Source organism: Saccoglossus kowalevskii, chromosome 16 (genome assembly GCF_978046115.1).
Source record: "Saccoglossus kowalevskii chromosome 16, keSacKowa6.1, whole genome shotgun sequence".
Classification (NCBI taxonomy): Eukaryota; Metazoa; Hemichordata; class Enteropneusta; family Harrimaniidae; genus Saccoglossus; species Saccoglossus kowalevskii.
The window spans coordinates 19442165-19545133 of NC_140656.1; the positions used below are offsets into that span (position 1 = coordinate 19442165).

A 102969-nucleotide genomic window follows, 5' to 3' on the forward strand; every position below is an offset into this window, starting at 1 on the left:
ACCTATATCAAATACGACACAGTGCAAATGACTGCGGTACTTCAAAGCAAACATCTTATTTATTTTATTAACAGCACTCCAGCAAGTTACTCAGAGGATTGCAATTTTGTATACCCTTAACCCAAGATAACCCATACTTAAATATGTCTAAAAAAAATAATTAGAAAACAGAAATTGTGAATAAAATGAGCTTAAATTAAGCATGAAAAGAAAAGCATCATACTGCGTAAATAATACATTGTCAGCAGATACCTGTGCTTGCCACATCAATGGTGTGTAATTCACTTCCTCCTAAGTGTCAAAGAACTGACATACTATTAAACAACTAAAATGTGGTTTTGAGTGGAAGGCTAGCTTATTCACTTCTCTATTTTTATTGTGCACTTGAGGGATATTAATTGTTCTACTGGTATGTTAAGAATGACATATGACTGAGAGCCTGCTAGTTAAGTACAATTAAAGTAGGTGTTTATACACAAATGGTGCCATCATTGAAGTGGGTCAAGAGTCGTTTTACATTTTCAGGGGGGGGGGGGATTTGAATAGAATAGAATAGAATAGAATAGAATAGAATAGAAAAGAATAGAATAGAATAGAATAGAATAGAATAGAATAGAATAGAACATTTGAAACTCAGGGGCTTAGAAAATGAATGTAATAAAGACCTAGTTTGTCACAAAAACACAACATTCAACACAATAAATACATGTAACTGATTTTGCTGAATCAAAAAAATGAATTCTGAGCTGTTACAGTATTACACTCCATTTTTCTTCCAAGTATGGTGCATACATAAATAAAGCATTAGAGAATTCCTTCCTACTTTTACAACTTTCCTACTTTCATCTCTACAATGTCTCAACAGTTTTTACATACTTTTTCTAAATTTGGGATAACTCAGTTGAATTAGGTTTAAAACTGTATGAAATGGAAGGAGAGACAGGGGAATGACTGTATAATGTAAAGCAGTGCAAATAAAATATGCTAGCAATAAAATACTGTAATGCTTTATTTTGTTCTCAAGTTGTAAAGACATTTATTGTCTGTGAAGACTAGTATACAATTTGACATCCAGCCTCATACATGTACCTGGATAGTTGACAAATTACATTGAATTTAACATTTGACCCCTTCCTTTTCTCATCTGACAAGGTTACACTGAATGATGAGCAGGTGCTTCCCTATAAATTTGACTTTGACAAATATCTGGTCAAATGATCACTATACTACAAAGGGTTGGAAAGAAAGATCATAGCAAATATTTGGAAAATCACTGCAAAGGGCGGGGAAATTCATCTACATGTACGCATATAAATTAACCATATATATAAGTTTGATAGCACCGGTAATCACTTTACTAGAATGTAGAAGAAAAAAAAGAAGTTATTCATAATGACTTTTTAAAGAAATAATTTAAAGGAATTCAAAAGCAGGTGTAAGAGTGTCTACTGTAAAATGATTAATTTTCACAGGGTTTAGATTTAGCATTTCAGGCTTATTCAGTGGGTATAAATATACGGATTTATCATTTAAACGTGTTCTATACTAAATTTTACATATTCACTGGGTTTTAATTTAAAACATTTTCCAGTCAGCGAAATAACCCTTTTACAGTATTATGTACAGCAACATAGAAACAAAAGTTCTGACCCTTATACTCCCAAAGTCAACACCATTGTTAACTTGATTAAATTAGTTAAATGCTAGAGATCGTGACTGCACATCCTTCCCTATTTTGCTGAATGGTTAAGACCTAATTAATACCAGCACTGTCCCTTTAATGTGGTTAAATAGGCGAACACTTCTAGATATTATTATTAAATTCATTGAGATATACTGGGGGTAATGAACAACAAGTTAAAGGGCGCCCTCTGTTGATAATGAGTACAAACAAATGTGAAAATAATGAAAAAGACAACAACAAAAAAACAGGAAAATTATAGAATTTTTTATTCGAAAGAAAAGAAAATTAAAATGAAGAAGTGAAAAAAAATAAGTTTCTACCATAGGATTCAATCTCTTGACCTTTTACTTGCAAAGCAATGGTCTTAAAACCACTATACTATAGGAACTTTAAAAAAATCAATAATTCACTAAAAATACAACTTTTGTATAATCAACTCTGAAATCTATCTATTGTCACATGTAACCGTAAAACTGACAATAGCAGTTAATATTTAAAATGATTAAAAATAACATTGTTATGTTCCATTTCTGGAGATAATTAATGAGATTTGCCCTTGCAAAATATTCTTATAAGAATCTAACTATCAAGTTTTTAAATGACAATACGCAAATCAAAATTGGGGGTACCAAAACTTGCTCCCATAACAATAACTTTCTCCATAGCAACCATTCTGAAATTAAATATTGTTCAAAATACATACAACTTAAATTAAAACTGGTTGCGATATCCCAGAATTTTTCATGAACTTTTAAACAGCTGCAACATGGAATACATTGGCAGCTTTCAGACAATTCCAAAGTGGCAAAGATCTTTTAGCAGAAGTGAAACCCCTTTGGGTGCAGGAATGTATTTGTCTAGACTGACACTTATTGCATCAATTGTAAGGACATCAATAAATTATCCTGACACTATTACTTAAAAAACCTCAGCCATAACATCTTAAAACCACAACTGATTTACTATTTGGTCATTATAAGGAAGCAGGAAACTGTGACTAGGAATTTAACATATAAATACATGTACATCTGTACACGGTATTGGCTCTAATACATCTCAAATACAAGTGCACAAACACCAATAATTGCATTTATTACCGGGACATATGCTTGATCAATTATAAGCAAGTCAGCTGTGATAAAGTCTCTTTTATTATTCAAGTATCTCACTATACGTATGTACATGCATGCAATCTCAAAATGTATTAGATTTTTACATCTCTGGAAAATCCTTTTGTTATGCAACAAATTTGAACAAAATCCACAATGAATACTTGAAATATGGTTCCACAAACGCTTGACACAATCATGACACAAATGCTCATATATACACATGACAACATCCAAAATGTTGGATTTCAATATATTTTAAGGCATAAAATGGCTGACATTCGCCCATTTTTAATCAAATCATGACACATATGTATATGTTTGATATGATGTAAGTTTGAACATAATCGAACCAGGCATGTCAGAAATATACATCTGGAAATACATTTTTTTAAACGAAATAGCCACCAGTTGGCCATTTTGCACCCGATCAGGAAAAAAAAATGTATGTACATGTAAGTTTACACCAAATTTGTGCACACATGACTAAAATCAAGTGCTGGAATGGTGAAAATGTGTAATTTTGGTTCAGATCATAAACAATAATGCATGTTTACATGTATGTGCAAAGTTTGAACTTGATTGGTGGAGGTCAATCTGATTAAAATCTGATGTAGTGTACGGGCTTTAATTATTTTGGCTATAAACTTATTTTAATTTTATTTTTTATTACTTTTGTTATTAATGCCATTTTATTTCATTATTTTACTTTGATTTTGATTTTGTGATTTTTTTAATTCCGCCCTACCTACATCTGACCCGATGCCTATGTAACGAGATTTCAACGAGACCCACTATCGACGATTTTAGTCAACGAATCACAGACCTCCTTCTATAGCGCACATGATGACGTCACCGGGCAGAGTCAGGTGGCAAACACACTCAAATAAAATGGCGGATTATACCGACGTTAGCGACCGTGAATAACACGGCTTTTCGGTAAGTTTATCATTGTCAAATGCAACGAAAGTCATTTTTATGTTAATATTGTGGCTCGAATGGTTCGACTTTAGATCGTTATTTCGCATAGTTATTCTGGGAGTGACGATTTTGTTTCCACCGGTTCGACCGAACACCAGTGTCTTGTTCCAGTCGCCTGCCCTGGAGACGGGTGATGTTTTGTTGACGATCGGGCCAAAATCGTCTAGTACGGTATTGAAGCTGTAAATATTCAGCAAATTGTATCAACATTTTGTACATTATACAATAACTCTTTATTAAAGTAATTGAGCTGATTTGGACTGGAATAAAATATTTTTTATTTGGAACACATCGCAATTGATCAAGAAATATTTGTTTGCTCCAATTTTCTGCGTCGATGCCGTGGGCCGGTGACCGTTATACAATTTAAAATCAGTTTGCATTGTTTACTATAGCTGTTTACAGTGTTCTAATCATTACGATTTACTTATTTTTTTGCTTCCATTCTAGATACTTATGCTCAGTGGTGTAAAATTGAAGCGATGACTGAATGAACGAACCTTGGCTGGCGAAGATGTATCTGGAAGTGTACACATTTGTTGGAAGTGAAAAAAATATTCAATGTAATGACAGAAATTGTAAAATGCTGTGGAATTTCTTTTGCAAATAAAAATATACTAGCAATTTTCTATTAATGGTTTATTCAAGTGGACAAAATATAATGTACAGAAAGATTGCCTGTATACACTGAAAAGTAAGCAACCGACAGCCTGTATAAAAAGGGGGCTGTGATTGGCTGTTACTTACGCGAGATTTGAACGGGACTTACATAGGCGTCGGATCAGATGTAGGTAGGGCGGAATTAAAAAAAAAATCACAAAATCAAAGTAAAATAATAAAATAAAAGGGCATTAATAACAAATATAATAAAAAATAAAATTAAAATAAGTTTATAGCCAAAATAATTAAAGCCCGTACACTACATCAGATTTTAATCAGATTGGGTGGAGGTATACATGTACAACACATTTAATAGACCATTTTCCATTTACTGTGAGAGCCTATATTATGTAAGAAAACAAAACATGAAACAAAACATAGGTCATAGCGCTGCAAAACTTAGCATGAAATTTGACCGTGAAACTATTTCCTGGGCATCTCCATGCTCAATACCAGTAATGTGCTATATACAATTTGATGCGTGTCTTTTGTGTGGAATTTATTTTTACTGATTTTTGACGAGTTGAATGTAAAATATAGGAAAAAAGGTACATTAAAAAATAGCGAAAATAAATTCCAAACAATTGCAAAGTATTTTACAGTAACTGTAAAAAAGTAGACGTTAGGTTCACACCTTTCACACATTATGTGAGATCTCACAGTGAACAGAAAATCACTGGTATGTACCTCCTTTATTATACATGTATAGAGTTGGCTATACAATAAACTTTCTTACATTTATTTATTACCTAAAATATTGATCAGAAGTAAATATTACCTGGGTTTAATTTTTAAAGTTTTGATGTTGCAGAGATTTTCACTGGATTTTTAATTAGTAGTTTGTGAATGAAGCAATACATTCTATTGTTAACTTTGCGTATTTGCTTGGTTTTAATTTAGTGTATTTAACTGTCAGCTAAATAAACGAAAACCTGACTAATAATTAATCCCTAGACAGCAAAGAATGCTTTTATTCAATGCATTCAACATCGTAGCAATAATATGTACAAGAAAGGGCATGAGAAGAATACATGTATGTACGAGTATGGCTCACAATATCAACTGGTATCATTTGGCGTAGGTCAACCATGTGATAGAAATACTAGTACTTCTCAGTTTCAGAAGTATTTACACCATGAAAACACTACTGTAACAGTAGTTATCACATTACACTGAAACATTATATAACACTATGATATCTGCTTCTGAACATATGGAAACTAAACCTCTATATATATCAATTTTACACATACATAGACTATGGTAGCCTTATTTGGAAGAATAATAGATTATCAAAGAAAGCTTAGAAAGAACTCTCGTGTGCTGAGAGTATTGGAGACACATTAAAAATTAATTAAAAATTACTTGAACTTGAGATATTGATGGAAACGCAGAAAACTAATTATGCAAATAAGGTAACTAATATGAACAGATTTAAGTGTAAAACTAATAAGGTCTTGACAATGTATCAAGTTTCATTGAAATGTGATTAGAACCAAAAAATTATTAATTATTATGCTAATTAGAGTATTAATATAAACAGATTTTAACCCCAAATTAATCAGGCTGTCTATTGTCCTAGAGCATTTATGTACCAAGTTTTATTCAAATGTGATTATCAATACTTGAGATATCAGTATTAATTAATTATGTTAATTAGGTGATTAAGAAGCATAAATATTTACCAAAAACTAATATGGTGTATAGTCCTAGGTTCATTGAAATGTGATGGGTACTCTTTAAAAGTTTCATTAAAATCCAATGAGTGTTTTTTTTAGACATCAGTGCAACAGCCATAGAACAGCAAAAAATTAACTAATTATGCAAATTAGGTAATTAATATGCACAATTATTTATCCCAAAATTAATCAGGTCTCTGCATGTCGCAAGTCTCATTGAAATGTGATGATTAGTACCTTAACTAATTAAGCTAATAAGGTGATTAATATGCACAAATATTTACCCAAAAACTGATTAGGTCTCTGCACAGTCCTCAAGTAACTATGTACCAAGTTTCATTGAAACGTGATCATTACAACTCGAAATATCAAAAGCTGAAAATTAATTAATTATGCAAATTAGGTAATTAATATGTACTGATATTACCCTAAAAACTATCAGGTCTGTGCAGTGTCATATGACATCTATGTAAGTTTAATTGAAATGTGATGATTAGGACTCGAGATATCAGTAGAATTCAAAGCCGGAAATTGATTAATCATTATGCAAATTAGGTAATTAATATAAACAGGTTTTTACCCAAAACTAATCAAATCTGTGCATTAGTTCAGAGTATCCATGTGCCAAGTTTTATCAAAATCCAATGAGTGGTTCTTCAAATATCAGTGGAACAGTCATGGAACAAGCTTAAAATCAGTTAATTATTATGCAAATTAGGTAATTAATATTCATAGATTTTTACCCAAAACTAATCAAATCTGCGCACTAGTTCAGAGCATCCATGTGCCAAGTTTCATCAAAATCCAATGAGTGGTTCTTCAGATATCAGTGGAACAGTCATGGAACAGCTAAAAATCAGCTAATTATCATGCAAATTAGGTAATTAATATTCATGAATTTTTACCAAAACCTAATCAACTCTGCGCATTATCCGAGAGCATCTATGTACCAAGTTTCACCAAAATTTGATTAGTGGTTTTTGAGATAACGGTGGAACAAAAAAAGTGACATACATACATACATACATACATACATACATACATACATACATACATACATACATACATACAGACATACATATGACTAAACTGAGGATAAGTGCCCACATACTTCAGATTGAAGTTGGGCGATATCACAACATAGATGTCTTAAATAGAACATGCCCTGTCTGTGACTCCAATGAAATTGAAGATGAAGAACACTTCCTCTTCAATTGTAACCAGTACAAATTTGAAAGAGATGCTTTGTTTGAAAATGTAAACTTATCCGGTAATCTGAAAGCACTTCTCAATAACAAAAATTCTGAAACCGTCCAAGCAATTGCCAAGTTTATCAGCGACTGTTTCAATAAAAGAGAGAATTTCATGAAAAGCAATTTACCAGCTGCCTCAAAATAACACCATAAAAATATTTATATAATAATATTTTCACAGTATTACTATTTATTTCTTTTTTATTATTATTATTACTTATGTATTTTATTGTTCCTTATATCCTTATTGTATTCTAATCTAGATCCCAGAAGGGATACGATATCAATAAAGGTTGTTATTATTATTACATACAGACATACAGACAGGGTAACTGCAAAGACTCCCTTTTGTGCTTCGCACACGGGAGTCAAAAATCACTGTATTTGCTCTATTCCATGGAAGTACATACATTGTATTTATAAATTTCACAATTCAAACTGAAACTAGAGACCAATTGAATAACACTGGAATGTTTTCAAATGACATCAATGTATACGGTAATTATAGTACTGATTGGATCCTACTACCAATTGTGGAAATGAAAAAATCACAGTATTTAAAAATCCATGTGATCAACAAGGTGGTTTCATTTCAGATCAAAATGCTTATTTTTGTTGGGTGTATTTGCATTGACAAGTTCGCCGTCCCTGAAACGATCTACCAGTGTGTCACGAAATTGTGTAGCCCTGAGTACAGTCCTGTAGGTTGGCCTCCTTCCGCTGATCATTCGGCCCCCACAGTCCTGAGAAGTCGCATAGAGCAGGGATTCGACACTATTGTGAAGGAATGTATTGGGCGATTTAAGAGGCATTCAGCTTTGCTGTTAAAAAAATAAGCAGGTCGTCACGTCTAACTATTCTGAATGCCTTAACTGGAAGTGAAATTACATAAGATTTCCCACTCTAGTCGATCAAATCGACATTTTCCAACGTCAACCGAAAGTATACGCCGCCATCTTGTTCTTGACGTATTGATAAACAAAACGTTGTTTCGTTGCGTAAAACTAGTTTTTGCCAACGTTCCAGTGCTGTAGGTTCGTTTTTCGGCCACAAAAAGGGTATTTGTGATCGCTGGATTTGATCGATAGATGTTTTCGCTGGTTACAATCATGTAAACTGCAGAACGGTTCTCCGCCATAAATTTGTAGGCGGGTGTCGAATCCCCGGTCTATGCGACTTCTCAGGACTGTGGGGGCCGAATGATCAGCGGAAGGAGGCCAACCTACAGGACTGTACTCAGGGCTAGAAATTGTGGAGCATATTATGCTGCTTTACATTTGATCCAATCCCTGTGGCTCATATATACGCATTCGACACGAGCCAAGTTAGGATCCAATAAACCCTTGGGGTTAAGCTTTGATAGGATTGGGCCCTGACATGACTTCAACTGAGTAAACGCAATCAGACGGGAATCACATGCTCAATCGTCTTCTTAAAGAAAGGGTCTATGGTTTCACTAAGGTGTTAATTGGGTAGAGGATTATAACTAAGGTTACATGAAAGGGGTACCCACAGTAGCATGTCCCTGTTTTCTAAGATCTATGAGAAAACAAAGTCATTGTTCTTCCTGTGTCTTGTAGTTCCACGCTTGAACAAAGCCAAGGCCCACAACTTATAAATACATCTGTCACTATTATTTTTAGTTTTTGTTTACTCATTTGTTTTTTTTTATTTTCAAATGGAGCGTCATCATGAATCATCTGAAACAAATTTATTTATTTTAATAAAAAAGTCAGCACGACTAAAAAAAATTATAATAAAACACATTTCCTGAGGGCGTGATTTTTGTCAAAGTTGCAAAGCATGTTTTCGAAAATAAATGGCAACCCGTAATATATGTGTAATGTTCATTGACAAACATGACACATGTCCCAGCTGTCGTCCGATTCGCTACTGTCAGGGTCGATGTCGGATTCATAACAGTCAGCGATCACGTTTCAGTCAGCGAGCAGTGTTTAAATTTTATCAACCACAACGCAGACTAAATAAATTACAGTGCATGTACAAGTAAACGTTCGAACTTACCGAAATGTTCGAGCTCAAACTTGAACTTGGAGAGCGTTGGACAGTCACTAATGCCATCTCTGCTTCCGTAGACTATACATTTACTATTGTGCAAAGGAATAAACATCAAAACTCGTCAGCTAGGATGGGACGGATTTACACACGGAAGCTGTACGCCATCTTTGGCAGCAACACGGCGAAGGATCCGGTAGAATTAATAACTGCCTTGTCTGGGTATTTAGCACAAGTTGATACAATTTGACTGATACCTACAAATCTGAGTTTAATTTATACTATTAACATTATCAATATACCTATTTCGTTTAAAATAACAGTAATAAATTTTATAACAATTACACTATTTATTAACCTCGGAGAACTTTGATAACTACTACGCCTGCTCGGTAACCCCAAACTGGCCTTCGTGGGTCAAAGGTTGTAATCCTTAGCAACACCTCAAAAACACTAATTTGCATCTTGATGGATGCAACGGCGTTGTTTTCAATGCTTGTTATATATTTTAATGGTTGTGTTGATATCACGTCGTTTGTATATAATTAAGCGAGATTTGATTGAAACATTGGGCGTCTGAAAAGCAAGTTAGAGTTCCGGTAAGGTGACAACGTCGAACAACACGGCGTATTACGTTCCCGAGCTCGCTTGGAAAATCGGTGAGAATCAATCTGTAAAGCGAGGTCAGACAGTTTTTACACGTTTTCGTTTCTTATTGATTTACCCAACGTCCGTTTCACTATTCTAAGTTCTAATTTTCTTGACAGATCGGACGCTATTTTAGCCATAATGCAAGAATGCTGAGCACATAAAGCTTTCGAGCCACTTTATAGCTGATTGTGATTCCAACTTGATCCATACTTCCAACCAAAATGGCGGATGTTGTAACAGTTAGCCCGGTTAGGAGTCCTGGCCCAGCACAACCCTTTTCTCCTAGTCCTCCGGGATCAAGGCCAGGAACTCGTCGTGGTTCTAGACCACAATCCCAGGCAGGTTCAAGACCAGCATCAAGAGAAGGATATTCGGGATCAAGACCACTCTCACAATCTGGTTCCAGACCAATATCATCTAGTCTTTCTGGTTCGGCTGGGCGATACAGAACACCAGTATCCAGGCCAATATCTAATGTACGATCACCGGGAAGTGCCAAATCTCCTCAACAACGAACACCCCTTACTGATAGGCCAGAAAGCGTACGATCATTGGCAAGTAGGTCATCCATGCCAGATTATTTAAAACCCATTGTCAAAACAGCTTTGAAAAGATGGAAAAGATTCCATGAGCAGCGTGTGATGGATCGACTGAAAGAACGTAAGGAAGAGAAAAAACTACGTGTCATACAAGCCCGCGAAGAAAAAATGAAACTTGCACGTCGAATTCCAATTGATGTTTTAGCAAGGGAATGGTTAAAAGACAATGAAGCCACAGTCGAAGTCAGAGCATACCTCTTAGAAAAATTACTTCCCGTACTTATTATGGGCGTGGAGAAATTATTGGTAGAAGTTGACAAACGAGGACTATCTGAGGAAGATGAGCCTGCTGCTAATTTTAACCCTATCAATTACCTAGCGCAGTATTTAATGCGAAATAATCCAAGGTACAGCAACTTTCCTGAAGCATCACCATATATAAGAGGTTTACAAGATGTCACTGATGAGCTCAAAAAAGAAGTATTCTCATTTGAAGATAACAGGTAATATCTTTTATATTGTAATTATTATATATAGGCTATTTTAGAACCCGTCCCCGAAAAGTTTCTGATTAGGGGATGACCATTAGAAACTCAGGGGGTGGCAGAATTGTAAAACAAAATTCCCACACACAAAAAATCAGTAAAATTCTACTTGCCTAAATCTCTAAAAATTACAGTTAAATTATTCATAGAAACATAAAAATATCATAATACTGAATGAAGGAAAAAATATTTTTCTGCCATCATCCCTCTCAGAGTTTTTAAATGGTCCACTTTTTACCTGTACTATCTATGTCTGTCAAAGATTACTAGTAATTAATACTAAACATTTTCACAAATTAATAATTTAGTGGCATCCCAAAGTCAAAAGTTGTACATACTTTCAGGTGTTTTTAACAACATATACAATGTGACACAAAATATAGTATGCATGCAAAAATACATGTATGTCCTATTTCAATGATGTCTCTGTCTTAATTTTTTATTAACATTTAATTCTATAATGACAGATTGGCCAAGGTAAAAGCAGAGGCAAGACGTCGTAGAGAAGAAAGAGAAAGAGCAAGTAGACTGAAAGCATTGGAGAATCAGCGTAGATCAGCAACACTCAGAGAACAATATAAAGAATGGTTAGTCAATCAAGATGGAAGAGTAGAACTACATCTTGTCCAAGAAGCACTTAAATCCTTTGCAGAAATCACAGAGAGTTATCCAGAAGAGATCAAGAAAGGTGTGTTGTTTGCCTATTTGATTAATGATAGCCGTAATAACACCTCACTTTTAAACATGTAATATAATCAAGCACAGTATAATATTTTTAGAATAATCATAGCCAAAATAACACCATACCTTTAAACATGTATATCTTATAATCTGAAATGAGATGATAATAATAACAGAGATTCTTTTCAACTAGGGTGGAAATGAATTTAGCCATTTGTCCTATAAAATCACATTTTCAGTGTTCTTGTCAACCACTGCTATCCTGCTTGTAGACTTGGTGCATAGATACAAGATAGCAATGGTCTGTATAGGCTTTACTGGAGGTCAAAATTCACTGGGTGATAAAGTTCCAAGCCTCATATTAAATTTATCTGGACATGTATGAAGGCATCTAACCATCAGTGTTCTTGTTTTACCTTGCAGCTTCTGAATTCAGTCATGAACTTGAATCCTTAGATGAAACAGGAAAAACTGTCTCCATTAAAGAGTTTGCAGATGTTAGTATCCTACTTCTTGCCACGTCAATACTGATTCATATATACTGGTGTGGTAAAATCTTCTATGTATTGTGTTATTATTGACAATGTTGTGTAATAAATAATACCTGTTACTGTATAAAACAATTACAAACTCATTAGTATTATGCTTTCTTTCTTTCTCAGTACATCAAGCAATTCATCACTGATATGCCACCAGAAATTTTCACCGAGTTCCTCAAACACTTGTCTAAGTGTGCATCAGCAGTCCGAGCAGCAGCCGACAGTGAAGCTCGTCGTGAAATCTTGACAAATCTGTTTGTATCATGTGATCACTCTGGGGTTGGCTTATTGGATAGACACAGAGTGTTGAACCTGTTTGAGACTTTCTATGATAATGCTACTTCTTTTATCAAGAAGTCAATCAGAAACCCGAGAAAATGTAAGTTTTATGCATGAAACAAACTTTTCTTTAGAAGTTACTGATTGATTGACTACATTTACTATGTTCTTAATTACTGTGTACAGTAAACAGATTAGTAAGGAATCAACACCTCATATAATGACAACAATAGCATGTTAAAGTTTGTGTCCCTGTTTGGCCCTTTTGTTGAATGCAAAGCACTTATATTGCACATAGAATGAAAGACATTTTGAAGTATTGTTTGTCTTTTAACTAGTGCTGTAAAGTACTTAATTTTCATTTGGAATTAATTTTCGCTGAAGGAATGGTTCAGTGAAAATAAAATCCAGTGAATATACTTGTTCTCCTATATTTTACATTCAACTCGCCAAAAATCAGTGAAAATAAATTCCATACAAAACACCCAAAAGCCTTTTTAGCGAAAATTAATTCCAGCTAAAATAAAATAAAAGTATTTTTAATACAGTACTGTATATTGCATGTTAGTATCCAATTTTGCATGTTTTTTTATATTCAGGGGCACATTTGTCAGCCTCTTACAAAAATGCCTACCGGTAGTCATGATAACTGTCATGTCTTTTCAACATTTTACTGTTTTGACCAGAAATAATGTCCACTTGTGAACAATGAAACAATGTCTGTGACTTAAAAAATACACAAATGTGTCAACAATTTTCTGAGGCTGGGGGGGGGGGCCCTTAGCTAAGCGCCTGTTTGGCATTATTTTTCATACATGTCTGAATGATATTTGTTAAAACTTGGGTGTACATATGAACTAAATTCTGAAAGAGTGAGAATGAATAATTAGATGCAATATATGTTGACTATGAAAGAAATATTTCCCAAGTATTCTAATTCCAATCTGTTTCACCAAATGTTGGCAATTGTTTCAGTTCCCAGTTAGATATTATTTGCTACACTTTTGAATCATGAAAATAATTGAATGCCTTCACACTCACTATCATGAGAATCCACTGTTACATCTGAGTGTTGGATGACTGTCATAGCATTTGCATCACCATTGCTGTCTCACATTATTTACCCAGGGCCTGTTGTAGAACTAGATGAAGTCACAGATGAAACAGACAGTGTCCGATCAGAAAGTCCCAGAGATGAAATTATTTTAGAAAGTGATAAAGAAGCGAGAACAGCTGCTGAGAAGGAGAAGGATGAAGGTATGTAAACCAGTAGAAATCTCACAGAAACTAGTTAGTTTCACCTTACGGTATTCAGACATCTAATCTTAACATAATATTAAACAGGAACATAATATTAAACTCGTATATATTCTATACTAATCAAGTACAAAAGAAAAACAATAATGTCTGTGAATTTGCAAGGTATACATTACTATACATGTATGATGTAGTCAACACAGTGGCACATGTGTTTTGTCACATTTTTTGGCATCATAACTTAACTGATACAGTAACTGCAGACAAAACTGCTGGTGTGAACCTGCCAACCCACAGGCTGGTAGCACTCCTCATGACAGAATTTGAAAAACCAACATTTCCTGTTTTTAGCTACAAATAACCCTTGAATGTTTGATTATAATAACTTGAATGCATAGATACTACTGCTGTGGAGAGACCTTCAACACCTACCAAAGAAGCAACTGAGGAGCCAGCTGAGGATGCTGAAAAAACAGATGAAGTGAAAACTGGAGATGATGACGAGAAGGCTGAGGGAGAAGCTGAGCTTGCCAAAGAAGATGATACTACTGAGAAAGTGGAAGAAAAAAACGAAGAAGAAACTGATGTTAAAGAGGAGGAGACGGCAGTGGTGGAAGATGAAGGAAACGATGATGTCACACCTGCAGCGGGATCTCCAAAACCATCTGCAGATGAAGAAATCAAAGCAGAAGATGAGAAAGTAAGTGAAGGGACAGAGGCCACAGCCGAGGAAAAAGTGGCCACAGATGTTGAGAAGGAAACCACAGTTGACGAGAAGGAAGCCTCGGCTGATGAGAAGGAAGCCGTAGCTGAGGAGAAGGAAGCCATAGCCGAGGAGAAGGAAGTCAGAGCTGACGAGAAGGAAACTGCAGCTGACGAGAAGGAAATTGCTGCTGAAGAAAAGGAAACTGCTGCTGAAGAAAAGGAAACTGCAACTGATGAGAAGGAAACCACAACTGTTGATAAGATGGTTGGTGAATCTGAGAAAGAATCTACTGAAAAAAAAGGAATGGTAAATACAAAATTAAAACAAAAATTCTTGTTAATAAAATTGTGTTCACAATAGAGATGCTTGGTTGAATGTTCTAATTGTTGTTATTTTGTGATTTGCAAAGGAACCTGAATCAAAGGAAACCAAAGAAGAAAAAGCGACAAATGAAACACAGGAAAAAATAGATGAGCAAACAGAAGGTATGCATACAGTTTATGATGTGAGACGAGAATGATTAACCAATTTCATATTTTTGTTTGGGTTTATGCTGTGTTGATTTTTTAAAGATGAAAACCCCAAAATTGAAAGAAAATATTGGGCTATAAATTATGTTAATCATCACACTGGTAAGAAAGGAATGATGGTGTTGTATGTGATCTGATATAATTGTCAAATGATCAACCCATTTTCTATTTACTGTAGCATTATTGTTTGTAAGAATTCTTGTGATTGGATAAACATGATGTCATTCTTACTGTGTAGGCCTGGCAACACCAATAACAACAACCAGTAAGGAGTGTGAAGATGATGCCACTCTAGCCGTGGAGGACAATGAGGAAATACCAGTCATCACTGCTACGGATAGAGCTAGTGTCACATTTGCTGAAGAAGCACTATTGTTGAAAGAAAAGTCTAAATCTGGTGAGAGTTATATTTAATTCTCAAGCCTGGATTGAGGGTGGCAAGCAGCTAATTCAACCACCTGTAGCATGTTCTCAGTTCTGTGTGTGACTGATTTCCCAACTAGCCTTGCCAATTAATCTTCCTACTCAATAAATTTATAGAAAGCTTATCATATTATGTGTAATTTTGTTGTTATTGTTCGGATTCCACTATCTGAGATATTCTTTATAATTAGGAATTATGTTCTATTGTTGTAGATCTTACCAAGACCCAGACGCCTACAACTCGTAGTGGTTCTGTTGTTGCCAGCGCATTTGATGAAAACTATCTCAACGTCTCCCAGTTTGTTCAGTTAATTGAATTGTTCCTTGGAGACGAGCCAAACAAACAGAGTTTTGATCAAGTTTTGAGGTACATCAAAAGTGGTTACGTGGAAACAGAAGAAGAAAAGTTGGCAAGATTGAAAAAGGTCAGTTTATGATTTTCTGTTATAAATTTGCCTTTGCGCTTTTATAATGTCACAATGTATAATGCTGAATATTTTCTGATTCAATTAAGTTTCGAGTTGTCATCCAATCTAGACAATAAGGCATTATATAAATGCTAGTGGTTTGCATTTGAGGCTAGGTACATGTCATACATGTATGATTTATTCCATTCAAAAGGGAATCTTTATTTGTGAAGATGTTTCTGCATAGAATCGTTTTATACTGATTAGCTAGTCTATCTAATCTACAGTATAGATTTTTGTTTTGAAATATTGTTTCTCATAACTGTTTAGTACCTACCAACTCAACTGTATCAGTATATATTTTATGTTCGAAAATACCAATAAAAAATGATGACTATTTGTGGTCCATTTCTAGGTGATATCATACATATACCACTTCCCTGGATTTTCTTTACTTGTATCTATTAACCTTTAAGGTAGCGAGAAGGGAAATTTTCACTTTTTTCTTGATTTTTCAAAAATTGATAAAAAGGTTACTTTAGACCTTGATACATCATCCCAGGTTTAAAAAAGGTGGAAATTGCAAAATAATGTTGCTTAAATTGGTGTTTTAAAATGCTGGCAGAAAAGACTGCAACTGTCGTTTCGTGGATATTTGCATAATGTTTATCTTTGGAAGGGTTTAAATGATAACATCTTATATGTATACTCTGTTGTTGACGATTCTGATATAACGGGTGATAAGCTTCCCGTCGCAAACAATGCGTGTTTATCCAACGTCCATTGTCAGCAATATTGTCAGCCGAGACTTCGTCGGAGAAACATGGTCATATAGTCCGGGCATACAGTACTCATTTCGCCAAACCTCCCGCTTTTACTCGACCGCTTATCGCTTAATTTCCACCATGCAGTCTTGTCTGACCGAAAACCGGCCGCATTTTAATCACGTTTTTTTTTCCGCTCGCTCGCTCATTGAAACACTGACCGCTCGCCCAAACACTGATCACGGGCACATGAGTGGTTGAAATGGTGGTTTTGATAGTAAAGTGTGAACATACAACTAGTATTAACTATTATTAAATTCTGAGTGACACTTCAAATGTAATAGTTGTATGACACTTGTATCGTGGAAGCTCTTATTACGTGTTTTGGGTGCTTGTTCCAGATATAAGAACTCTGGTAAAATTTGACATTCAATTTTCAAAAATAAGTCATGATCATTGAATGAGTTCAGTCTATGTGACCGTATACGTACCCTAAAAGTGTTCCCACAACAAATATTTTCGACTAAAAACGGCCACATGCCCTGTAAAAATCGGACATAGCTTGAAAAACATGTCAAATTTAGTTATAGCCATAAATATTTGGTGACCAGTCGATGAACAATTCAAAACTCAGGATTCACATAGAAGTCCTTCAGAGCTGAAAATCATCGACTCTACTCTGGTTTACTTTATTTCCCAACTTGCAGAGAAAACTGATTCGTCATTGACTGTAATGTATCTCAGCCTAGTATTTTCTTTTTGAACTGAGGTCAAATTCCACCCGTTTATCAAAATATACCGATGTTTTTCAGCGAATAATTTTCAAGCCTGTCACAGCACAAAAACACTATGTGAATCAACGCCGAAAATTGGATGGTACGACGACCCTTCAATTAGCGTCAAATATGCTTTGTTACAACATCAATGATTGGCTGAAAGTCACATGATCGGAGCACCACCTGGGTCACAGAACCATATTTGTCCATATTATCAACTTCGCAAAAGAACCACACCCACATTTTCTATCTTTTTTAGCGTGAGCGAGCGGGCTGGCGTTCGGTCGCAAAAGCTAATACCATTTTTTCTATCGCAATGGCGAAGAAAAGAAAGCGTTGACAGACGGGGCAAAAAAAAATCTGCCACCCAAGTGTCGCACTCTGAAACAGCAATTTTTTTTCAAACATCGACCATTTTGTTTTACCATGAAAACTGTTTTATTAGATCTCTTATGTAACACTTGAAGGTAAAGCTTGTTTGTAAACTGTCAGCGTGTACAGTGGGACAGTAATGTTTGTCAGAGGATTATCCCTCGTTGCTTGTTTGCATAACAATGGAAACCCGAACGTTCCTGGAGTACGGACTCAAATGCCAGCAGTTTTCTTCATTTTTCATGCTCGAGATTGAAATTATTCATTATCTGACACTCTTTATGAGTTCTTTGATATCAGTGGTTAATATGTTTGGTCATTTTTAGTGTATATTTATAATAATGCAGCAAATCTACAGTGTTTATTTAACCAAAACTGTTTTTCGCGTTTTTCTCGAGTTGAAGTTTTGACTGAGTACGACTCATTGGGACCGCCGCCAAATCAAGTGCGTTCGGACTAGAACATTCAAACCCGCAGTTATTGTTCAAAAGATAATGATGGTGCGAAATATGTCTGGGTTTTTAAAGAAAATGCTTTGTCACGGAATAATAGTCTGTTAAAGGTGCCAAGTATGAAATAATTTGGGAACAAATAAACAAACCTGCATAGAAATCGAAATAATAGGTCTTTTGATTACCAGGGACACATTTCAATGGACTTGATTATGGACAATATATGACGTAAATTTCACCAGGAAATTCCGCAGTGGGCTCTCGCAATCGCGGACTAAGTCATTTTTACAAGGTTCGCCATTTTTTATGTCACGTGATAATTATGTAAACAATGACTGTCCAGTTTGTGCGAACTTGTACCTCTATACTTGCAATTAGCTAAATTACTGTTCTGAACGAGACAACAGACAGAGAATGTTTTATTCGAAAACGTCACAAAACCCTTCTCGCTACCTTAATTTCTCCTTAGAAATAATTTTAAAAAAATGTTTTTGAAATAATGCATGTTTATCACTGATATATGGTCAATGTCACAAGGTACTGTAAAACATGTTGAAAAAGCGACATACCATGATTTTAGCAAAATAATTTTGGTAAAATGATGTAATAGCAAAATGTTGGTTTAGCGAATCTCTCGAATCTTGTCATTGTTGATTTCCTGTTTTCACAACTGTCAAGTGTAATGAGGATGCGTTCCAGATTATTACATTTTCTATGTTGTTTACAAAGTGTGTGTGTGGTGAAAAAGACGTTTTTAGCCTTTTTGAATTTATAATAAAGTTATTAGCGACATCTTAAATTAGCGAATTAGTTCTCTCACTAAACTCGCTAAAAAGACATGCTCGCGAAGAAGACATGTTTTACAGTATACCCTGAATGTCCTGTCATGAATGAATAACACCATGTATGAATATAATGTACATGAATTGATGTAGAGAATGTATATGAGATTATTTGCATGCTAACACTATGTATTTGTTTTCATCACATACTACCCAATGATTATACAGGAGGAGAAGGTGATCTATGAGTTCAAACTTCACTAGTAATAAATATTAAAGGTTTTTTTGGTTTTTTTGTGAATGTAAAAATCGCTACTGATTTGTCTAAATGTTTACTGTGAATAGGATAAGCTGTGTGTTTTTTGTACATCTTTTCAAAGCTGCTTTTTTAACAGTTATGTATTATCAATCTTTATCATTAATTGATTTTGGAATGGTATGTTTTTGAAATTAGTCGTATCAACTTTTGACAACAAACCATTGCAGTGTAGTCTTACAAAAGTAACCAGCCTTGATTTCAAACTAGATCCTCTGAAGCTCAAAGTTATATTCAAAATCGGTGCTGTTTTGGAGCTTAAACTCTATGATCAAAAATTATAAACTCTGTTTCCATGGAAGCAAGTCTGGTTACCCTTTCTGTTTTGCTGAAATAAAATTTGATTGGTACAACGTGTAAACTTATCAGAATAGTTTAGTTCTAGAAAAAGTTCCAATAAAATTATGATTTTGTGAATTTAGTCACTGCCATCTCTATTTTAATTTAAATTATTATTATCTGTTAATAACAGTATAATAAAGTAATACTGTTATACCACCCCATAAATTCATCTCCTAAATATAGTCATCATACCTTATTTGGACATGTTACCCATAAAACTTCTGAGAGAGACAATAATCTGTTCTCATCCAGTATATCCAGACTGAGGGATAGTGCAGAACTCACATTATTTCAGTCTGCAATCAATTCAAATATGTTTTAATTTGTTGCGACTGTTTTTCTAGGCTCGCCACGAAGCTATGACTGCAAAACGTAGAACTCTTCTTGATCTGGTGTTTGAAAAATGGGATAATGATGGATCTGGATATCTGGAGCTGGATGAAATCTTACTGGTATTGGGAAAATATAAGGAAAATATGGAACACGAAGCTATAGAGAAAGGTAGGTACACTCTCAGATAAATCAAATAGGCTGAAACAGGGTCTATGTCATTGACAATGACTTGGTTAACTTTCGTTATTAATAATTACAACTGCTCTATGTTATGATAGCATTATGGTTATCTGATTATCTATAATTCGTATTGTAGCTAAGAAGACCTTAAGTAAAGATGACAAACTGAGTAAAAGAGAGTTTCGTAAATTTATTGAAACCATTTGTCGCAGTCTTCCTGGAGGTGAGGTGAACTTTGAACCGGTCATTGAATTCTTGACAACCAGTGTTGAGGTGAGTCATGTTGCATCAAGGTTCTACACAAGTAATTGTTACTTGAGTACTTACTTGCTAAAATGTAAAGAGTAGAATTTTCAGCTCTTGAAATGTTTTTTCTCAAACCTGAGGTGAATGAATACCCGGACGATATATCTGATGCATGGTGAAGAATGTCAGTGTTGATATTTGTATTCATTGCAGACCAAACCAGGCCTTCCTCATTTACTCATATTTTACCAAACCAGGCCTTCCTCATTTACTCATATTTTATCCACAATTTTTTCATACACAGCGTTCATACACAGAGCGTATTCGTGGACAAGCACGTAAGAAATGGTTAGCACAGATCATCATAGCTGCTGAGACTGGAGGTGCCAGTATGGATCCTGTCTACAAAGCAGTCTTCCAAGCACTCTACAAAGTAAGTTCACTTAGTACACTTTTTCTAAACACTACATATGAATATACTGCAAACCATTGAATTGTGTTCCTGATTTGATGATGGGGATTGTGTAAACACTGTGACTCTCTGACTGAAATTTGTTATTAAATTTTATGATTTTCCTGACTCTCAGATTTTCAATAGAGTTATTTGATTTGTTTCACTTTGCAGGATGCTGAGAGCCATGGTAACGGAAAACGTATCAGTGCCAATGTGGCATTGTTAGAAAACAATGAAGGCAATCCATCCAGAGGCACTCATGTACTGAGGTACTCTGCTACCACGCAGGATGATGCAGGTTTTATGCTTGGTAAAGCACTCTACAAAGATATGAAAGGAATAAGGTAAGTCTACAGTTCATCACAAAATACTACACATACATGTATCATTGCCATTACATAGGATAAGATGTTGAAAACCCACTGTTACAATTCTTATAGATGACAGTGTTAACATTCTATATCACTAATTCAAAACTTTTGCTGAAATTGTGAGCTACCTGTAGCCTATAAAATGTTCAATTGTAAGGTCAATAGCAGTGAACTTTCGCACCCAAGCTGAAAGACTGTTTTGCATGAAATCCAAGTTTTTCACTGCCAAATTACTGCCACATGCAAGTAAAAAAACAATGCCAAAAATCAAAGTAATTGATTCAGACCTGGAGCTGGCCATCAGTGTTGGAAGTACAGTGCAGCTTAAGCAAATAAAAAAACATTGTTTGATTTACTAGATTTATTTCTGGGGTAAAGGGAAAAGAAAGTGGATTGGTAGTAGTGTTCTTGATCTCAATTGGCATTAGACAAATTACATATAAACACTTAAACAACAAATTGTGAAATAATATAAGGCACTTGAATGACACAAAAATATGATGTAAAACATGAAACTCAAACCATGCCATACACGGCATTGGAATAAAAAAGATGCTGACTCCAAAATGGTTTCTTAAAAGTCAGATGACATTGCACGTGTATAATATAAACATTAAAGTCAGATATTATCAGGTAGTTAAGAACAAACCCAGTTGCCTCTTTCATTAACAATTAACTGTCACATTTCTTTATTGCCAGCTTTGCATCTGTAGAAAGTGGAAAACCAATCCATGTACCTCGTGTTAAAAACCATGGCAACATACACTTCTGGAATCCTGATAGATATGAGGAGGTAATGTATCCCACAATTCACATCAATACCCATCATTCATTGCATGTTACCATAGTAACAAGTATACTAAAATTATCATTGTGTTTATGTGTTCATATGCATGCCATAGTCTGTAGCGTCTGCAGAAAATTATAAAATATTCATTCATTCATTGTCATTCATTCATTGTATTGTCTGTTATAGCTTTCATGTCGTTAAATCTTCCATATATGGCAAACTGAATTGACCAATAGCATAAGTCAATAATTTTAAACTCAAAATCTGATTGCTTGTCTTAGTTATTCAAAATTAGATTAAACCAATCACTGTGTGTATTACAATTGGTTAATTCCATATATGGATATATATGTTTGTTTGTTAACTCACCATTATGTAAATTATCATCCTAATATGTTTTTCTCACACTATGATTGTAAAAGTTTAAACAAGGGATTGTTGATGAGGAATCCAATGAGGAAAGTGTAAGTAATGGTTTTTGAGTCTGTTTGCTCTGCCACCTTGCTTTACTGATGAGAGTTTTATCCCTTTATAGTTCATTCTACACACACGTAAGCTTCCATAGTATAGCTACATTTGAGTGTGTCCTTGTATTATCTATAACCTTGCCAGAATAAACTTTCTCTCAGTTCTCATGGTAATTAATGGCCAAAATTGCAAGGTTTCTTATTTTATAATTATCATGACTAATATTCACATATTCGTATAATATTGTCACTAAATGTTACTGACATGTGTACTAGGTGGTATATCACTGCAAAGCAATACTGTCATCTATTCTTGAAGTTGCATCGTTTGGGAGTGCATCACATTACAAATTTATCAGCTGGTCGTCAGTGTTGAAAGTACATTGCATCTCTAGACAATAACTGTATATGATGTGGCATTGTAATATTATTTTTCAACACAAGAGAATTATACTACCTAGTATTGAGTTACTATGAGACAGAGGGAACACTTGTCACATACTCATGCCAATGGTGCAGCCTTGGTTAACTTTATGAAACATGAATCAACACCCGGGACCCCATACCTTTGATATGTCTACTCCATTGCTTTGTCAACATATACTTACACATTCCACAAGCACATTAGAATACACTATAAGGCAATGTTAGACTGCTTAGCACGTTTGCTTCATACCATGGAGGTTCTGGGTTTGATTCCTGTGGCTGACTGTCCACGTAGCAGTATAGGTTTGATTTACAGTCTGCTCTGCCTTTACAAACATGCGGTATTAGGTTTGAGAATCTGGTTAGCACACTAAGACAAAAAATGTCAAGAGAAACAGCAGTGTTTTCAATGTCTGGAAACATTGCTTGGCATAAAAATATTTAAAAAATAAGAATTTACCATAGCACAAGACCCTGTATAGTTCTATATTGATGCCAGTTAGTCATGAGATTCTTTATTACATAACATTTACCGAGTTGTCAAATGTGTAAACAAAGATTTTCCTGACCAGTATTGCTGTAATGGATGACTGTAATTATTGACCTTACAAATTTACCTGATTAACCATTGGTTATGTCATTACCATATTTATTGTACTTGATTTTTGTTATTTGTGTTTTTACTTCTACTTTAGGAAAGAGATGGTTCATTGATTGTTGTGCCTCTTAAAAATCAAGAGAAGCGTGTCTTTGGTTTGATGGGTATTGACACTCTAGCAGATCCACATGCTAAATCTATCTTTCTTACACATGAAATCAGCTTCTTTCAGGTAAAATAATCACTATTCTAACACATTTGTTCATAGAGCTGGTTAATACAAGTGATGTCATAGTTTTGTATAGTACTAGCCCATAGTGCCAGGAGTATCAATCAGCTTCATGTATAAGTGATATCAGAAAATAACCTTTTCAGAAAAGTTGTGATTTTACAGATTTACGCTTATAAATCATATTTTAATTATGTGACGTCTAAGTGCATTGGTCGATGCACATTTGCGTTTATGGTCACGAATATTTTTCATAATTGTTAAAAAATGTTACCACTTTTTCTAGCGATATTTTTCCAAATAAACTTTCAGTTGTCATTATTTGAACAATAATAAATCACCCAATTAGGGTGTTTTTTTCCATGTATTGTTGGAGCACACAAAGACAGATGATGTATATCGTCCTTATTGCCACATTTAGAGTGAATTGTCACTAATATTTCAAACTAAATGTCACTACTGTACAATGTATATGATATACACCATATGGTCACGAATAGTTTTCAAAATTGTTAAACAATGTTACCACGTTTTATAGCAATTTTTTTTTTCAAAATAAACTTTCAGTTGTCATTATTTGAACAATAATAATTCACCCAATTAGGTTTTTTTTTTCATGTATTGTTGGAGCACACAAAGACAGATGATGTATATCGTCCTTATTGCCACATTTAGAGTGAATTGTCACTATTAAAGTGATATTTCAAACTAAACGTCACTACTGTAAATGATATGCACCACAGTTATGAGATAATAGCTGTTATCACAACCATATTTTATATTCTATCACAAATAACAGAGATATTTTAGTAAGTATATAATTTTGTTAATTTTATTTTGCTCTGCAGGGAGTTGCCAAGGCCTTTTCCACTGCTTTCAATCATGTGGACATCAGACGTAAAACCCTGAGAATAGCGGAGAGTGCGTTGTCATGGATACACAGAAGAAGTCTAAGTGTGTTTGAAATTAACGTCTACATGGTGGAGCCAGATGAAAAGGTTGGTGGCAAACACAATAGTATCTGAACATAGAAATTAAAATGTTAACAACAGAGTGAACTCGTACACATGATTTCCTTATACAGAAGTTAGTTCATCACTGCTACAATTGTTCAGCTCTGTTGGTACAAACAAGTATACAAACTATGATTTATAATATTTGTCATATTGTTATATGACCAATCATTATTCAATTAGTATTTCATCTGCATAGTATGTCACATCATATTTCATATATACTTTAGGAATCATCTACCACATTTGACCGCTACACACAGAGCAACTCTAATGCATTCTGTACTGCATGTATACTTACTATGCTATTTCAGCTCTTGCAAGCTCTTCCTCTGAAAGACAAGTTTAAGATATTTCCCATTAAAACTGCTCTCAAGGTTTGGAATATACTAAGCACAATAATTTGATGATCAGATGCTGTAAAACACATTGGTAATGGGATCTTTGCACACTCTGTTCCAGATTGCAGTGTTTTCACCTCACCTTTCTCTTGTGTTGGTTTTTTTTTGTAATGTACATGTATTTTCCTGGTTTATAAACTGGACTAAAGAATTGGAGTGTACAATAGTACTTCTTAAGACTCCAGTTTTGGTAATAACACTGGCCCATTACTAGTATTTTCTTAAAAGTATTCTTCCTCAAAAGGAATTAAAATGGTTACACTAACTGCTAAAACACATAATTTTTCTATAAACCATACAAATTTTACAAAAATTACTATCTAAAGCACGACAATAGTTAACATATTAAAGGAGAAAAGTATTTATGTTAATTTGCCAAAAGATGTTGCTTTCTAAGGTTCGTGTTATTTTTGATAAATTAGGCAACTGGTATTTGTACATTCAGGTTTGTATCACCATTAATTTTAAAAAATGTTTGTAGTCACTCATTTTCGTGAAGTTTATAATGTGCTTAGTAGACTCTTCAAATAGTGCTTTTCGCGATTTTTCGTAAAAGGAGCATTCAATCATGAAATGATACTCATCTTCTACTTTGTTATTTAAACACAATTCGCCGATTCTTTTTCCTATTTTGGTTTTTGGTTTGGTGTACCTCCCTGTTTAAATGTTTAGTTTATGATTGCTCAGACGGAACCTACTTAGACATTCACGTAGTTCGGTATTCTTTATTTTGATCACATAATTTTCTAAAGTAAATTCATTTTTGAAATGTTTGTACATTCTGAGTTTATTCCTTCTGTTATTGTTATTCTGGTTATCATCAGTGGACGAGAGTTTAGAATATCTATCCCATTTCAATGTGAATTCTTATTTTATGTTGCTGCTTTTATTTTCTTTCTGTGCATATCTGTGTCTTGTGCTTTGTTGTGCTTTGATTGCTTTGCTGTGCCTTGTTTGTTCTCAGTACTTGAGTGCAGTGGCTGGTATTACTATGAAAGTATCACAAGAATACCCACAAAGTATACACAAAGGCAGTACGACTGATTGTATCACTGATGCCTAGCAAAGGTTGATGCATTTCTGTACTGACTAAGTGCATACTTTGCAGTGTTATTTTGTAGTTTACATGTATAGTGTCCTTACCTGTGTACTTTTCAAAGTCAGTGTGTGCTGTGTCAATAAAAAAATAGTATTCTTGCGATAACATTGTTACACATTTTTTCCGGCTTGTAATTATTAAATGAGAAATAACAGTCCGAAGTGACAACAAAAAACATTGTGTGCTGTATGAACATTTAGTGACAAGATCCATCACACGCTGATAGCATTTCTAGAAAGTGTTCGAATGTGTTGTCAATAATCTTTAACACCTAATAAATAAGTTTACCCTCAAGGTGATAAAATAATTGATTTGCAATCTACATTGACACTTAGCTTGCATTATATATATAGCATTATTATACATCTGTCACCGTAACGCCATAGGTTACAGCGTGCCATAATTTTGCGGTATTTTACAGGGTATTTTCATCCTACCATATTAGGAAATCCTCTAATAATAAAAACAAACTTGGCTGCCACCAGAATTTAACCGGACTCCATACAAAGAAATTCGCTGATTCTGTTCTAAACTTTTTAGATTTTGGCATTCCCATGATGTATCCTTGGTAGGAAAAGATGTATAATAATAAGGTTATTACAGAGATACCTCAAAGTATGCACTCAGACAGTATGCTGTCGCATCGACCTCCGCTGCGCGTCGGTCGATACTGATGCTGTACTGTCTTCGTGCATACTTTGAGGTATCTTCGTAATAAGCTCATATTAATTCTATTTCTTTTACTGTTCACTTACCAGTTTGTAATTATAAAACATTTAAATCACAGCTACTGAAATGAAAACTCAAAATGTCATGATTTCTATGAATCTACACATACATGCACTAAAAACAAAGCTAGATACTTGAGGGCACTGTTCACCCCCCAGCTTTAAATATCATTATTGTGATCTAAGGCAGTCAGATATTGCAGTATTAGAAGTAGTATCTAAATAGATTGTAAGCAACAAAGGAAATAAAGCTATGTCTAGTAGTTCGTATAATTACATGAAAATAATTTCACATGTGTATATTAACTCTGAATTTTCTACGTTTTCAGCAACAAGATTATGTGTTACGTAAAATGATTACTACTAACAAGCTAGGACAGGTAACTGTACATCCCAAACCATTGAGACTTGAGAGAAAAGACAATCTCTTCCGGTAAGATTATTACACTAAGTTTTATTGTGTTTCACTACTATAGTAGCTATGTGTGTGATTGCTATACCATATCATAATTAATCTTTGATTCCAGTGTTGGTTATACATTTCATTATGGTTTGAAATACTATTTGCAGTCATTGAAACAAGCAGAAAAATATAGCACCTCCTGTACTCATTATAAACTACCAGTACACTTTATTTCTCTCTAGTAAAATGACCTAAATAGCTTTACACTGTGAATACTGTTGGACAGTACCCATGTAGTCATAGTAGGTTTATTTATCAGACTGGTAAGTAGTTTTACAAGCACTCTAACAGCCCAGGCCTGTAGTGGTTTGATTGTTTAACTGACCTTATTCCTAGTAAATAATGAATACTAAAAGTGGGGTTGCTTAACTCCTGGCTTGTTCAATTTATATACATTTTCAGGTAATTCCATTTCTAAATTACACAAAATTGTTTTCCATTATTAAAATGGGGTTGTCAACATCAAAACTTTAGGAATCCAGTATACTGAGTACTCATACATTTTAGAATAAGTGCTTTTTATGGAATTGCAAATTCTATTGTTTTGCAATGCAGTAGTAATAATGTTGTTTATTTGTCTTCCTAACAGCATTTCTTTTAATTATTTTCTTTATTTCCAACACAAATATGTTTATCTACAGTCCTATATTTTATCACTGTGGAAAAAGGTATCCAATTGATATATGCATGAATTATTGCTCACTGATTGGTTAGTTTAGGCACACATTATCATTATACAACTCAGTATTGCACCTATTACAACCCTCCTCTTTTCAAGGACAGTATCCAACAATTCCACAATATACACATGAAAACTAAAATTACTTTATATAATCCTGCAATATTTTCTCTTGGATACACTAGAGTTTAGTATTATGAGTATATTCTGACGTCAATCAAAGAAAATATATCGTGGGATTGTATATTTACAACATTCAAATTTCCGCAGATTCTGCTCTGACATTTGCTCCAATTTGCAACCATTTTTATTGAACAGTTGAATACTAATTTTTAAGATAATCACTTGGCATGTTTACCATATTCTGTAGTTAATAGAAAACTAAAGGACAATATATGGAAAAAATAGCTGAAACATCTAAGCCAGTAAAGTTGCAAATTTCATGGAGTTGGTTTTCACTGGTGATACGATACATACACCATGTTAAACACTGTTAGAATAGTAAACACACGGTTTGTATCCCTACTACAGTAGGGTTGCCTGGTTTGTTGGATACTGTCATCATATCAAATGACCATATTTGCTCTATTAGAAGCATCTTAAATAATATTGTATACTAGATCATTGAAATTTGACTTATTTTGACCGTAGACACACCTCTTTCATTTACATATGTGCTCCTAATAGAGCAAATACGGTGTATAACAATCATGCATAAATAGAGATACTCATGTCACATTTATTGAATCCTAATACATGATATCCCCATAGCAGTGTACACCTGCATGGCATGGTTTATCACACTAAACAGGTATATCTGAAATATTCAGTAAAAAAAAAACAATAATAGTACACATTAACTTTATTATTTAACACTTGCACCTGAACTGATTATTGAGAAATCAAACTTAAGAATTTAAACTTTAAAATATTGATTATCAAAGTCAAGATCGGACTATTAATGCATGGATAATTATTATGAACTACATATTATATTTGTATTCATACTTATGATTTGAGTGCATATATATGTATCTACTTGTCATAGAAAATATTAAAAGATGGTGGTCATAGAATGCTGCCTGTTCAAATTTCGTGTAAACAAACAGTATATTTTACCTGCGTTGTATGCATCGCTATGGGTCCCATATCGAACATGATGCGAGGACCACTGCCCTTTAATACTATCCTGGAAAATAAATCTACAGCTATGCTACCAGAAAATATTTAAACATGAAACCATCTTTTCTGACATGGCCACTTTGATATTCTGGAATTAAAACATGTCTTTTTCACAAGCTGGTACTGTATTCACTAATTGTATCAGTGCTCTCCCATTGAAGCTCTGTCAGTTTATTTCATCATACTGTATGCACTCCGATCATTATAACCACTGTATGGACACTTGTATCCTGTGCTTGAGTTTAGAATGTACAAACAAATAACTAGGGCACAAGTTGTGGGATCAAGGGATGCCAAGCTAAATACTGGTAATGTAATGCAGGGATGTAGAAATCAGTTTGTAACATGACAAACTCCTCTGAATAAAATACCAGATAGTCTTTTGTTGCTTTAGCAGTAAAAAACAAAAACATAATATATATATGTAGACAAATGGTGGCTTCCTAGTATTTTGATGATCATTTACATTTCTATTTCTATTTTTACCTCTTCCTCAAAAACAAAACTACTATTATAGTAAAGCGATTAAAAAAGAGAATATTTCGCTGATATAAAGTTGCAACAATTAATTGTTGGTATGCAATATTTTCCATGCAGGGACTATTTATTCCGGTGTGTTGACAACTCAGAGACTGTCACAGCTGATGCCTACGGTGAACGTCACACATCGTTTCCATTGCGTGATAGTGATGGTCATGCTGTCGCTATTATCGATATCAGCATTGGACAACTTCGCCAGCTGCCCTCACATGAAAATAAAGAAGTGCAAAAAATGTTAAAGTTGCTGCAGATGGCTCATAAAGAAGTGGCCTCTGAGTCGGCAGGCGGTGACAAAAACTATGTACTGGGTAGGTGACTATGGAAGACTACAAATGTATATACATGTATCTGTATGCAAATGTATTACACACTGTATTATGTGTGTTGCTTATAGTCAGCTTTTACCTCAGATTCAACACAAACTCTGTCTCCTTGCACAGTAGATGCACTCAAAATGAGTGAGATTACGTGTATCATTATCGTGTAGTGAGTCTCGATAAGAAAATGAACTGGAGCTTGCAATATATTCTGTGTACGAGTGGGACCTCTTTTTGTACTTGTATGAGTGTCTCAAATACTGAGGTGCGGAAAGCAGAATAAGGAATTTAAAGCAATCCCTGCTCACTCTATAGATTCTGTCAAAATGCATTAGTATCTATGTTGTTCACCAAGTGACAGTTTACTTCAATGTTTTTTTTTTAATTACAGAGGCTGAGAAAACAAATGACGAAGACAGAATCAATGTACTTTTTGATCGCATCATGTTAATGGACCTGAGAGAAAATGTGGCTAAATTAGATGTGCGTGCCTTTGCCGAGTTAAGGAGTTACAAAGACCCCCCTAAGATAATCCATGATATACTGATTGGTGTATTAGCAGTCTTTTATGCAGATAAAGTTGAAGCTGGAGAGTTTGACTTATGGAACTCATGCAAACCGGTAAGATTTATATTGATAATAGCGATGTCAGATCTGAATGTCAGATTTTATTTCTCTTCCTTCTGTTGAAGAACTGTACAGTTGTCTATTTTCTTTCTTTTTGACTCCCATGTGCGAAGCACATAATGGGAGTCTTTGCAGTTAGTGTGTGCGTGTGTGTGTATGTGTGTATGTGTGTTTGACTGTTCCACTGCTATCTCAAGAACCATACATCGGTTTTTGATGAAACTTGGTGCATAGATGCTCTGGGTCAATGCGCAGATTTGATTAGGTTTTGGTAAAAATCCATGCTCGTTAATTACCTAATTTGCATGATAATTAGCTAATTTTTAGCTGTTCTATGACTGTTCCACTGATATCTAAAGAACCACTCATTGGATTTTGATGGAACTTGGTACATAGATGCTCTGAACATATGCACAGATTTGATTAGTTTTTGGTAAAAATCCGTGCATATTAATTACCTAATTTGCATGTTAATTAGCTGATTTTTAGCTGTTCCATGATTGTTCCACTGATATCTAAACAACCACTCATTGGATTTTGATGAAACTTTGTACATACATGCTCTGAACTAATGCTAGGTTTTGATTAGTTTTTGGTAATAATCCGTGGATACTAATTACCTAATTTGCATAATGATTAGTCAATTTTCGTTTTTTCCACTGATATCTCAAGTACTAATTATCACATTTCAATGAAACTTGGTACATAGATGCCATATGACACTGCACAGACCTGATAGTTTTTATGGTAATATCAGTTCATATTAATTACCTAATTTGCATAATTAATTAATTTTCAGCATTTAATATAAGTACTAATCATCACATTTCAATGAAACTTGGTACATAGATGTCATATGACACTGCACAGACCTGATAGTTTTTATGGTAATATCAGTACATATTAATCACCTAATTTGCATAATTAATTAATTTTCAGCATTTGATATAAGTAGTGAGCATTACATTTCAATGTAACTTGGTACTTACATACTCAAGGACTATGCAGAGATTGATTGTTTCCGATAAATATCTGTGCATATTAATCACCTAATTTGCATAATTAGTTAATTTTCAGCTTTTCCCAGTAGGCGCGAGTCATAAGCTCGTGTCGATTACGTCCCTGCCCTTTGTACACACCGCCCGTCGTTTTTTTTTCATTTCAATGAATCTAGAATTATGCAGACCCAATTAGTTTCCGGTAAATATTTGTGCATATTAATCACCTAATTTGCATAATTAACCAACTTTCACACTGATATCTCAGGTACTATACATCACATATCAATGAATGTACATGGATGCTGTAGGACAATAGACAGACCTGAATAATTGTGGGTTAAAATCTGTACATATTAATTACCTAATTTGCATAATTAACCAATTTTAAGCTTTCACACTGATATCTAAAGTACTAATTATTCCATTTCAATGAAACTTAGTACAAAGATGCTCTAGGACAATGTACAAACCTAATTAGTTTGGGGTAAAAATCTGTTCATATTAATTCCCTAATAAGCATAATAATTCATAATTTTTTGGTTCTAATCACATTTCAATTAAACTTGGAGACATAGATTTTCTGTTACATTGCGCAGACCTCATTAGTTTTACACTCAAATCTGGTCATATTAATTTTCTGATTTGCATAATTAGTTTTCAGCTAAGTAATTTCGAATTATATTTAATGTGTCTCCAATACTCTCAGCACATGGGAGTTCTTTCTAAGCTTTCTTTGATTTTTCCTTTTCATGGTTTGGAGACTATCATTAACCAATTGTATATTGTTTCTATTCAGTACGTGAACACTGAGTTGATAAAGCGTATTATGGAGTTTGATCCCACAGCATCTGGTATTGTAATACCATCAGAGAGTGTAGTCCAGAAGCTTACAAGTAAGTCTAGGATAATTTGCAACCATCGGCAATCAAATTCTTTGTTATTTTGGGTTGCTCTCTAAGGTACTGGTTCATATACCGGTAACAGTAAGTCCAGAGTAAAACCTGAATACAATTATGTTTTCTGTATAAATTGTAATGCCAACAAATTGAACACTCAAAAAATGAAAATTGTTACATATTTTTTTTGACTTCGTTGAGCAAAGCTTCTCATACGAGTGATTGTCCTTCATAAACATCCTGTCAACTCTTTACTTTTTTGACTTCTCCTGAAAACTATCACTCATATTGCTTTGATACTTAGTGTACCTTGGGTAGACCTCTCTTACATTTGTTCATTTCGTGATGATATATTCAATTTTCTAATTTTGATGAATATTTTGGCATATTGTGGGTTCCATACTATGAACAGTAACATATCCTGGTGACATTGTCATTGATACCCCTTGGTTTATATTGTGTCGTATCAAAGTATCTATGGATATTTATTTATTCATTGTACTTTTTCTATTCTAGATGTTCCACATGGAGCTGTCGCTAAACACGGCTCAATGCCGGCACAGTATCTCTACAACTGGGCATTTGTATGCCTTTCCTTGATAGAACACACGGCAAAGACAAAGGCATCACAGAAACCGCGAGCCGTGACACCTCCAAAATCTTCCCACTCACTACACAGTGAAGAGTTGATCTAAAAAAGAATTAAATTTAGTATTGTAAATGTGTATATAATGTATAATGCAGACAAATTGTATCACAGATGGAAATGAATTAGGAAGTTATCCCAAATTACTTCTATGCCCTTGATGTGAATAATATACATATCAATTATCTATCATATTTAAATTTTTGTTCAATTTCTGTCACAATATATGCTGCTGTTTCATAAGTATTTCATTTTGTGCCAAAAATAAACTAATGTAGGGCAGAAGAAGTGGTTAAGAATGGTCTGTTGTTATACTGGGTTTTCACTGATTTCAAATATATCTTATAGACTTTGTAAATTCATCAATACTTGTGTGGGAAGATGCGGCTCAGTTTTATAATAGTTGATCACACATTGCCAAATTTTAATAATTGGACATTTATAACTTACATGTAACCAATGTTTTGATAATGATTTTTACTTTTCAGTGATCATAACATGTATATTTGTAGTTTATTTACTCCACAATATTGCGCAATGTCAACCCTATTTGTTAATAAAGTTTGATTTGTACTGAAGTGTTATTTTCATTGAAATTCCAAGCTTAATTATTCTCAAACATATAAAGATTTAAGTAAATTGTTTGATTCCCAAAATGTGTTTAATGAAGCACTAACTACCGTACTATAAACCATTTAATGATCACTCCTAGGAAAGTTTGATAACTTATGTGCAGTAATGAATATAAAATTTTGTGAAACTTGTTTCAGAAAATTAAAGCTGTTTACAGTATTCATCTGTATAGAACATATTACAATGAGAGAATAGGTGATTTTTAACTCGGTGCAAGATCTTATATATAGCGAAAATGTCATTGACCGAACATCTGCCAAAACAATTGTTTTGATTTTGAACTCTTTTTATAGGTCAATGTTAAAATACAGTTTTTACGTTTGTTTTCGTGAGTTCTCACGGTAAACGAAAAATCATCTACTGTAAAATACTTTTATTTTAGCTGGAAATAATTTTCCTGAAGATACTTTTTTATTTTCACTGATTTTTGACAAGTTTAATGTAAAATATAGGAAAAAAGGTACATTCACTGCATTTTATTTTCACTGAATCATTCCTTCAGTGAATATAGCGAAAATTAATTCCAAGTGAAAATAAAGTATTCCACAGTATTATGAAAAGTATGTAACTGGCTCTTTCTCACAGTATTTTCAACTTTGTGATTTAACCTGGCACTCATATAGGTGTTATATGAAAGTAAATTGTCATATTGGGAAGGAGATAATAACCTTGCATAAGCATGAACTAACCTTGGCGCTGGTAATGTCATGCTCAAAGTTTGTTTGCATGCAGTGGCAGATAGAGAAAAAGAGCAATATGGCAGAACGTGAAGTAGACCAATTTTTAAAAATTTGGTTTTTGATTCTGTCAGCTTGAGTCAAATATGATTCATTCTTGGCAACAAACTTTTGATTTGATTAAAGTAATATTTCAAATATTTAGGGTTTTACAGCTTATATTGTGCATTACCAAGAAGTAATGTTGGGGGTGCTGTCTGCATAACGATGTCCAATGGTATCTACTTAAGGCTAGCTTTGCCGGCACACAATACAAGAGCATACCTGACCAGCAGGCAATCGCTTTGAACAATGTACAATTCTGAACTACCATTAATTACAAAGCTGTCTGCTGTAATATTACTTGATCAATAAAAATTCAATATCAACCACAAAAGATTACTTGAAATTCTGTATCCACAATGTTAGAGGCAGTGTCTCTCTTCATAGAGATACTGCCTTCAACATTACCAACCAAGTGTGCAATACTTGTTAGCACGAAAAACTCTGTCTGGATTTACATGACTAAATGTGTGTAAATATATATAAAGTCATTTCACATCTAATAAAATTTTATCTCATAGTTTATTCCATTAAAAAACAGATATAAATATTACACTAATCAGAGTTTAGAAACTACATGATTCAAATTCCATAAATTGACTATACTGTAACAGTATATATCTTCATGATTTTGAGTGACCCACCAGTAAGTACTGGTTAGTACTGTAAACCAATATAATTTTTGCAATAATGTTTGCAAATCAATAATTTGATGATGTTAATGGTGACTTAATATCTTGCAAATCATTCCATCTAAAAAACCCAGTGAAGCTTTCACAAAGTCACATCGGTTCACAGTATTCTAATCTAAACAAGGAAGAAAAAACAAAAAGAATAATTGGTCATGTGGTGGCACTAACAATTGCTATTAAGTGCATCTAATGACAGCTGATGTAATTATAGATCCAATAATTACCTTGTCCATGATTTAAATTTGTCTGAAAATGACTTAGTTTATGCATGTACTAAATGGTACAAAAATGTTCTATCATAGAGTGGATAATGACCACCGACTCAAAACTTCCCCAACTACTGTAAAATGACTAATTTTCACTGGGTTAAAATTTCGCTGATTTACCATTTCAGGCATATTCAGTGGGTTTTAAATTCACGTTTTATCATTTAGATAATGTGTTCTATGCTAAATCACTGGGTTTTAATTTAGCACATTTTCCAGTCAGTGAAATAAGCAAAATTAAAACCCAGTAAATTATTAATCCTTTTACAGTATAAAACTAAAACTCTTACATATGCTACGGTAGTAAACAACAGTATTAACAGTTACAAAATATTGACATATGACATTTTTCAATGTTCGCATTTTTAGAGTACGTTTTTATCGTCGCTAATGAGTAGCCCTCTGCTACAAGTCACAAAAATACAAACTAGTAAGAGTATACAAAGCTGGTCATAATTTTTACTCTGCTCAATTCCTGAGTTGAAAATGTCATCATTGCTAATATTTATAATGTGCACTACATTTACCTGTGACATAAGTTATGCGTGTACTACACGTGACATCACTGATACCTGTGCACATCACTGCTGTGAGCAGTCATCACTGATATTAGTGCAAATGTAACATCACCTACATACTGCCCAGTGACATAAAAAAATAACACTAATGACATCATAGTACAACCCAGCGACATAACAGCATATTGTACTGAACAGTGGGACAAATATTATAATATATCTTGTATTGCCCGGCCTTGTATCGCTATCAGAAGAGCGCTCTTGCATCAGGGCAATAATTTCCTGTATCACACCGGGCTCAGCGCACCCGGCTTTCATCGTTCAAAACAAAACATGTCATTCTAATCTACTTGTGTGTTAAAATTGTAATTGCAAGGTATAAGGTATATGATAAACTTTATGGATTGGATAGGGCTTTTGCTGCCTTTGGTCGTATGGCTTATGCGCATTCGCAAGCTTGAGCACTCACACCACAATACCTTGGCCAGCAAAAGCTGTATCCAGTTATAAAGAATAATATAGCACACTGTTCAGTGACATCATAAACAATAACACACTGTTCAGTGACATCATAAACAATAACACACTGCTCAGTGACATCATAAACAATAGAACATTGCCCAGTGACATCATAAACAATAGCACACTGTTCAGTGACATCATAAACAATAGCACACTGTTCAGTGACATCATAAACAATAACACACTGCTCAGTGACATCATAAACAATAACACACTGCTCAGTGACATCATGAACAATAGAACATTGCCCAGTGACATCATAAACAATAGCACACTGTTCAGTGACATAAACAGTAACACACTGCTCAGTGACATCATAAACAATAACACACTGTTCAGTGACATCATAAACAATAACACACTGTTCAGTGACATCATAAACAATAACACACTGCTCAGTGACATCATAAACAATAGAACATTGCCCAGTGACATCATAAACAATAGCACACTGTTCAGTGACATCATAAACAATAGCACACTGTTCAGTGACATCATAAACAATAGCACACTGTTCAGTGACATCATAAACAATAACACACTGCTCAGTGACATCATAAACAATAGAACATTGCCCAGTGACATCATAAACAATAGAACATTGCCCAGTGACATCATAAACAATAGCACACTGTTCAGTGACATCATAAACAATAACACACTGTTCAGTGACATCATAAACAATAACACACTGTTCAGTGACATCATAAACAATAGAACATTGCCCAGTGACATCATAAACAATAGCACATTGTTTAGTGACATCATAAACAATAGCACACTGTTCAGTGACATCATAAACAATAGCACACTGTTCAGTGACATCATAAACAATAGCACAATGTTCAGTGACATCATAAACAATAGCACACCGTTCAGTGACATCATAAACAATAGCACACTGTTCAGTGACATCATAAACAATAACACACTGCTCAGTGACATCATAAACAATAGAACATTGCCCAGTGACATCATAAACAATAGCACATTGTTTAGTGACATCATAAACAATAGCACACTGTTCAGTGACATCATAAACAATAGCACACTGTTCAGTGACATCATAAACAATAGCACACTGTTCAGTGACATCATAAACAATAGCACACTGTTCAGTGACATAAACAATAGCACTCTGTTCAGTGACATCATAAACAATAGCACACTGCTCAGTGACATCATAAACAATAGAACATTGCCCAGTGTCATAAACAATAGCACACTGTTCAGTGACATCATAAACAATAGCACACTGTTCAGTGACATCATAAACAATAGCACACTGTTCAGTGACATCATAAACAATAGCACACTGTTCAGTGACATCATAAACAATAGCACACTGTTCAGTGACATCATAAACAATAGCACACTGCTCAGTGACATCATAAACAATAGAACATTGCCCAGTGTGATAAACAATAGCACACTGTTCAGTGACATCATAAACAATAGCACACTGTTCAGTGACATCATAAACAATAGCACACTGTTCAGTGACATCATAAACAATAGCACACTGTTCAGTGACATCATAAACAATAGCACACTGTTCAGTGACATCATAAACAATAGCACACTGTTCAGTGACATCATAAACAATAGCACTCTGTTCAGTGACATCATAAACAATAGCACACTGCTCAGTGACATCATAAACAATAGAACATTGCCCAGTGTCATAAACAATAGCACACTGTTCAGTGACATAAACAATAGCACACTGTTCAGTGACATCATAAACAATAGCACACTGTTCAGTGACATCATAAACAATAGCACACTGTTCAGTAACATCATAAACAATAGCACACTGTTCAGTGACATTATAAACAATAAAACACTGTTCAGTGACATTATAAACAATAAAACACTGTTCAGTGACATAAACAATAAAACACTGTTCAGTGACATCATAAACAAGCCATGCATGGCACAGTCCCCGTTAGTTATCAAATTTAAGACAAAGTTTTGTTTATAGTAATATAGCTGGAATATAAACATGTCAGGAATATGATGATTATTTAACATTTAAATGATTGACATTTGTATCTGATCGTCAAACGAGTATTGAGAGATATTGCTCTGGAACAGCATTAATTAAAACAAAATCAGCCATTATGAATATATGTATAATGAATATATGAAATTTGAACATAGTCAAAGCATGTCAGAGATATGGCTCTAAAAGCCCATTCATTAAAACAAAATGGCCACGAGTCAGCCATTCAGAATCCGATCTAAAAAATAAAACAAGTTTTTTAGCACAAAAATAGCCACCATTAGGCCACTTTGAAAAGGATCGTCAAACCAATATATCCATGCATCTGTGACATGATGTATAACGAATATCAAAATTTGAACATAATCAGTCAAAACAAGTCAGACATATGGGTCTGGAAACCCATTCATTAAAATAAAATGGCCATCGGACAGCCATTTTGAGTCTGATCTGAAAAATAAAATGACATGCATCAGGAACCCGTAATGTCTAATGTATGTACCAAGTTTGAACGAAATCCATCCATAAATGCCAGAAATGCTTGATATTTGATGATTTTTTAGCACAAAAATGACAACCATTCTGCCATTTTGAATAGGTTCGTCAAACCAATATATCTGTGTATCTATGACATGATGTATAATGAATATTTAAAATTTGAACATAATCAGTCAAAAACAAGTTGGAAATATGGGTCTAGAAACCCATTAATTAAAACAAAATGGCCACCAGTCGGCCATTTTGAATGTTATCTGAAAAACAAAATTATTTGCATCAAGGTCGCATAATGTCTAATGTATATATATCAAGTTTGAACAAAATCTATCTGTAAACAGCCGAGAAATGCTTGATTTTGATGATTTTTAGTACAAAAATGGCCGCTATTCGAACATCTTGAATCAGATCGTGAAACAAATTGACGTGCATATGTATGATATCATGTATGATGTATGTGTGAAGTTTGATTGTGATTGGTCCAGGCATTTCTAAGATAGAGGTCCAAACGCACGCACGCACACACGCACAGACGCACGCACACACGCACACACGCATGCACGCACGCACACACGCACGGACACATGGAGGTCAAAACATAAGTCCCCGTTTTTGGACTTTGTCCGAACGGGGACTAACAATAGCACACTGTTCAATGACATCATAAACAATAGCACACTGTTCAGTGACATCATAAACAATAGCACACTGTTCAGTGACATCATAAACAATGGCACACTGTTCAGTGACATCATAAACAATGGCACACTGTTCAGTGACATCATAAACAATGGCACAATGCCCAGTGACATCATAAACAATAGCACTGTTCAGTGACATCATAAACAATAGCACACTGTTGAGTGACATCAAAAACAATAGCACACTGTTCAGTGACATCAAAAACAATAGCACACTGTTCAGTGACATCATAAACAATAGCACACTGTTCAGTGGCATCATAAACAATAGCACACTGTTCAGTGACATCATAAACAATAGCACACTGTTCAGTGACATCATAAACAATAGCACACTGTTCAGTGACATCATAAACAATAGCACACTGTTCAGTGACATCATAAACAATGGCACACTGTTCAGTGACATCATAAACAATAGCACACTGTTCAGTGACATCATGAACAAATGGCACAATGCCCAGTGACATCATAAACAATAGCACACTGTTCAGTGACATCATAAACAATAGCACACTGTTCAGTGACATCATAAACAATAGCACACTGTTCAGTGACATCATAAACAATAGCACACTGTTCAGTGACATCATAAACAATAGCACACTGTTCAGTGACATCATAAACAATAGCACACTGTTCAGTGACATCATAAACAATAGCACACTGTTCAGTGACATCATAAACAATAGCACACTGTTCAGTGACATCATAAACAATAGCACACTGTTCAGTGACATCATAAACAATGGCACAATGCCCAGTGACATCATAAACAATAGCACACTGTTCAGTGACATCATAAACAATAGCACACTGTTCAGTGACATCATAAACAATAGCACACTGTTCAGTGACATCATGAACAAATGGCACAATGCCCAGTGACATCATAAACAATAGCACACTGTTCAGTGACATCATAAACAATAGCACACTGTTCAGTGACATCATGAACAAATGGCACAATGCCCAGTGACATCATAAATAACACGCAGCTCAATGACATGGATAAATGTAGAACACATCAAATGACATCACTAGAAGTGTTGATGCAGTGTATATGCAAAAATTAATTGACAGTGACAACATATACAAACATAGTCTTAAAATGTTTTCAAAAATACAGAACTACCCCTAATCAATATAAAATATTCATTTAACAATTAATGAACTCAAAAATACTTAAAATTGTAAAATTCTGAAAAATGAGTCAAAAAAACGTTCACAATATTCTACATGTATTAGTTATTTTCATATACCGGTACATACAACTACAGGTGAACACACTACAGTGAATGGTTAACAATGGTGTAATTTGCTGAAGCTGCAAGTCACATCGCAGAGCCAGCTAGCGGTGACTAGTGTGTGACATCTTTTTTGAAAAATGTGCGTTCTAGTTGACAAAATTGTGAACAAATCAGAGTGTGCCAGCTGATTTTCATCTCTGAAGCACTAGACCGTATAATTAGTTATTTCTTCACTAGAATAATACTCCTAAACCTAACTAAACCGTAAACTAAATACTAAACTCAAAATTACACAAAACTAAAATGACAAACTACAATATTTCAGTTAACCGCTATTATGGTTAAAAAATCTATTTATGAAAGAGTGGTTCAAGTCTGGAAAAATTATTTGCTTTAAAGGAAGTTTGAGTTGAATTCTAATTTTGCACTACTGAGCATATAGTATGTGTGCAATGCATTAAGGGAAACAATCTACCATTGAATCTAAAAAAAAAATATTATCACACTAGAAAAAAGCAAAATTTAATACCAAGTTTGGGAATTTGCAATAATATTTGTATGATTTTTTCAGCCAATGTTATGGTAATTTATTCAGCCAATGTTAAGGTACTGTGCAAAATATTACTAAGAAATTTTGCAATAAAGAAACCAATGCAAAAACATGCATATTTTCTATGGCATTTATCGCAAAATAAATTATCTAATGACCCCAACTTTCTTTCCATTTCCAGCATCATGATGACATGAATAATGAAGAAAATTACATAATATATTTATATGGGAATACATGATACTTTTGAAAATATTTTCTACTGTGAAAACTAAATGCTGTTATTTTCATCAGTGTGGAAAACAGAGTTACTCCAACACATGTAATATACAAAGTTTCAGCAACAAACTGCTAGTGACAAAACAGGTTTTGTTTTGACATTAACAACCCAGTCATATACAAGCATTTATTACAATAATCAAATGTGAAGACAAGAATTCCAAATATACATATCCTTTCTCATATTACTATTCCATACATACAAACAGTCATCCTCTACTACAGCCAAATACAGCAAATAAATGGATCAAGAAAAAAAATAGATAGATGTTTGGCACCAAACATCATTTTACTTTTCATCAATAATTTCTTGCAATTATTTGCGATCAAGTTGATGTGATATCTCCTCAACTCTGCTGTCCAGATTGTCAAGTCTTTCATCTATCTCATTGACTTTAGCATTTAATGCGTAGGTGGCATGGTTCAACTCGCGTATGGTCAAGTCCCTGGAATGTCTAATGAAGAGCCTTCTAATGATGTAGACAGAAATCAAGGTACAAGCTGTGGCTACTGGGTTGTTAGCCATCACATTGAACAGGTACAGAACAAAACCTGATGGGGGGAAAAAAAAAATATGAAATTTAGCAAAATCTGTTGAAATGAGACTTGGCTTGTTAGCGAAGTTGAAGACCTGCTAATTCATGTACCAGTATGTACATGTAGCTATTGCAATATTTTTAATCACAAAATAATAGATTTAGCTGAAATCTGGAACCAACCAAAGACATTTTTACAAAAAATTATAAACTCAAAATCATAGCAAGTAACAGAAATAATTCATTTCATAGAATAAAGACTAAACTAGGGATTTTAAAAAGGCTACACATTTTTATATCAAAATGAATATAATGGCACTACTTGATTTAATTCATTTCCTTTAGTATACTGTCAAATACTTTATTTTAGTTGGAATTAATTTTCGCTGAAAAAACTTTTTGGATGTTTTGCATGGAATTTATTTTCACTGATTTATGACAAGGTAAATGTAAAATATTGATAAAAGGTATATTAACTAAAACATTCCTTGAGCGAAAATAGCGAAAATTAATTCCAAGTGAAAATATTTTACAGTAACCTCTCATCTTACCTGATGTATAAATTACTCTTTTAAGACACCACGATGCACCAAATATTCCATATAACAGAAATAAAAATGCGGAAATGTATAAACTTGACCCAGCACCAGACATTACGGCAACAACTAGAGCTAATATTAACCAGAATGATGTCAAAACCGCTGTAACAATTTCAGGTGTATTCTTCTCTGCATGCCTTGGGAGCTTGGCAGCTAAAAGAACAAGTATATTATAAATGCATCTATAAACAGTAGTCACAGCAAGGTGCATTAGTATGGAGCTTAAGGTAGCAACAAGGGTAAAATGAGTTAAACAATGACCGATGATTCAGAAATTCTTAAAAGTTACTAAGCACGCTAATATAACAACTTGTACATCATCTGAATGGTTACCGGTAAATATTGGTGAATACGGTAGTGTATATTCTGTACCAATGTTTGTCTAACAAATTTAATACTTGATAGTCAATTTCAATGTGCTATTTGGACTATTCCAAATAATGAAAACACTGTTCTTTAACACATTTATTTATTCAAATGACCTGTGAGTTACACAAGACATTCCTAACACTAGAGGCGATCGCTTTCAGTTTTCTTTATCTGCCTTCGTTTTTTAGCTATGACCAATATCAGCAACTACCAACATGCAATATGTTGTCTATATCATGTCTGTAGTTATGTACTTGTATTATGTTACCAGCTGAATATACATGTATAAATATCACATACATTATTTTCTATTAAACAAACTATTACAGATACCTTGCATTACAGCGGAATGAATATTCACTTTAGCAGATTCAATGGATATTCACTAGGTTTTCAACACTGTTAGATTAATCATCTGAGACAATGCAGAGTAATACTGTTCTAATATCGATCTAAAAAACACTCATTCGTACACCACTAATCTGTTACATGGTCATGAATTGAATTTGAATTTTTGTAATAGTAAGTCTCTCTAACATTGATCCTCATGGCAATAATTATTAACAAATTATCCAGGTCTTTATAAACTCTTGACATGTCTTATAAGATGAAAATGGCTAACATAAAAATAGTGCAATGATGGTGACTTATTGCAAAAAAAATAAGATATGTGTCCCTTGCACAGCACACTCTGAGCACATTAGAGCATGGCACAAATGAACGTACATACTACACCTTCCAGCAAACCAGGCAACGAACCCGATGCCGATAGTAACTGAGTGTTATGTAGTCCATCTTTCTCAATGTCAACTCTATGATACTGTCCACAGGATATTGTAAATGTCAAAAGCTACCGGAATGTAACATCAACAAAGCCTATACAGTGAGTACAGTACTTGCTGTATGACTTTTGCTGATATTACATCCTGGTAACTTTGCCATAGCAAGTTTACAAAACCCTGCGATACAGTCACTAAGATGTGACACACTGGACAATAACAGTTCAAAATGAAAATTCAATAACGAAGCAGACAGTATTTCTAAACTCATAGTTGCTGTCGACATAGGAAGTAAAGTAAGCAAATAACACCGAATAAACGGCAAGGTAAAGACTATGTCTAATTATAGTAAACATGTACTGCGTGCGTGACTCGAACCGGCGCTCGCGTACGGCACCTAATCGCCTAGCTTCACGCCATTACACATCTTCCCCTCGGCCACCGGGCATCCCCAAAAAAGGATGCTTAATAACCGAGCTTATTACGTGCAGAGAACATGAAACCCGTCCACGCGATCCGCGCCACACAGCGTGGCCAGAATGCGGCAAAGGCCTTCAGATCTGGCTGTAGTAGGATGGTGAAAGTAATGGTACAGCATTGTACCAGTGTTTACTATAATTAGACATAGTCTTTACCTTGCCGTTTATTCGGTGTTAGAAGCAGACAGTAGTTTTTTTTCTATCAAATGTCATTGCATATTATAGTAGTTTTTGATTGTTATCTCAGAAATAGAACCTACATTGCAGTTATGCGATTACGTTGCTAGTTGCAAACGTTGCTGCTGAGGCCACATGAAAGGGACACAATTCGTTTGTGATCATTCCATTATTTTCTATTTTGTCTGTTTTCAGGAATTTCTTTTTAAATTTCCTCATTTTTGTTCAAAAATAAAATAAATAAAACTTGTAAGCAAATCTATTTTGCTAGTCCCCTAAACTTCTCGTGGACTGTTCATAAAGTGGAGATAGGATAGGACACAGACAGGATAGGATATCCTAAGTCTAGTAGGTACCTTACTTATAGTAGTTGTTAGTTCTGTAGTACATACCTTCCATGCCAAACAATTCTTTTGATGTTTCATCAGTAAAAGTATAGAAACCTTGTAAATATGGAGTAAGATATTTATCTACATGTGGCTGCATTGTTTTGGTAAATGCCTTCCATCCCTCTCGTATATTCAGACGCATCTGAAAAATAAAATACATAATCAACATTAATGTATGCCTTCAAAGAATTCTAACAATAGTTTGTTATTTTTACTTCAAATTTATCAAAATTGTGCTTTTTTTGAAAATTTGAAAGAAAAAAAAATGAAATGACCAAAGAAATTATATTTTTTTTTACTTTAGCCTTAGAAATAGACTGTTTCTAATACTGGGTAAGTTAATTTAAAGTGCTATCATGTCAGGCAATGTGTAATGACATTGAATTTCATTGATGTCTTCAACAAGTGCAAGTATAGTTTTACAAAGTGTTTTGCCACAGAAACTATATTCTATAATTAGCATTACTTGTATATGACAGGGCTGTCTGTGTGTGTGTTAACATCAGTCAATCATTATGGCAATTGTTTCAATGCTCTATCCCCAGGGTTAACCAAGCACAGTCTAAAGCGAGCACCTATTTAACAGTGAACGAATATCATCTAGTGAATTGGGCTTTCCCCACCCTCACTTTGTCAGTGAAACTAAAGAGATTTTGTAGCAGTGAAAAATATCTTTAAGAACCGATGGTTTCAAGGAATTCTGGGAAATTATATCATCAAGAAAGCCATTTTAATCCAAAATCATCACAACATTGTTAGCAGGGAAGCAGATTACATTATTGAAGGCAGAATCAATAGCTCAAGGCGTAACTAATTATAAATGAAACCCACGAATGTACATTGCACTACTCCCGTGGTGGCTATTACATGTATTTTGAACTACAATTTCTTTTGTATTTTCACTGAAAACCATTAATTCTGTTATTAACACAGACAATTGTATATATATATATACAAGTACACAATACAAAATAAGGCATTCTCACTGTATTTTATTTTCCTTGATTTTTTCTTCAAGGAGAATATTGAAAATAAACTATTTTATTTCAAATAGAGGAATATTTGTCATTATTTGTGTTTCAGATTGAAATAAGTTCATTTTACATTTATCAGGATAAAACTCTTGGTAAGATAGATTAAACACATTATAAATTCAGACATGCAAATTTAGTATCAATACCAGCAGCATTTGAAATAATATTCAAATTTCAAATATTCAAATGAGAATCATGTCTATTTGTATTCCCTAGATAGATACATATACTACAGAATAAATAATTAATGACAGACTGTCAATGTTTAACCCCTTGAATGAGGGTGCACTTTTTCATGTGTTTATCTGTAATTTCTTAGTTACTATCACACCAAAGTAGTCATAACTTTCTATTGCTTACAGGTCAGGTGCAAGTTAGTATTTAGTGAGGTGACAAAAGTAGACATTGGAGTCCAATGGATTAATACATACATATACTACTAGTATGTCTTGCATTAGGATGTATAGTGTGTGAAAATTAGGGGAGGAAACAATTAAACAAAACTTTCGAAAATATTTATTCTGCGGTATTTTCATGCACACATTTTTATGAGCTTGCGGCTGTGTGCAGTTAGTTCATCAAATATACTCTTTCAGATTTGGGAAAATTTCAAGTTTGTGGAGAACATTTTTTATGACTTTTACATTTTCATGACAGATCCCATTGACATTTTCATATCTACCAAATTTTACAATTTTTATTGACTAACGAAATTTTGATAAATTTTCTCTTAGGTATTACATTATTGGAAAATTGAAATTAATTCTTACATTAAATTCCGATCATTAGAATATTTAATTGAAAACATGTTACAACAGTCCCTGCACTATAGTCAATATCTAAAAATAAATCATATATTTTTAGATACATGTATTATCAAGTTATTCACACATATCTTGTGTGAGTGTTCATCATTGATGCATCCATCATCCAGGCATATGGTGATGATTCTCACCTTGTCAATTTCAGCTGAACCCTTATCAACAACATTCAATCAAAAGGAGTAAACGTTTATGAGCCATTGGGGGGGGGGGGGGGAGATATACACTGTTCTTGACCTATTTTCTCTTGCTTTATAAAATTAAAGAACTCAAATTCTTCAATTAAATGTAATTATCACTTAAAAGAGAGTGCACCAGGAAATCATGGAACATTACTACAAGATGTATTTATGTTGTTAACATTACTAAGTCTGTCTTTCGTTTTCACTCATAATTTTAATCCAGTGAGTGAAATTTCTGTGAGATAAGAAGTTGCCCTTTCAACTGTTGGAAATGCTAATTATTGAAATGTATATTATCCAACAAAAAGGAAAGAGAATTTAGACAATAAAAATAGCAAAATCGAAACATGGAAATAAAAACACACATAAATGAACAACAATACACTTGTGATGTTTTATTCACTACATGTACATGCACCTAGAAATTCCAAGAAGTGATGACCTTTTTAAACTTACAAGCCTACTCGTGAGGTCACTGTAAGGCTACATAGCATTCTATCATCAGATGCCTGCATATAAGCTAAAGGTGAATATATTTTAAGTACTTTATTATTATGGAAGACATTTTATTTTAATGTTGTGTACAGACTAATTAATTTTCATAATTAAATATCAAGGTTTTATTTTAATAATAAAAAAATATTCAACTTTATGTGTTACAAAGAATAAAGCAAACCTTTGGATCCCTTCTCTGTTAAAAAATACATGTAATCAACAAATTCTATTTATTTTACAGGAGATTGGTATAAAGATCCAGGTTCTAATTTTAAACCCAAGCAAGCAAATGCATGTTTATGAATTGTTGTTTTCATGAAAATAATGATTAAATGTATTGAATTGTATTCATCACAAAGTACATCTAGTTACTTTTCATATTATATAGAATTAGCGAGACGAAACTTGCATCCAAATTACTCAAAAACAGAAAAAATAGGCTATTTATAGGCTATATATAATGTTTTCCTACAAATAAATAAAAAACTGAGAAAAAATATAACAACTGGAAACGGGCTATGACAATGTCATAGTAAACACCGCGAAAGGACAACGGATGTTTTGCCATCAAAATATTAGTGCACAACATACGACAAATATTGGCGAACCTTTTTCTATATGTATTTTTAAAATGAAAGTGAAAATGACAAACCCAATATACCAGAATTAACACGCAGCAATACGAAGATAATTGGTTACTGTTTTATTGTCTGGCGTCCTCCACATGGTCTGAAAAGCAGAAGCCAAAGTGAGTGCAACGGACATTTAATTGCGGCTTGTGCTTTCATAATTTACCTGTTTCATAAACTGTTGGACTTGCTGAGTGATGGATGCGTCTTCGGCACTACATTTTGCAACAAACAGAATAAGGAAAGCAGATAGTATCACGTAGGTCTTGACAGTCGCCATCTTCGCTTGTAAATATATTGGACAAAAGATCAGTGTAGTATGGCGTGGTTTCAAACTAAAACGCTAAAATGAAAGATTCTGTACTGGATCTTTCAAATTGGCGGAGCAATCGAGTTAAACATATAACAGTACAACTAACGATAGTGTTCTAAAAATATCAGTTTTCATGTGTTTGAGGGCGGATTACGTGTCACGACCGCAGTGAACGACAAGCAGGATTTCCGGAAGTAAATCGAGATATGACGTAAATGTGCGTGAAACCCATGCGCAGATCGTTTATTTGCTCGGGATTCCCTCTCCGCTTTCGAAATGGTGTCGCAAGTATCCCTGATTTGTAAACTTCTGTGAGGTCACATTTGGTATGATATTAGCAATACGTCAATAACGCGCATGTTTAAGTGTCGTCTTTAATCAGTGAAAATCATGTTTTCTGAATTGTTTTCGTGGTGGAGCGGAGGTAAATCAGAAGCGGCAGCGGGAGAGTCCAACGTGCTGGACGACGAAGGAAGGTCAGTCACACTTCAAATGGTTAAAGTTTTCGGCATGTGATAAATAAATAAATTCAACAGTTACGGTGTTTTGTTAAAATTTTAGCGTTGCTTTCTGTTTGCATGTACTTTATGAAGTCGAACACAAGAAATGTCAGTACATGTAATTGTTTTAATGTATAGGATAACTATTTTACCTATGTTACCCATTGCATCTGACTGCATGGACTCGTGGAAAAGTACGTGTTTCCTAAGTTCCTTTGTTTAGCGCGCTTCTGAAGCAGGATTTGAACAGCGATGCATGACAGAATTTATTGTGAAGACAAATAATAACTTGTATATGTCAGGATCAATATAACTCCGAACACCATAACTTTCTAATTTGATTTTCGCCCAATTTACTAAAATTGAAAGGGCTTTCAATTCAATTTTGCTGACAATATAACATTAAGGTTGGTTATCATTAAAACAGATCATCAGAATTCTTCAAACTAAATTCAATGTTGTTATATTCTATGCTGTTGTTCACAAAACTCTAGATAAAAAAAATATGGTTACTGAGCAAAACGAAAAAAATGGGTCAAACATCCATGAAAATAGTGATTTTTAAGGTATTTACTATTGAGTTTAATAGTGAAAACTTCTGCCCTTTCAACAACAAAAATAGAAAACGTGTATTTATTTCAATTTATGATTCAAGTGCCCAGGCTGCTACGGTAATACTAGTAGTATATTGTGATTGATTTCTTTTAGTAGTACAGGTATCAGAGAGGGCAGTACTGCGATGAGATTGACCATTTCATCATTTAAAAAGAAATTTCCAACTGTGAAGTGTGTGAAAACTGATGTAGTGCAGACATGGTTGCAAGAAGGATCTGCATCGACTAAAGTGGGTGACATTATTGAGAAAAGACCATTGGTTGTTGTGGTAAGTTGTTACATTTAAAAATGCAATACCATATTTAGTCTATTAGTAGTACCAGAGGTAGAGATGTCTAGTGACATCATGCCAAGATCCCATTCTAGTCTTATCTCGTAGATAGCGAGAATGATACTATGACATTCTAACATGACATAGGCTGTTTGTAATAAAACAATCAAAAATGTAATACATCGAAAATGTACAGAATATATAGTTATCATAATTCGTCATATCATGAGCAGTTATTTTGATCCACCTGAACATCCCAGTATCCTAGTTACCTCGGGCATGCGCATTAGCACTTTTCTGAGTTGGAACGCTTATGCAAGAACGAGATTGAAACAGGATCTTGGTATCATGTCACCGTAGTTGAAAACCCCAAGTAATGTACCTCTGGTAGCACTAATGCTTATATAAATTATGTTCAAAATAAATAATAATTCAAAGATTCAGTAAAAAAGAATGTGCATCTGTTCCAGATATTGTCTGTACATTTAGATCATATTCCAGTCACTAACCTATAAATACGTACATTTGGTGTTTTCTCATGTTTAAGGATTCTAGACCAGACTCAGAATACCAAGTAAGCCATATTCCCGGTGCTATCAGAATTGATTATACTACTGATCATATGGATGATGTCGTGCAACAAATTAAAAAAAGTGTTGATGAAGGTATAGTGTTAGATTGCACCTTTAAAATATTTTTGAGTTTTGAAGTTTTCATTTTTCAAGTTTGTTGGCGCTTTGGGGGGTTGATCAATGTTTTAGATCAACGTGATATTATTTCACTTTACACTAATGTTTAAAACAATGTTCTCAAGTGAAAACTCTTGTAAAAATCTTGTGTTCACTTCTAACTAATGTATTGGTCAAGCTTAAATACATTTACAGTTTAAAACATTAGGCCAAGAAAAAAAAATTCAAATGTTTCTGAACAATTTGTTTTCTGAAGTTGAATATTAGTTGTTTTTTTTTGTTTTTTTACAAATTATGCAGTTAGGCCGAATAATATCTGTTTCTGCTCCAAAGTTTCTTGAAAAAACAATGCGGTGATGCAATTTTCATCAAGAAAGTCTGCACAATATATTGTGCCACTAATGTCAGACACATTCCCCCTTTTTTGACTCCCGTGTGCGAAGCACAAAAAGGGAGTCTTTGCAGTTAGTGTGTCTGTATGTGTGTATGTGTGTATGGGTGTGTGTGTGTGTGTATGTGTGTCCGTCTGTTCCACTGATATCTCAAGAACCATACATCAGTTTTTGATGAAACTTGGTGCATAGATGCTCTGGGCCAATGCGCAGATTTGATTAGGTTTTGGTAAAAATCCATGCATATTAATTACCTAATTTGCATGATAATTAGCTGATTTTTGGCTGTTTCATGACTGTTCCACTGATATCTAAAGAACCACTCATTGGATTTTGATGAAACTTGGCACACAGATGCTCCAAACTAATGCGCAGATTTGATTAGTTTTGGGTAAAAATCTGTGCAATATTAATTACCTAATTTGCATAATGATTAATCAATTTTCGGCTTTTCCACGGATATCTCAAGTACTAATCATCACATTTCAATAAAACTTGGTACATAGATGTCATAGGACACTGCACAAACCTGAAAGTTTTTAGGGTAATATCAGTAGATATTAATTACCTAATTAGCATAATTAATTAATTTTCAGCTTTTGATATTTCAAGTAGTAATTGTCACATTTCAATGACACTTGGTACATAGATGTCATAGGACACTGCACAGACCTGATAGTTTTTAGGGTAATACGAGTACATATTAATTACCTAATTAGCATAATTAATTATATTTCAGCTTTTGATATTTCAAGTAGTAATCATCACATTTCAATGAAATTTGGTACATTGATGTCATAGGACACTGCACAGACCTGATAGTTTTTTGGGTAATATCAGTAGATATTAATTACCTAATTAGCATAATTAATTAATTTTCAGCTTTTGATATTTCAAGTAGTAATCATCACATTTCAATGAAACTTGGTACATAGATGTCATAGGACACTGCACAGACCTGATAGTTTTTAAGGTAATATGAGTACATACTAATTACCTAATTTGCATAATTAATTAATTTTCAGCTTTTGATATTTCAAGTAGTAATCATCACATTTCAATGACACTTGGTACATAGATGTCAGAGGACACTGCACAGACCTGATAGTTTTTAAGGTAATACGAGTACATATTAATTACCTAATTTGCATAATTAATTAATTTTCAGCTTCTGATATTTCAAGTAGTAATCATCACATTTCAATGAAATTTGGTACATAGACATCATAGTATACTGCACAGACCTGATAGTTTTAGGCTAATATCAGTATATATTAATTAGCTAATTTGCATAATTAATTAATTTTCAGCTTTTGATATTTCAAGTAGTAATCATCACATTTCAATGACACTTGGTACATAGATGTCATAGGACACTGCACAAACCTGATAGTTTTTAGGGTAATATGAGTACATATTAATTATCTAATTTGCATAATTAATTAATTTTCAGCTTTTGATATATCAAGTAGTAATCATCATATTTCAATGAGACTTGCTACATAGATCTTCTAGGATTATGCAGAGACCTAATTAGTTTTAATTGGATATTAATTACCTAATTTGCATAATGTTCCACTGATATATAAAGAACCACAAATTGGATTTTAATGACACTTTTAAAGAGAACTATGCAGAAACCCAATTAGTTTTAATGTAAATATTTATTAACATTAACATAATTAATTAACACTGATATCTCAATTACTGATCATCACATTTGAATAAAATTTGGTACATAAATGCTCTAGGACAATAGACAGGCCTGATTAATTTTGGGTTAAAATTTGTTCATATTAATTCTCTAATTAGCATAATAATTCATAATTTTTTTGTTCTGTTCTGTTCATATTAGTTACCTGATGTACATAATTAGTTTTCAGCTTTTCTATCAATATCTCATGTACAAGTAATTTTGAATTAATTTTTAATGTGTCTTCAATACTCTCAGCACACAGGAGTTCTTTCTAAGCTTTCTTTGATTTTGATTCAAATAAAAAAAAAAAATGTCCGAGAGGCCTTCGGAACTGAAACAAGAAACAGATCTAATTTTTGTTTCTGGCTTTATTTTATTTTTTGTGTGGGAAATTCCTGTCATAAATCTGAAAAAAGCTAGTGTTCTATTTTTTTACAGTCATTTCTTCCACAGTTCCAAATACCATGATTATATTGGTCAGTGGGAACAGTGGACGCAATGGCAGTAGAGAATGGAACATTATTGGAGGGGGGGGGGCAAAACAAGTCGCATGTCTTCCTCACTCTTAATAAGATCTCAGTGGCCTATGACAAATGAAGTCTATGTGTCCCAGTTTAACATTGTCACAGCAGATAGCAAGCTCGTGCTGATCAATGAACTTCAATGTGCTGCATACCTGCAAAATGACAGCATAGTGTGTCACATGTAAACAAATGACATCATAGTGTGTCACATGTAAACAAATGACATCATAGTGTGTCACATGTAAACAAATGACATCACAGTGTGTCACATGTAAACAAATGACATCACAGTGTGTCACATGTAAACAAATGACATCACAGTGCACTAGCCTATAGAAAATTTATTTCTATAACAAGTCTTCGTAGTACACAGATCAATACTGCACAATTTATTAAACATTGCCTTAAAATACAACAGCAAGACCTCATAGTGGGAGTATAATTAAAGATACCTTATATAATTAAAGAGGGGGGACAAGGAGGGTAGCTGGTACAGTTTTACGGGGAATAAAAAGGGCTTTTTACAATTTACAAGGAAAAAAAAGTTTTTACAGTTTACAGTGAAAATTGAAATTTTTTATTCTTTACGACTTTTTTGATTTGGATGTAAATTCTTGTATATGTACCAAGAAAAATTATACATTTTTACAGTGTACAAAAAAAATATTTGATCGATTACGTTGTACATCAAGCCCGTGATTCCAGAATTACATAATTTATTTTTTCAATTGACTTTGTACGAACAAAAAAATATTGCAATTACTTTGAACGAAAATAACCCTTGGCCCCCTCATTAAAGATGGACATGACTACCTGTATATCCTGTTCAATTGATCAGTAAAAATCTGATTTTTTCTCACTTTCAGAGTCAAAAGACCTTACAAAGACTGTTGTACTGTACTGCTCCCTTGGTTACCGATCATGTGTCCTTGCTGAAAAAGTGATGAAGGCATGTCAAGGTAATGTTTCAATCTCCGTATTTGATTTTTTAGTCAACTTAAATAGATCACAAAAATCATTTATGATCTTTTGTCTTCTTTTTAGATAGCGATTTGGATGTTTACAACATGGAAGGTGGTCTGTTTAAATGGGCCAATGAGGGCGCACCAATGGAGAATGGAAGTGGACGTCTCACAAAATATGCACACCCGTACAATTACGTGTTTGGAAAACTCTTGCATCATTCTCTGAGAAAAGAAACACCTGAAAACATGGAAAAATGATAAACTTTCTAATTAGAATGTCTATGGTAGGGGATTCTATGGTCAACCGACTATTATGTCAATCGTACCTTAAACTTCTCATGTCATGGTATGGTATAAATTAATTTAATGACTTGTATCGATTAATTTGAAGAGCTGTAGTCGTTGCGCTGCGTCAATAAGTTAAGGTTATCTTATTGAATATACCGGTACATGTAATTTGTTTGTTGCCTTGAACATGATATGTGACATACCGGTATACTAATTGTGATTGAATTTTCTTTAGGGCAGGGAGTCCAATCATACATACATGGGACTTTTCACCCAAGAATGTAAATATGCCAATTTTAATAAATCAATAATGTTATGTAAAACATAACAGTGATTGTAGTGTCGTGAAATAGTTTGTTCTTCAAGAAGATTCCAAGTGAAGAAGAGGAATTAGACAATCCTGAGATCGAAACATCCCAGAATGAGGACATGTTGATTGACAATCCAAACAACCATCCCAGTCAGCAGACACCTCCACGTAGATTCACTCGAGAGAGACAGCAGCCACAGTATCTTCAAAATTATGTGACTGAGTAGATTAGTTCTAAACATATATGCCATATGACACTTGACAAAAAAACTGGTCATAATAATACCAGCAACAAATAGCATTGGAGTAGAGGGAAGTCGCTCCCCTCACTCATGTTTTATGCGATTTACTGTAAAAGGGTTAATTATTCACTGGGTTTTAATTTTGCTTATCTCGCTGAATGGAAAATGCGCTAAATTAAAACCCAGTGAATATGTAAAATTTAGCATAGAATACATTATCTAAATGATAAAATCGTGAATTTACAACCCACTGAATATGCCTGAAATGCTAAATCAGCGAAATTTAAACCCAGTGAAAATTAGTCATTTTACAGTATAGTGTTTAATTGTGTTTAGTATTTTCAAAACTGTTGTGTATTTTTCAATTCTCGTTGATTATTCGATGCATGAATACTGTGTACATGTGACATTTTCGTCTCATTATGAACAATGAATTATTGTTATAGACATTATCAAAAGAAAGGAGGGATGTAGTGTCATGACCTTCAACCTTATACTTATGAGCGTGACGTAATCTTGTAAGATCTGTACATGTGCAGATAACAAATAATGTATGCAAGACGAACGTCATCGCAACACCTGTGAACGATAAGCTTTGGAATAAAACTAAGCAAGATAAGGATAACCAATTTGGTTTTAAGAAAAACCATTGTACCACTGACAATATTTATATCTTAAGGTGTGCAATTACAAAATATGTAAATAAAAAAATTAGAAAGTCTGGTAACTACCTTTTTTCATGTTTTGTGGATTTTTCCAAGGCTTTCGACTCGGTTTAGCGTGAAGGTCTACTCTATAAATTACTTCAATTGGGCATCGGTGGAAAATTCTATGCTGCTATCAAGTCAATTTATAAAAATCCACGGTACAATATTAAATTAAACCGAGGAGTAACTCCATATTTTGACTCGCACAGAGGAGTGAGACAGGGCTGTAATTTAAGCCCTTTATTATTCAATGTCTTTATGAATGGCATTTGTGATACTGTAAATCATTTTGACCCAGTAGATTTGAATGGTTATAAATTTAATTGTATTTTATATGCTGATGATCTGCTGTTACTATCTACCAGCCATGAAGGGCTGCAGAAAGGTATTGATGCTACCGGTATTCAATTGTATTGTCAAAAGTGGAAACTTAAAGTCAATATCAAAAAGTCAAAAATTATGATATTCAATGGTAATGGCAAGAATCTTAATGACAAATTTAAGTTTTTTATAAATGGAACACAACTAGAATGTGTTGATTCTTACAATTACCTTGGCATTATTTTCCAGACTAATGGGAAATTTAATGAAGCAACGTCGAGGTTACAAGACAAAGCCCAGAAAGCTTTATTTAAGTTATTTAAAATGCTCTGGGATTCTAATGAGTGTTACTCAGCAAGTCTTGCAAGTAAACTGTTTGACTCTTTAGTTAAACCAATTATACTTTATGGTGTGGATGTTTGGGGTGGGTTCTTGACAAATGCTTTTAAAGGATCAAGAACTAACAAGTCTGAGATTGATGATGACAATTTCATTTCAAAATTATTCTCAGACAAATTGGTAATTGAAAAAGTTCATGTTAAGTTCTGCAAAAGAGTACTTGGGGTTCATAAGAAGGCATCAAATAATGCCTGTAGAGGGGAGTTGGGACGGTACCCAATTATGGTAGAAATTTGTACGACAGTCATGAAATCATATCAAAGAATGTCATGTAAAAAAAAAAAACAATGCAATCATTAATGCAGCATTCAAAAAAAGCAGTGCTTACACCCATGACCAATGGTTTACCTTTGTACAAAAGCTGTTGAGAATTACTCAAATGGATAATGTAGATATCAGTCAAGCGAATTTCTGTGACTTGTTCAAAGAGAAGATGAAGCTTATTTACATTAAATATTGGGGAAATGATTTACAGAAGATTGGCCATAATAAGTTAAGCACTTACAATATATTTAAAAGTAATTATAAGTTAGATAACTATTTGGATGAAATTAAAAACAAGAAACATAGAATAGCTTTAACTAAATACCGTATTTCAGCCCACTTTCTACCTATTGAGACAGGCCGTTACCAGGGTACTGACAGAGATAATAGAGTATGTAATTTATGTAACAACGATGACTTGGGGAATTAAATACATTATATAATGCACTGCAAACATAATGATATTACTGGGCACAGGGATAAGTTTCCTAAATCATTGTATATTTATGCACCCAATCTACAAAATTTATGTAAGAAAGATTTGTTTGTGCAGATTTTCTCTAGTAATGATAAATTTATTTATACCAACTTAGCTAATTTGGTTTTTCAGATCATGAAATTATTTTAGTTTAGTTATTTAGTTAGTTGCTTTGTATTGTTATTTCTTTTTGTTTTGTTTTTTGGACTTTACTCAAGCTCTGTATTGTGTACGTTGTCATGAATTTGTTTTTGCGTATCTGTTGACCGACTTAATTAGCTGATTATTAGCTGAATTGCTGTGTTATGTCTGTCATCGTTTAGGCCTATTTGAAGTTTTGGACGGAACTTGGCTCAGTGATTTGGAACTAATTACCAGATAACCGCCGCTATTCTATCGATTCTGACAGTTTATATCCATAGTTATTAATGTAGTGAACGATTAATCAAAAGATATGACGTATTCAGTACTTAGTGTGATTGGCTTTATGATTGAAGGTTACGCCCTAGAGTCTTTTTACTGCTTTGTAATTGGTTAGAGTTTTGAAAATGAATAAAGAGAGTTTGAGTTGGTCTTGACGAGTACAGCACGAGAGACGCAGTCGAGAGTCCAGTCCTGGAGAGCCTTGGGGTGAGTGTTGACGCAGTCTAAAAGAGTCTTTGGCCAGCTTTGCGATAGTCCTGGGGATTTTTTCCCCAGGGCGCTGTGTCTTATAGAGTGCTCGATTGACCGACTAAGACGAGAGCTGAAACGTATTTCGTTGTGTGTGTCTTATTTGACTGTAAAGCTGAAGTGACTTTCCTGATCCCGTACCTCAAGGGGACGCGATAGAGAGACGAGATTCCCCCGACAAGTGTGGAGAACCCCGAGAGAAGAATTTTTCCCCGTGATACGTGGTGAAGAATCCGGGCAGGTGTTTAACACACATTGACATCCTGTGAAGAGAAGTGAAATGGCGAAGGTGTGTCTTTCTTGTGAACCGAACTAACAGCTCCATGGCAGAGACGACTCAGAAACCGCGCTTGACGACTAACTGTTTTACCAGTATGGCACTGATGTACAACGCTGAAGAAATGAAGACTTCTGAACCCCTTATGAAGGACGAGTATCGTATAGGACAGTATAATTAAGAATTGAGCGACATTAAAGACAAGAAGATGACAAAGAACGATCCGGAATAACGCGACAAGAGAAGAGACGCTTATAGACTTTGACTTTAGCTATCTGTGTATTGCTTAGAGAACCGCTCGTTGGACACTGTAACTGACACTGTGTAACTCAAGGACGTTGAACTCTTTTCACAATCCCAACACTATTGCTCAGTAATGTAATGTATTGCTGGTTTTTTCTCTTGTTTTTACCGTTTTTTTTTTTTTGTGATGTTGAATTGTATGTTATGTAAGCGCCCAGATTTTTGTTTTGAAATGATATTTAGTGACGTGCGAGGTCCTTTATAACGATTTAGGCGCGCCTCAGTGGACAAGTATTTTCAACACAGTGTTTTGAGTTTTGTGAAGTTTTATGGTGTTTTAATGAGTTTATGAGTACGGATTATGATGGGGAAAGTAATGCCCCAATGAGTTTTTTAAGAGTTTTGAGATTTGTCGAGTACAGAGATACCGACGTTTTAAGAGTTGTTTTTGTTTATGTGTTGTTTCCGGAATACTTCTGACGCTTTTTGAGTTAAGAGCACCTTTGTAACGTTTTTTGATGTCTTTTCGAGGTGAAAGTTTGGTGCGCTTATATATGTATTGTTTGATATCGCAAGCTTTTGTTCATGATTGACAGGATTATATGTAATTCAGTAGTTTCTATCGTTTTAGCCTTTTTCCGTCTTATTGCCAGAGGAGTAATGTGTTACGAAAGCGACATTGTCTTTGCATTCCGTTTCCACGCCGTATGACTTGTGCTTAGATTAACGACTTTTGAGTTCAGTTAAAGTTTATAAGCGTATATGACAGGAGTTTGATTAATAGCTTTTTATTCATCGTTTATTAGTTACCGCTTTGCAATGCTTTAACCGAGAGACGCATCCCTGGTAATCACGTGATCATGCTGTCGACTGCAGCGATTGGCTGATCGCTTGGTTACACCACCACGCCTTAGTTGTTTTGACCTTTTGATATAGAGTTTGTAACCTTAGTAACGGGAGACTGTGCAGCGAAGGGTTACCTCAGCGAACTGTTTTGAGAAAAGTGAGTCGATTGGTAGCCTTTCCCTTGTTTTTGATTTATAACCGTTGATATTTGAAACTTTATAACCATTGTATTTAGACTTTATAATCAGTTTATTAATCAGTGTGTTTTACTCTTTTTGATTTATACCTTTTTCTTAGTATTGTATTTAACCTGTATGACGATGAGTAGACAACGGTATCTTTGATTTATGAACGTGTTATGCCAGGAGGCACAATCTCAGTTTGGGTGAAGGGATGTGCGTGCGTGCGTGCGTGCGTGCGTGTGCGTGCGTGTGCGTGCGTGCGTGCGTGCGTGCGTGCGTGCGTGCGTGCGTGTGTGTGTGTGTGTGTGTGTGTGTGTGTGTGTGTGTGTGTGTGTGTGTGTGTCATAATTTATATTGATATTCAATCGAATTTAAGTCAGATTTGCGAAGCTTAGGTTTAGTATCGGGGAAGGTATGGTTCACGTTATATTAATATAATTATACCATACCTTACCCCGATACTAAACCTAAGCTTCGCAAACATTTCTATGTTCAGTCACGGGATATTCAACTCTAGTTTAATTAAACTTAATTAAAGTGCAATTCTCCATTGTATTGCATTGTAATTGAGTTTAATTAAACTCCAATTAAAACGCAACCCTATATAGGAACGCGTTTTAATCGAGTTCATATCGCAACTATATTACACGAATTTTAACTTATGCTGCAGAAATTTGGGGAATCAATGGCAGACCAGAGTAATGGGACAAAATGAGTACAGAAAAACACCATTTAATGTTCTGTAGACGCTTATTACATGTGTAAATGTTAATAACAGAACAATTAACATTGGCAGTAGAATGGAAATTGGACGACTACCATTACTAGCGAAAATTCAACTGAATGCAATCATATACTACAAAAATATTATAAAGAATGGCCCAATCAATCTAGTATATGATGCAATAAAAGATCAACAACAAAACAAATGTAATGACACTTGGTTAATGAATCTGCATAAAATAAAACAACTGTATGATATTAAGAATTTAGAAACAATTAAGAAAGACCAGTTTAACCAAAAAGTGAATGAATATTACAATTATAAATGGAACCAAGATAATCAAAGACCAGATTCAAAACTAAGAACTTCTACATTACTGAAGAAAAATATAAATACTGAACCATACATTAAAATCCTTGATAATAAAGAAAACATTGGTCTATTAGCAAAATTGAGACTGAGTGCCTATAAACAAAACATCGAGATGGGAAGGCACAAAATACCAAAAATAAAAACAGAGGACAGAAAATGTACTAAATGCAACCTACTTGAGGATGAAATTCATTACATCACAAAATGTAAACTTTACACAGATGAAAGCGAGTTGTTATAATCACATTTTTCAAAAACAATTAACAATTTTCAACACTGTACAAACAAACAAAAGTCATTCATATATTGAATACAAACAACAAATATTTACTAACAGAGCTTATCAAATTTATAAAAACAGCAAATATCATTAGAGAAAACCACCTAATGGATCATTAATATGTTTTACATTATTACATGTAACTGTATTGTAGTAGATTTTAGATATCTAACTTGTTTATTTTAACACCTTTATTACATTTTATAAACCAAAATAGATATGTAATTCATTCTATAAGGTTGTAATAAAGAATTATCTTATCTTATATATACCGAGCAGACGACCCCGATTGAAGGTCATTACTTTGTGACGTCATCAATTCGTGTAAAGGTACTGCTTCTGGAATTGTTCCACGTTGTCTTTAATCAGTGAAAATCATGTTTTCTAAATTGTTTCGGTAAGTCAGACTTCAGTGGGTTAAGATTGTGTTGTGTTGTCGGCAAAATTTTGTTTGAGCCGGAGGTTACTATTTTATCTATGTTACCCATTGCATCTGACTGCATGGACTCCGAACATGGAAAAGTATGCGTTTCCTAAATTACTTTGTTGAGCGTGCTTTTGAAGCAGGATTTGAACGGCGACCTGTAAGACAAGCCTACAAATATGAAGATTGCTTACCAGACGAAGCTAGGGTGCGTTATATGTCAAAGATAGTTGTGGTTGAACTTGAAATGTGTCCAAAACAAACTTCCGGTGGATAAATGGGTCAACAATCCCAACCATGGCCAAACATTCTGTACCCTGACGTATAGCATTATTTGATAAAATTCTCACGTAAGTAAATCGACGAACAATCAAATTATACTATTTCTCATTTACTAGTATAAATTTGCTTAATCGATCCAAATTCTGAACAGTTGTTGCATTTCTTTGTCATTGAAATGATCGTGGCGTCATTGAATTTGTAAAATGTAGTCTATTGTAATTTAGCCTTGTGTACTTTTGACCGAGAACTCACTTTATGGAGTGGGGTCACTCCACATTGCGAAAATTAGCATGTTAACAGCCTTGCTGGATACACTTGAATGTTCTTAAACCGTATATTAGGCCACCGTGAAGTCCCAGTCATACGCGTTTATTAGTCTCCGTGCGTCCGTCCGTGCGTCCGTCCGGAGTCATATCTCAGAATCCCTTGGACCGATTCCGTTCATTCTTTGCATGTGCCTAGTACTTTATCTGGGACATATGCACATGCAGTGGTTTAGCGATTCAATTCAAAATGGCCGACTGGCAGCCATCTTGTTTTTTGAAAACGTTGTATTTTGGACATGCTTTGCCAGTTTTCATTCAAACTTGGTATATAGATTATACATGTTAGGATACATGTCCATAACGATTTATTTCACAATTGGATCAAAGATGGCCGACTGGCAGCCATCTTGTTTTTTGAAAATGACGTATTTTGGACATGCTTTGTCAGTTTTCATTCAAATTTAGTACATAGATCATACATGTTAGGATACATGTCCCCGACCGTCCGTGAGCTCCTGAGTTTGTCCGTCCGCCCGTGTGTCCGTCCGTTCGTGCGTCAGTCTGTCCAGAGTCATATTTCAGAATCCTGTGGACCGATTCCGTTCATTCTTCCCATGTGCCTAGTACCTCATGTGGGACATATGCACATGCAGTGGTTTAGCGATTCGATGTTGTATTTTGGACATGCTTTGTCAGTTGTCATTCAAACTTGATACATAGATTATACATGTTAGGATACATGTCCATGACGATATATTTCGCAATTGGATCAAAGATGGTCGACTGGCAGGCATCTTGTTTTTTATGCGGTATATTGGAAGTGCCCTGCCAGTTTTCATTCAAATTTGGCACATACATGTACTTTTATACATGTTAGGATGCATGTTCATGACAATTTGTTTCAAAATCTGGTCAAGGATGGCCGTTTGACAGCCATCTGACTTTTTGGCCTTACTACTATATTTCCACAATTTATGTACCATTTTCATTCGTATTTGGCACATACATCATACATATCAGTGTGTTTCATAATCAGATCAAAGATGGCCAAATAACAGCTGTTTTTATTTTTGGCCATATTACTACTACACGGAACACATGTTTTGATGTAAATAAACAATCTGTTGTATACGCCACGCCATTCAAGTTTCAAGGACACGCTCGCGACAACCCCTCCGCTTTAATATGACACAAAGAAAACTTTCAAAAAATTAACGGGGACTGTGTCATTTTCAATGACTTGTTTTGGAAAAGTTACCAAGCGTTACCTAACATTCAATTGTCTTGATGTTTTATTACTTTGGTATTGATTGTGAGCTCCCCATTAATGCAAGTTCAATACAACTACTATACCCACAGTAAGCCAAATAGTTATATTTACGTAGTCTGCTTGCCCAATGTAATTACATCACGAATATCATGACCCATGATCCCTTCCCTATAAAAAGTGATTTCATTTTCGTTCTCGGCGTCGGTCTTCGTCGTCGGTCGGTCATCTTGGTCAGTCGTGGTTATCCATTAACATGTATCCCCAGGTGTAGCCGTGCGGCTGTCATGTAGCAACCAACTTATTTCAACATATTGTACTGTATCTACCTGATTGAATCCTTCACAATAAATGGCGTGTGTTATAACTACCGGATTCTGTCGTAAATTTGCCCCGGGCCGTTAAACGATTTTTCGGCGGTTTTTAAAGGTGATATTTAAATCTTTTCTGTTGCCTAAAAGTTTCATCGTAGTCATTGACGCCTATTCACGAGTATGATGTTTATTGCGACTAGCGTGAATGGGCAAGCTTCGTTTCGACAATGAAATTCTTATTATGAAATTATTTATTGTTTTTTATTTAAAAAACAAATCATGCTGCTTTCCCATCAAAATCTAAGCCAAAATCTCTTCCGTGTTGCGTTCAATTATTCGCCTACGATGAAATAAGTTGAAATTTATTTACATTTCATAACAATTCAACGAATTTATTTTTTGCGCGTTACTATAATCATTACTAGGTAATAATCAACAATTGTGAAACGCAGTATGGCCGAATTGCGCTACCGCGATCATTTGCTAGGCAATGCAGTTGTGTTTTTATTTGAAACTTCTTTTAGAATACACTAATAAAATGACAAAAATAATTGTATTTGGCGCAACAATTTGGAGAAAAATGCGCTGGATGACATTGTAATTTAAGGCGGTCTACTTTTTAATCCAGCAAGAAACAAAATGTATACAATTTTAGATTAGTTTCTGCAATATTTCTTTCGTTTTGGGTGGTCTCTTAATTTGAAATCTTTGTTTATGGGTCAATATATCATGATGGATAAATATATCTATTTTGAAATAGAATCATTGTGAGGAACTCTGACAATAATGGTAGCAAACTACTAATACCTTAAATTATTTACCAATACTGTTTCTGTGACTTAATCTTTGGTGACGATCCAGTTTTGATTTTGATGTGGAATTTGTAGTATTTTCTGTCAGGTGTGGGAAAACAGATGGTATAAAATCTGTGTGTGTCGGTTCATTGCTTCTTTTACCTGCAATAAATTAAGTTAAACAATGAAGGAATAAAAAACTTGAATTACAATTTGTGTATAAAATTTTGAAACAATTTTAACCAGCCAGTGAATATGTCCCTTTCCAGACAAATAAAGTACAGGACGAAGCAAAGTATATAATTGCATTTATTTTTCTTTTATTGATCAACAGCGTTGGAAAATAACCAAGATTCACAAGACTTCCCAGAAAGTTGAAACAAATATAGAACCATAAAATGTGTTCATTTAGGATAACTCACCAGATAAAAAAAAAGCTATGAACAAACATAAGCGTGGTTTGACTTTGGTGACCAAACCTTAGACTTGCTTACAGATCTATTATCATTAACTCTTGTTTGCTTGAAGCCATCTCTTCCTTCTATCAGATTCAACTGGAATAATGTAGAAGTTAAGTTCAGGAAATTTTAATTTAGTGTTAGTACATGTGGGCACACAACAACTTTTTGACATTTTGATAAAACACAATGATACTATTGACCCTAGGACTTGTTGGACTTCACATGATATCTACTTATATGTAAAATCGAAACAGGCAATTCCATTCTTGGCGACGATGAAGTGTAATTTTCGATGAAATTAATATACATGAAATGTAAAAATTATAAACCTTGAATAATTCCCGAAAGTATTTTGATCGCCATTCATTTACTTAAAAAAGATTTTTAATAAGAAGCACAATATAACACTATAACTTTCTGATTTGATTTTCGGCCAAGTTACTAAAAATTGAAGGGGCTTACAACTCACGTTTTGCTGATAATATAGGCATTAAGGTTGGTTATCATTAAAACAGATCATCAGAATCTTATGCTATTGTTCATAAAACTATGGATAAAAAAAATATGGTTACTGAAAAATACAATTGAAAAAAAGTTGGTCATACATCCATGCTAATATGCATTTTTATGGTATTTACTATCGAGTTTAATAGTGAAAACTTCTGCCCTTTCAAAAAAACAAGCAAACACATATTTATTTCAATTTATGATTCAAGTGCCCAGGCGGCTACGGTAATACTAGTAGTATATTTTGATTGATTTCGTTTAGTAGTACAGGTACCAGAGAGGTCAGTACTGCGATGAGATTGACCATTTCATCATTTAAAAAGAAATTTCCAACTGTGAAGTGTGTGAAAACTGATGTAGTACAGACATGGTTACAAGAAGGATCTGCATCCACTAAAGTGGGTGACATTATTGAGAAAAGACCATTGGTTGTTGTGGTAAGTTGTTCCATTTAAAAATGCAATACCATATTTAGTCCATTGGTAGCGCTAATGCTTATATAAATCATGATCAAAATAAGTAATAATTCAAAGATTCAGTAAACAAGAATGTGCATCTGTTCCAGATATTGTCTGTACATTTAGATCATATTCCAGTCACTAACCTATAAATACATACATTTGGTGTTTTCTCATGTTTAAGGATGCTAGACCAGACTCAGAATACCAAGTAAGCCATATTCCCGGTGCTATCAGAATTGATTATACTACTGATCATATGGATGATGTCGTGCAACAAATTAAAAAAAGTGTTGATGAAGGTATGGTGTTAAAATATTTTTAATAATGTTAAATATTTGTTGCCGTTTTGGGGGTTGATCAATACAGTTTCATATAATTCTTTGGAAATAGCTGATACTTTGTGAATAAATTGTTTAATGCTATACAAGATTATATGTGAAAAATCAATTGGGGTCGTGAACCCAATTTTTTATATCAACGTGATATTACTTCACTTTACATTAATGTTTAAAACAATGTTCTCAAGTGAAAACTCTTGTAAAAATATTCTGTTCACTTCTAACTAATGTATTGGTCAAGCGTAAATACATTTACAGTTTAAAACATTAGGCCAAGAAAAGAAAGTGATATTTTCGACTTTTTGTTGAAAACCGCAAGTCTGATTGCTTTGACACTATACATATTGTTCATTTTCTAATGATATCTTCAGTTCGTTAATTGAAAAGCACATTGCTAACAAATCTAATTGATTTTTTGTGGGGAATTCCTGTCATAAATCTGAAAAACGCTAGTGTTCTATTTTTTACAGTCATTTCTTCCACAGTTCCAAATACCATGATTATATTGGTAAGTGGGAACAGTGGACGCAATGGCAGTAGAGAATGGAACATTATTGGAGGGGGGGGGGCATAACAAGTCGCATGTCTTCCTCACTCTCAATAAGATCTCAGTGGCCTATGACAAATGAAGTCTATGTGTCCCAGTTTAACATTGTCACAGCAGATAGCAAGCTAGTGCTGATCAAAGAACCTCAATTTTGTCAGACATGTACATACTTGTTTGCAAAATTACACCACAGTGTGTCACATCCTTTTCAATTGATCAGTAAGAAGCTGATTTTTTCACACTTTCAGAGTCAAAAGACCTTACAAAGACTGTTGTACTGTACTGCTCCCTTGGTTACCGATCATGTGTCCTTGCTGAAAAAGTGATGAAGGCATGTCAAGGTAATGTTTCAATCTCCGTATTTGATTTTTTAGTCAACTTAAATAGATCACAAAAATCATTTATGGTCTTTTGTCTTCTATCTAGATGGCGATATGGATGTTTACAACATGGAAGGTGGTCTGTTTAAATGGGCCAATGAGGGCGCACCAATGGAGAATGGAAGTGGACGTTTCGCCAAATATGCGCACCCATTCAATTACATGTTTGGAAAACTATTGCATCATTCTCTGAGAAAAGAAACACCTGAAAACATGGAAAAATGATAAACTGTCTAATTAGAATGTCTATGGTAGGGGATTCTATGGTCAACCGACTATTATGTCAATCGTACCTTAAACTTCTCTGTCATGGTATAAATGAATTTAATGACTTGTCAACTTATATCTATTAATTTGTAGAGCTGTCAGTTGTTGTTGCGTTATGTTAGATATGGATCCCATTTATTGTCATACAATATGAACATGCGCTGCGTGACGACAACTACACTTTAGTCTTTTGAATGTCATAATTTTTCTTACCCAGATTTTGGTGCAGCATTTTGCCTGTTTTCATGTATTTTTTTTTATATAATTTTGAACAAAATTTACATATTATCCTAATGACTACAGGTCTTTATCAAATTTTTGGAAAAATTATAAAAAAAAAATTATTTTGATTTTATTTTTTTGAAAGGTGATAATGTACTTTGGCAGTCAATATGTTAAGTTTATCTTATTGAATATAATTTGTTTATAGCCTTGAACATGCAAAGTAGTATGTGACATATCGGTATACTAATTGTGGTTGAATGTTCATCCATTTAGGGCAGGGAGAACAATCATACATACATGGGACTTTCCATCCAACGATTTAAATATGCCAATTTTAATAAATCAAAATTGGATGTAAAACATAACAGTGATGACAGTGATCCTAAAAACAAGACTTTTATGGTAGAAAAAAAATGTTTTTCTCATTTTACTACTGTGTGTTATTTACGTTTGGTGCCTAGTAAAAATGAAAAAGCTGGGGCTTGCATAATTGAAAACATGCTTGGGACGTAACTACTGGTATCTGATGTATTGTACAACTTGTATATTTTTGGTTTATATTCCTTTGCACACCTTTTATTTGTTACTTTGTATGAATTGCTATGATGCTGTAAAAACCTTTGCAATACAAACAAAATAAATTAGTCACACTAACTTTATTAGTTGAAAACTAAGTTTATTTTTTGTGTTTTGTTCGAAAAATGGCTGGCCAAATTATATTTTAATAATGAGTTGAGTTTTTACAGTACAATCATGAATTAGATTCTTCTTCTTCATCATCATCATCACCTTGTTCGTTGCCATGGATATCTATGATATTCTGCCAGATTTCATCAGCTCGAATTTGGTATGGGTCCTTGTTGTCCAGTGCACATAAATACATATCTTCAGATTTGTCAATGATCTCATGCAGACATGATAGGTTAATCTGAAAGAAATGTAATATTTTGTTGCTCTCTGATATCATTCTTATAGTTTTATTTTGAATGTTATGTAAAATAATGATGGTCTGCAGCGTTCCACTAAAAAAAAGAGCAAGCATGGTGGGTATTTTGCTTAATACTAGTATTTGCATATGTGTTTTGTAATGTTTTTTGAAAGTTAAAGCATAGCATTTCATTGGTCGTTAAATTTCTTAAATTGCTGGGAAGTTATATCTACATTTTATTTAACGTGTGATTTAATTACGATATTTTCAAAATTATTGAATTTGAGATTACAATGTCAGGACGTAATATGACGGGGAGCAATTATTGAACACACATATTGGTCAACACACACGTTTGTGTTCATCACAATCTATTTTTTTGTTATGCAAAAGAACAATACAATTGACAAATCCAGGAATAGTATTGTGACATCATCGTTCAAATTAATATTAATGAGTTAGTCATCATTATCCGATCACCAAGTGCCTCATTTTGAATAACTTGACGATCGCAGTTGCTAAGTCACGTGAATGCATGTGCGCATATTAGGGGCGCAAACAATGGAATAGTTTTCGCGGCAATCAAATATTTGAATTTGAATAAGAGCTGATTGGTATTTACACATTTTTATAAATATTTCTATAAGCTAAGGTGCAGCTTCATGGCCTTCACTGTATCATCGTTGCATGTTACAATAAACTATAACAACATACCTTGAAAAATCCATTGAATGGAGAATCCAGATCTGCCACAACATAACACAGTAAAGATATCGAAAAGACTGTTATTATGCACATTGCTAACTCCATTTTGTACGAGTAAGCCTATGGGTACAAGAAATTATAGTTAGGCAAGAAATGATTTTTTTTCACTTGTAAAATAATTATATATTGTACATGCATATACGTAATTCATAATAAGCATTACCTGTAATAACAAAACTCCAAAAAAGGAAAAGAATCCAAGACATTCCAAGAAGATCCATTTAAGTGGGTGTATCTTTGCTTCAAGAGTTTCTTGGCGCTCTGAGCTGGCCGTATTCAAACGTATCATATGGTCCACTATTTTCATCTGTGAAAAAAAATAGTAATTGCATATTAGAAGTGTCATTGATTTGTATAGGAGACATTTTAACGATGCCATTGTACAGAGAACAGTGCAATGTCTACTTGGAGTGTAATACTGAGGTTTTCGTGAATCTAAAACATGATACTAATCTTTTCGCTTATGAACAGTTGCCTTTTTATAAACGTCAGATTTAAAAATATTGAAGCTGTGAATACTTGAAACATAAACCTTATTTTTCTCAGGTATGTGGCTGAAAGCATTACTAATAATTAGCGCCTGTCGAACATTGCGTTTCGTCGTGCAGCATGCACCCTCTATAATACCATAGCTGAATTTAACTACCCCCACATTAATTCCTAGAATAATCACAATGTTTGTTTATTTATTTGTTATTTATTTATTAAACTTCAACAAAAGTCAAGAATTGGTCACATGAACTACCACCTATCAATAAAGCAATCTTCTTTCGATTTTAATTCTATATTAACAGAAGCCATTCTGTAGATACATCCCATTTTGTGCTGTAATAGGACTGGTATAGTCCAGTACAGCAAAAATGTGAGTGATACTACCAAATCTTTATATTACAGCAGAAAATACGAGTAATGCTATCATATCTGTATTTATAAACAAAATGCAACAACCTGTGTGATAATTGTGGAGAATTGTATAACTCCCATACAGTAATAATAGTGTACTGAAGATATATGTACAGTTCGGCTCTATCACGTGGTATGTCTATAACCAGTGTGATCCTTACCGACATAGTTCTGTCCACCGTCCATTTTTTGTCCCGATCCATTATCTTCTGTAACAGTCGAAGTATCTGTAAACAACAATTAATATATCTAATAATATCGACAATTGTCTTGTAATACTGTAACGAATGTGTAACACAAATAGCTAAGCGAGCGAAAATAAAACAGCATATCTTGATAAGAGCAATTTATAATGTAGTAATATTGAATGTATCTATTTTTGGCAGCAAACATGGTAGTATTCGTTCGAAGAAGCAACTAAACACATTAATGCGCATGCGTCCCTATTTACCGATACGTACATCTAATTTGAAGCGCGCGAGCCGTTTTTATATCGCATCCAACGAATACTGTTATGTTTAATGACTAAAAGTCTTTTTTTTACCCTACTGTTGTTATCAAGATGCAATATCAAACAGATTGTTGTAAATTCAAAACTACTTAAAGTTATCAACATTGTGTGTTTCAATGAAATCAATAGAAGTAAATCTATTTAATCTTCACCTTCCATGTCTGCCCGCTACATCTATTTGATTTATAGTCTTTAGAGCTATATTTCACTTTGCCTTGTACTTGAAGAACGATCGATATACACTCGTCTTTAATCACACGAAAAATCTGCATTGAAAAATGATATACATGCATTGGTCCACTTTAATATTTGTCGCAAAACTGTGTCATGTGCGGTAGATGCGGGTCTAAAGCTCGAATTGTGTCCATGGTCTTTTTTCCCTCGACACAATCAAGCTAATGGCTTCTAGATCACAGCGTAGTTTTAAACTTTTATAACAATATCCATTTTCAGTTCGAATGCTCACGTCTTGGTCTTCAGTTCATCAATCCCCTCTTGATTGAAGATTATATATATCAGTGTGTTGTACCTGTTTTCAGGTACTAGTATCAAGTATAATTCACAGTACTAGCCCATGTACAAGACGTGTTAAGTATGTAAGGAATGGACCATTAGAAACTCAGGGGGATGATTTTACAGGAAAAAATTCTCCCAGGGAGCAATAACTGAAACCTGCATGCCTAAATCTTGATGAAAAAAAAATTACAGTAAATTTATCGTGGAAACAAAATTTAAAGAAAAATATTTTGCAGAGTTTTCCGCCGTTGTCCCCAAGTTTCTAATGGTCTATCCCTAGTTGACCATATGTTTTATGTTGTGTCAAATAAACTCTTCAATTTGTTTGTTTGTGTTGTCAATCTGTACATACCTCCAATTTCTGCTTAATCTTCAGGTTGGTCAGGTGTGACGTCATAATCATGATTTGATCAAGTAAACTGACTTCCAATGATATAACATTGAGTAATGAACGTTGTTTCGCCATGGCGGATTGGAATGAAAACCCAAAAGATGTTCTGGTAGAATAAATGAGAGCAAATGACAAATGACGTTACCATGTGGATGAAACACGAAGCATGCATGCACGATCGAACCTATCACAACTTTTTCGGAGTGACCGTGGTTCAGTGAGAACCAGCCCGTCACCGATTATAGCCACGTAGCAAATCGCTTATAATGGTAAATATGAGTTTTATCGAACATGGGAGTATTGTCGGCCCCTTGTATATAAAAATGATTTCTGTATGTTACAAGCAACTATACAAAGGGTCCTGCATCTTTCTATTGCTCCAGGTATATTGCCAACTAAATATTGCAGTCTAATTCCATGACATCGCGAACAATTGGACAATAAAAGTGCGAACAGAAAATTTAATAACGAAGCGGTCGATACTTTTTTTCTGTCAAATGTCATCTGCATATTATTCAAATATATTAGTTTCTGATTGATTAATCTGGTGCTCGTATTTTCGCATACAACTTTCACTTTGATGTTTCTATTCTCAGATGTCAAATTTGTTTATATGCTTCGTTTAGAAATTTAAGAAAGACACCTATTGTAAGCGTAATAGATGTTCAATTAATTGGAAAAAATAATGTGCATCCCTTAGAAGCATGCTTTGTTCCAATGAAATAAAATCCACGCCAAATACATGCATTGACATTTTCTCCATTTTATACTTTTGTAATTCTGTACTGTTATGGTATTTCAGTATTATAATGCCTTACGTATTTTTTTTTTTTATTATTGCTGTTTTGATTTATTCTTTGCGTTTCGTCTTTTATGAATTTTTATTTTTGTTGGTTGTTATCTGTAAGTGGGTACGCCGTTTATCTGTGTTGATTGTAGGTATGGGTTCAGCATATAGTTTTTTTAATTGCAGGTGACATAAACGAAATTGCACATTACCCAGAAAGTAAAATAATAATCTGCTTTAAGGAAACTATGTCTCTCCTCTGGCCTAAATAAAGAGGATAAAATGTTCGTGGTAGTGGGTACTTACGCGTACACCAAACCAGCCGGTGCCAGGAAACAAGCTACGAAGAATAACAAAAAACAAAAGTGAGTAATAAATATTATAATAGTTTTGAGCAAATGTTATTAAAAAGAAAAGTATCATGATCGAAAAAAAAAACATATTCGAAGATGTACGTATAATACCTATCGATTCATTTATGTTCGGGGCTCCGTCTGGAAACCTGTCGCTAGGCCAAAAGAATTCTACCATTGGTCCATATATGTAGAGCACAAGGGGGCAAAATGCAAGTGACATAAACGCAGGCACAGCATTCCAAATTAGTTGAAGAGGCTGGTTGAAGAAGGTGTTCAGACTATCTAAGGCTTCGATGTCAGATTCCGTAAAAACTGTACACATATAAAAAAAAAACCGTGTTTATTATCTATCATAGTGTCCAATGGAAATTTGAAAATAAAAACTTTGAAACAGACCCCTATTACTTATCACGATTCTAGCACATTGGGTTACACGTGCATGTGCTCAATATCCCATATTGCTTTGCTCTCCATAAAAGTTAGAATTAAGAAGTTGGAACTCGGAAGTTAGAAGTCGGAAGTTGGAACTGTGAAGTAGAAAGTAGCAAGGCCCCTCTCGGCTTTCGTACTCTAGCGACCAAGCGTATTTTCATCGACGGACGACAACAGTTTGAAACAATATTTTGTTTTAGTTATTCAATGACACTCACACATCCTTCTAAGTGGATGGAAAAGATTGCAACAACTATAGTAAATGCAAAAAGTAAAAAAAGAGTATAAAAAATAAACAAACCACAATACAGAGACACGAAGACGAACACATGCGCAAACACAAACACCTATGATCTACTAGTATCTTGCTTGATTTCTAATCCTGTTTTTATAAATTTTGCTACATTGATGCAAACAATTAGTTAGCTGTGCCTCTAATGAAATGTGAATTGGCAATGCTGAATGGATCTTTTCTGACATTCTGCTTGATACTGACGCTGATAACGATGTCCTTCGCATCTACTTACGTAACGGAAACGCCCGTCGCTAGAGGGCGTCATTTATAGGAACGGTGCATTACATCATAGACCCTCTAATGATTACATCGACTCAACAAAGCGATAACGACAAACCCACTGAATTCATGCGTTATAATTTAAATACTTACACGTTTGTTTATCCACCACCTTTACTTTGACACTGTCCAGGTCTATATGTTCGTTGACATTCACCAAAGTCTTTGAACTGGCCCGATTAATGAAGTCCTCACGACGTTTGTTACTAGTAGCCTTACTTCTCACTTTTGATAATATGACTAAACTTGATAATGCTATAAATGTAATCAGAACAGTGATCACATGATGGTGAAGATGCATCCATGATAATGTTTGGTCATTCTGGATTTGGACCGTTCTCACAATTATATTTAGATTTGTGAAAATCGGCACTTTGAACTGTGAAGGGGCATAGGATGGGTTCAGATTTTTTGATATATTACATTGTTAGTGTAATCCAGCATATGAATAGCTTGAATATTTGTGTAAAACTGAAAATACTCGTATTCGCATTCGTCGCCATGGCAATACCTGTGATAATCAGGGCGATGAGCATGAACGGTGGCAGAACAATTTCTGCAGCGTTTGGTCGTTGGTCTTCTGGTTCCGGAGCTATATTCTCATCCCCAGTCGGCTCAGGGCGCGATACTTCAGGCATGGGTTCACTGGTAGCTGTTGGCTCTGGTGTCGCAGCTTCCACGACAGCGGCCGTTGCAGCGCACACCAACAACACCAATATTGCAAGTGGAAGCCTTTGAAGAGAACCAACAGAAGTAATGGACTGGACGTTAATTACCGGGGCCGGGGTACAAATGGTGACTCACCCTCAATAATAGATGCATCGACATCTATAAATAAATATTCCAGTCAATCACGCTTTACAAATCAATGGTTGTCGATTTAAGGGAGTGACAAGGCTAAGATTTTGTTAGTACAGGCTTAGTATAGTCCTGCAAATGTCATAATAATTTTTTGAAGGCCAGGGCCAAATTAGCACTGTTTGTCAATTTACCATAAGATAATTCAGTGGAAACTATTTCATAAACAGTACTTTCAAATAAACATAAATCAGATAAATATACACAAAGGCGTGGGTTAAAATTACCAGACAATGGTGTTATTCACTGGAATAAGCCAATAATAATAGTAAAAAAACCAAACCAGTGTGTGTGTGTGTGGGGGGGGGGTAATAATAACATAATGGGTCAACAACTCTATAGTACTATTAATGATACTGACCATTGAATATTGGATGCAGGTTCTCGTAACAATGCTTAACTTGAATTCGATATTGTACTCATTAGACGATTGAATATTGGATGCAGGTTCTCGTATTTTATTTTGTCTAATTACAACAAGATATATTGAGAACATTCGTTTCAATTAGCGTGAAACAATGATAACTGTAATTGTCGACTTTCTACTTCCGGAAAGAACAAGATTGCGTCCTTCACCGTGACCATGAAGCACAAGTCAATGAGAAGAAGTTAATATAGTTTCTGGTACATTAGATGAACACAATTCAGCTACAACCAACATACATATAGACAATACATTACAAATTATGGTGGTGATCAATCAGGTGTTTCGAAATAAGTTAGAAGATTCTGTTGTACAGTCTGTGAAGCGCATTAACAAGTGAGATAAAGGTGGTTCACCCATAATGCTACTGATACTGAACTGTAAAAATACGAGGTATTTTTTGACTGAGGTTGATTTTTGTAAACAATATACTATTGTATATTCATTTAATTACAGTGGGTGGACCAAAATTACATGACCCTCTTCCTATGACTGTCTTAAAAGTATGTAAACCAACCAAAACGTGCACCGGAAAAAAGGGTGACGATCCCGCCCCCAATTCCTTCACCCCTGGTAATTAACGCACAGTCCCTAAAATAAGTAATGTTGTGACTGTGGCATCATTCACGGATATCTCTACATACAAACTCACCTCATGGCGGTGTCCTTATTTTCAAACCATTTTAAATAAAATAGAAATAAAAAAAGTGTGATAACGAGAGTGTGGACTACGCGCGAAAAGCGAGTGGAATGTATGGAAGATAACGATTTATTATACGTTATAGAATGGGGCGGGAGTTCTACACGCTGGAGTGCGTTCGCGTCGTCATAAAATGCAACTGAGTGTGTTTTTAAAATATGTTTTATATACTTTAAACTGAGTTTCGCTCGCATAGCACTGGACCAATACGATCACGTGACACTACTTCCCCGGATTACGTTTGTGCACAGTCCCTCTAGCCTCTAGAGGGACGGATAGCTCTCTGGTGTAATCTACTTCCTCGCGTTGACACTGCGGGTCGGCGTTCTATATACCACTACTTGCGGCAAGTATAAGTTTACCTCTGTGCGTTGAAAAATTATATTTTCTCCATGTCAGTGATGCTTGATGTTACCATTCGCCCAGAATATTAAACTATCGGTCTTACAACATTGTTCCAGAGTGGCATACCATACTCTACTCTTCTCTATTTACACTGCCAAGTATTGCCCTCATAACTGGAAAACGGTTGTTAAATCCCTGCGAACCAATATCTTAGATATTTATATATTCAGAAGCTTCTTTTATTGATGATCTTTCAACATATCATTTTTACTTATGTTCCCTCGCTTGTCTATGACTAGAACATTGCATTTATTGTAAAATGTATAGATTGAATTTGTCATATTCGGTTGTTATTTAGTCCAGAGAGCACCACATCCTCTGCACAAAATAGATAATTTATCATAACATCACCTATTTGTTTCCCAAGCTGTGCACTATCAAATAGCTTTTTTAAGATTCATTAATATAATTTGAAAACGGCAATGGGGCACACATCCCTGTTTCAAACTTTCGTTTTGGGTAAAATGTTCTGTTTCAATGAATAAAACTTTACTTTCAGTGTGATTGTACGTATGTTTTATCACTCGATCTCCATAATTTGTCTTCGAAGCCATTTTGCCATATACTATCAAATGCTTTTCTAAAATCCAAAAATACCAAATACTAGTAAGTATCAAAATGAATAATTGGTCTCTTGTTTGTCAATAGTATCACCAAAGTCAATGTAATTTCTCTGTAATTTTCTTATCACTTTTTTGCAACCGATTTACTCCACTCTGTAGTGATTATTTCAAGTTTGAAACACATCGAAAATGTTTTTCAGTGATTGTGTTTTGAATAAAACGAAAAGTCTTACTCATGAAATTATTAGCAAACGTGCCAGATTCGTACATACAGCCACTGTGGTAAACGGAAGTGAAAATGTTTGTCGAATGCGGGCGCAATAAGTAAACTTTGACATAGCGGTGATTGGGGAACCACGGGCACAGTGACTTGGAGTTTATAGAATTTCCGGAATTATAATAGGTAAAACGCTTTCGAAGTTATATTGATACTTTATACGTTATTATGCCGGGAAGAAACAGTGTTCCGGACCGCTGGGAGTCGTATGTACCTGTTGGCAAGCCAGTGGCTGGCACTCGAATATTTGCCTTCAAAGTGCCATTGCGGGACGGGATTGCAAATAATTTAACAGAAGAAGACCAGTATTTTGGCCCCTCCGAATTGTTTGAAGAAGTCGAAAAGACTGGACATAAATTGGGACTCGTCATTGACCTTACGAATACAGCCCGATATTACGACAGCAAAGACATCACCAAGCATAAAGTGAATGTCGAAAATGGCGCCCGAATCAACGTGCAGTACAAGAAGATCTACACCCTGGGTCACGTGGTCCCCGACTACGGGAAAATCCAGAGCTTTAAACGGACTATTGACCAGTTTGTGGAAGAAAATAAATGTAATGATACTTTAGTGGGTGTACATTGCACACATGGTGTTAACAGAACTGGATACATGGTATGTAGGTACCTGATCGACTCTTTGAAATGGAAACCAGATCGTGCCATTGAAGAATTTAATAAAGCAAGGGGACATTCTATAGAGCGTCAAAACTATCTTGATGATCTGAAGAAAGAACAACCAGCTGGCAAAGAAGGAAGAGAGGGTGAGAATTTCCCTGTCATGGCAGGGGTAGGAGAACAACCAAGACATAGAGAGAAGCATGGGAGAGATGATAGAAACGATGAATATGCAGGAAATGATTACCGAACAGTATGGAATCCAAGTGTAGATCGTCAACAAGATTTCAATCAATATGGAGAAGCCTGGCAAAATTCTAGGAGTTACTCTTATGAAAGGTCTTCATGGAATAATCACAGAAGACGTGATGACTTTCACAGAGATGATTCAAGTATGAATTGGGGAAATTCTGATAGTTGGAGAGGACGGCGGCATTCACATTATGATGAGACGTATGATGCTAATAGAGGAAGGTATTTAGCAGGGCATGGGAGTGGGTTTAGAGATCAAACGTCGAGACATAGTGGAGAGACTAGAGGTCAAATATCTGGGCATATTAAACAAAATTGGAACATAAGTCAAGATTACAATACTTGGAAGAGGGGGAGGGATTATAGAAGTAACCATAGGCAGTCTCATCCATACAGTAATGGTGACAACCATTATTATAGAAGAGGTCAACAGAGAAGATATGATAAAGCATGGGGAGAATAGGTTGTAAATTCTTTGAGAGGGGAAGATACAAGAAGATCTTTTATCACAATGATGCTTTATGTAAGAGGATGACATGCCACCCTCTTGTATAATATATTTGTCATGTTTTTATTCAAACTAAATTTTTAACCATTTTCATGATTCATGCTTTTATTTTCTTCCTGATTGGAAGCGTACATGGGATGTTGACTTAATTTGCTTTGTTGCATGTTTTCAAAATAAGTTGGACCAATACACCGCTGTTTAATAATGAGAAGTACTTGTATCCTGCACTGAAATTTGTTGTTGTATGTTTTATATAGATATTTTATAGACACTACACTTACACAGAATGGTACAGCAGTATGGTCTTAAAAACTAAAACATAAAAAATACAACAAGACTAGGAATGATAAAACAAAAAAAGTAAGAAATAAAGGTTAAATATTTCTGGAGAAATTAGCATAACTTAAAATTTGGACACAAGGAAGATTATTTAAATTAATCTATTTTTTTTTTTATAAATATAGATAATATTTTCTGTTTTAACATTTGCTAAGCAGGCAGTAATACTTTGAGTGGTTTATATCTGATTAAAATCTGATGTAGGTAACATCATTGGTGTAACTACATCTTATCAAATTTCTATTCAAATCATTGTCAAGTCATTTGGAACATCAACCAATAAAAATGTTTGTTACAGTCTGCTTTCCTGTAACAAGCTTTCTGTTTGGGTCAGATCAGATGATGTTAAAGCAAATTTTTGATTTTAATCAGATTGGGTGGTTTGTTTCAATTACTGATTAAATAGTTCATTTTCATCAAAATCTGATATTTTTTGACTATATTATAAACTGGTAGCTGGAATGCATTCTTGCTCACCATGCATGATTTTTTTTATGAACTGCATGTTATATTGCTTGAAAGACCTACTCAGATTTGTTATTTGTTCAACAAAGCAAGATATTTATTAATAATTTATTAAAAGTGAATTTTTGAGGCTTTTTCAGTAAAAAAAATAAGGATTTTATTAACTTCTAAACTACACTGAAATACTGTAATTGAATCACGTATAGTACACGCAATCATTTGTATCATGGCTTGATCAAATTATGGTTTTGCATTCGTGGTCACACATTTACTTCTGCTATTGATTATATTCTGACCACACAAATTGGGATCCAAGTAAAAACCAAGACTTATCGGGGTTGTGATTTACTGAGGGGAGAATCCAGTTCAGAGTGATGGATTCAAGTCATTGACAGTCTGTAGGTGTTTAGTTGTCCTTTTAACAGCTAATTAAATGCACAATGTTAGTTCTTTTACTTCAAAACTGCCGTCAAAGCGTAATTTTTGAGAACTATCCAACTACCTGTGAAATCGCTTACTGAAACGCAACTTGGCGAGGGGTTCACTATATATCAATTAATGAAAGAATATATCTACTGAACTACTCGCATTTGTTTTGTTGTTGGTATGCTATAGTTGTAATCTAGTACTGTGAATATATTAATTTTTACTTCAATTTAATTTCACTTTTTAAATTTATTGATATTCCAGTGAAACACATTTGCTTGGATTTGACTTGTCAGTGTCAAATAGCGAAAGTAAAATCCAGTGAATACTCAATGCATTACAGTATATTGATTTTTAATAATTATTTTTTGAATTTTGATTAAATTAAATGAAATTATAATCACAAAATTATAGTGACTGGACATTTTTAATTTAAATTTGTATCTAGAACAATTTCGGAAAATGAGGAACTTGTGGATTGACCTCCGTGCATCCGTGTGTGTGTGTGTGTGCGCGCACATGTGTGCGTGTTCACCTGTATCTCAAACATACCTGGTCATAAACTTCACACATTGGGTAACATATGCATGCATGCATGCATTTAAGATTGCCGAATGATGGCCATTCATCAAAATCATTTCTGCTTTTCTGGAACCATTTCTCAGTTGTGCATGGATGAACTTAGTGCATACATTATAGCACCAAAATTGTTTTCTCTTAGAGGTTTTAAAATGACCGACTGGTGGCCATTTTGTTTTTATTGAATGCTTTTACAGAGCCATATCTCTAGCATGCCTCGACTTTTCCAGTTTAAACTTGTATATTTTAAACTTGATAACTCATGGGTACTATGTAATGCAATTACTTGTTGCAAGAATGATTTTAAAAATTACTTTTAATGTAAATATTTTCATGTTTCTTTTAAGTGATTTACAAACAATAAACTTGTCTACTTATATTCCTGGAACAGTTTTTTTTTGTCCAAAAATGAGACACTGTAACTTATAAATTTATTGAAAGTATGATGAACTATTTGGATAGTTCATTTTAGTCCGTCTGGTACGGGACATCTTTGTTAATATTTGGAGTGCAGATGATTATTTAGAGGTCATTACACGACTGTTCCTATGATATTTAGAGGTCATTACACAACAGTTTCTGTGATATTTAGAGGTCATTACACAACAGTTCCTGTGATATTCAGAGGTCATTACACAACTGTTCCTGTGATATTTGGAGGTCATTACACAACTGTTCCTGTGGTATTTAGAGGTCATTACACAACTGTTCCTGTGATATGTCATTGCACGGAACTTCCTGTGATATTTAGAGGTCATTACACAACAGTTCCTGTGATATTCAGAGGTCATTACACAACTGTTCCTGTGATATTTGGAGGTCATTACACAACTGTTCCTGTGGTATTTAGAGGTCATTACACAACTGTTCCTGTGATATGTCATTGCACGGAACTTCCTGTGATATTTAGAGGTCATTACACAACTGTTCCTGTGATATTCAGAGGTCATTACACAACAGTTCCTGTGATATTTGGAGGTCATTACATGACTGTTCCTGTGATATTCAGAGGTTATTACACAACAGTTCCTGTGATATTTGGAGGTCATTACACGACTGTTCCTGTGATATTCAGAGGTCATTACACAACAGTTCCTGTGATATTTGGAGGTCATTACACGACTGTTCCTGTGATATTCAGAGGTTATTACACAACAGTTCCTATGATATTCAGAGGTCATTACACAACAGTTCCTGTGATATTTGGAGGTTATTACACAACAGTTCCTGTGATATTTGGAGGTCATTACACAACTGTTCCTGTGATATTCAGAGGTTATTACACAACAGTTCCTGTGATATTTGGAGGTCATTACATGACTGTTCCTGTGATATTCAGAGGTCATTACACAACAGTTCCTGTGATATTTGGAGGTCATTACATGACTGTTCCTGTGATATTCAGAGGTTATTACACAACAGTTCCTGTGATATTTGGAGGTCATTACACGACTGTTCCTGTGATATTCAGAGGTCATTACACAACAGTTCCTGTGATATTTGGAGGTCATTACACGACTGTTCTTGTGATATTCAGAGGTTATTACACAACAGTTCCTATGATATTCAGAGGTCATTACACAACAGTTCCTGTGATATTTGGAGGTTATTACACAACTGTTCCTGTGATATTTGGAGGTCATTACACAACTGTTCCTGTGATATTCAGAGGTTATTACACAACAGTTCCTGTGATATTTGGAGGTCATTACACAACTGTTCCTATGATATTTGAAGGTCATTACACAACTGTTCCTGTGATATTTGGAGGTCATTACACAACTGTTTCTGTGATATTTAGAGGTCATTACACAACTGTTCCTGTGATATTTAGAGGTCATTACACAACTGTTCCTGTGATATTTTGAGGTCATTACACAACTGTTCTTGTGATATGTCATTGCACGGAACTTCCTGTGATATTTAGAGGTCATTGCAGGACACTTCCTGTGATATTTAGAGGTCATTGCAGGACACTTCCTGTGATATTTAGAGGTCATTGCAGGACACTTCCTGTGATATTTAGAGGTCATTACACAACTGTTCCTGTGACATTTAGACGTCATTACACAACTGTTCCTGTGATATTTAGAAGTCATTACACAACACTTCCTGTGATTTTTGGAGGTCATTACACAACTGTTCCTGTGATATTTAGAGGTCATTACACAACTGTTTCTGTGATATCTAGAGGTCATTACACAACTGTTCCTGTGATATTTAGAAGTCATCACACAACTGTTCCTGTGATATTTAGAGGTCATTACACAACTGTTTCTGTGATATTTGGAGGTCATTACACGACTGTTCCTGTGATATTCAGAGGTCATTACACAACAGTTCCTTTGATATTTGGAGGTCATTACACGACTGTTCCTATGATATTTAGAGGTCATTACACAACAGTTTATGTGATATTCAGAGGTCATTACACAACAGTTCCTGTGATATTTAGAGGTCATTACACAACAGTTCCTGTGATATTTAGACGTCATTACACAACTGTTCCTGTGATATTTAGACGTCATTACACAACTGTTCCTGTGATATTTAGAAGTCATTACACAACACTTCCTGTGATATTTGGAGGTCATTACACAACTGTTTCTGTGATATTCAGAGGTCATTACACAACAGTTCCTGTGATATTTAGAGGTCATTACACAACAGTTTATGTGATATTCAGAGGTCATTACACAACTGTTCCTGTGATATTTAGAGGTCATTACACAACAGTTCCTGTGATATTTAGAGGTCATTACACAACAGTTCCTGTGATATTTAGAGGTCATTACACAACTGTTCCTGTGATATTTGGAGGTCATTATACAACTGTTCCTGTGATATTTAGAAGTCATTACACAACAGTTCCTGTGATATTTAGAGGTCATTACACAACTGTTCCTGTGATATTCAGAGGTCATTACACAACAGTTCCTGTGATATTTAGAGGTCATTACACAACACTTCCTGTGATATTTAGAGGTCATTACACAACACTTCCTGTGATATGTCATTGCACGGTACTTCCTGAGATGTTTTGAGTTCATTGCACAACACTTAAAGTCAGGAGTGATCATTGTTGAGGTGTAAAACATTTTATTGTATATCAGTTTTGGGTTGTTAGAGGACACACTAACCTACACCATATTCATTTGATGGCATAAGTGAATGTGAAGGTTTTGTTAACACTGGTAGTGAAATGGTTGTTGTGTCAGACTCATGATCAGTCAATCAAACTTCAAATCCTATCTAGAATTAAACTCCAAAATGTTTCAACCCCTTACCCTGTGCTACAGACCCGATGGGAAGGCTAAATCCACTAGCCAAGGTGCATTCAATAATGGATGCCACTCTGACGGAGCATTGATATAGGTAGTACCAGTGCTTGTTTATGCATGGTCATTGCCAGGATAGTACAATAAATTGCCATAATGTAGTTTCTGATTGGAAGACTTTCACTTACTTAGTCCTAAACATGAATATAGATAAATCCCTGTTTCTGTAACGAATATGAAAAATGGTAGAGAACACACACAAAATGATGTTCATCTTAACTGGATGTTGTTTTAGCTATAACCATGGAAACACATTAGTTAAACACACAACACACGTTTCTATGCAATCAAGAGATACTACGTGTTACAATATTCAAGTTTATTAATCACTTATTATATTGCCTTCACAGATACAGAAATACAATGCTTATTCGTCAAATGATAAACGAATATATGGTGTTGGCATACATTTTTTGCTTATGACATTTATTGATTGAGCAAGAACAATTGTTAAATTTAATATTTCATGTGGAATACACATTGAGCATAGCTGGAAGCTCTACGTTATAAATTAGGTACTGTAAAATACTTTATTTTAGCTGGAATTAATTTTCACTGAAAAGATATTGTGGGTGTTTTGTATGGAATTTATTTTCACTGATTTTTGATGAGTTGAATGTGAAACATAGGGAAAAAGCTATATTCCCTGGATTTTATTTTCACTGAATCATTCCTTCAAAGAAAATAGCGAAAATTATTTCTAAGCCAAAATAAAGTATTTTACAGTAATACATTAACAACATGGAGGAGGTCTATCAGAGTCAATACCACAGTCACAGATGTTCAATATAATGTCAACATTGAATTAAATTAAGTCTGTGTTCAATACGATCTCAGCAGTGATGTAAATAAGTGGCCAGTATTCAACACTGATATTGATAAAAAGTTAGCTCTGCCATCTTTTATAGACCGTAAAATAAAATGATACTTTAGTCAAGTTGTTTAGTTCCAAATTTTGTCTGTTTAGTAACAAATTATGTAAATTCACTTTGTTACTTTAGAATTATCGTTAGTTATTTCACACAGATTTTGTGAAATCCACAATTAAATAAACTACAAAAAAGTGTGATCACCATGGTCACTAATTAATATATAATAATAGTTGGCAAATAAGCGAAATATACCATAATTAAAATTCTATAAATAACATTTACACTTAAATTGACACATTGACTAATATATACACTAATTTAGCTTGTAACTGGTAAACCTGGACACTAACTATGTCACTACCCAGAAACCAATGCAGCTTTCATCAGACAAACCTACAGCATACGCATGCATCCTGGCCATGGATGGATGGATAGTGCAATAATGTTCACTGAGAATAAAATGAGAAACGTTCACCACAGATTCACAACACTTGTCAACATGTGGATAGTTTACCACAGTTCAACACTAGTCAACATGTGGATAGTTTACCACAGTTCAACACTAGTCAACATGTGAATAGTTTACCACAGCTCAACACTAGTCAACATGTGGATAGTTTACCACAGTTCAACACTAGTCAACATGTGGATAGTTTACCACAGCTCAACACTAATCAACATGTGGATAGTTCTCATCAACATCAATCTGAATGGTATTGTAAAGAATCCTAAATTACTGAACATGGAATCAAACCACCATTAGCATGATAGTTTATATTAAAATATAGTCAAAAACAATTAAACAATCTGAACACATGAAACATTAATCCTGTACAAATATTGCTGTAAATCACGACTGAGTATGAAACGACACCATGTTTATATGCACCAACAAATACAAAAATAATGGCAGAACTTGTATTCACTATAAACCAAAAATAAAAAAAAAAATCTCTGGTTATTTAAAAATCATGTAAATATTCATACAAACACATACCATCATTGTACTAATAATAAATCACAATAAAAATTCACTGTTACATTAAAATGAATACAAAAAAAAAAAAATCCCACATTATTTACAGTGTAGCATAATGGGCTATACAAAATACAAGATTGTCTGTACTTAAAAAGTTCACAGAGTATATTTGTGTCAGCTATGTGTAACTATGCTGCACAAGGACTGCATTGTTGTTCGCTATGCTACACATCAACATCACTCCAAACAATTGCTACAGTCAGGAACAGTAAATACTTCAAAGCTCTAAAAGCAGAGAAAAATCACAGGAAAGCCCAGAGAAAAATCACACAACGGCACAGAAAAAAATCACACGACGACGCAGAGAAAAATCACATGAGTCACATGTAGATTACATGTCTTAGTAAGAACAAAACCGTAAACTGCTTGAATCGGGGAAATTACAAAACGTCATTATCCGAAATTACATGTACCTCAAATCACTAACTAACCTTTTCTACAAGTGAAAAAAGTTTACAGAATTCAAATCAATAACAAGTAAATTATAATAAAAAGTATTAGAAATATTATATGATAATAAGTATTTAACAATGTAAAATTGAATAATTCTAAAGTATCACGATGACAAAAAAGTCTGGGAATCACATAAAAGAATAACTTTATAGGTTATATTAGAAAGTGGCTGCAGGTTGATAATGGAGGACTACACCACTGGCTTTATACTAAATTTTATTGGAAGTGGGAATTAAAAATAAAAGGAAGTGAGAGTGACAGCTTTGTTATGTAAATTATATTTGCTGGAAATTTGTTCCAAATATATTAGGAAGAAATGTGTTGGCAAAATTTAATAAATAAAAAGTATGTATTATGTTGTTAATGCAATTCAGTCCAGTTGAGCGCTACACCAAATACAACGTAGATTATGAGAATATAGCAAAAGTCACACTAAATGTTGATTACAGTGTATTCGTTCAATATCCATAGATTATAATTAAGTAGTTTGTTGTCCAATGCATAACATTAAGTTATTTATAAATTATTATTTCAGATGAACTGATGTGTGTTATAATGTGACATTAATACGTCAAATTAAATCAGCTTGTGAAACTGACATTGAATGACACATGTCAATATGGAATCTGCAGTCAATGCATCAAACTGTGACACATGTCGAATGAGATCAATGTGTCAGACATGATTAGTATGTCACAGGCATATGTCCAGTTAGGGAATGACAAGATTTATAACCGCCAACATTGCACTATTTTTCGGTCAAAGATAACTGTAGTATCATCTCTAGCTCTTCCTGTTCTTGTTTCCTTCTTACTTCATCTGCTTTCAGTTCTTTCTCCGATAGTTCTAAAGCTAGCTTAAGTTGGTGATCAAGTTCATTATCACTACCTGCTCCTAGTGGTGGTGGTAATGAAGTGGGCGGCAGTGGTTGATGGGTTAAACATCTTGTCGGGTTATCTGATTCGGAAGGTTCTGGTTCTTGAGATAATCTCAGACTCTCTTGAATAGCCCTGATAACAAAGAAGATACAAGTCAGAGGAGTGGGAGTAATTGTTGGCAGATGCGAACACCAGCAATTACCGGGTAATTATAGAAATCAGGGCTTTTCCCATTACAATACAACTTAGCATAGAAAAAAAAAATAATTTAAATTATGTGGGTTTGAATGAAATTTAAGGTGAAAACAAAAAAAGCATCAGAACCCTAGGGTAACCTAATTTTAAATTCATATTCATCACTAAAATCACTCTTGTATTAGGTTCCATGGAAAGTTAACCTACTTTCTTTTACTACATATAACCCAACAAAATACAAATAATTTGGAATGTTTTTATATTTTCTGCATTAAATATTATTTTTGGCATATGAACGCAATCATAGTGACTTACTAATCTGCATATGAATGCAATCATAGTGACTTACTAATCTGCAAATGAACTCAATCATAGTGACTTACTAATCTGCAAATGAACTCAATCATAGTGACTTACTAATCTGGATATGAAGGCAATGATAGTGACTTACTAATTTGCATATGAATGCAAGCATAGTGGCTTACTGATCAGCATATGAACACAAGCATAGTGACTTACTAATCTGCATATGAACGCAATCATTGTGACTTATTAATCTGCATATGAAGGCAATGATAGTGACTTACTAATCTGCATATGAATGCAAGCATAGTGACTTACTAATCTGCATATGAATGCAATCATAGTGACTTACTAATCTGCATATGAACGCAATCATTGTGACTTATTAATCTGCATATGAAGGCAATGATAGTGACTTACTAATCTGCATATGAATGCAAGCATAGTGGCTTACTGATCTGCATATGAGTGCAAGCATAATGGCTTACTAATCTGCATATGAACTCAATCATAGTGACTTACTAATCTGCATATGAACACAATCATTGTGACTTATTAATCTGCATATGAATGCAATCATAGTGACTTACTAATCTGCATATGAATGCAATCATAGTGATTTACTAATCTGCATATGAACGCAATCATTGTGCCTTATTAATCTGGATATGAAGGCAATGATAGTGACTTACTAATCTGCATATGAATGCAAGCATAGTGGCTTACTGATCTGCATATGAACACAAGCACAGTGACTTACTAATTGGCATATGAACACAAGCATAGTGACTTACTAATCTGCATATGAACACAATCATAGTGACTTACTAATCTGCATATGAAGGCAATGATAGTGACTTACTAATCTGCATATGAATGCAAGCATAGTGGCTTACTGATCTGCATATGAATGCAAGCATAGTGGCTTACTAATCTGCATATGAACTCAATCATAGTGACTTACTAATCTGCATATGAATGCAAGCATAGTGGCTTACTAATCTGCATATGAACGCAATCATAGTGACTTACTAATCTGCATATGAACGCAATCATAGTGACTTACTAATCTGCATATGAACGCAAGCATAGTGGCTTACTGATCTGTATATGAACACAAGCATAGTGACTTACTAATCTGCATATGAATGCAAGCATACTGATCTGCATATGAACACAAGCATAGTGACTTACTAATCGGCATATGAACGCAATCATAGTGACTTACTAATCTGCATATGAATGCAAGCATAGTGGCTTACTAATCTGCATATGAACGCAACCATAGTGACTTATTAATCTGCATATGAACGCAATCATAGTGACTTACTAATCTGCATATGAATGCAAGTATAGTGGCTTACTGATCAGCATATGAACACAAGCATAGTGATTTACTAATCTGCATATGAACGCAATCATTGTGCCTTATTAATCTGCATATGAACGCAATCATAGTGACTTACTAATCTGCATATGAATGCAAGCATAGTGACTTACTGATCAGCATATGAACACAAGCATAGTGACTTACTGATCAGCATATGAACGCAATCATAGTGGCTTACTAATCTGCATATGAACACAAGCATAGTGGCTTACTAATCTGCATATGAACATAAGCATAGTGACTTACTAATCTGCATATGAACACAAGCATAGTGACTTACTAATCTGCATATGAACACAAGCATAGTGGCTTACTGATCAGCATATGAACACAAGCATAGTGACTTACTAATCTGCATATGAACACAAGCATAGTGGCTTACTAATCTGCATATGAACGCAATCATAGTGACTTACTAATCTGCATATGAACGCAATCATAGTGACTTACTAATCTGCATATGAACACAAGCATAGTGGCTTACTACCAGCAATAGCAGTCTATCTAAATAATCATTATTTATAAACAAACCTTTAACAATTTTACAATACCATACTGACAACAGATTTTGAAATTGAAGTTCATCTACAGCATAAACATTGTAGAGACACAACACTTGAGCCACATGCTTTACCTTTGTAACATACGTTCTTCTTGTGTTGACCTTGGATGACCACCATAGCCTGGTCTACTGTTATTGAGAGCTTCCCACACTGTTACCTACAAGAACAAACATAGTATCCCATTAGGTGTGAAAAGCACAAAGAATTGTATATGCAAGACTTACACGAATCAACTGGACTAAGATACTATGTTAACTGTAAGTGTATTCAATATACCTGTTCACTTTTGGTAAAAGAGGTTAACCATTACAGAGGAGATGGTAGAAAAAAGGTGCAAATTGTTTTTCTCTTCATTTTTTAGGGAGGTTTCCTCTATTACATTTGTAATTGTTATACTTTATATAAATACTTTTTTGTTCATATCACTTCCCCCGTTTGTTTAAAACCATTGAAAACCAGGTTTTTGTTTTTCTAATCTATCACTTACCCTACCCCAATTACTCATGGTCAATGCAGAGTAACAAGGTCTGTTTATAAAACACAATACACATGTTCATCTCATACACAATGACTTACCTGATCGTTTTCAGTGCCAGCATCTAGAAGGCTTTGTTGTATTGATATTCAGAGGTCATTACACAACTGTTCCTGTGATATTTGGAGGTCATTACACAACTGTTCCTGTGGTATTTAGAGGTCATTACACAACTGTTTTTGTGATATGTCATTGCACGGAACTTCCTGTGATATTTAGAGGTCATTACACAACAGTTCCTGTGATATTCAGAGGGCATTACACAACTGTTCCTGTGATATTTGGAGGTCATTACACAACTGTTCCTGTGGTATTTAGAGGTCATTACACAACTGTTCCTGTGATATTCAGAGGTCATTACACAACAGTTCCTGTGATATTTGGAGGTCATTACACGACTGTTCCTGTGATATTCAGAGGTTATTACACAACAGTTCCTATGATATTCAGAGGTCATTACACAACAGTTCCTGTGATATTTGGAGGTCATTACACGACTGTTCCTGTGATATTCAGAGGTTATTACACAACAGTTCCTGTGATATTTGGAGGTCATTACACAACTGTTCCTGTGATATTTGGAGGTCATTACACAACTGTTCCTGTGATATTTACAGGTCATTACACAACAGTTTCTGTGATATTTAGAGGTCATTACACAACTGTTCCTATGATATTTGGAGGTCATTACACAACTGTTCCTGTGATATTTGGAGGTCATTACACAACTGTTCCTGTGATATTTAGAGGTCATTACACAACTGTTCCTGTGATATTTTGAGGTCATTACACAACTGTTCTTGTGATATGTCATTGCAGGACACTTCCTGTGATATTTAGAAGTCATTACACAACTGTTCCTGTGATATTCAGAGGTCACTACACAACTGTTCCTGTGATATTTAGAGGTCATTACACAACACTTCCTGTGATATTTGGAGGTCATTACACAACTGTTCCTGTGATATTCAGAGGTCATTACACAACTGTTCCTGTGATATTTAGAGGTCATTACACAACAGTTCCTGTGATATTTGGAGGTCAATACACAACTGTTCCTGTGATATTCAGAGGTCATTACACAACTGTTCCTGTGATATTTAGAGGTCATTACACAACTGTTCCTGTGATATTTAGAGGTCATTACACACTTCCTGTGATATTTAGAGGTCATTACACAACACTTCCTGTGATATTTAGAGGTCATTACACAACTGTTCCTGTGATATTTAGAGGTCATTACACAACTGTTCCTGTGATATTTAGAGGTCATTACACAACAGTTCCTGTGATATTTAGAGGTCATTACACAACTGTTCCTGTGATATTTAGAGGTCATTACACAACACTTCCTGTGATATTTAGAGGTCATTACACAACACTTCCTGTGATATTTAGAGGTCATTACACAACTGTTCCTGTGATATTTAGAGGTCATTACACAACACTTCCTGTGATATTTGGAGGTCATTACACAACTGTTCCTGTGATATTCAGAGGTCATTACACAACAGTTCCTGTGATATTTGGAGGTCATTACACAACTGTTCCTGTGATATTTAGAGGTCATTACACAACCCTTCCTGTGATATTTAGAGGTCATTACACAACACTTCCTGTGATATTTAGAGGTCATTACACGACTGTTCCTGTGATATTTAGAGGTCATTACACAACACTTCCTGTGATATGTCATTGCACGGTACTTCCTGAGATGTTTTGAGTTCATTGCACAACACTTAAAGTCAGGAGTGATCATTGTTGAGGTGTAAAACATTTTATTGTATATCAGTTTTGGGTTGTTAGAGGACACACTAACCTACACCATATTCATTTGATGGCATAAGTGAATGTGAAGGTTTTGTTAACACTGGTAGTGAAATGGTTGTTGTGTCAGACTCATGATCAGTCAATCAAACTTCAAATCCTATCTAGAATTAAACTCCAAAATGTTTCAACCCCTTACCCTGTGCTACAGACCCGATGGGAAGGCTAAATCCACTAGCCAAGGTGCATTCAATAATGGATGCCACTCTGACGGAGCATTGATATAGGTAGTACCAGTGCTTGTTTATGCATGGTCATTGCCAGGATAGTACAATAAATTGCCATAATGTAGTTTCTGATTGGAAGACTTTCACTTACTTAGTCCTAAACATGAATATAGATAAATCCCTGTTTCTGTAACGAATATGAAAAATGGTAGAGAACACACACAAAATGATGTTCATCTTAACTGGATGTTGTTTTAGCTATAACCATGGAAACACATTAGTTAAACACACAACACACGTTTCTATGCAATCAAGAGATACTACGTGTTACAATATTCAAGTTTATTAATCACTTATTATATTGCCTTCACAGATACAGAAATACAATGCTTATTCGTCAAATGATAAACGAATATATGGTGTTGGCATACATTTTTTGCTTATGACATTTATTGATTGAGCAAGAACAATTGTTAAATTTAATATTTCATGTGGAATACACATTGAGCATAGCTGGAAGCTCTACGTTATAAATTAGGTACTGTAAAATACTTTATTTTAGCTGGAATTAATTTTCACTGAAAAGATATTGTGGGTGTTTTGTATGGAATTTATTTTCACTGATTTTTGATGAGTTGAATGTGAAACATAGGGAAAAAGCTATATTCCCTGGATTTTATTTTCACTGAATCATTCCTTCAGAGAAAATAGCGAAAATTATTTCTAAGCCAAAATAAAGTATTTTACAGTAATACATTAACAACATGGAGGAGGTCTATCAGAGTCAATACCACAGTCACAGATGTTCAATATAATGTCAACATTGAATTAAATTAAGTCTGTGTTCAATACGATCTCAGCAGTGATGTAAATAAGTGGCCAGTATTCAACACTGATATTGATAAAAAGTTAGCTCTGCCATCTTTTATAGACCGTAAAATAAAATGATACTTTAGTCAAGTTGTTTAGTTCCAAATTTTGTCTGTTTAGTAACAAATTATGTAAATTCACTTTGTTACTTTAGAATTATCGTTAGTTATTTCACACAGATTTTGTGAAATCCACAATTAAATAAACTACAAAAAAGTGTGATCACCATGGTCACTAATTAATATATAATAATAGTTGGCAAATAAGCGAAATATACCATAATTAAAATTCTATAAATAACATTTACACTTAAATTGACACATTGACTAATATATACACTAATTTAGCTTGTAACTGGTAAACCTGGACACTAACTATGTCACTACCCAGAAACCAATGCAGCTTTCATCAGACAAACCTACAGCATACGCATGCATCCTGGCCATGGATGGATGGATGGATAGTGCAATAATGTTCACTGAGAATAAAATGAGAAACGTTCACCACAGATTCGCAACACTTGTCAACATGTGGATAGTTTACCACAGTTCAACACTAGTCAACATGTGAATAGTTTACCACAGTTCAACACTAGTCAACATGTGAATAGTTTACCACAGCTCAACACTAGTCAACATGTGGATAGTTTACCACAGTTCAACACTAGTCAACATGTGGATAGTTTACCACAGCTCAACACTAGTCAACATGTGGATAGTTCTCATCAACATCAATCTGAATGGTATTGTAAAGAATCCTAAATTACTGAACATGGAATCAAACCACCATTAGCATGATAGTTTATATTAAAATATAGTCAAAAACAATTAAACAATCTGAACACAGGAAACATTAATCCTGTACAAATATTGCTGTAAATCACGACTGAGTATGAAACGACACCATGTTTATATGCACCAACAAATACAAAAATAATGGCAGAACTTGTATTCACTATAAACCAAAAATAAAAAAAAAATCTCTGGTTATTTAAAAATCATGTAAATATTCATACAAACACATACCATCATTGTACTAATAATAAATCACAATAAAAATTCACTGTTACATTAAAATGAATACAAAAAAAAAAAAAATCCCACATTATTTACAGTGTAGCATAATGGGCTATACAAAATACAAGATTGTCTGTACTTAAAAAGTTCACAGAGTATATTTGTGTCAGCTATGTGTAACTATGCTGCACAAGGACTGCATTGTCGTTCGCTATGCTACACATCAACATCACTCCAAACAATTGCTACAGTCAGGAACAGTAAATACTTCAAAGCTCTAAAAGCAGAGAAAAATCACAGGAAAGCCCAGAGAAAAATCACACAACGGCACAGAAAAAAATCACACGACGACGCAGAGAAAAATCACATGAGTCACATGTAGATTACATGTCTTAGTAAAAACAAAACCGTAAACTGCTTGAATCGGGGAAATTACAAAACGTCATTATCCGAAATTACATGTACCTCAAATCACTAACTAACCTTTTCTACAAGTGAAAAAAGTTTACAGAATTCAAATCAATAACAAGTAAATTATAATAAAAAGTATTAGAAATATTATATGATAATAAGTATTTAACAATGTAAAATTGAATAATTCTAAAGTATCACGATGACAAAAAAGTCTGGGAATCACATAAAAGAATAACTTTATAGGTTATATTAGAAAGTGGCTGCAGGTTGATAATGGAGGACTACACCATTATTGGAAGTGGGAATTAAAAATAAAAGGAAGTGAGAGTGACAGCTTTGTTATGTAAATTATATTTGCTGGAAATTTGTTCCAAATATATTAGGAAGAAATGTGTTGGCAAAATTTAATAAATAAAAAGTATGTATTATGTTGTTAATGCAATTCAGTCCAGTTGAGCGCTACACCAAATACAACGTAGATTATGAGAATATAGCAAAAGTCACACTAAATGTTGATTACAGTGTATTCGTTCAATATCCATAGATTAGAATTAAGTAGTTTGTTGTCCAATGCATAACATTAAGTTATTTATAAATTATTATTTCAGATGAACTGATGTGTGTTATAATGCGACATATTAATACGTCAAATTAAATCAGCTTGTGAAACTGACATTGAATGACACATGTCAATATGGAATCTGCAGTCAATGCATCAAACTGTGACACATGTCGAATGAGATCAATGTGTCAGACATGATTAGTATGTCACAGGCATATGTCCAGTTAGGGAATGACAAGATTTATAACCGCCAACATTGCACTATTTTTCGGTCAAAGATAACTGTAGTATCATCTCTAGCTCTTCCTGTTCTTGTTTCCTTCTTACTTCATCTGCTTTCAGTTCTTTCTCCGATAGTTCTAAAGCTAGCTTAAGTTGGTGATCAAGTTCATTATCACTACCTGCTCCTAGTGGTGGTGGTAATGAAGTGGGCGGCAGTGGTTGATGGGTTAAACATCTTGTCGGGTTATCTGATTCGGAAGGTTCTGGTTCTTGAGATAATCTCAGACTCTCTTGAATAGCCCTGATAACAAAGAAGATACAAGTCAGAGGAGTGGGAGTAATTGTTGGCAGATGCGAACACCAGCAATTACCGGGTAATTATAGAAATCAGGGCTTTTCCCATTACAATACAACTTAGCATAGAAAAAAAAATTAATTTAAATTATGTGGGTTTGAATGAAATTTAAGGTGAAAACAAAAAAAGCATCAGAACCCTAGGGTAACCTAATTTTAAATTCATATTCATCACTAAAATCACTCTTGTATTAGGTTCCATGGAAAGTTAACCTACTTTCTTTTACTACATATAACCCAACAAAATACAAATAATTTGGAATGTTTTTATATTTTCTGCATTAAATATTATTTTTGGCATATGAACGCAATCATAGTGACTTACTAATCTGCATATGAATGCAATCATAGTGACTTACTAATCTGCAAATGAACTCAATCATAGTGACTTACTAATCTGGATATGAAGGCAATGATAGTGACTTACTAATCTGCATATGAATGCAAGCATAGTGGCTTACTGATCAGCATATGAACACAAGCATAGTGACTTACTAATCTGCATATGAATGCAAGCATAGTGACTTACTAATCTGCATATGAATGCAATCATAGTGACTTACTAATCTGCATATGAACGCAATCATTGTGACTTATTAATCTGCATATGAAGGCAATGATAGTGACTTACTAATCTGCATATGAATGCAAGCATAGTGGCTTACTGATCTGCATATGAGTGCAAGCATAATGGCTTACTAATCTGCATATGAACTCAATCATAGTGACTTACTAATCTGCATATGAACACAATCATTGTGACTTATTAATCTGCATATGAATGCAATCATAGTGACTTACTAATCTGCATATGAATGCAAGCATAGTGGCTTACTGATCAGCATATGAACACAAGCATAGTGATTTACTAATCTGCATATGAACGCAATCATTGTGCCTTATTAATCTGGATATGAAGGCAATGATAGTGACTTACTAATCTGCATATGAATGCAAGCATAGTGGCTTACTGATCTGCATATGAACACAAGCACAGTGACTTACTAATTGGCATATGAACACAAGCATAGTGACTTACTAATCTGCATATGAACACAATCATAGTGACTTACTAATCTGCATATGAAGGCAATGATAGTGACTTACTAATCTGCATATGAATGCAAGCATAGTGGCTTACTGATCTGCATATGAATGCAAGCATAGTGGCTTACTAATCTGCATATGAACTCAATCATAGTGACTTATCTGCATATGAATGCAATCATAGTGACTTACTAATCTGCATATGAATGCAAGCATAGTGGCTTACTGATCAGCATATGAACACAAGCATAGTGGCTTACTAATCTGCATATGAACACAAGCATAGTGACTTACTAATCTGCATATGAACGCAAGCATAGTGGCTTACTGATCTGTATATGAACACAAGCATAGTGGCTTACTAATCTGCATATGAACGCAATCATAGTGACTTACTAATCTGCATATGAACGCAATCATAGTGACTTACTAATCTGCATATGAACGCAAGCATAGTGGCTTACTGATCTGTATATGAACACAAGCATAGTGACTTACTAATCTGCATATGAATGCAAGCATAGTGGCTTACTGATCTGCATATGAACACAAGCATAGTGACTTACTAATCGACATATGAACGCAATCATAGTGACTTACTAATCTGCATATGAATGCAAGCATAGTGGCTTACTGATCTGCATATGAACACAAGCATAGTGACTTACTAATCGACATATGAACGCAATCATAGTGACTTACTAATCTGCTTATGAATGCAAGCATAGTGGCTTACTAATCTGCATATGAACGCAATCATAGTGACTTACTAATCTGCATATGAACGCAATCATAGTGACTTACTAATCTGCATATGAATGCAAGCATAGTGGCTTACTGATCAGCATATGAACACAAGCATAGTGATTTACTAATCTGCATATGAACGCAATCATTGTGCCTTATTAATCTGCATATGAACGCAATCATAGTGACTTACTAATCTGCATATGAATGCAAGCATAGTGACTTACTGATCAGCATATGAACACAAGCATAGTGACTTACTAATCTGCATATGAACGCAATCATAGTGACTTACTAATCTGCATATGAACGCAATCATAGTGGCTTACTAATCTGCATATGAACACAAGCATAGTGGCTTACTAATCTGCATATGAACACAAGCATAGTGACTTACTAATCTGCATATGAACACAAGCATAGTGGCTTACTGATCAGCATATGAACACAAGCATAGTGACTTACTAATCTGCATATGAACACAAGCATAGTGGCTTACTAATCTGCATATGAACGCAATCATAGTGACTTACTAATCTGCATATGAACGCAATCATAGTGACTTACTAATCTGCATATGAACACAAGCATAGTGGCTTACTACCAGCAATAGCAGTCTATCTAAATAATCATTATTTATAAACAAACCTTTAACAATTTTACAATACCATACTGACAACAGATTTTGAAATTGAAGTTCATCTACAGCATAAACATTGTAGAGACACAACACTTGAGCCACATGCTTTACCTTTGTAACATACGTTCTTCTTGTGTTGACCTTGGATGACCACCATAGCCTGGTCTACTGTTATTGAGAGCTTCCCACACTGTTACCTACAAGAACAAACATAGTATCGCATTAGGTGTGAAAAGCACAAAGAATTGTATATGCAAGACTTACACGAATCAACTGGACTAAGATACTATGTTAACTGTAAGTGTATTCAATATACCTGTTCACTTTTGGTAAAAGAGGTTAACCATTACAGAGGAGATGGTAGAAAAAAGGTGCAAATTGTTTTTCTCTTCATTTTTTAGGGAGGTTTCCTCTATTACATTTGTAATTGTTATACTTTATATAAATACTTTTTTGTTCATATCACTTCCCCCGTTTGTTTAAAACCATTGAAAACCAGGTTTTTGTTTTTCTAATCTATCACTTACCCTACCCCAATTACTCATGGTCAATGCAGAGTAACAAGGTCTGTTTATAAAACACAATACACATGTTCATCTCATACACAATGACTTACCTGATCGTTTTCAGTGCCAGCATCTAGAAGGCTTTGTTGTATTGATATTCAGAGGTCATTACACAACTGTTCCTGTGATATTTGGAGGTCATTACACAACTGTTCCTGTGGTATTTAGAGGTCATTACACAACTGTTTTTGTGATATGTCATTGCACGGAACTTCCTGTGATATTTAGAGGTCATTACACAACAGTTCCTGTGATATTCAGAGGTCATTACACAACTGTTCCTGTGATATTTGGAGGTCATTACACAACTGTTCCTGTGGTATTTAGAGGTCATTACACAACTGTTCCTGTGATATTCAGAGGTCATTACACAACAGTTCCTGTGATATTTGGAGGTCATTACACGACTGTTCCTGTGATATTCAGAGGTTATTACACAACAGTTCCTATGATATTCAGAGGTCATTACACAACAGTTCCTGTGATATTTGGAGGTCATTACACGACTGTTCCTGTGATATTCAGAGGTTATTACACAACAGTTCCTGTGATATTTGGAGGTCATTACACAACTGTTCCTGTGATATTTGGAGGTCATTACACAACTGTTCCTGTGATATTTACAGGTCATTACACAACAGTTTCTGTGATATTTAGAGGTCATTACACAACTGTTCCTATGATATTTGGAGGTCATTACACAACTGTTCCTGTGATATTTGGAGGTCATTACACAACTGTTCCTGTGATATTTAGAGGTCATTACACAACTGTTCCTGTGATATTTTGAGGTCATTACACAACTGTTCTTGTGATATGTCATTGCAGGACACTTCCTGTGATATTTAGAGGTCATTACACAACTGTTCCTGTGATATTCAGAGGTCATTACACAACTGTTCCTGTGATATTTAGAGGTCATTACACAACACTTCCTGTGATATTTGGAGGTCATTACACAACTGTTCCTGTGATATTCAGAGGTCATTACACAACTGTTCCTGTGATATTTAGAGGTCATTACACAACAGTTCCTGTGATATTTGGAGGTCAATACACAACTGTTCCTGTGATATTCAGAGGTCATTACACAACTGTTCCTGTGATATTTAGAGGTCATTACACAACTGTTCCTGTGATATTTAGAGGTCATTACACACTTCCTGTGATATTTAGAGGTCATTACACAACACTTCCTGTGATATTTAGAGGTCATTACACAACTGTTCCTGTGATATTTAGAGGTCATTACACAACTGTTCCTGTGATATTTAGAGGTCATTACACAACAGTTCCTGTGATATTTAGAGGTCATTACACAACTGTTCCTGTGATATTTAGAGGTCATTACACAACACTTCCTGTGATATTTAGAGGTCATTACACAACACTTCCTGTGATATTTAGAGGTCATTACACAACTGTTCCTGTGATATTTAGAGGTCATTACACAACACTTCCTGTGATATTTGGAGGTCATTACACAACTGTTCCTGTGATATTCAGAGGTCATTACACAACAGTTCCTGTGATATTTGGAGGTCATTACACAACTGTTCCTGTGATATTCAGAGGTCATTACACAACTGTTCCTGTGATATTTAGAGGTCATTACACAACCCTTCCTGTGATATTTAGAGGTCATTACACAACACTTCCTGTGATATTTAGAGGTCATTACACGACTGTTCCTGTGATATTTAGAGGTCATTACACAACACTTCCTGTGATATGTCATTGCACGGTACTTCCTGAGATGTTTTGAGTTCATTGCACATCACTTAAAGTCAGGAGTGATCATTGTTGAGGTGTAAAACATTTTATTGTATATCAGTTTTGGGTTGTTAGAGGACACACTAACCTACACCATATTCATTTGATGGCATAAGTGAATGTGAAGGTTTTGTTAACACTGGTAGTGAAATGGTTGTTGTGTCAGACTCATGATCAGTCAATCAAACTTCAAATCCTATCTAGAATTAAACTCCAAAATGTTTCAACCCCTTACCCTGTGCTACAGACCCGATGGGAAGGCTAAATCCACTAGCCAAGGTGCATTCAATAATGGATGCCACTCTGACGGAGCATTGATATAGGTAGTACCAGTGCTTGTTTATGCATGGTCATTGCCAGGATAGTACAATAAATTGCCATAATGTAGTTTCTGATTGGAAGACTTTCACTTACTTAGTCCTAAACATGAATATAGATAAATCCCTGTTTCTGTAACGAATATGAAAAATGGTAGAGAACACACACAAAATGATGTTCATCTTAACTGGATGTTGTTTTAGCTATAACCATGGAAACACATTAGTTAAACACACAACACACGTTTCTATGCAATCAAGAGATACTACGTGTTACAATATTCAAGTTTATTAATCACTTATTATATTGCCTTCACAGATACAGAAATACAATGCTTATTCGTCAAATGATAAACGAATATATGGTGTTGGCATACATTTTTTGCTTATGACATTTATTGATTGAGCAAGAACAATTGTTAAATTTAATATTTCATGTGGAATACACATTGAGCATAGCTGGAAGCTCTACGTTATAAATTAGGTACTGTAAAATACTTTATTTTAGCTGGAATTAATTTTCACTGAAAAGATATTGTGGGTGTTTTGTATGGAATTTATTTTCACTGATTTTTGATGAGTTGAATGTGAAACATAGGGAAAAAGCTATATTCCCTGGATTTTATTTTCACTGAATCATTCCTTCAGAGAAAATAGCGAAAATTATTTCTAAGCCAAAATAAAGTATTTTACAGTAATACATTAACAACATGGAGGAGGTCTATCAGAGTCAATACCACAGTCACAGATGTTCAATATAATGTCAACATTGAATTAAATTAAGTCTGTGTTCAATACGATCTCAGCAGTGATGTAAATAAGTGGCCAGTATTCAACACTGATATTGATAAAAAGTTAGCTCTGCCATCTTTTATAGACCGTAAAATAAAATGATACTTTAGTCAAGTTGTTTAGTTCCAAATTTTGTCTGTTTAGTAACAAATTATGTAAATTCACTTTGTTACTTTAGAATTATCGTTAGTTATTTCACACAGATTTTGTGAAATCCACAATTAAATAAACTACAAAAAAGTGTGATCACCATGGTCACTAATTAATATATAATAATAGTTGGCAAATAAGCGAAATATACCATAATTAAAATTCTATAAATAACATTTACACTTAAATTGACACATTGACTAATATATACACTAATTTAGCTTGTAACTGGTAAACCTGGACACTAACTATGTCACTACCCAGAAACCAATGCAGCTTTCATCAGACAAACCTACAGCATACGCATGCATCCTGGCCATGGATGGATGGATGGATAGTGCAATAATGTTCACTGAGAATAAAATGAGAAACGTTCACCACAGATTCGCAACACTTGTCAACATGTGGATAGTTTACCACAGTTCAACACTAGTCAACATGTGAATAGTTTACCACAGTTCAACACTAGTCAACATGTGAATAGTTTACCACAGCTCAACACTAGTCAACATGTGGATAGTTTACCACAGTTCAACACTAGTCAACATGTGGATAGTTTACCACAGCTCAACACTAGTCAACATGTGGATAGTTCTCATCAACATCAATCTGAATGGTATTGTAAAGAATCCTAAATTACTGAACATGGAATCAAACCACCATTAGCATGATAGTTTATATTAAAATATAGTCAAAAACAATTAAACAATCTGAACACAGGAAACATTAATCCTGTACAAATATTGCTGTAAATCACGACTGAGTATGAAACGACACCATGTTTATATGCACCAACAAATACAAAAATAATGGCAGAACTTGTATTCACTATAAACCAAAAATAAAAAAAAAATCTCTGGTTATTTAAAAATCATGTAAATATTCATACAAACACATACCATCATTGTACTAATAATAAATCACAATAAAAATTCACTGTTACATTAAAATGAATACAAAAAAAAAAAATCCCACATTATTTACAGTGTAGCATAATGGGCTATACAAAATACAAGATTGTCTGTACTTAAAAAGTTCACAGAGTATATTTGTGTCAGCTATGTGTAACTATGCTGCACAAGGACTGCATTGTCGTTCGCTATGCTACACATCAACATCACTCCAAACAATTGCTACAGTCAGGAACAGTAAATACTTCAAAGCTCTAAAAGCAGAGAAAAATCACAGGAAAGCCCAGAGAAAAATCACACAACGGCACAGAAAAAAATCACACGACGACGCAGAGAAAAATCACATGAGTCACATGTAGATTACATGTCTTAGTAAAAACAAAACCGTAAACTGCTTGAATCGGGGAAATTACAAAACGTCATTATCCGAAATTACATGTACCTCAAATCACTAACTAACCTTTTCTACAAGTGAAAAAAGTTTACAGAATTCAAATCAATAACAAGTAAATTATAATAAAAAGTATTAGAAATATTATATGATAATAAGTATTTAACAATGTAAAATTGAATAATTCTAAAGTATCACGATGACAAAAAAGTCTGGGAATCACATAAAAGAATAACTTTATAGGTTATATTAGAAAGTGGCTGCAGGTTGATAATGGAGGACTACACCACTGGCTTTATACTAAATTTTATTGGAAGTGGGAATTAAAAATAAAAGGAAGTGAGAGT

The 102969-nt window shown here is 34.3% G+C and overlaps 7 protein-coding genes and 1 long non-coding RNA gene across 13 annotated transcripts; 4 read left to right on the forward strand and 4 right to left on the reverse strand.

Moving 5' to 3' along the window:
- The first annotated feature begins 3335 nt into the window (after positions 1–3335).
- LOC146733735 (uncharacterized) lies at positions 3336–4398 on the forward strand. The gene is made up of 2 exons (XR_014926696.1): positions 3336–3732; positions 4225–4398. It is a non-coding gene; the product is annotated as an uncharacterized LOC146733735 (long non-coding RNA).
- A 5433-nt stretch (positions 4399–9831) lies between these two features.
- On the forward strand, positions 9832–35175 carry LOC100375769 (EF-hand calcium-binding domain-containing protein 5-like). Of its 5 annotated transcripts, none has more exons than XM_085491180.1 (24): positions 9832–9981; positions 10150–11075; positions 11585–11805; positions 12222–12295; positions 12461–12716; positions 13745–13873; positions 14272–14885; positions 14989–15064; positions 15348–15506; positions 15746–15957; positions 20088–20244; positions 20393–20529; positions 20807–20935; positions 21128–21300; positions 22027–22120; positions 22540–22581; positions 23706–23840; positions 24686–24835; positions 27408–27511; positions 28183–28209; positions 30000–30250; positions 30651–30880; positions 32684–32780; positions 33300–35175. In XM_085491180.1, the coding sequence occupies exons 2-24, from the start codon at positions 10255–10257 to the stop codon at positions 33476–33478; spliced, it is 4467 nt and encodes a 1488-aa protein (XP_085347306.1). In that variant the 5' UTR covers positions 9832–9981; positions 10150–10254; the 3' UTR covers positions 33479–35175. The 5 variants fall into 5 exon arrangements, with proteins under 5 accessions (XP_085347306.1, XP_085347305.1, XP_085347307.1 ...); XM_085491179.1 differs by having other exon boundaries at positions 9843–10041; XM_085491181.1 differs by lacking the exon at positions 28183–28209 and having other exon boundaries at positions 9843–10041.
- A 7032-nt stretch (positions 35176–42207) lies between these two features.
- LOC100375625 (uncharacterized) lies at positions 42208–49113 on the reverse strand. The gene is made up of 4 exons (XM_085491184.1): positions 48775–49113; positions 45451–45589; positions 43207–43407; positions 42208–42671 (listed from the first exon to the last, which is right to left on the reverse strand). Exons 1-4 carry the CDS (start codon positions 48886–48888, stop codon positions 42436–42438), a joined length of 690 nt encoding a protein of 229 aa, XP_085347310.1. The 5' UTR covers positions 48889–49113; the 3' UTR covers positions 42208–42435.
- Positions 49114–49141: 28 nt separating this feature from the next.
- LOC100375476 (uncharacterized) lies at positions 49142–55189 on the forward strand. Of its 2 annotated transcripts, none has more exons than XM_002735958.3 (5): positions 49142–49397; positions 50130–50304; positions 50855–50972; positions 54475–54567; positions 54653–55189. In XM_002735958.3, the coding sequence occupies exons 1-5, from the start codon at positions 49312–49314 to the stop codon at positions 54829–54831; spliced, it is 651 nt and encodes a 216-aa protein (XP_002736004.2). In that variant the 5' UTR covers positions 49142–49311; the 3' UTR covers positions 54832–55189. The 2 variants fall into 2 exon arrangements, with proteins under 2 accessions (XP_002736004.2, XP_006818063.2); XM_006818000.3 differs by having other exon boundaries at positions 50133–50304.
- Positions 55190–68462: 13273 nt separating this feature from the next.
- Positions 68463–75813, reverse strand: LOC102808834 (uncharacterized). The gene is made up of 11 exons (XM_006817999.3): positions 75809–75813; positions 74386–74606; positions 73968–74129; positions 72977–73180; positions 72819–72852; positions 71687–71831; positions 70971–71084; positions 70469–70534; positions 69568–69711; positions 69354–69464; positions 68463–68639 (listed from the first exon to the last, which is right to left on the reverse strand). Exons 1-11 carry the CDS (start codon positions 75811–75813, stop codon positions 68463–68465), a joined length of 1383 nt encoding a protein of 460 aa, XP_006818062.2.
- A 1338-nt stretch (positions 75814–77151) lies between these two features.
- Positions 77152–80669, forward strand: LOC100375325 (uncharacterized). Its single transcript, XM_002735957.3, has one exon. The coding sequence runs from the start codon at positions 77270–77272 to the stop codon at positions 78434–78436; it is 1167 nt and encodes a 388-aa protein (XP_002736003.2). The 5' UTR covers positions 77152–77269; the 3' UTR covers positions 78437–80669.
- Positions 80670–86725: 6056 nt separating this feature from the next.
- LOC146733736 (ankyrin repeat domain-containing protein 13D-like) lies at positions 86726–89983 on the reverse strand. Its single transcript, XM_085491538.1, has 3 exons — positions 89898–89983; positions 89393–89478; positions 86726–87002 (listed from the first exon to the last, which is right to left on the reverse strand). The coding sequence occupies exons 2-3, from the start codon at positions 89401–89403 to the stop codon at positions 86741–86743; spliced, it is 273 nt and encodes a 90-aa protein (XP_085347664.1). The 5' UTR covers positions 89404–89478; positions 89898–89983; the 3' UTR covers positions 86726–86740.
- Positions 89984–94958: 4975 nt separating this feature from the next.
- Positions 94959–98424, reverse strand: LOC146733737 (ankyrin repeat domain-containing protein 13D-like). Its single transcript, XM_085491539.1, has 3 exons — positions 98339–98424; positions 97834–97919; positions 94959–95235 (listed from the first exon to the last, which is right to left on the reverse strand). Exons 2-3 carry the CDS (start codon positions 97842–97844, stop codon positions 94974–94976), a joined length of 273 nt encoding a protein of 90 aa, XP_085347665.1. The 5' UTR covers positions 97845–97919; positions 98339–98424; the 3' UTR covers positions 94959–94973.
- Between the last annotated feature and the right edge of the window lie 4545 nt (positions 98425–102969).

Bases quoted from the DNA above. Each gene is read 5' to 3' on its own strand.
- LOC100375476 (XM_002735958.3), top strand. From the start codon at position 49,312: ATGTTTTCTGAATTGTTTTCGTGGTGGAGCGGAGGTAAATCAGAAGCG. The intron at 50,305-50,854 runs GTAAGTTGTTAC...CTCATGTTTAAG, and splicing joins AAAGACCATTGGTTGTTGTG to GATTCTAGACCAGACTCAGA. The intron at 50,973-54,474 runs GTATAGTGTTAG...TCTCACTTTCAG, and splicing joins TAAAAAAAGTGTTGATGAAG to AGTCAAAAGACCTTACAAAG.
- LOC100375769 (XM_085491180.1), top strand. From the start codon at position 10,255: ATGGCGGATGTTGTAACAGTTAGCCCGGTTAGGAGTCCTGGCCCAGCA. The intron at 20,245-20,392 runs GTAGGTACACTC...TTCGTATTGTAG, and splicing joins ACACGAAGCTATAGAGAAAG to CTAAGAAGACCTTAAGTAAA. The intron at 20,530-20,806 runs GTGAGTCATGTT...TTTCATACACAG, and splicing joins TCTTGACAACCAGTGTTGAG to CGTTCATACACAGAGCGTAT.
- LOC100375325 (XM_002735957.3), top strand. From the start codon at position 77,270: ATGCCGGGAAGAAACAGTGTTCCGGACCGCTGGGAGTCGTATGTACCT.
- LOC102808834 (XM_006817999.3), bottom strand. The intron at 71,832-72,818 runs GTAAGTACCCAC...TTATTCTACCAG, and splicing joins CCGGCTGGTTTGGTGTACGC to AACATCTTTTGGGTTTTCAT. The intron at 70,535-70,970 runs GTGAAGATTAAA...TGTTGTTTACAG, and splicing joins GTAGCGGGCAGACATGGAAG to ATACTTCGACTGTTACAGAA.
- LOC100375625 (XM_085491184.1), bottom strand. From the start codon at position 48,888: ATGGCGACTGTCAAGACCTACGTGATACTATCTGCTTTCCTTATTCTG. The intron at 45,590-48,774 runs GTAAATTATGAA...TTTATTTTTCAG, and splicing joins TCCAACAGTTTATGAAACAG to ATGCGTCTGAATATACGAGA. The intron at 42,672-43,206 runs GTAAGATGAGAG...TCCCCCCATCAG, and splicing joins AAGAGTAATTTATACATCAG to GTTTTGTTCTGTACCTGTTC.